This window comes from Neovison vison, chromosome 3 (assembly GCF_020171115.1).
Source record: "Neovison vison isolate M4711 chromosome 3, ASM_NN_V1, whole genome shotgun sequence".
In the NCBI taxonomy this organism is placed as follows: Eukaryota; Metazoa; Chordata; class Mammalia; order Carnivora; family Mustelidae; genus Neogale; species Neogale vison.
Genome location: NC_058093.1, coordinates 160,587,992 through 160,695,439, shown reverse-complemented (window position 1 = coordinate 160,695,439; position 107,448 = coordinate 160,587,992). Strand labels below are relative to the sequence as shown.

Genomic DNA, 107,448 nt, shown 5'->3' with positions numbered 1-107,448 from the left:
CTAAAAGAGAACACAGGTAATAATTTCTCGGACACTGGCCATAGCAACATTTTTCTAGCTATGCCTCCTGAGACAAGGGAAACAAAAGCAATAATAAACTATTGGGACTACTTCAAAATAAAAAGCTTCTGCACAACAAAGGAAACAACCAACAAAGCTAAAAGAAAACGTACTGAATGGGAGAAGATATATTTGCAAATGACATACCTGATAAAGGGTTCATAGTCGAAATAAAGAATTTACGCAACTCAACACCAAAAAAACCCAAGTGATCCAATTTAAAAATGGGCAGAAGACATGAACACACGTTTCTCCCAAGAAGACACACAGATGGCCAACAGACACATGAAAAGATGCTCAACACCACTCATCATCAGGTAAATGCAAATCAAAATCACAATGGGAGAAAAAAAACCAGAATGAGATAACACCTCATGCCTGTCAGAATGGCTAAAATCGAAAACACAAGAAAAAAAGGTGTTGGTCAGGATGTGGAGAAAAAGGAACACTTATGCATTGTAGGTGGGAATGCAAACTGGTACATCTGCTGTGGAAAACAGTATGGCGGCTCCTCCAAAAGTTAAAGATAGCACATGACCCAGTAATTCCACTACTCAGTATTTGCCCAAAGAGATTTTCTAATAATTCTAATATTCTAATTCAAAGAGATACATGCACCCCAATGTTTTTTGCAGCAGTATTTATAATAGCCAAATTATGGAATCAACCCAAGTATCCATCAATAGATGAATGGTTAAAGAAGTGGTGTTTATATATATATATATATGTATATATACACACACATATACACATGCATACACACACATACACATATATATGCATCTATATTGTTTTACATGTTTATATAAAATTTATTCCATTCCCATATATATGTGTATGCATAATGGAATACTTTTCAGCCATCAAAAAGAATGAAGTTATATATATGCAGTATTCCATTCCAATATATATAAAAGAACACTACTCAACCATCAAAAAGAATGAAATCTCACCATTTGCAACAACATGGATGCATCTAGTGAGTATAATGCTAAGTGAAATAAGTCAAAGACAGACAAATATCGTATGATTTCATTCATATGTGGAATTTAAGAAAGAAATGAAGGAGGAAAGAGACAAAAAACGGTTTTTTTTCTTTCAAAAAGATTTTCTTTACTTATTTGTCAGAAAGAGAGAGAGAGCACAAGCAGGGGGAGCAGAGCAGGCAGAGGGAGAAGCAGGCTCCCCGCCGAACAAGGAGCCTGAGGTGGGACTCGATCCCAGGACTCTGGGATTATGACCTGAGCTGAAGGCACACACTTAACTGACTGAGCCACCCAAGCACCCCTAAAAAACAGACTTTTTAACCAATAGTGTGATAGTATGAGAGGGAGACAGAAGATTAAAGGATGTGTTCTTGTTAAAAAAAATTTTTTTATATATGTATGCACATATTGAGAATTGTCTCACTATTTTTAATGGCTGCATATTATTTCAATATATGAATGTAGCAATATTTATTTACCTAGTCTCAATAGAATACCAAATCACTCCTTCACAATTTTTTGTTATTACAAACAAGGCCACAACCAGACTTCTAGTACTTATATCTTTCTGCAGATATGCAAGTATATTGGTGGGATAAATTCCTAGAAATTGATCTTTAGTTGATGTTTTATGTAAAGTCCTAGTGTCCATTCAATTTTGCAGCCTGGATATTTCACAATGGATATTATATACAGTAAACAGTTTCTATGTTGCTATATAGCCTGCAAGGTTAAGGTTTTTGATGGCTTATACTTTAGTGGCTTATCAAAAGGATATACTCAACCTTTCCTCTACTGCTAAGCAGTATTTCTAATTACTCACTTCAATAAATAATGCAATGTCCATCCTCATCCACTCTATTTTGCTTGAGTCTCTGCTCCAGTCTTCCTCTCACGGCATTCCTCTTTCCCATAAAGGCATTCCCCATCTAGACCGTGCCCTGAGTTCCCATAACCCTGGAATTCCTCACCTAAATAGCATGATATATGCAACAACACGGATGGACCTTGAAAACATTATGCATTAATTGTTTGGGAATTATAAACAATTTCTCAAACTGGGTCTCATCTTCAGATAGTTTAAACCTTTAATTTAATTCAAATCTGACTCCAAGCTTCTGGGTTTTCCATCTTGCTTAAGAAGCTTCCCTCCTTCACTTCCACATTCCACCCCAACACATTACAGAAATATTCTCCTACAACTTTGTTACATTTAGATATTTAGCCCATGGCACATGCTTGTAGGTGTATAAACATAGCAAAAGAATGCAGACTAAATGGTTAGCACTGGTTATCTAAACTTTAAAACTGAGTTCTTTTTTAATAATACATGACTTACTGAAGAAACAAAGAATACTGTCTAGTTCTAAAAACCAGTAAATGTAAACATTATGATCTACACTGCCAAGCCAAGAAAAGAATAAAATAAAACAATTCATTTAGGAGTATTCAAATGTACATGGCAAAAGCCACAAGTCAACCCAGATTCTCAATAACCAGTCCATGTAAACTTGAGAATAATTTTTTTCCCCTCAAATGGCTTAACCAAACGGAAGAGGTTCACCTAAATCTCAAGTTTAGGCTAGTTAGTAAAAGGGGCCAGACCAGAAAATAATCACCAGCCCAAAGGAAAAAAGCAGCACATGATTAAGCAAGCAGATGGCCACTTGCAATTTAATGAGCAGGTACTTTTTTGATTTGGATTGATGACCCAACTAGGGAGGGTCTTTAACTTAAGCTTTTCCCTTGAGAGCCCTGGATGGCTGGACTCCAGTGATTTTTTTTTTCAAGTTAGAGCCCTTCTCCCCCCAGAAGTGGATTCTATAATTCATAAAAAGTCAACTCTTTCTATCAAACAAGCACAGACTAGGGGCTCTCTCTTCTTCAAGATGCTAACTCTTTCCTTCCAGCTGCAGGCAGGCATAGCAGAAGAGAAAAAGTACTTTATCTTCCAAAGATTTCATTTAAAAAGCAAAAGATTATAAAGAAGGCTAGCTTACTTAAACCATCTTTTTTTTTTAAGATTTTATTTTATTTATTTGAGAGAGAGAGAGACAGTGAGAGAGAGAATGAGTGAGGAGAAGGTCAGAGAGCGAAGCAGACTCCCCATGGAGCTGGGAGCCTGATGTGGGACTCGATCCCGGGACTCCAGGATCACGCCCTGAGCTGGAGGCAGTCGTTTAACCAACTGCGCCACCCAGGCGTCCCTTAAACCATCTTTTATACACACCTTGAGCCAATGTTAGTAAAAAAATTTTTGACAGCCCTGTGAAAGTAGAATCAGGCCTCAGGACAGGGCTTGTGGATGGAAATGGTGAATTCAGGAAGGAAAACAAGGTACAGATTTAAGAAAGAACCAAAACACACCTCCCTGGGCTTCTCAGTTTTGTTTAGGATGAGCACATCCCTCACCATTCATGGCCAGCCCTATAAGGCCCTCCCTGGTGTGAACTTGTCCCATACAATGGAAAATAATCTGTTTATTAAACCTCAAGTGGGCCGTTTCACCATCTATAAAACAAAGAGATCCCAAACAAAACCACAGGTAATTCTGACAAGGTGCAGATAGAATAAACGTATCTTTAAATGTTTTCTTTCTCACATAAACATCTATAAAAGAAAGGTGAAGAAACAGATGTGGACAGGGCATTACAGCTCAGCCCAAAGAGTTGTCACTCAAAAATTATTTAAGGGGCATCTGGGTTGCTCAGTTGGCTAAGCGTCCAACTCTTGATCTCAGCTCAGGTCTTGATCTCAGGGTTGAGAGTTCAGGCCCTGAGCTGGGCTCCACACTGGGTGTGCCGCTCCCTTAAAAAAATATTTTTAGGGGCACCTTGGTGGCTCAGTGGGTTAAGCCTCTGCCAGCTCAGGTCATGATCTCAGGGTCCTGAGATCGAGCCCCACATCGGGCTCTCTGCTCAGCGGGGAGCCTACATCCCCCCCCACACCTGCCTCTCTGCCTACTTGTGATCTCGGTCTGTCAAATAAATAAATAAAAATCATTTTTAAAAAATTTTTTAATTAAAAAAATTTTAATAAAAACTTGTCATTTTTAATGTCTGAGGTTACTGCCATGATCTCTTGGGTTTTGGGTTTTGCTTTTCTAGTTAAGATATCCCTGTATATACACAGACATACACATAGCTGGTTAATAAGATTAATAGAAATATTTATATTGATACATAATTTTAATCAGTCCCCTCATAAGCCAATTTTCCAACTACTCTTTCTCCCAGATTCAATATCTGCATTATTAGCATGATGATATCTTGCATTAAATTGAAGATTTACAAATTAAAACTCAAACCTTCTTTTGTTTGTTTGTTTCCCAAATAACTTCACCAACATGTTAAACAGGAAAAAGAAATAAGAGCTAGGGACTGGGAGGCTCCAAGAATTTTTTGTTCCTAAAGGATTGGATGTGACTGCCAACAATTCCGTGGTTTGAGCTGCTTTCAAAAGGAAGAATGTGATAATAGCTCCTGGGTGGGATAATTGTGGCTGGACTTGATTAAATCCAAGCTTAAAAAACTTAGAACAGCTTGGACTGCCCCCCTCTTTTTTTTTTTTTTTTTTTTTTTAAAGAAACGGCTATGCATTTCATCATACTGTGCGCTTGCCAAATTCAGGGTCTTTTGGGAGTCTGGCACTAGATTGGACACTGACAAAGGGAGCTAGAATACCGTGAGTAATAAGAATTACATAACTCCAATCAACTCTAATGAATGTGTCTCACTAAAGTCCTGCACGTGTGATTTTGGAAAGGAGTCCTCAATGATTCTAAGGTCCTTTCCTTTCACAAAGGACTATTTCATTAAGCTCCCAGAATTAACCAGTCCAAAAGAGAATGGGTGGCAAACACTGGATACATTCAGCTGGCATTTTTATTTGTACTCTAATGTCTTTCTTTTGGCAAATAAGTTGTTTTTATACTCCCTAGAAACTGCATCTAGATTTTGTACCCAATATGTTTTTAGGATCTTTTTTTAATGATTTTATTTATTTTAGAGAGAGCATGAGTGGGGTGGGGGGTGGGCGGAGCAGAAGGAGAGAGAATCTCCAAACAGACTCCACACTGAGGCCTGAGCCCGATTTGGGGCTCCATCCCAAAACCCTGCGATGGTGACCCCAGCGAAAATCAAGAGTCAGATCCTTAACTGACAGAACCACCCAGGTGACCCTTTAAGATTTTAAGTAATCTCCACACCCACCTTGGAGCTCAAACTTACAACCCCAAGATCAAGAGTTACAGTGCTTCATGACCAAGCCAGCTGGGTGCCCCTGCATCCAATATCCTAAGCTTTGTTCTTGACATCACTTTCTGGTGACTTTAGGACATAAAATTTTGATACCACTGGTGATAATTCTAGAATACTCAGGGGGAAAAAAATCAACTATATGTTGGGGAACTCGTGGAGTACCCATTTTCTAAATTTGAATACAAATAATATTAAATACTGAAAACTGTTCCAGGAGTTTCTGGTTCCAGGACAAGATGGTGTAAGTGTTCATCTCCCTATTCTTCCTACTAAGTACAGCTAAAATACCTGGATATTACACATAAACATAAAAAGACTATTTCAAGTATGGAAAGAAAAGAACTCTATAACCTTCAAGAATAGAGGAGAAATAAGACATTCTCAGAGGAAAGACAAATAAGAGAATCTGTTGTCAGCAGACCTTCCCTAAAAGAATGGCTAAAAGAAATTCTTGAATCAGAAAGGAAACAACACAAGGAGGAAACTTGGAACATCAGGAAGAACAAAAAGAGTAAAGATTAAGGTAAATACAACAGACATTCCATCACCACTTGCATTTTCTTAATTGTGTTTGAGGTTGAAGCAAAATATATATATATTATTTGGTGTGGTTCTCAATGTATGTAGAGGAAATGTTTATGACAATTATATTATAAATGTGGGAGGTAGGGGAACTTAAAAGGAGGTACAGTTCCTATACTTGATTCAGACTGGTAAATGTCAACACCAGTAGACTGTGATAAGTTATGTATATGTAATATAATGCCTAGAGCAATCACTAAGAAAGCGATATGAAGACATACACTCAAAACATCACTGATAAAACAAAATTCTAAAAAATACTTTAGTAACCCACAAAAGGCAAAATGGAGAGATGGAACAAAATGAAAAATAGAATACTTAAGCCTTAATGTCAGTAACTAAATTAAATGGAAGCAATCTAAGTTCACCAAGCAGATTGGCAGAATAGATCAAAATCATAACCCAACTGTATGCTGTCTACAATGAAATGCCTACAAGAACCCAGATGGCACTCGAAGGCATTATGGTGGGTGGGTGGGGGGGTGTGTGGAAAAAGCCTGTCTCAGAAGGTCATATATTGTATTACTCCATTAGGTCACATTCCCCAAATGACATAATTATAAATGTGGAGAAGAGATTAGTGGTTGCTGGGGATTAGGGATAATGATGGAAGCCATGACTATAAATGCAGAGCATGAGGGGGATCTTTGTGGTGAAGGAATAGTTCTGTATCCTAGATGCTGCAGAGGTTATACCAATGTAGGCGTGATAGAAGGACATAGATGCACACAGAGACAGACAGACAGACACACACACACACACACACACACACACACACACATACTCTACAGACTCCATGCTTTGGTTTTAATACAGTACTACGATTACCTAAGATGTAACTCTTTGCCTAGTTTCCCCAGTGGTTTTGTGTCTTATGGAACCACTGGGGAAAACTGGATAAAGAATACACAGGGCCTCTCCCTTACTATGTTTGCAGTTCCTTTGTAACTGTAATGATCTCAAAGACAAAACAAATAAAACCCTGAAGTTCAAATCCAGGTTCCACCACTCCTTCGGTGAACTTGGGTTCATTTAACCAATCTGTTCTTGGATTCATAGTCCATATAATGAAATAACATTACCTACCAAGTTATGGTAAGAAATAACTGAAATAATTTTCTTAAGAATGTTATTTTCCTGTGTTGTAGAGCTGGACAAGATCAAACGCTTTTTTAAATTTTTTATTATTTAGGGGCACCTGGGTGGCTCAGTGGGTTAAAGCCTCTACCTTCAGCTCCAGTCCTGATCCCAGGGTCCTGGGATTGAGCCCCATGTCAGGGTCTCTGTTCGGCAGGGAGCCTGCCTCCCCCCTCCACCACCTCTCTGCCTACTTGTGATCTCTGTCAGTCAAATAAATAAATAAAATCTTTTAAAAATTTTTTTCTTTTATTATTTACACCAGCCAGTTCATGTCCAGGCCATACAGCTAACATCTGGGAGCCTACATGGCTACTAAAATTTTAAGCATCCCTCTAACAACCAAGAAAATGTTGACCTGCAGGATGAACACAAAGGACAGGACACTGGGCCAGTCAAGGTGCCAGCACTGGCAGCTCTATCATCTGACTGTGTTCATACCTTACCTTGATAAACAGAAGGTCTTTCTGAAAATACAGGATGTTTACAACCCCCAGTTATTCACTGAACAAAAATTAAAAATCCCATTAATGTTTAATAAATCTAAAATCACTTGGGAAAGTGACATATATATAGCCAGATAAACCCAAAAGAACAGAACAGGAAGCCAAGAAATAAATCAAATACATACAGGGGTTTAGTAGATGAAAAGGGTATTATCTGAAATTAGTTAGGGAAAGATGGGTTATTCAATAAATTGTGTTGTAACAATTGAGTAGTCACTTGGAAAAAAGGATGTTAGATCCACACTCTACATCAGGAGAGATTCTCAATGGATCAATGACTTAGATGTGAAAATAAAGCAATAGAGGTATTTAAAGAAAGTAGACATTTCTTTCATAACCTTGAAGTAAGGACAGCTTTTCTAACCATGATACAAAATGGGGAAGCTATAGAAGAAAGAATTGACAAAGTTGATTAAATAAAAATCAAAAAGCTCTTCATGGAGAAAAGATCCACCCCCACCCAACACACAAATACATGAGAAAAAGAGATGCAGAAAAACAAGAAAAGGTCAATATCCTATTTTTAAATGTATATGGTTATTCTTGGTAGGATTGTTTATAACAGCAAAAGATGTAAAACAACCTAAATGTCCATCAGTAGGAGGACTGATTGATTGAATATAATGGTCTAATAAATTTTACAGGCTAGAATGTTAGGTGGTTGTTAAAAAAAAGAGAGAGAGAGAGAGAAAGCTCTTTAATAATATAGGAAGATCTCTAGGTATGTTATTAGTTTTTTTTAAAAAGCAAAGTGAAGCAATACTTGGGTGGCTCAGTGAGTTAAGCATCTGCCTTTGGCTCAGGTCATGATCCCAGGGTTCTGGGTCTGGAATCGAGCCCCACATCAGGCTCCCTACTCAGCAAGGAGACTGCTTCTCCTTCTGCCTTCTGCTCTCCCTGCTTGTGTATGCATGCTCTCTCTGACAAGTAAAATCTTAAAAAAAAAAAAAAAAAAGTGAAAACAGTATATGGTATGCTACCTTTTAACTAAAAGAGGTAAAATATATTTTGTTTCCATATATATGCACAAAGAAATTCTGTAATGGTATGTAACAAAACATTTATATTGGCTATCCAGAAGGTAGACAGGTAGACAGGTGAGACTGAGTAGCTAACAAAAATGTTTCATTTTGTAACCTATTTTTGGAATCTTTCAAAATGTTATCAACTTGTATTAAAAACAATTTTTTTTAAAGATTTTATTTATTTATTTAACAGACAGAGATCACAAGTAGGCAAAGAGGCAGGCAGAGAGAGAGGAGAAAGCAGGCTCTCCGCTGAGCAGAGAGCCTGATGGGGGGCTCAATCCCAGGACCCTGGGATCAGGACCTGAGCCAAATGCAGAGGCTTTAACCCACTGAGCCACGCAGGTGCCCCAATTTGTTATTTTTAAATTTAAATTCAATTAATTAACATAATGTATTGTTGGTTTCAGATGTAGAGGTCAGACAACTTTAAAGCAGTTTTTTTTTAAGGGTGGGAAGGGGCAGAGGGAGAGAGAGTATCTTGAACAGGCTCCACACCCAGAGCAGAGCCCATCACAGGGCTCAATATTATGACCGGAGATCATGACCTGAGCCAGACTCAAGAACTGGACACTTAACCGACTGAGCCACCCAGGAGCCCCTTAAGCATATTTTTTTAAAGGTTACTTTATTCATTTTAACCTCTATTAAAAGGTATCCATGCAAAACTGAGAGCTTTCCCCCTAAGGTCAGGAACACAGCAGGGATGTCCACTATCACCGATGTTGTTCAACATAGCCCCTACAATCAGACAACAAAAAGAAATAAAAGGCATCTGAATCGCCAAAGAAGAGGTTGAACACTCACTCTTTCCAAATGACATGATATTCTAAGTGGAAAACCCCAAAGACTTCACCCCAAAATTGCTAGAACTCATACAGGAATTCAGCAAAGTGGCAGAATATAAAAATCAATGCACAGAAATCAGTTTGCATTTCTATACAGTAAAAAGACAGAAGAAAGAGAAATTAAGGAGTCATTCCCATTTACAGTTGCACCCAGAACCATAAGGTATCTAGGAATAAAACTAAAGAGGTAAAGGGTCTGCACTCAAAACACTATAGAACACCCATGAAAGAAACTGAGGAAGACACAAAGAAATGGAAAAACATTCCATGCTCATGGACTGGAAGAATAAATATTGTTAAAATGTCTGTGCTACCTAGAGCAGTCTATACATTCAATGAAATCCCTATCAAAATACCATTAACTTTTTTCACAGAGCTGGCCAAATAATCCTAAAATTGATATGGGACCAAGAAAGACCCCAAATACCCAAGTCACACTGAAAGAGAAAACCAAAGCTGGAGGCATTGCAATTCTGGACTTCAAGCTCTATTACAAAGCTGTTGTTACCAAGAAAGTTTGCTACTGGCACAAAAACAGACACATAAATCAATGCAACAGAGTAGAAAATCCAGAGATGGACCCTCAACTCTTTGGTCAACTGATCATTGAAAAAGCAGGAAATAATATCCAATGGAAAAGAGACCATCTCTTCAACAAATGGTGTTGGGAAAATTGGACAGCCACATGAAGAATGAAACTGGACCATTTCCTTACACCATATACAAAGATAAACCCAAAATGAATGAAAGACCTAAATGGGAAAGAGGAATCCATCAAAATCCTAGAGGAGTACACAGGCAGCAACCTCTTTGACCTCAGCCTCAGCAACTTCTTCCTAGAAACATCACCAAAGACAAGGGAAACAAGGGTAAAAATGAACTATTGGGATTTTATCAAGATAAAATCTTTTGCACAGCAAAGGAGATAGTCGACAAAACCAGAAGACAACTGACAGAATGGGAGAAGATATTTGCAAATGACATATCAGATTAAAGGTTAGTATCCTAAATCTATAAGGAACTTATCAAACTCAACACCCAAAGAGCAAATAATCTAATTAAGAAATGGGCAAAAGACATGAACACACATTTCTCCAAAGAGGACATCCAAATGGCCAACGGACGCATGAAAAAATGCTCAACATTACTCAGCATCAGGGAAATACAAATCAAAACCACAATGAGGTACCACCTCACACCAGTCAGAATGGCTAAAACTAACCTGTTTGGAAATGACAGATGTTGGTGAGGATGTGGAAAAAGGGTGATAGACATTAAGGAGGGTATGTGATTCAACAAACACTGGGAGTTATGTAGGACTGATGAATTGTTGAACTCTACCTCTGAAACTAACACATTATATGTTAATTGCATTTAAATTTTTTAAAAATGAAAAAAAAAAGAGGCATCACACCCAATTTTTTTTTTTAAGGTGGAGAATATTCTGGTTAACACCTTCTAGTCAGAGACTAGAAGTTTTAAGATGTTACAAAGAGCCCCTGGTTCAAAACAATGAAATAGGATTTCCCATTCAACGGTCAAAAAAAATTTTTTTTTCATTAAAACTTACTTCAACATAGGAACGATGATCTATAATTTTAGCTAATTTTAAAGGCATGAACAACAGATTCTCATCAAATTCTCAGAGCTAGAAATGCCATGATATTTTAAAGGGACATAAAATCTAAAAAAAGGACAACATTGAAAGCAGGCCACTGGCAGGGCAGAGAACGTGTCTTCTGCAGTAGGAAGGGAACTACCAGAAAATACCAAAGAGCTATGGTTTCCTACAGCAGCAACCTAAAGCCTGAGAAAGAGAGGCCAACAGCTTGTTGTTTGTGTGTGTTGCGTACTGTGTGTGCACTGTGTGTTTATTTACCTACTCATTTGTTCATTTATTCATTCATTCATTCCAGGCCAGCAGCTTGTCATTTCATTTTAAACAAAATAGATGTATAAGTAGAAGGGAATTAGGGCACATGGGTGGCTCAGTCGTTAAACCCCTGACTCTTGATCTCAGCTCAAATCTTAATCTCAGGGTCCAGCATTTGGACCCCATGCTTTAAAAAAAAGTAGAAGGGAATCATATTCTCAAAACTTACAGATCTAAAGAAATGAAAATCAATTTTTAGAAGTAGTCCTTTTGGGGCGCCTGGGTGGCTCAGTGGGTTAAAGCCTCTGCCTTCGGCTCAGGTCATGATCTCAGGGGCCTGGGATGGAGCCCCACATCCGGCTTTCTGCTCAGCAGGGAGCCTGCTTCCTCCTCTCTCTTTGCCTGCCTCTCTGCCTACTTGTGATCTCTGTCTGTCAAATAAATAAATAAAATCTTTTTTTTTAAGTAGTCCTTTTATAGAACACTAACTAAATTATAAGTCAGAAAATAACACATTTACAGTATTGGTAAGCGATCATGAAAAGCAAAGTGATCATTCTTACGACACCAGATATTAAATCCAAATAAATTATAAATACGTACACTTGCGCAGCCTCTAGTCGTTTCTAAAGCTTTAGTTATTAAATTGTTTACATCTTAACTACGGAAATAGTACATGATTTGCCTAAATTTTACTACTTTTCCTTGGTAGAAGAAAAAGGAGGAATCTTTATAATGAATAATAGACACTTTAGATAGATATCTGACAATATAAAGTTGGAGTTAAAGTTTTCATTATGGAGGACATAAATTTAAGTCTGCATGTATCAGCAGTAAACGCATACAAATATTAAAGAATATTTGCTCTTATCTGCTTATTATTTTCCATAACCCAAGTTGGGGTTTCAAGTACCTCCTCCATACTCCCAAAGCACTCTGTATATACTGTTCCTCATTCTGCTTTTCTAGAATTCTGTTGATGCCTCTGTATCACCTTCTAGACAGGTTTCCAGAGAGCAGACCCTGTGTCTTTGATTCACTGTACAAGTCACAGAACCTAGTAGACTTCTTGGCTCAGTGGTGCTAAATAAACACTGGTTTTTAAACTAAGTATCAAAAATTTAGGTGTCATAACACAGATTTTATTTATTAATGACATTTTAAATGTACAACTTCTTCATTTAGGCCGAAGTTAGTTTTCATATATGCCATTGTTTTTAAAAAAATGATGACAGATTTACAAGACTGAGCAGACATGAGATAAATTGAATTTTAAGAGATTCACCAGAACACTTCCTAAGGTTGATTTTTTTTTTCTTCTTTATACAGCTCAAAAGTAGGTGTATTCGAGTTTTTTATAGCATCTTTGTACTCATGTAACTCCAGGCAAAGTGCTCCAGATTATTTGGTTCCTTAGGCTGTTACAGTTTTTTCTCTATAATTCCAATATTTGATGAATCCCCTAGATGTTGAAAATCCAAATTTTCTAGGTTCCTAAAAGTGTTAAATGTTAATGGGAATGAGAAATAATACTTCAGCCTCCCTTGGGATCCCACTGCAGCTGCCCTGCTTTATCTGGCCAACAGGTGGCAGCATGCTCCAAGGAACGGTTTCAAGAATCCTGTGACAGTACCCCGCCCCCCAACAAGAGTTTCCCCCCTCACAACAGAGTTTTTCTTTCTTAAAACTGAGGTACTAAACAGTGGATAAACAAAATCTGTTTACTGAACTGGCTCCAGCCAAGTCGTATTTCCAAAGGTGTAAAGGTAACTGAAGCTTTCATCCATTTTATAACTAGATCCAAGGTCACCGCTATTGCTAATTATCACCTGCTTGTTAATTCACAAGTGTAACAACACAAACTGGCAAGATTGCTGCGAAGCCAAAGAGGTAGAGGAACAAAGGGAGCTTGGGAAGGAAAACACTGAAAACTGCTTGAATATTCTGGAATATCTCTAATATGCACATTTGATGAGCTTTTGGTCTCATAAGCAATTAATATGGGATGTATTTTACTGTTTATACTATTAACCCTTTATATACAATTACATTAACAGATACTAACAATAATACAACCAACTACAAAAACCAGTGAGGATTTTAAGGTGGATTAATTTATTCCTTTTTTGTACAAGTAAACACTTCAGTAAAAATAGAGGTATCTATCCCGTGGCATAGGTACATCTATTTAGACTGACATTCAACATCTTCATGTATTTTATTATACCTGTAGGATGTAACTAGCATGTGATCCTTTCACAGACCAATAAAATTATAATAAAATCTTGGGTAAGTTATATTTTTTAAATTAATGACTACTTACTTGAATTTATTTTGGGTTGGTTCGGTTAGATTCAGTCATTAGCAGAATGCATTCACTTATGTGCTTTCTTAATTTTATCTCATTCTGCCATGTTGTCATGCTTAGTTACACAAACTGGTAATACTATCCTTGATTCGAGAGCTTTGAGAGATCCTGACATGTTCTCTATTTAGAGGGTTTTTACTCAAGTCCCTGGTTTCCATCCAGTTTCCTAGGTGACTGAGAAATCAGTTGCTATTTAAACCAAGACTAAACTGACTAGACTTGTTTAACTGCACACAATTTATTCAAGATTTGTTTAAAATTCTGTAAAGGAGTAGTCACTATGCTTAGAAATGTGTTGGGTGTGGAGGCACCTGGATGGCTCAGTCAGTTAATCATCTGCCTTCAGCTCAGGTCATGATCTGGGAGTCCTAGGACTGAGCCCGGAGTCCAGTCGCATTGGGCTCCCTGCTTCTGCTTCTCCCTTTCCTCCTGCTCTCTCTCCTGGTCATGCATGCTCTCTCTCTCTCAAATAAAATCTTAAGAAAAATTAGTATGTTGAGTATGAATCTGATTATGACCTTGAATTTCAAAGGAAACGTGGAGACTTACAGATCATCTCTTCACTACGAGAAACACAGTCACTTCCCATCATTCCAGGTCAACTGTAGAGTTCATGGAGTTGCTAAATGCAGGACCAATTGTTAGAGCTCTCTGCCCCAATCTACCCCAATTTTATGTAATTTATCCAGACATTTGTTCAATGTGTGTCAAAGCAAGGATAACAATGATGATGACAGTAGTCTAGTCAATTTTCTCTGCTCCACTTTTTTTTAAGATTTTATTTATTTGACAAAGAGAGACACAGCGAGAGAGAAACACATGCAGGGGAAGTGGGAGAGGGAGAAGCAGGCTTCCCACCAGCAGGGATCCTGATGTGGGGCTCCATCCCAGGACCCTGGGATCATGACCTGAGCTGAAGGCAAATGCTTAATGACTGAGCCACCCAGGTGCCCCACTGCTCCACTTCTCAGCAAAACAAAAAACTAAATGGTAATAAAAACATTTTAAGGATAACTTTTTTTAAAAGTACTTTTAATTTAATAATATGTTCAAGTGCTTTGCAGATCCAAGGAATACTATTTTTTTTTTTAAGATTTATTTAATCTTTAAATAAATCACAAGTAGGCAGAGAGGCAGGCAGAGACAGAGAGAGGTGTAAGCAGGCTCCCAGCTGAGCAGAGAGCCCAACGTGGGGCTTGATCAAGGAATACTACTCTTAGTCAAGAAGAGCAGACCGTAACAGAGCCCTACGGACTAAGCAAAGGTTCATAGGGAAAATAACATACACAGTCCTTGAACGATGCTGAAGATATCAACCAAAAGCAAAATGTTATTGATTGAAGTCAGGATGAAGGTAAAGAAACTAGACAGTAGCAGGAGAGAAATGGAACATCAGCTTTGGTGCTCAAGTACACAGATGGGTAATGATGTGGGAACTAGGGCGGAAGAAAAATTAGTAAATTTCCTTACTACCCACAGCCCATGGACAAGTCCTTGAAACAGGCAGGGTGATCTTCCTCTAGAAACTCAGCTGCCTCAATGTTAATACTTTGCTAAGGGCAAAAGGCAATCTTACCCCAACCCCCAGGATCCTGTATGTCTACTTTAACATATAAAAATTCCTTTGGAAACTTCATCTCTCCCCAGGATCCATGCTGGCAATCATCCCCAAGCACATGACCCACCAGTATACATCTGAAGAGTCTCAGGACTGAGTTTTTACTCAGCAGCAATAAATGACCTTTTCCTAACAATAATTGGCCCCCTGAGGATCCTGGAAACCTTGTTTCAAAAATACCTGGGAGGCTTACTCCATCCCTAACCACCTCCCAACTTGAAAGTGTGTAACAGGTCACTCCTCATAACCCTAGTACTGTTCTTTCTTCCCAACAGTCCTGTCTCCATGCTTTAATAAAACCACCTTTATTTGCACCAAAGACCTCTCAAGAATCCTTTCTTGGCTATAGGCTGTGAACCTTAATGTCTTTCTACATCAGTTAATATGGGTCCAAAGGAAAAAGAGGTTAAATGAAATGGTAAGGGTGTGTGCCTTACAGTAGAGGGTATAGCAAGGCAGCAAAGATTTACAAATAGGATGATCCATCAGATTCATGTTAAGATTCTTGCAACAATCTGAAAGATGCATTAGGATAAGAGGCGAGATAGAAATCAAGGATACTAAAAACCTATTAGAAGGTTTTTAAAGGCCTGAATTGAAATAGTGGAAATGTGAAAACAACAAATTTGAGCTACTTTGGATGATAATTCAATAGGACCAGACTTTAAAAATGATTAATTTGCCCTTTCACTGGCCCTAGATTTCTGCTTAGTCATGACATTAGGAAGAAATTTTTAAAAGTTGATAAAGATAATACTCTATTATAATAATTTCACAACAATTCATTATCAATAGATTCAAAATAAAGGAAGGTAGCTGAATGGGATTTGGCCATGTGAATATTGAAACACTGTTGGACTGTTCCCCATGCTTGGATAGATGTTCATACAAACCAGAAATTAAGATCTGGGACTTGACAGATGGAATACTGTGATGTAAGAAGAAACCACTGTCTGGTCTTCATTCTTGGTTCCTGACACAGAGCTCCTAAAACTCTTGGGATTTTCTGAGCTGGGTGTAAAAGAAGAGGCTTTTGTTATTCACAAGAAGCCCCTGTCAAGCACACTGGCTAGCTAATGAGAGGGAGCAGGAGGGCTGGTTGCCAGGGGAACTAACGACATGATGAGAAAAACTGGAATTCTCAGTCCCGCACCCTACTTCTAACCTCCAGGAAGAGGAGAGAGAAATAGAGATTGAGTGAATCATCAGTGGTCAATGACTTCGTCAATTGTAACTACGAAATGGGACCTCCACAGAAATCCTACACCAATGAAGAGAGCTTGCAGGTTGGGGACACAACCCCAGTTCTGTGGGGACAGAAGCTCTTGCACTTGGACTCTTCCCGAATTCGCCCTAACTCCTCATCTGGCTGTTCATTTGCATCCTTTGTAAGAAAGCAACAATAGTAAGTCAGGTATTCCCCGATTTCTATGAGCTAGCCTAACAAACGCCCAAATCTTATGGGGGCTGCAGGAACCTCCAATTTGTGGTCAGGTCAGAGAGAAGTGTGGGCAAGCTGGGTACCTGCTCCTTGTGACTGGTGTCTGAAGTGAGGAGACGGTCATGGGACTGAGCCCCTAACCTGCAGGGCCTGGCGGCTGAGCTGAATGAACAGTGGCACACCCAGGTGTGGGACTAGACAACCACTGGATGTGGAAAACCCACACACTGGGTATCAGAAGGGAAAGGAGGAAACAAGCCACTTTCCTTCAGTAGACAAGTCAGGGATGGAAAAACAAATTTAGGCATCACTTACACACAAATAGAGTTCAGTCACTCTACTAGAGAAGTAATGCTCATGAAGAGAAGAGTGTTGAACATGAGCTTGGCAGCGGTATAAAGAACTAAGTATAAAGGGAGGAGGTAGTGGGAGGCCTGGGTGACTCAGTTGGTTAAGCATCTGCCTTCAGCTCAGGTCATGATGCTGGGATCCTGGGATCGAGCCCTGCTATGGGCTCCCTGCTCAGTGGGGAGCCTGCTTTTCCCTCTCCCACTGCAGCACACCCCCACCCCCATGAACACATGCCCTATCTCAAATAAATAAAATCTTAAAAAAAAAAAAAAAAAAGGTAGGTAGTAAAGAGGAGCTAGGTAGGCCAAGTGTGGATGGGCCGGGGGGAGGGGAGGGATAGGCTGTCAACAGTGACAAATGTTATTGTTCAGAATACATAAGGATTGATAAGAGGCCATTGCAAGGTGCTGGCAATTACAAAGTCACTGCCTTCAAAAGTTCAACTTTAGAGGAATGATATAAAGAAACGTTTGCGTCAGGCGGAGTAAGGATTAAGTATGTATCTTTATCTCCATAGTTCCATAATTTCCAAAAATCATATATTAGTATAAATTACAGCTTTAAAATTTTTCAATACACTCTTTTTCAAAGGGAATGGTAATGTGCAGTACATTTAAAAAAATGGTAATGTGCAGGGAGCCTGCTTCTCCCTCTCCTTCCCACTTGTGTGCTCTCTCACATGCACGCTCTCCCTCTCTCTTAATTAAATAAATAAAATCATAAAAAAGGAAAAGAAAAGATTTATTTGAGACAGAGGAGAGAGAGTGTGCGGCAGAAGAAGAGGGAGAAGCAGACTCTCTGCTGAGCAGGCAGAGAGTCCCCAGGGCTCAATCCCAGGACCCTGGGATCATGACCTGAGCTGAAGGCAGATGCTTAACCAACTGAACCACCCACTCTCCCATTGGTGTATTTTTTTTTTAATGAAATCAATGCTTCTGTGGTATGGAGTGGGTGGGGGAAGATTTTACTGTTTCCACAGTTCATTTAAGTCTCTCCTGACAGGCCCTGGTTGGCATCTTAGGATAGGAATGCAGATGGCCTATAAAGAAGGACAAAAGTAAGAGGGATTTTGGTAGTGTTTGTCTGGGGTGTTTGTCAAAAACATAAATTCTAAGAACCCTCCTTAGGTGTTCTAACTGAAGGCTTAGAAACATTTAGCCTTAAAAAGACCCTAAATAATTCTTACCATCAGGCAAATCCAAATAGCTATTCAACTGGATCTTTTTAATAACCAAAAGAAGTCACCATTTATAAAGGAAAGTGTGATTACCTGAAGCAGTATAATCCCAACCACTAAAACATAACGTAATTTTTAAAAGCAAAATAAATCCAGAAAAGGTAAGCAAATTAGGTTGTACCTTCTGAAAAATAATAATTTAAATAGAATTTAATATAATTTAAAATAACATATATGGCCCTCAGAAGGCCTAAATACTGGGTAGTATATAAACTTGTTAGTCACTTACCACCACAATGCCTGATAAGAGCAAAAATTAATTTTTCAGGGGCTCAGTTGGTTGGGAGACCTGCCTTTTCAGGTCATGATCCTAGGGTCCTGGGATGGAGACCCAGGGAGAACCTCCTACTCAGCGGAGAGTCAGCTTCTCTCTCTCTCCCTATGCTCCCCCACCTCTGACCCCCGCTCCCCCCTGCCCTGTGCGCATGCGTGTGTGTGTGAGTGTGTGTGTGTGTGTATGTACACAAATGCTCTAATAAATCTTTTTTTTTTCTAATTAAATTTATCATTAGGCAGGGTCAGAGAGAAACCCAATGGGTATTCAATACATTCACTGTTCTGTAGAAAAACTCAAGTAAAACCTAGATTTCCTTCTAAATGATTGCCACAATAAAAGAATTTAGACAAATACTACAAACTCAAGGCAATCAGATGAGATTTTTAAACATTTCCACCTTACCACAAACATCAGTTATAACGAAATGAGGTGAAGGTCTTTAATACCCAAGTCCTACAGCTTTTTTTTTAAAAAAAGCTTTCTCTCCAGCCTCTTGTTTCCTGCTCACGAAACCATCAGGAAATGTTTCACTCAGGTTTTAGCTGAATTGTTGGTTTATTACTCATACTCTATGCATTTAGAAAGGCACCCCCCACCACCAAACTTATCTTAGAATTTATCTTCATTGAATCACTCAATGATCACTCTGTTCAAGGCAGAACAGATTCCTAAGGAAAGATCTTTCTGAAGTGACGGGCAGGATTAAGAACCAGGCGGAGACTGGTGATTGCGGTTATGCTGAAATGAAAGGGGGGAAAGTAGGACAGGAAGAGTATACCTGTAGCTTTAACTCTGCTAGGCATGGTAAGTAAACCCAGTCATGAGCAACTTCAAGGGCTTTCTTTTACGATGATGCAAAAAGAAACAACTTGGTAAATAAGGTCTTTGTTTACTGTTTTGCATACTACAAGTGAGCACTGTCTCATTCCGTTACAATGTCTATTATGGGTCTCTAAATAATACAAAGCTGAAGGGGTGACATCAGGGTAACAGTAACAATATGCTGGTGGAGCCGTATTTCTGATATTTTGTAGCTGAAGATATGGCATTTTGGAAATGCAAGGTCATGCTAACAGTCCAAGGTTTTCTTTTGTTTTACAAACATCTCCATCATCAGGCATTCGGGAAATCTATTACAAACCCTCCAACTGCAAGCCTCATCCAGGCGTTTTGCCTTCTCCTCGATAGGGAGCATCCCCACCCAGCTACTTCCTAGCAGTATTTTTTAAAAAAAGGAAAAATAAATTTAGTTCCAGTTCTCTCTGTGTCTGATTCTCCCTGTAACCCCACGTGGCCTTGTGTGGCATGCAGTGCCTCCACCCTCTAGGGAACTGTAATAAACTTTTCCCCCCCAAGGCGGTTATCACCATGTCTGGCCTCTTACTATATCCGATTAAAATAAATCCTGGGTTTAAAAAGTCTGTTATTCAAAATTTTTCTTTCTGGGGTGCCTGGATGGCTTAGTGCATTAAGCCTCTGCCTTCAGCTCAGGTCATGATCTCAGGGTTCTGGGATTGAGGACCGCATTGGTCTCTCTGCTCAGCACAGAGCCTGCTTCCCTGCCCCCTCTGCCTGCCTCTCTGCCTACTTGTGATTTCTGTCAAATAAATAAAATCTTTAAAAATGTATTTTTTTCTTGCTGAACACTTGCCGTCTTTGAAACCTTCAAATACCTACAATCACTAGTTTTAGCACTACTAAAAAGGTAAATGGAGGTACATGAAAATTTTGAAGTTTTGTGGGGTTTTTTTTCATTTGTTTTGTTTTTAAAGAAAAGCAGACTGCCCCGTGCAGTGCCTCATTTGGAAGGGTCTGGAATCCTTGAAGTTTGACCACCCTAATTCTCCTACTAATGGACCTTGACAACTTGTTTAGAGGTTCCAGCAGGGGAGGGAGTAGCTACTCCTATAGCCTTGACCCAGGAAGAGTCCTCTGTTATCAGGGAGGGTCATCCTCTTCAACCAACTGCACAACTTCCGGACAGACACACAGGTAGGGGTGAGGGCTTAGCCAGTCAGATCAGCAAATCAACCCTCTCCATCACCGGGGAGACAGCCAGATTACCCTCATATCCAAAAATTTTGAAGATTTTTGTTGTTTTTGGTTTTTTTGAGATTTATTTGAGAAAGAGAGGGCAGAGGAAAAGGATAGAGACTATCTCCAAGCAGAATTCCTGCTGAGCATGGTACTCAATGCATGGCTGGATCCCATGACCCGGACATCATGACCTGAGCCTAACCAAGAGTCAGACGTTTAACCAATTAAGTCCCCCCAGAAACCCCCATTTTGAAGTTTTTTTGAACAAACTTCAAGGAACGGCAGGCAGCACCAAACTGGCAACGGCATGGGGCGCTCCACCAGCCGGGGCTAAGGGAAAGGCCGAACAGCAAAAATGGAGAAGCAAATCAAAGAAATTTCTTTGATTGGCTACAACTTGTTGCCTAATTTGAGAAGGCTTAGTCGGCTGTTTGTGATTAGCTATTCTTAAGCTTCTAGTTCTTAATTCTGAGGCTTTTAAAGGCATCCACCCTAGCTCAGGTTTTCGTTTGCTTTCATAAGCTGCTAAGGCATTAGGGCCACCTCAGCGGCTCCTTGTCTAAATACTTGAATAGACCCGCTCCTCCCTTTTGTATGGCGGTGTGCTGGGCTATACTAGACAGACGATGTGGGAAACCAAAGCCCGATGGAGTTTATGCTCCAGGATTCATAGTTGTAACTCAAGTGAAAAAACCTCACTTGTATTTCATTTGAATCCCTCACTTTTCTTACCAGTGTTTTACATACTTCCATCCACTTCCCTGAAGCAGCAAGAAGCCATTTTCTCTGTCATTTGTGACAGAACAGTGGTTTACAGTGAAGAGACTTTCAATCTTTCAGACTTTTATCTTGCCCAATGAAGTTGAAGGAGAGCACTGTTGAATGTGATACAGTAATTCAAACAGTTAAAATTTACTGAATAGATAGCCTTACTCACCCATCACGACTTTATGAAGCTCATGAAGTAGGTCCTCACTGGAAGTTGAACTACACAACTCGATCACGGACTTTCCATCTTGTGGAACCATGAGAAATTAATTTCTGTTGTTTATAAGTCACCGAGTTTACGGTATTTTCGTTATTATCAGCTCAAACAGACTAAGACATCATGTAACTGGAAAATGTTGTCTAAGACTCTTTCTTAAGAGTAACGAATTACTCTCCCACCAGAAATTTTAACCATGTCCTACCCATAAATCCCCAGCTTACATCTTCTGCAACTAAGAAACTGGTTTATATTTTAAATACACCCCCTATTACAAGGAGTGACAGGAATCTTTTTCTTCCTAGTACCTATACAGAGGTAAATCATGTTATTTACATGAAGTAAACGCTACTATAACACACTCAGCAATCAACCTATCCCCTTTTTCAGGTCGAGGAGAGTTAGTAAAGTATCCTCCAAACTGAGAAGGCACTTTGAGAAATATATTTATTTTAGAGAAAAAGAGAGAGAATCTCAAGCAGACGGCGCAGAGCATGGGGAGCCCGACACAGAGCTCAATCTCACAACCCTGAGATCACGACCTAAGCCGAAACCAAGAGTCCAATGGTTAACCGACTGCACCACCCAGGAGCCCCAGAAAAACAACACAAGTGACACCATAACTCTTTACAGTCTTACTCACGGGAACTTACAGGGAGAATCAGGCAGACAGGATCCAGCGCAGGAGGCAGCTATTCCCCAGCTGAATCCAGACCTTAATACCCACCTTCTAGACAGCGAGTCTGAGTCTCGTGGTGCGGAGGTCACAGGGTAGTTATCTCAAGTGGAATCTTCTGCGAGCCAGTCATCTTTACTAGTTATCTAAAGTGGTGCCTTCTGTGTGGCACGTTAGGGGAGATCAGAACAAGCCTTCCTGCATTCAGGTCCGGAGATGCATTAACCTCCACAGGGCCTGAAGCCTATAGCCTGGAGGGGAGGTCATTGTAAGGGCAAGAAAGAGATGGCGGGCCAAAGATGGAATCAGTGTTGTCAGCACTCCTACACTGCCCTTAACGTTTTTGCCTTTTTAACATAATCTTAATTTTTTTTAAAGATTTTATTTATTTATTTGACAGAGATCACAAGTAGGCAGAGAGGCAGGCAGAGAGAGAGGAGGAAGCAGGCTCCCTGCTGAGCAGAGAGCCCGATGCGGGACTCGATCCCAGGATCCTGAGATCATGACCTGAGCGGAAGGCAGTGGCTTAACCCACTGAGCCACCCAGGCGCCCCAACATAATCTTAATTTTGTTTACTTCCCCCAGATTGTCTTTCAGGAGAGGTTGACCTGCTCCTCTCACCTCGGATATGAATCTTAATTGGCCTGAGCCCATTACGGATGCCTCACAACCCTTTGTTGGTGATAGGCATAGACAGTTGAAGTAACTGTAATTAAGATGTGAGAAGAGGGGCACCTGGGTGGCTCAGGCATTGAGGGTCTGCCTTTGGCTCAGGTCATGATCCTGGAGCCTGGGATCGAGCCCCACATCGAGCCCCACATTGGGCTCCCTGCTCAGCAGGAAGCCTGCTTCTCCCTCTCCTACTCCCCCTGCTTGTGTTCCCTCTCCCACTCCGTCTCTCTCTGTCAGATAAATAAATTTAAAAAAAAAAAAAAAAAAAGATGTGAGAAGAAATCAGCTGAGGGCCAAGGCTTTTCTTAGTCTTAAAAATGGGCAGAACATAAGGGGGTTCCTTTTTTTTTTTGCTTATGGGTATCATCTGTAATCTGAAAGTAAGTCATTTTAGGACCACGAGGGAAGCCAGATTGGAAAACAGACCAACAAACCTATAAATGGCAGAGCAGAAAGATGGAAAGGACCTGCATCCTTCACAATATTATCAAGCCATATTTGACCTATTTGGTTAGTTAATAACCAACCCTAGGGACGGCCTTATCTCCACACATGTAGCTATGTGGGATAATAAAAAGGCTTAATATGATCTCTCTGAAATGAGGAATTTGAGAGGCAGGGCAGGGACTCATGGGGGGAAGGGAGGGGAAAATGAAATAAGATGGGACTGGGAAGGGAGACAAACCATTAGAGACTCTTAATAACAGGAAACAAACAAATGGAGGGCCGCCCTGGGGTATGGGGGGTGGGAGGGATAGGGTGGCTGGGGGATGGACATTGGGGAGGGTGTGTGCTATGGTGAGTGCCAGGAATTGTGTAAGACTGGTGATCCAAAGATCTGTGCCCCTGATGCAAAGAATACATGTTAATTAAAAACAAACAAACAAACAAACAGCAGGGTTCTAATAAAATGATTCTATTCTGTGGCTAAGTAAATAAATATAAAAAGGCTTACATATGGATATTTAGTAAGGTTTTCTATTACTGTAACTGAAAGTATTCCTTCTTTCTTTCAACGGTTCCACTCCTAAGTAGTAGCCCTCTTTGTATAAAAAGTTGAAGTAAACTGGATGCAAGGATAACTGTCTAAATTTCCTTCTATGTTTAAGCTGTTCTTCCTATTAAAAGCTGGAGTCTTTTTCCTCTTCCCATGAGTCCTGTCCTTCCGCCAATAGAATACAGCAGAATTAATATAATGCCAATTCCAAACCTAGGCCTTAAGAGAACTAGCCTGTTCCCTTTCTCCTTCACTCTATTGGAACCCCTGCGCCCTATAAGAAAGCTTCAGCTAACCTCCTGAATGATGAAGAGACTACAGGGAGAGAAGCTTTACAGAGGAGAATCAAGTAATCGTAGCCAATAGGCAGCACGAAGACCACAGCAATGTGAGTGAAGCATTCTTGCACCTTCTAGTCCCAGTTAAGCTATGCTAGTTTACACCTCAGAGAGCAGGAGCCATGCACCCCTGCTAAGCCCTGCCTGAGTTCCTGACCACAGAACTGGGAACAATAAAACATCTGCTGCTTGGTTTATGCAGACACGGATAACTGAAACACACGATAATATTATTTGTTCTCTTGATCTGTAAAATTACCATAGCTGGTTCACAATGATTAAGATTTAAGCACTCTGAAAGCTAATTATTTTTTCCCAAATATGTCTCAATAGCCTTAGCTTACAAAAGATAATGTTTCCATGTATACACACCACCTTGTACCAACATTTTAAAGAAAATTAAAGGAAGTATTTTTAACAAGTGAGCTGATAGCCTTGCAAGTAAAAAAACCTACGGCACATATAAACGGAAAATAGTTCCACCTCAATTTTAAAAAATGGGAAAAGCCATTTCCTTAAAAAATCATAAGTGGTGCAAAGACATGAAAGAAAATACCTTAATCTCAAGGTCTCTGATCTAAATGAAATGCAAGTTAATGCAACATGAAACATCATTTTCACCTACTAAATGTAATCACTAAGTCTCAATGCCAGCTGGGTTCCAGTGAAAAATGGGAATACCCCTCGTTAGAGTCGCAGCCTGGGACACCAAAGTCTTCTTGAGCTACGGGGACTTCGACGGGCCCTGACTTTGGGCAGTGTCTACGGCTGGAGAGCGGGCATAACAGAGCTACGCGCAGAGCTCTCGTAAGGCTGAAACGGTATGCACCGAAAGGGCAACAGGAGCGGCTGTCATTTTCTGTTCAGCCTGTTCATGCGTTTGCTTTTGCCGGAGGTGATGGAAACGCACGAGAGTTACACGCAAATCTTAATACTTTTCTGTAAAACTGCAGATAAGACGATAGGGAGTGGTGCACGGGAGGTGGGTGGCGGTGGGTGTCTGGGTAGCAGGCAGCCGAGACCAAGAGCGGAGCCCTCCGGCTCGCAGTGACCTCTCCCAAGGACGCGCCCCTCCCAGCTCTCCCTCGCGTGGGCCTCTGCGTTCCGCGGGGCGGGGCGCCGGAGACGGAAGGCGGTGGGAACGAAGGACCCGCGGCGCCGATTGGCTGCTTAGGAGCACGGGGTGGAGCGCGCGGAGGCTCCGGGGGACGCGCGAGCGGAAGTCCGCGAGAGCGCACTTCCGGTCTTTGTGGCTCGCCTCTCCGAGTCCGCGGCTTGCGTCCTGGCCGCTGCTGGGCTTCGCGGTGAGGGACGCGGGCCCCGAGCGGAGGGAGGGCGGGGAGGGTGCGTGGCCCGGACGGCGAGCGCGAGGCGAAGGGGCCTTGCTCCCCGGGCCTGGCCATCCCCGGGTCGCGCGGCCCCTTGTCGGGGGTTTCCGAGCGTCCTGGGAGCCCGCGGAGGCCAGCTCTAGCCCTTACTTTCCAGGGGAAAGGGCAGAGTTACTCCTCCCCGCCGTGACTTCGCAAATGCTGTCGTTTAGCCGGGCTATGAAAATGGGCTGATGCCTAGCCTAACTGTTCTAATCTCTAAAGTTAACTGTCCTGTTAGGGTAAGATGGTATTGATGTGTCCCGCAGTTTCAAGGGCATACCCTCCGGTCGATACTCACACATCCTCTAATCAGGTCCCGTGTGAGCTATATCACAAAATTGAATACGTAATTATTTGTTGTCATATTTCACTCTAAAAAATGTTTATTCCCCTATATGCTAAGCTTGAGAATGGAGATTGACCTTTTTGCTGCTTTTGTGTCTCTACGATAACGGACGTGTTTTTGAGCACACAGTACGCATTTAACAAACACTTGGTTAATTCCTCTGTAGATCCGTTTACTCAAAAGCAAAGACCTTTGTCTTTGGCTCACGACAGAGCCCATGGTAAGTGCCTCAGCGTTTGTTGAAGAAATGCATTGAAAACTAAATTTGATCAAGTGACAATTGAAAGTTTTTATTTAAGTCAACTCATATTTAATATAAAGTTTTAAAAATGTTGTTACTCCTGCAAATGGAAGCCAACATTATCTGCCATAGATAGAAGGTAACTAAAAATAAATTTTTATTATTTTTTAAAGATTTTATTTATTTATTTGGCAGAGAAAGCACAAGCAGAGGGAGAGGGAGAAGCAGGCTCTCTGCTGAGCAGGGAGCCCAATTCTGGGATCAAGCCCTGAGCTGAAGGCAAAGGCTTAACCCACTGAGCCACCCAGGCACCCCTAAAAATAAATATTTGAAAGTCAACATTATTAAATCCTAGCTAGATATTGTTACCCTTAGAAGTCTGAGGCTTATACTTTATTAAAGAGGAAGTTCTACAAATTAAAGACAGATTTTTCTCCTTGATAACCATCAGGATTGAAGGAATTGAAAAGGAGATTTCGTGTTATGTGATTCATGGTAATACTGCATTCTTTGGCTTCTAAAATAATTTCTTCTATTATTAGTGGTAAAAATTCTAAATGGATGATAAATGGGCAAGTGATCTTTAGTTTGTCACTTGATTATTTTACAGTCTCAAACTTCTTCCCTCTCAATACATTACTGGGATGACTGACCTTTATTTTAAGTTCTTACAAGATTTTTTTTTCTCACTGCTATAAGTTAACAGTGCTTTTATATCTTTCAGGAACAAAGAGATTACTCAAAGAAACTGAAATACTGTACCCAGTTGTAGTGAGCTTTTTGCTCCACTCTTTAGGCCAGAATGGCTGTGGAATCCAGAACAATTTCAACCTTGGTACCTCAGAGTCCTCAGGATCAAGAACTAATACTAGTGAAAGTAGAAGAAAGCCTTTCCTGGGGTCAGAAATGTAAGCAGGGTGGGAGCACCAGATCCTGCCAAGAATTGTTCCGCCAACAATTCAGAAAGTTTTGCTACCAGGAGACACCTGGACCCCGGGAAGCTCTGGGCCGACTCCAGGAGCTTTGCTATCAGTGGCTCATGCCAGAGTTGCACACCAAGGAGCAGATCCTGGAGCTGCTGGTGCTGGAGCAGTTTCTGAGCATCCTGCCTGAGGAGCTGCAGATCTGGGTTCAGCAACATAGTCCAAAAAGCGGCGAGGAAGCTGTGACCCTGTTGGAGGATTTGGAGAGGGAATTTGATGATGCAGGGCAGCAGCAGGTGGGAACAGAGAGATGTGATATGTTGGGGGAAGAGAAATGTACAGATTAGAGCATGTGGCATCCTCACAGCAGTGGAAGGGAAAGTTGTATCCACCAAACCATACCCTCCAGTGACTACTGTGATTATAACTATCTCTGTCCTTAAATAGTTCTTTCTCCCTATCACTTATCCCTGGAGTTGTCTTTGTTGCCCTCTTCGAAATTTTTACTAAGCATTTTCCCTAGGGAGTTTCTCAGAAAGCTAACCACTTTTCCTGATTTCAGGGACCAGCAGTGCCATGGAAGGATTTGACAGGTCTTGGAACATCCCAGGAGTTAACAAACATCCAACTCCAGCCTTTAAAGACACAGCTGAAACCCTGGGAACCTTGCCTTTCCCCCAAAAGTGGTAAGAAAGTAGAAACTCGTCTGGGAACCGCTACCAGGCCTCTGGTTTTGAGCATACAGAATTAATTGCATTTTACAAAGATGCCGCATGTGAACATCTCACCTGTCTTACTCTAGACCAGATGTACCTTTTTCAGCAACTTTGTATTCAGCAACCCTTATGAAGTGAGCCCTTCTTGTTTCAGTTTCCTTGTCATTTCTTAACTTATTCCTTGATTACGTAACTTAATACGGTGCTAACATATGTCTGGTACTGTGGGAGGCACTGGGTCTCTGTCTTCAAGACCTTGCATCTAGATGGGGTGGTGGACAAGCAAAAAGGCAATGGCAATATAGTATAATAAATTACAGAATAAAAGTAGGCCATAGGTACTATGGGGGCACATATGAACACACCTAACCCAACCTTAGAGGTTCAAGGAGTACTTTTTGGAGGAGGAAACACCTAAACTAAGATCTGAACTCGGACTAAGGAGAAAACAGGTAAATAAGCAGGAGGGAGTGTCCCATCCTAAAGGAAAAAAACTTTTCTACTCCAAGCACTTCTCACACTGGATATGTGGGGTTTCCCTCATCTTAAGCAATTCTAATTCTGAGTCTAATTATCTAGAATTAATGCAGACCCCCTCAGGTTAAGGTTTTGGTCCCACCAGACTGCTTCCCTCCCCATCCCCCACTTCAGAAGCCAAACGCATGTCATGAATCCCCACCTCACCCACACTTATGTCTGATTGGGCTGCAAATTTGACATTCCATGACCACCTCTCTGGGTTTCATAATTTGCTATACTAGCTCACAGAACTCAGAGAAAAACCTTGTTTATTCTTACCAGTTTATAAAGGATGCAAGCGTACGGCCAGATGGAGAGGTACGCAGGGCAAGATCCAGCTTGCTACTGCCCCTGTGAAGTTAGAGGTTCACCACTGTTGTGGCTCTTGGATGCATCTACCATCCTGGAAGCTCTCTAAGCCCTTTTGTTTAAGGTTTTTTTTTTTTTTTTTTTTTTTAAAGATTTTATTTATTTATTTGACAGAGATCACAAGTAGGCAGAGAGGCAGGCAGAGAGAGGAAGGGAAGCAGGCCCCCTGCTGAGCAGAGAGCCCGATGCGGGGCTCGATCCCAGGACCCTGAGATCATGACCTGAGCCGAAGACAGAGGCTTTAACCACTGAGCCACCCAGGCGCCCCTTGTTTAAGGTTTTTATACAAGTTTCATTACATAGACATGGTTGATTAAATCACTGGCCATTGATGGTTAAACCTCCAGTCCCTTTCCATGGAGGTCTAAAGGTGGGACAGAAAGTTCAGCTTTCTAATCACATAGTTCATTCCTTTGGCAGCCAGCCCCCAGCCTTCCTGAGTTACCTCATAAGCATAAACTGAGGTACTGGTTGATAGGGGCTTATTATGAATAACAAACGATACGCCTCTCACCTCTACCACTTAGGAGATTACAAGGGCTTTTAAAAGCTCTATGCCAGGAACTGAGGGTGCAGACCAAATCCATATATACTGTATTACAGTATCGCACAAGGAAGGCCACAAAGTCCTGAAGGTGAGAGAATACAACCCATCCTGGGAACCGCAGGTAATTCAGTTAACTCGAAAAGAGAATTCATAGGGGAGAGATGGCAAAACACAACTAGAGAGGAAAATGAGACCCAGGTTGTGAAAACTTGGAGATCATCCTAATTAGTTTGGATAGGACAGTGGAGCACAGTTGACAGGTTTTGGACAAGAGAGTAGTTGACTGAACTTGTGTTTTAGAACTTAGCTGCAGAGTGGAGAGGATGGATTTGAGGAAGGCAAGAGTGGCGTCCTGTTAGAGACTGTTGTAATTTAAATGGCCCCAGTGAGTAAGTCAAGATGTATTCTGGTGAGAAGAAAGATCAAAGTTGCCTCCTGTTCACCAGCATTTCAAATTGCGTTGCAGTAACTGGTCATGGTTACAAGTGGAGAATGTAGAAAAGGAGTTGGGGATGATACTCAGGTATTAGTCTTGAAAAAGACTGTCTCGGTTAATGATGGTGCTATTGTATAAATGGAAGTGGGAATCAAGGGGAAAAAATATGTGTTTTGTCTGGGCCATTCTAGTGCTTGTGGAGTATTCACAAGTAATATCCCAATTAGCATTGGAGATGAGAGTCTAGAGCTTAATAGAATAGAGTTGGGGATCTGGGGAGACATTAGCTTATCACATAAGTAGTAACTGAAACCTAGGTGGTAGAGATCAAGTGAAATTTCAGAGGGAGCAGGAAAGAATAAACTTCAGACTATAGGTGTAGGCCTTCATACTAGAAAGGAGGAGGGACCAGTATGGGCAGTTAAAGAAAGATGGGTGTGGACCTCAACCTCTTGTGGATAGAAGCCTCTGTTTTCTCTCACGGGAAAAGTGGGTACTGAGAGTGACTAGAGAAATGAAACAGTCTGTTTTTGCTGCTATCATTTCAGATCGTGAGAACCACGAATCTGTGACCAAGAAGGACATTTCAGGAGAAAAATCACAAGGACGTCCCCAGGAGCCTTCATCTGGAGGAGTTAGTGACCATGACAGTAATTTAGAGTGGCAACAAGAAAGTCCTACAGGGGAGAAATTAAGAAGATTCCCTACCCAAGGGGGCAGTTTTAGTCAAGTAATCTTCACACATAAATCTCTGGGAAAGAGAGACCATTCTGAGCCTCAAAGCAGCTTGATTCTAAGTACAAACTCTATAACTTACCAGAAAGTTCCTACAGAAGAGAGACCTTATAGATGTGATGTATGTGGGCACAGCTTCAAACAGCATTCCTCTCTAACACAACATCAGAGAATCCATACTGGAGAAAAGCCTTATAAGTGTAGCCAGTGTGGGAAGGCTTTTAGTCTGAGGTCATACCTTATCATTCATCAGAGAATTCACAGTGGTGAGAAAGCATATGAATGTAGTGAATGTGGGAAAGCCTTCAATCAGAGCTCAGCCCTCATTAGACATCGTAAAATTCATACTGGGGAGAAAGCTTGTAAATGTAATGAATGTGGCAAAGCATTCAGTCAAAGTTCCTATCTCATTATACATCAAAGAATTCACACTGGCGAGAAACCCTATGAGTGTAACGAGTGTGGGAAAACCTTTAGCCAAAGCTCAAAGCTTATTAGACACCAGCGAATTCATACGGGAGAGAGACCTTATGAATGTAATGAATGTGGAAAAGCTTTCAGGCAGAGTTCAGAGCTGATAACCCATCAGAGAATACATAGTGGAGAGAAACCCTATGAATGTAATGAGTGTGGAAAAGCTTTCAGTTTGAGCTCAAATCTCATCAGACATCAGAGAATTCATAGCGGAGAGGAACCCTATCAGTGTAATGAATGTGGCAAAACCTTCAAAAGGAGCTCCGCCCTTGTTCAGCATCAGAGAATCCATTCTGGGGATGAAGCTTACATATGTAATGAGTGTGGGAAGGCTTTCAGGCACAGATCAGTCCTCCTGCGCCATCAGAGGGTGCACACTGTCAAGTAACTTGGCAGTACAATGGATGTTGTAAATATTTTGGTCAGATTTTTATCTTTGTTAGTGGAAAGGGTTTACTTTTGGAACAAGACTCCGGGGCAGTAAACACCCAGGTCTGGAGTCTTGCCGACTTAACTGAGCAGCACTTCCCAATGCTACTGCAAATTGTTCCTTGAAAGCTTTTCCTAGGACCAATCAGAGCAGCAGATGGAAGAATCACTGCTTCCAGCTTTCCTCTTACCATTAGGAATACTCAGGAAATAAGAAAAATGGGAACATAACATTGAAACCTCATTTTCCATGAGAATGTCATGAAGGGGGTACAGCAACCCGGGCTGTCAACCATGTCTGACTGTCCACATGCCAGATTTGGGATATGGTGTGGATAGTATGAGGGACATTTGTCTCAGGAATACAGAATTTTACTGGCCAATTAAGAACAGTGACAGGGCAGCAAGAGTGATGGGGAAGCAGTGCGTAGATGATGTGTTGAGCCCAGGGCAGTCCAGAAATGAGGTAGTGGAAAGAATACATATTAACTTCTCCAGCAGTTCACTTTTCGAAATCCTGTCTATGCCAGGCACTAGGAATACAACGGGGAATCAGACGGTCTCTGTGGTTGAATGGGCAAGGTAAACGCATCATGGCATGAGCAGGGCTCTGTGACATTGAGTACCTGAGCCAGCCTTGGATCAGGGAAGGTTTCTGAGAAAAACAAACTGAAGAATGTACAGGAGTTAGCCAGGGAAGTAGGCAGGCAGGCTGGAGAACAATATTCCCAGCAGAGGGAACAGACAAAGGTCAGGAAGAATGTCTGGCACATCTGAGAAAAGGCATTTTGTGTGGAAGGTTGCTGTTGAGTTCCTTTTGAAGTGGAGTCAGGTGTGTAAGAAACGTGGATATAGCAAAGTAGGAGACAGCAGAGAAGCACCTGTTATTAGACAAAATCTCGAGTCCTTGGGCCACAGGGTAGAGTGGAGCTTTGTCATGGTCTGGTGTGAGCCAAGGGAAAGGGTTAATTAGTTTCTTGCTTGTAGGCTCCGCTAGACCTTCTCTGTGTGTTTGGGGAAGGCAGGGTGGTTAGAAAGAGCCCAGCCTAGCCTCAACGTTAAGTACCTGTTAGAATTCTAAATCTTCTCTTCCCTGAATGGAAGAGCTCCTTTGGTTCTTGAGGCTATCAGAGCTGTTGTCCGCTTCCTGCTCACTCGCAAGGCTCTGGGTCAGAAGCAGCTATGACTACCACATCTGTTTCTGGGGCTGTACCCCCACAGTTCTGGTGCACTCCCTTGGGCTCAGGTGCTAAACAGTATTTGTCAGTCCCTGGGTCTGAGCCTCCAGGCACCTCACATGTGTTCAGTTTTGCCTTATGTCGTCATTTTGCAGTATTTCATTCTTACGAATTTTAAAGACAATGCTGAAGGGAAGGGGCAACAAAAGGTAACAGTCCTGGTCCATCCAGACTACTGTCTTCTGGGGGACCCAGCAGGAAAAGTATCCCTAGTCTGGTGCTTCTCAGTGCAATGCGAGAAGGGATATAGGTTAGCAACAGAAGAACCTATTACTAAAAAATACCCAACTGGTCAGAGTTCAAACACCTTGCCAAAAATAGAAATATATGGGAATTTAGAATCCTGAGCTTAGCAAAAGACGAGTTTTCGGGAGGATAAGTAGAGAATGCTCCTGTTGGAACATACATAGATAACAGAAACTAACCAGTAAGAATGGCCAGTGGGCTAAATCCCCATGCTTCCAGAAAAGAAGGTAAGAAAAGAAAGGGATAGGATAACAAAGTAACATGCAAGAGTTACTAACATTCAACTCTCAGTTTTCTCTCCCAAAATAAACACACAAAACTGAAAAGGGTAGGACAATTGTTAAGTAGGAATTGATACAACACATGTTACAAAAGGGAGAGATTCTTTACAGAGAGTTCTTAACCTACAAAGAAACATATAACAGGTACTTTGCTGAGGGCTTTGTATGTATTTGTTGTTTCTCTGACAGCACATATTTTGCAGATGAGAAAATGAAGGCTTAGAATCATGGCTTAGTTAATATCCTACAGCTAAAAAGTGGTGAGGTCAGACTTTGAACCCAGGCAAAAGGAAAACAAAACCCTTCTGTGGAGCCATCTCTCTCTAGTATATACTCATGAAGAAGTCCGAGTAGAAAAAATGGTACTTCAGTAAGCAAATCACAAAAGAACAAGTGCCAGTGGGTGACAAGCGGGCAGTCTTGGTAGAATTACAAATGTATATTAAAGCAAGAATTGAGATGGTACTTTTTTCCCCCTCATAAAGATTCAGGGAAGTTGGGATTTCAGTGCTGCTGGTAAGCTGTGAATAGACAGGATCTCTGGCAATCAGTACCAGAAGCCTTAACCATTGCCTTTTGACTTTAAAATTCTACCTGGAAATGTATGCTTCAGAAAACATCATGAATGTATACAAACTCTTAAAAGCTGTTAAAAAAAAAAAAAAGTGATGTTGATTGATGTCAAAAGAAATGACAGCATATCTTAAGTAAAAATAAAACATGTACAGTATGACTCCATGTAAAAATATATTTATGCATTAAAAATCCTGGAAATCTGTACTCAGGGTGCTACACTGGCTATCTCTGGGTGATAGAATTATAGGTGATCGAATTTTTTCTTGTGATTTTCTGTCTTCCAAACTTGCCTACAATAAATACTTCTAAACTTTGAGGAAAAAAAGGTTAAAAGGAATGAGATATCCAAGAAATACTAAGGAAAGCACAAGCTTTCTGTAGCATCTCTGTCCCAAGTCCTAGGAGGTTGTCTAACTTAACTCTGACCCATGACTTTTTTTTTTTTTAAGATTTTATTTATTTATTTGACAGAGATCACAAGTAGGCAGAGAGAAAGGGGGAAGCAGGCTCCCCGCCGAGCATAAAGCCCAAATGCGGGGCTAGATCCCAGGACCCTGGGATCATGACTAGACCTGAGGTAGAGGCTTTAACCCACTGAGCCACACAGGCGTCCCTGATCCATGATGACTTCATTGTTAAGTGACAGTGCCAGACACAACCATCTCACATTAGTGTACAGAAAACTCCTGCAAATTATAAATCTCTGTGCAAATACAAGTTATTTGCATGAAGGATATCTATAGTTGAGAAAAGCAATAACCTTGAAGTAGAGTCCTTTGTTCATGTTGGTGCTTTTCCATAATTCTGCAGCCAAAAGCAAGTCACACCTCAACTCTCAGTTTAAAGGAGCTGAAGTAAATGAACTTTCAGAGGTAAAACTTCAAAGTTCTATGTGTTTATGAAAGAGAGCAGGCATCAATATAAGGTATATGTCAAAGGTGATTTTAAAAGATGTGCAATTGGGGCACCTGGGTGGCTCAGTGGGTTAAAGCCTCTGCATTCGGCTCGGGTCATGGTCCCAGGGTCCTGGGATCGAGCCCCACATCGGACTCTGCTCCGTGGAGAGCCTGCTTTCTCCTCTCTCTCTCTCTCTGCCTGCCTCTCTGCCTGCTGGTGATCTCTGTCAAATAAATAAAAATCTAATAAATAAATAAATAAATAAATAAATAAAAGATGTGCAATTTAGGGTGCCTGGGTGGCTTAGTGGTTAAGCCTCTACCTTCAGCTCAGGTCATGATCTCAGGGTCCTGGGATCGAGCCCCACATCGGGCTCTCTGCTCAGCAGGGAGCCTGCTTCCCCCTCCTCTGCTTGCCTCTCTGCCTACTTATGATTCTCTCTCTCTCCCTGTCAAATAAATAAATAAATAAATCTTTTCTAAAAAAAAAAAAGAAAAGATGTGCAATATAGGTAGGTTGCTTAATAACACTTTACTACCTCTCACCTTCTCCCTTCTCGTTTCCATAGACTGCAATTCTGTTCAGCTGGACACTGGAAATTTAAGTAAATCTGACCGTGGGGTCTCCAAACTCTCCTGTGAAATGCTCTGCTTCTGTTGCCCCATTAAGTGAATCTTCCAAGTCAGGGGACTGCCAATTAGAATATTTCCCATGCAGTAGAAACTGGAGAGCATTTCTGCAAAGAGGAAGGGTGAGCTCTATGGCCAGACCCCATTGATACCATCTGCTCCCATCTTCCTGAGGGATCAGAAACACACATAGCTACTCAGTAACTTTACCATCTGCAACACTCTTGTTGACTGGTGCAAATGATCACAAATCTAAAGGGTTTTAGGGGTTTTCTGCACATGTTTCTGTTGACCTGCTGAGAGAGAAGGGGAGGTCTATGGCAGTCTCTGAGGCTCCTGCTCCTAAAGGAGGGGACACAATGTGTATGTGTGTTTAAAGAGGCTACTTGTTCTCTTTCCCATGGTTTCTCAACCAGCTGCCCCTAAATTTTGTGTCTTCACTTGGTGAACTGCAGCGCAAGGGACTAGCCATGTTTCCAGACACCTGGACAAGAAAACAAAAGCCAAGCACACCCATTCCCTGATTTCTTGCCACAATTCCCTCCCCCTTTCTCCCAACACACCTCCACTTGTGTTACTAGGCTTCCTATTCCTGAACAAGTCATTTCAAAACAAACCTTAAGATTCCAATTTTATTACAATACATCTTGTATTACATTCTAATACTAAACAGCTTAAGTATATGCTCAAAGTATAAATGTTAAAATCAGTTACTAAAAATGATTTACCAAACACAATTTTTACCAAAAAATACTAGGACTGGGGAAAGAAAAAAAAATTATAGAACTGCAAAATACTAACAGTATTTTTATGGGTGGTGGGGTTGAGTGTGACTTCTACTTTCTCATTTTCTGTATTTTTTTAAAAGCTTTTTTTTTTAAGATTTTATTTATTTATTTATTTGACAGAGATCACAAGTAGGCAGAGAGGCAGGCAGAGAAGGCAGGGGGAGCAGACTCCTTGCTAAGCAGAAAGCCTGACTGAGGGCTTGATCCCATGACCCTGAGATCATGACCCGAGCTGAAGGCAGTGGCTTTAACCCACTGAGCCACCCAGGCACCCCTCTCATTTTCTATATTATCAACATTTACAGTTAATTCACAAACTAGAAAAAACCTATTAAATAAAATTAAAAACATGAAATCATCTGATTGTCACCTAGAGGAAAAGCAACTCCATCCATTTGAAGGGTCTCTCCAGAATTCCGATTGACTCACTCAATGAAAATCGTCCAACCTGTGGATACAAATACTGCCCGCCCCCTCCCCCCGGCCCAATTTCACTTCCCTATTACCCAAAACATCTTTGATCACCAAGTCTTCAAAAGAGATAGTATCTGGAAGGGAAATCAGGATATCTTAGAAGAGAAATCAAACCTTCTCCTACATATGAATTGCCTTCAGCAGTTAATGGTGGGCTAATTAAAACTGCCGAAATAAAAATTAACAGAGAAACAGAGTTTTAAGGAATCTAAGGACGTAATTCAATAAGTACTCATTGCCTTCAAGTAGCTTAGTATCTTCTAGCCTGATGTAAGGAGAAGACAGGAAATGAGGAATAGTGGATCCTGGGAAGGCATACCTCCCACTCCCAGGCTCCTGTCAGCTTCCCATTTCCTGAGCCCTAGGGTCATGGGACACTGACACTGTCCCTCTAGCCTCCAACATTTTTTCTTTCTTTGGCCTACCTACATGCCTTTTTCCATACAATGCAGCAAACTCTATCATCACACTAACTGTCCTGAGTCCCTCAAGGTCTTTAGGTAACTCTGGGTCTGGGATAGGCTACCCAACTCACTGATTATGAACAGGAAGTGAGGAACCAACACATGTCCTAGCTTCCAAACTAGGGTCTACATGAACACATTCCTGCTAGAGGAGTCCTCATGAAGAGACATCTCTAGATCCTCTCTCTATGCCTTTGTATGTGCCATAACCTGTCTGTAATGTTTTCTTCCCTCTCACCTTGACCTGGCTTATACCCACCTTTTATTTCCCAACAGAGATTTCATCACATTGAGGAAGACTTCAATAACTTGCAGACCAGGTCAGGTGCCCCTGCCATGTATTTTGACAGAATCCTAGATTATTCCACCAAAGCACTTACCACTCTTTACTGTAATTACTTGCCATATATATATATATATATATATATATATATATCTGTATCCTATTAGTTCTCAACTCTGGGAGGGCAATGCTATGTCTGCCCCGATGGCTGGCACACAACAGGTACACAATAAACAAACTGACCTCAGGAAGCTCGGGGTGGAGAAGAGAACTGGCAAGGGCGCAGAATGAACTATAAACTGATCCAGGGCATGATTCAACATTTCACAGCCTCACAACTGAATACTTTAGAGAACCAAATGACTCTCTGCACATGCCTCCAGCTGCCAAATGCACGCTCTTCTTGCTGCACAGAGATCCTTGCCATTGGAGGCACCACCTCTCAGCCCATCTTAGAAGGAGCTCTTTCAGGATCTTTGCCCCAGACCTGGCTTTACTGTGAAGGTGCCCATTCAGCACATCAACAACCATCTTTGTGTGGATCTCCTTGTACAGCATGTACTGACTTAGACTGGAAGGACAGAAACTCTGCTCTCAGGAGACTTCTCACTTTGGTGGGAACCTCACCAAATCCCTGGTATTACACAATTGTACAATCCTTACTCAAGAGTTAAACTCTTGTGTGAGTTCTCTGGTGTTGCATAAGGCCTGACCTGTGCCTAAATGTTTTCTGACATTCGCTACATTCATAAGGCTTCTCCCCAGTGTGGATTCGCTGGTGCTGCGTGAGGGCTGAGCTCTGATTGAAGGATTTTCCACATTCATTACATTCATAAGGTTTTTCTCCAGTGTGAATTCTTTGATGTTCAATAAGGACAGAGCTTCTACCAAAAGCCTTACCACATTCAGTACACTCATAGCCTTTGTCTCCAGTGTGAATTTTCTTGTGCTGAATGAGGGCTGAGCTCCGGCTGAAGGCTTTCCCACATTCACCACATTCATATGGTTTTTCTCCAGTGTGAATTCTCCGATGTCTAATGAGCTCTGAGCTACCCCTGAAAGCTTTACCACATTCACAACATTCATAGGGTTTTTCACCACTATGAATCCTCTGATGTCTAACAAGGTCCGAGCTCAAACTGAAAGCTTTGCCACACTCTTTACATCCATAAGGCCTCTCTCCAGTGTGAATTCTCTGATGTCTAATCAGCTTCGAGCTCTGGCAAAAGGCTTTCCCACAGTCCAAGCACTCATAGACCTTTCCTCCAGCATGAACTCTCTGTCGTGTGAAGACATTTGAGTTCACACCGAGAGCCCTTTCACTCTGGTTACATTCAAGGACACACTCTTCAGTGGAGATTTTCTTGTTGAAGGTTGCCAGACTAAAATGTCTTTCCTGGGAAGGAAGTGGACTCATTTTGCTCCTTGCAGCAGCTCCTTTTGGCTTTTCAAAGTTGTCCAGACCTCCCAAAGCTTCTCCAACTACCTGTTGTGAAGGAGTTTCCCCAGGAAGTCTTCCTGGGGATATCATGGCCGCTGACGCTACACATTCAATAATTTCTTGTTTTGTTGTTAATACCTTGTCACTTGCCAGCTTGCCATCTAAAAATGTGAACAGAAATACTAGTGTCATTGGATCCCCATACTGGAAGAAAGGAATCTATTATAACTGGAATTGAAAGTTACCCAAATGAAATGGGTATTTCCTAAAAAGGAGGAAAACTCTTAAGAACTAGCTTCCCAGGGCACCTGGGTGGCTCAGTTGGTGAAGTGTTTGCCTTCAGCTCAGGTCATGATCTTAGGGTCCTGGGATCAAGCCCTGCATCAGGCTCCCTGCTCAGTGGGGAGCCTGCTTCTCCCTCTCCTCCCTACTCATGCTCTCTGTCTCTATTTCTGTCTCTCTCTCTCTCTCAAATTAATAAATAAAATCTTAAAAAAAAAAAAAAAAGAACTAGCTTCCCAATCTAGAATTTAGAGAAGTGGCCTGGGGCAGTGAGAGGTGGCACCCTCAGAGAGTAAGGGAGACATAGAATGAGAGTCAGCAGTGAAGAGGAGGGATGGTGAGCAGGGTAAGACATTAGTTAGAGGAGATGGTGGTAAAGAGAAGTAGCAGTGAGAGACCAAGAAGCTAGGAGACAATCCTGGGTTAGAGGAGAAGATGCGTTTTTTGGTAATGAGGGAAAGGAAAAGAGAATAAGGAGTGTTCAGGAGAAAAAAAGAAGTCTAAGAAACCTGAATAAATGGTGCTCCTAGAAAAGTAGGAGAGCAGAATATAGGACTAGGAAATTCTTTTGGGGTAAACTGAGCAGACTTACATAAGCAGGAACAAGAATGCATTACAGCAACTGCAAGTTCTAGATCAAACAATTATAAGCAAACAGAATAAGACACTCAGAGCATAAGAAAAGGAATGTTGTGGTTTCCTGACTCATTCTGGGGTCAGGTGGGAGCCTTATATGCTCATTGTCTTATGTGCAAATGGTCAAAGGCAGATGGAAACAAAGAGACAGATGCAACCACCTGGAGCCAAACTTTCAGCTCTCACAACCAGCCCCTCTTGTTTCTAGATTTCTGGTAACTCAGAAGGAGACGACTAGATGATGGCTGAGGAAACCAGAATTATTTTGAGGAGGAAAACCTAAAAAACTGTTCATTTACTTTCATCCTCCCAGTAGTCCTTTAAACCTGATTGCATTTTACAGATCAGGAAACGAAGGCTCAGAGAGGCAACAGCACCTTTGTAAGACCACAGAGTTCATAACTGGAAGAGCCAGGATTCAAAGATGCTCAACATCAAGGCCTGCAGTTTTCCCCTATGTCCCCTAGTATTGACAGAGACCTGTGTGGTCTAAAAGCCTTTTGCCTAGGGATGTGGCTTTAAATGCACATTAACAAACATGCTTTTAGCCTTAAAATTATGTAGATGTATGCTGCACTGCCCATCCAGACCTGCTTTATGAACTTGGTGCCTCCTTCCCCCAGCTGCTGGGAGTGTTGGTTCCTAATACCCACAGCTGTCGCCTTCTCTGGAAAGTTGCCCTGGCTGATGAGAACCATCTGGCCCAGGATGTTATTTATATCCTTACTGCCTCTCCCCCACCCCACCCACACCGTAAGAAGGAACAATTCAGCAGTGCCATTATGCTCAAGGGGAGTGGGGCAGGGATTAGGATATTAAGCCAAGGCTAGATTTTACCCAAGACCACATCATGGCTTGATCTCTTCCCTTCCTAACCCTGCTTCTCTCACTCCTTTACAGATTTCTCCTCAAGAGCACTGCTTCCTTTAAATCACATGCACCCTTGGGGCGCCTGGGTGGCTCAGTGGGTTAAGCCTCTGCCTTCGGCTTAGATCATGATCCCAGGGGCCTGGGATCGAGTCCTGCATAGGGCTCTCTGCTCAGCAGGGAGCCTGCCTCTTCCTCTCTCTCTGCCAGCCTCTCTGCCTACTTGTGATCTCTTTCTCTCTGTCAAATAAATAAATAAATCTTTTTAAAAAAAATAATTAAATCACATGCACCCAAATCTCCGTATCTCGGGTTCTTCTTCTGGGGAGATCTAGGAGATCTATTGTTAGGAAGATCTATTGTTAGGATAGTGAAGTACCTTTGGGAAAATTATAACCCAGGATATAAGGTTGTAAAAATGACATGGTGACTCTTAAAATCCTTGCAAGGTAGATCCTCCCAGTGATTTAAATCTCACAATCTGGGTGAAAGATGTGACATGCTCTACATTAATTCTTCAGAGGCAGGGCTAACCAAGACCCCTAAGACTAAAAAGAGATGAACACAACGAGATCTATCAGTCCACAATAGTCCATAACGTGCTACTGGGAAGGAACAAAAGCATATGAAGTAAAACAGATAAGAGTTGGGAAATGGACCTATCGTGTATTTTTTTTTTTTATTTTTATTTATTTGAGAGAGAGAGACAGTGAGAGAGAATGAGCGAGGAGAAGGTCAGAGAGTGAAGCAGACTCCCCATGGAGCTGGGAGCCTGATGTGGGACTCGATCCCGGGACTCCAGGATCACGCCCTGAGCCGGAGGCAGTCGTTCAACCAACTGCGCCACCCAGGCGTCCCCCTATCGTGTATTTTAAATTAATCAGATCCTCACTAGAGGTTTGGGTTTTGTTTTGTTTTTTTGTTTGTTTGTTTTGTTTGATCCCTGTATATCAAATGAATGTGGAGAAACTGAAACATGTCGAGAGAAATGTGCTAAGATGACCAGAGAGATGGGAAACAGATTGAATCAGAGGCAGTGAGATGCTGTTTAGGAAGATATGATACTCTCTTACAGATTTGTGCCTTCCTTGGGTGTTTGGCCTCAGCCCTGAAGATTCCCTACATGTGTTATTCCTGTATTCTTTAGAGTTGTTTCTTTCTTCTTTTTTAACCACTCGGTAATTAACCCCATTATAGTCCATAATTCTTAATATTGAACTTGCTTGTTTCAATTACTATGTATTTCAGCTAGTAATACATAATTCATCTCCCTCTTGGGTATTGCCTTGCCAGTGGTCCATAATACTTAAAAACATAGTATATTGGTCTTTGACTATTATGGGTATTAAAGAATTTTATTGAAGACCTTAATTCTTAACCCAAAGTTAGAAATTATATTGGAATTTTAGATTCTAGGTACAGCCAATGGAAGAATATTTCAAGGCAAGGAGGGGGCTGTTCCACCATACTTAATGACAGCCACAAGTGACTGTCAAGAAAATGCACTGTGTCACAGCTGATATCCGTACCATCATCCTCAACCCCAAATAGACTGCAATTCCTCACCTCTCTCATGGGAAGTCTGGCACTCCTGAGTCTCACTCTTACACTGGTTCCCCAAAGGCTGGAGCTGTATACTCAGAGACTTCAGTGCTCCTTTGGAAGTCATTTCCTTCCAGATCATTCCTTGGCCATGAACCGTGTCCTAGGAGTAATCAAGTACCAGCACTATGATTCTGAGGATACAGAAGGAAAAAACCCTAGAACAATGGGCAAGGCAGTTAGAGCCAGAAACTCAATTCAGATGATTAGACAGAAAACAACAGGATTAAAAGCCCCAGTGCCTTGGTCCCAGTGCACAAATAATAACCCAAAAGACAGAAATTTCATAACTCTGATAGCGGTGATGTCAAGACCACTCATAATGGCTTCCCCATTAACTTAAAATCGATAAAACAAGCAAACACATCACCTACTTCTTACCTGTTGCCTTGGCTCATCAAGCTCCTTCTCCAGCTCCTCCAGCAGAGTGACGGCCTCCTCTCCATTTTCAGGCCGGCGCTCTCGCAGCCAGGCCTGCAGCTCGTCAGGCAGGATGGCCAGGAACTGCTCCAGCACCAGCAGCTCCAGGATCTGCTCCTTGGTGTTCACCTCCGGCCTCAGCCACTGATGGCAAAGCTCCCGGAGCTGGCTCAGGGCCTCCCGGGGCCCAGCAGAATCAGAGTAGCCAAACTGCCTGAAACGCTGGCGGAAGGTCTCCAGGCTACACGTGTTTCCCTGAAGGCCAAGGTCCTGCCCCCAAACATAATTCTCTTCTTCAACCTTCACAATTATAAGTCCTTCTTGTTCTTTTGGAGCACGGGAGGCCAGGCCTGCAGCTTTTCCTGACATTCTGGGCAGAGACCGTCTGAAAATGCTGCCCAGTTGAGTCAGGAAGGGAATGGATTCCCTTGTCTAAGAGATTCCTTCTGAATTCTGATTCTTCAGGGGACTCCCGAGATAGACAATGCTAATGTTACACAGGGGAAAAAAATTGGCTTAGAATAAAAATGCAGGTTTTCAAAGACAAGTTGCCATAGAGTATAGCTCTATAAAGAAAAATGACTAAAAGGGAGCTACCAGCTAAACAATACATTATAGATGGGAAAAGATTTTTTTCAGGAAATAGAAAATTTAAGAATCCCTGAAATCAACTGAACCTTTAGAAATAATGTTAGGGTCAGTATCAGGGATAATAAATGATATTTCTGGATCATGGAAAGCAGGAAAAACACTGCAGAATCATCATGATCATCATCACCATTTTATTGAGTACCTACTAGATGCCAACACTAGCTGGCCATTTAATGTATGTTTTATACAATTTCCCTAATAATTCCAAAAGATCATAATTATGTCTATTTCCAAATGAAGCTCCGGAGATACATAAGTTAACCAAAGATACACAGGCTGTAAGCAGCAGAACCAAACTCTGCAATGAAAGTACTGAGTGTTATTATGCCATGGGTCTCCCCAAAAGGGAATTTGCACTTAATAAACACCTACTATGGGCCGGGCACTTTACAAATACTATTTTACTGGGGCTTGACAATACTACTATGAGGTATTATCATCCCCATTTTACTGATGAGGAAACTGGTATTTTTAAAAGTTAAGTAATTTAATTTACCCATGGCCTCAACCTGGTAAATAGCAAAGTCGAGACACGAACCTAGGGTTGCCCAATTCCAAAGCACTTGTTTTTTATTACAGAATGGGTTAGCCCAGGATCATCTTGGTTGATACTACACATTTTAAATGATGGTGAAAATGTTAGGAAAGTGTCATGGAGAATGGCCAGAGGAAATGTACAAAGAATTCCTGCCTTTAAGTCACAAGTTCTAAGACAGTACCAAGAAAAGAGAATAAATTCCTTCACTCATTATTTCAACAAATACTTGAGTTACATGCTAGGCAGTTTACTGAACAGGATTCTCAGGATTAAAAGCTCTGTCCTCAGACTCCTTAGAGTAAACCTGAAAACGCAGTGTGATAAATCCAAGGATAGAGGGAATCAGGCATGGTAGCAGACACAGAAACAACCAAGACCAGGGAGAGATGCCTGCCGGGAGAAGACACGTCAGCAAGAGTCTGATAAGAATGAGCGGGTGAAGATGTCACATCAGGTTATTCAGGGAAAGACAACAGTGGGAGGACTGCACTGAGGGAGGTGCGGGTGGTTTAGGGAGGCCAGATTCATGGTTGCCCACTCTGGTTCAGAATCAGCCATGGAGCAGGGACCCCACAACAGACTTCCTGAGACAGATTCTCTGTGGGAGACTTCAATAAGTGCCTCCCAATGTTTCTGATATGAACCCATGTGTTTTTTTTAAAAAAGCCTAAAAACAAAAAAACAAAAAACACAAACAACAACAAATAGGCCAGAGCCTGGGGCATAGTTCAGGAATAGTGAGAAAGGAGGCACCCACAGAGGGAGAGGAGGCCAGGGGTCTGAAAGATTGTATTGCAGTTTGCATTGAGCCCCACAACCATTAGAATGGCTGGAGGGTCCCTCTGCCCACTCAGGAAGGGGTATGGAGAAGGCATAGGAAGGGTCTATGGCAACCACTTGGGCGAGAGGGCCTAAGCTATGGGAGCCAAAGATAAAGATGAGAGATTTGACAGGAATTGGGGACACACTGGATAAGGGTTTGGAAGAGGAGTCAAGGATAGGTTTTTCCCTGCCGCTGGTGACTGAAAGGATGGTGGTATCATTTCCTGAGTTATTTATGACAAAATTACGTGTGAGATACTACAAAGGAGCATTTCCGTTTCTTGCCATACATATACAAACACAGAGAAAGCTGGGATATTTTTCCTCTTAATTTTTTAGTATTTGAAAAATACTAAATACATTTCTTTAGTTCTTATTATGTGGTTATTGCCATTTAAGAAATCCCATAACAAAGCATCATCAGATCTATGTATCACTGTGTATACAGCATTTACCAAGGGCTACATCACATGGATATGTGTGCTTTGCCTAATGATCACTGGTCTATGTCATGGGTCTTGCCCTTTAACTTCAATGTTTGTGATACTAAATTTCTATTATAAATATTATGCCTCACCAACTTACCTCTATGTTATGCGGCCGAAGGGAAATTTTCCATCATAAAGCTTGTCTCTTCCTTCTTCCATCTTTCACGGGCCCACCTCTTCTACATCAGAGTTCCATAGGTTAGCCCTTAAGTCTGGCACTGTCTTCACTGTCTCACAGGCATCTCTACTCCCAACTTCTTATCTGAGCACAAGCCCTATTTACTGTTCCTCACTCCCATAATGCCTCTTGAATTTCATGAAAGGATCTAAAACCATGACCAATTGATGATTCCTCCCACTCCAATTCTGCTCCTCTCCCAGTGGTCCCCTCAGGAATTAGGAACATCCACCTGGCTGCATTTCTAGAAAACGGAAAGCATCCCTAACACCTCCTTCCTGTATTTAATGCAAATTAGGTCCTAATGACTTATTGCCTGTCTCCAGAATCTGCCCTTCCCCATCTCTGCCACTACCATATTCATCCCTTTAACTGTCCTGTCACACTATACAATAACACACTGTCTGCTCATACTATAACCAGAGCAACCTTTTCAAAATTGCGAATCTGACCCTGTTCCTCTGACCAGTTTTTAAAAAGCAAATGCAGGGGGGCAAAATCTCATGTTACAGATGCCTGAGCTGCACCCCAGCCTGAGTCAGAACCTCTGGTTTTATATTTGTAAAACGTTCTTTGACTCTGATGTGCAGGCGGGGCTGGGTCAGTCAAGGAGTCATAAGAGACACAGTTAAAGAAAATTATGTTCCTTTCTCTCAGAGCCCTGCTCTCATTTTGTCAGTTTATATATTTTAGTGAGACTATTGCATTAATACATATCTTCTCCATGATTCAACTCTAAGTTACATCAGCATTTTTGCTCACCTTTCCCTACTACCCAACCCAATGCACAGCAGAGAGTAGGTGCCATATATATATGAATGAATACCACTATAGTGGGAAAAAAAAAAGTTTCAAAGAGTAAGTGGTCAACATGCCAAATGCCTAATAAGGACTGAAAGATGTTTCCATGGCACTTCTCAGACTGCAGAAAAATGACTTAGCTCACAGGAGGAACACCACCTTTGGAGTCAAGTGACCCAACAGTTTGAAATCATAGTACAGCCTCTTACTACCTTAATAGCTGTGTGACAGTAGTCACCAACCAAACCTTTCTAAGATTCCATTTCCTCTCCTAAAAATGGAGTTAATAGTACTTTCATTCACTGTTATTATAGGAATTGGAAGTAACATAAGACAGGTAGAGTAGTGCTTGGTGTATTAAGCATAGCTTTTTATTCTGGGGTTTTGACATCTGGGCCTTGCTTACACTGGAGGGATGGTCCTTCTCAGGGCTAGCAGATTCCTACAGATAATAAACTCAAGTGTGCTTTTCATACACAAACCACCAACCAGAACCCACACCCCATCACTTCCTGCACCGGGCTTTCACATCCAGGGCCACCATTCCCCTGCCCTAATCAACCAGGGCCAGATGCCAAAAAGTTAGGAACAAGCCAGAGAGTTTACCTATTATCTAGTTTATCACTTAAGCTATTCAAACTAGTCAATCCTAAGCCTGCTGACCCTGCCTCACCCAGTCCATCCCACCGAAACCACAGAATAGGCTCCCGACCAACTTCCCCTCACCTGGTCTCCTGACTGAACCTGTGATTTTTGCCATGTGACCATGTGGGTCATGGCATGCCTCTTCCTCTTGCTCCTCTTGAGAACTATGAGTAACAAACTATCTTTTGAATGGCAATCATCTCCTGATCTGTTGGCCTCACCATACGTAATAATAAAACTCGTATTTTAAAACACTGGGCCCAGAACAGGTTCTCAATGCATGACAGACATGGTGCAAGGGAAAGGCAAAATTCCACATCACAAGGCATGGGTTATAGAATAGGCTTTATTGGGGAAACTTACCAGCTAGGCTGAGTAAAATGATCACAGGTCCTGTGATTCTTCCATCACCCCACAAAAGAGAATCCTGGGGAGGTGCTGCTGCTTCAGGGAAGAGCTCCTTCCACCTTCTCATAGTGTAAATATGAGAAAGCAGCCTTATCAGTGGGGGCCACAGGCGACTGCTTGGGACCAGAACTGTGTTTCCAAGTGTCCGTGTTTACAGAGCTGTCTAGGGAACCCATTGTGGAGGGCTGGAAGCACTGAGCTTAAATATGGCCCTTCCCTCTGGGAGGTGAGAACCTGGCCCCAGCTAGCTCTTAACCCAAGCAACCCAAGAACCTCCAGGACAAGTTTTGAACAAAGCTGCTTTCAGCAGTATGGCTGTTATTTAATATACCTGCACCGTTTTCTTACTTAGTTGTAACAGAGAACTCTGAGCTTTTATTGTACAATCAAGCACAGTCTACCTGTTCACTTCCTCTTCACAGCACTTTATGGTCGAGGTTCTACTGTTGTACTCAACAGAAACTGGGAAGTTACGTAATTTCTCTCAGGTCCCATGGTTTGGAAGTGATGTAGTCTGGACTGCTCTCAAATCGGTCTGACTCACAGTCCACGCTCTTAGATATGTTAGTCTGCTGAACTGCCTTCCCCACCACACCAGTGGCCCTGTGGAGGAGGTCCTGTGTTCTTCCACACATTTAACAATATTTACAGAATGCCTACTTTGTGCAGGCCCTGCGCGAGGCACCGAGCAGAGAGTTGTAAGCAAGTCCGTGTCCTTGCCATTACACAATTTTAAGATTTTCGTAGGGAGGCAGACGTTAAACAGAAAGGACACAAAATTACATAACTTAGTCTTGGTAAGAACTATACAGCGGGAAGTGGAAAGTGGAAAAGGCTGTGAGCGTCGAACCTAGCTAGACTGGGGAAGTTAAGACGAACAGCTGAGACCTGACTCAAGAGCGAGTTCTGGCCGCGTTAAGTGGGAAGAAAGATTGCCTCAGTTCTTCTCCGACTGCGCGGCCTATGGCCTGGGACACAGGAGGCGCCGGGTAAGTGCTTGAGAAGTCAAAGGACGCTAGGGCGGTGGGTGAGCAGACAAACAAATGCATGAAGAAATGGACCGACTGACGGGCGGACAGAAGCATCCAGGAGGGGCGGTCACCTGGTACCGCCACAGGCTCTGCCTGGGGCAGCAACGGCCGAGGCAAAGCGGCGGGGAGGGCTGAAGTCGGACGGGGACGATCTGGGAAGCACGCGCGGCCGCGCCGCCAGACAGCCTCACTCACCCTTCGCTCGGCAGGCGGCCGCACCGACCCCAGGGAGCGACAGAACGGCCTCGGGACGCGCGCGCCGGAAGTGCGGGCGGGCGCGCCCCTCTAGGAAGCCGGGAGGACTGCAGCTCTGTGGCAGGCGCCGGGCGCCCGAGGCTTGGGAGGAGGGACGCGAAGCTGAGGGGAGTGTGTCTCCAGTGGGACCTGGTGGGGACAGCCCTATTCAAAATGGTTGACAGGCGGCGGAAGGAGGACAAAAGAAATAGATAGAGAGCACGCGCCTGGTGGAACTCCGAGGAGATAAAAATAGAACCCTGCCTCTGTAAATCTGGGGAAGAGGAGGACAAAACTGCATTCGTACACCACAAACACGCTATCCCCAGTGGCAGTTCTAGAAGCTAACTAGAGGAGTGCGTGGAGGTTGAGGGGAAGGGCCCAGCCCAGGTTTGGCGAGGGGCCAGGAGGAGGATCGACCCTGCCGTCGAGGACAAGGGCATGAACACGTACGGGACAGTCAGAATAATTCGATGGAAGAAGGCGCTACTCAGGCTGAGTCTTACCTGACAACTGCTGGCTACAGGAGTGGCCTGAGGGAGAGCACAGCAGTGGGAAGTTGAGGACATTGGCCTGAACTAGCCCATCTTCGTGGGCTAGAACCTAGGCTGAAGGATGCGGTGGGTCGGGTTTGGAGAGTTTCAAATGCCAGGCTCGGGAATTAGAAATGCTTTTAGTAATCAGTGCAGGCCATTTTCAGGTGACATGGCAGGAATGGTACTTCGGGGCACTATCTGACATACTGCGTGGATTGGATTGAAGGGCAAAACGGATAAGAAAAAAAGACGTTTAGAAATGTGAACTTAGAATTTTAGTAGTATCTGAAAATATGACTGAAAATGGAGAAGGGGATGAGATCCAAAGGAAAATTTATGGAAAATAAACAGGAAATTATAAAATAGCTATGTTTGGGGGTGGGATGAGCAAGAACAGATAGAAGAGAGAAACTTCTAGAAGGAGGAAAGCCCAGATGGTTCAATCATAAAAGCCAAAAGAGTGTTTCAGGAGAGAGAACAGGTGATCAGCAGTCGGGCAGAGAAGGGGAGGAGGCCAGAACTTTGGTGACGCTGGAATTAAGGGGAGGGATACAGGAAGGGCTTGAGAGATGTTATCTGTGGAATGTTACTTGCCACGGGTTAAGAAGCGTTAGGATCAGATACGGAAAACAGGTGGTAATTCCTTCTGAGAAATGCAATCGTGCAAGAAGGAAAAAGAAAGGACACTTGGTTGGACTAGGCAACAGGATTGAAAGGTGTTTGTTTTTAAAAAATACTAGGCACCTTGGGGCGCCTGGGTGGCTCAGTGGGTTAAGCCTCTGCCTTTGGCTGGGCTGGGGTCATGGTCCCAGGGTGTCGGGATTGAGCCCCGCATCAGGCTCTCTGCTCAGCAGGGAGCCTGCTTCCTCCCTTCTCTCTCTCTGCCCGCCTCTCTGCCTACTTGCGGTTTGTCTGTCAAATAAATAAATAGAATCTTAAAAAGAAATAAAATAAAAATACTAGGCACCTAATTATATTTGTAGGAAAAAAAGGTAAAATGTGAGTAGGAAGAAAAATTGAAGGTAGAAGAAAAGAGGAATACAGACCTGATGGGGAGAGAATGAGTCAGGATAGGTAGGTGGAGTCTCAGAAAATAAAATGAAGCGTTTTAATAAAAAATGGTGCATTTTGGTCTGTGTTTTGATGCTGTGAATACAGAACAGCCAAATAGAATTGCTTAGTAATGCTGATTTTACAAGTAAATAAGTGCACATACTATTTTTTGAACATACTCATGTTACCAGCACTCAGATGAAGAAACAGAATATTATCCATCATCAGAAGTCTCCTTGTGCTCTCAAGTCACCACCCTCCTCTAGCCCTGAAAGATAGCCACTACATTGAACTTTGACATGATACAGTTGGTCTTGCCTCTTTCTGTACTGTATAGAAATGGAATTCGATATGTATTTTTTTAAAGTCTGGATGAATTCATCATTGTGAAATCTGTTCATACTGTTTTGTGTAAATGTACACTGTATATATTTCATTTCTAATAATGTTACATGGTATGATTAAACCAATACTCATTCATTCTATTATTGTTAAACATTATTGAAAGAGATATTTATATCTCTATCTATTTATATCTCTGACCACATTAATTTATTTTTGAATATTAGTAATTTATTTTTGAATATTAAACCAACTTACTAGGATAAATTCCATTGAGTTATAATATATAATTTTTTTTACATATCAATGAAGTTCATTTTTTAAAATATTTTATTTATTTATTTGAGGTAGAGAGTGTGCACAAGCAACAGGGAGGAGCTAAGGGAGAGGAAGAAGCAGGCTCCCCACCAAGCAGGGAGCCTGACACAGAGCTCCATCCCAAGAAGCTGAGATCCTAACCTGAGCCAAAGGCAGGCACCTAACTGAGCCACCCAGGCACCCCTATATTAATGAAGTTAATTTGCTAATATTTCATTGAGGACTTTTGCATGTATATTGTTTTTTGTTTGTTTTGTTTTTAATATTTTTATTTATTTATTTGACAGAGAGAGATCACAACTAGGCAGAGAGGCAGGCAGGAAAAAGGGGGAAAGCAGGCTCCCCACTAAGCAGGGAGCCCGATGTGGGGCTCGATCCCAGGACCCTGGGACCATGACCTGAGCTGAAGGCAGAGGCTTAACCCACTGAGCCACCCAGGTGCCCCACATCTATATTGTTAGAAATACTGGTCAGTAATTGTCTTTTTCTGTGATGTCTTTGTCTGCTTTGGCATCAAATTAATTACTGGCCCTTCTGTTTTCTGGGAGAGATTGTGAAAGACTGGTATTCTTTTTTTTTTTTTTTTTTTTTTAAGACTGGTATTCTTCAACTGTTCAACAGAATTTACTAGTGAAAGCACCTGAGCCTGCGATTTTCTTTGTTAGAAAACTTTTCATTACTAATTGAACTTCTTTACTTTTCATACATTTATTCATATTTTCTATTTCTTTTTCAGTCACTTTTTAAAAAAAGATTTTATTTATTTATTTATTTGTCAGGGACAGAGAGAAAGCACAAGCAGGGGGAGAGGCAGGTAGAGGGAGAAGCAGGTTCCCCACTGAGCCAAGGAGCCCAAGGCAGGACTTGATCCCAGGACCCTGGATCATGACCTGAGCCGAAGACAGATGGCTAACTGACTGAGTTACCCAGGCGTCTGTCCATCAGTCACTTTTAGTAAATTTGTATTTTTCAAGGAATTTGTCCATGACGCTTATGGTGTGTAATATGTTGGCATGAAGTTATTCATAGTATTCCCTTATATTCTTTTAAATTATTATAGAGTTGGTAGTGATGTCCCCTCTTCTCTGCTTTTGTTAATCTCTCTTTTTCTTGGTTAGCATATTAAAGGTTTGTCAATTTTTGTTCATATTTTCAAAGAACAAAATTTTGGTTTCATTGATATTTCTTTTTTTAAATTTTTAAAAATTTTTTTTAAAGATTTTATTTATTTATTTGAGAGAGAGACAGTGAGAGAGAGCATGAGTGAGGAGAAGGTCAGAGAGAGAAGCAGACTCCCCGTGGAGCTGGGAGCCCGATGCGGGACTCGATCCCGGGACCCCGGGATCATGACCTGAGCCGAAGGCAGTCGTCCAACCAACTGAGCCACCCAGGCGTCCCTGGATTTATTTCCCTTTTTTACCTGGACCTGGGGATTGATTTTTAGATTGAAGTTCATTCTTTGTGAAGTTTAACTATCAAGGGAAATTAATTTCTAATACAATATAATACATGATAAGCAATACAGGATAAGAAGTAGGTCTTTAAGTCCAACTTTGTGAGGAAGAGGTCTATAGTTTTTTGTTTTTAAGATTTTATTTATTTACTTGAGAGACAGAGAGTGAGAGAGAGCGAGCATGAAGGGGGAGAGCGTGAGAGAGAGAAGCAGACTCCCTACTGAGCAGGGAGTCCGATGTGGGACTCGATCCTGGGACACTAGGATCATGACCTGAACTGAAGGCAGTCGGTTAACCAGCTGAGCCACACAGGTGCCCTGTTTTTTGTTTTTTTAAAAGATTTTATTTATTTATTTGACAAAGAGAGAGAGACTGCAAGTAGGCAGAGAGGCAGGCAGAGAGAGAGAGGGGGAAGCAGGCTCCCCGCTGAGCAGAGAGCCCAATGCGGGGCTCCATCCCAGGACCCTGAGATCATGACCTGAGCCGAAGGAAGAGGCTTAACCCACTGAGCCACCCAGGTGCCCCAGAGGTCTGTAGTTTTTATCATACTCTCAAAGTAGTTACATTACCCCCAAAAAGATGAAGAACCACTGCTGTAGAATCTATGTATAAATCAGACATTTGTTAGTTTGGCCTAGTTTCCCATAAGAGGAAATGGAATAGGAAATGAAAATCAGGTAGAATATTGGCGGGTGACCTATCACTTTCATTCTGGAGAATCTCTTATCTTTTCCCATGCCTGTATTATCACTCCTGATCTCTCTGGAAACCTTTGAATTCCTTTACCTTACTGAGAGGAACGCCTTCAGTGTCAGCTGGTGTGGACCACAGCTGGGTCTCCCGTTGTTCTGGCCGACTGATCAAACAGTTAGATTCCAAGCTGGCTTCTCAACTTGGAGAATGCAACATCTTCAGTAAAACTCCACAAAGCCACAAATCTAGCAAAATCTGAAAAAAAGTTTGATTTCCTTGGTTAAACACTCAGAAAATCCACAGTCACATCATCACTTCCAGGTAAAAAGTGAACAAAAGCCTCACCTTTGTACATAAGAATTAACCTCTGGTTACATTTCTCATTCTCTTTTACGCAACACCTGTTTAAAGTAGTATATCAGCTATGGCATTCTCATATACTGTTGGTGGGAATGCGAAATGGTTCAGCCACTCTGACAAATAGTGTAGCGGTTTCTCAAAACGTTAAACATACAACTACCATGAAAGAGAAAAAAGTACATGTCCATATAAAGTCTTGGACAACAATGTTCATAGCAGCTTGATTTGTAATAGTAAAAAAACTGCAAATAACCCAAACTCCCATCAACTCGTGAGTGGTTAAACAAATTGTGATCTATATATAGCTAATGGAATATTATTCAGAAAAAAAAAAAAGCAACAGACCGCTGATAGACAACTGTGATACAGATAAATCTCAAAATAATAATGCTCAGTGGGGGCTCCTGGGTGGCTCAGTGGGTTAAAGCCTCTGCCTTTGGCTCAAGTCATGATCCCAGGGTCCTGGGATGGAGCCCCGCATTGGGCTCTCTGCTCAGCAGGGAGTCTGCTTCCCCCCCCCACCCCCCTGCTTGTGATCTCTGTCGAATAAATAAATAAATAATCATTTAAAAATAATAATAAAAATAATGCCTAGTTAAAGAAGTCTGATGAAAAAAAAGACTGCATTCTGTATGATTCCATTTAAATAATTCTCTAAAACATGCAAATTAACAAACTAACCTCTAGTAACACAAAGCAGAACAGTGGTTGGGAGCTTTGGGAAGAGGGAGGAGATACAAAAGGTACAGAAAACTTCTGAACTTGCTGGATGCATTCATTATTTTGATTGTGGTGATGGTTTCACAATTATGTGCATATGCAAAACTTATCAAATTATATACTCTAATATTTTCTTATTATTATATGTCTGTTATTTCACAGTGAAGCTGTTTTGCCTTCTTTCTAAAGTATCTTCACTCCATTCTTGGGAGGCTGGACCCAAACAAGTTCTTTACAAGGAATATCAGAGTCTCATTTATACATCTCTAAGATTTCATTTATCAGAAGAGTGTCTTGGGCTGGGACACAAAGTCCTCTACTTCCACCTCAACCATCATTTCAGCCAGCCACCACGTTCTCAAACCTGTACCTCTCCCCAACATCTTATATGTCTCAATCCTTCTCCTAACTCCCCCTGTACTTCCCAAGAAATATCCAAGGACACAACAATATCCTTTCCTACCCCAATGTGCGCCCTGCTCCTCCAAATTTCAGGTCCTTCTCACCCTGCTCTTTTAGTCACAATGAGGATTGCCCTGGCAAGCAAATGGTTTAGTTTCTATTTTGTTCATTTCTGATCTTGTCTTTATCAACGTCCTTCCTTCTACTGGTTTTGAGTTTTGTTTGTCCTTTTTCTAGCTCCTTCAGGTGTATTTTTTGGTTTATTTGTGATTTTTCTTGCTTCTTGAAGTAGGCTGGTATTTTATAAACCTCCCTCTTAGAACAGCTTTTGATGTATCCTAAAGATTTTGGGGCTGTTGTGTTTTCATTTTCATAGGTCTCCATAGTTTTCTTTGTTTTTCTGTTTTTTTGTTTTTAATTTCCTCTTAAGCAAACTGTTTAGAAAAGACCCCTATGGCCTTCCGTGATGGCAAAGTACATCAAAATCCAGCTTCCCGGCAAGTCAGGAATTAATTCGTAGGGCAATGGTTCTCAAAGTGTGGTCCAGAGCCAACAGTAGCAGTACCTATGATCCTGAGTTCTAGGTTCACTCTAGGCGTGGGGCCCAGTAAAAATTTTTAATAAGGCTTCCGGGTGATTTGGAGGCACACCACTGTTCTAGGGGAAAAAACCAGAGACGACAGGAAGAAAATTAGAATGGAAGCACACCAGCGAGTATGAAAAGGAGGTGGCGTGGGGATTTTAAAAGAGAGAGAGATTAAGGAAGAACTCATTATGTAGTCAGAAAACCTACCCTGCCCCAGAGAGCTTTCCCGAAAGATGTTTCGACATTCACGTCAAGAACCGGCAGGTACAGCAGCAAGGGACCTGTCGCTGGCTGACCTGGTCGCTCGCTATAGCGGGACTGGATCAGCTACGCGGGTGTTCAGGGGTTAAATCTCCTCAACCCGCCCCCAGCCTGCAGCCGACCCCTTGCGCCTGCGCCGGGGCGGGCGCCCCTCGCGCCATAGAGCTGAACAATCCTCCCAGTTTCCTAGAGTGGACGTGGCGATGGCGGTTTCGCTGCGCGTGGGGCTTGACAGGGACCTGAAGGACACGTCGAGGTATGGGTGATGTAAGGTCATGGGAGCCAGGGGACCTCGGATGATCTCGCCTCCTGGGCTGCCTTGCGGCACCGCCAGGAAACCCTGTAGGGTTTCTCGAGTCCGTAGAGAGTCCCGGCCGCGCGGGTCGCCCCCAGGCGCTGCTCCTGGGGCGGTGGGTCCTCGGCCTAATGTGCTTTGGGTACCCGGGCAGCGCCTCCGCGGCCTTGGGTTCAGCCGAATGAACACCGGAAACTTTGGGGACATGTGGAATCAGGAAGGGGGGTGCATCCTCGCAGATCCGCAGAGCGTTCGGGGGAAAAGCAGCCTGAATGTGCGAGTGCTGGGAAAAGGGAAGGAGGGAAAGAGGGATAATGATGGTGACCAGTACTGCCGGGGGTGGGGGGTATAGGAGAGGCAGCGAATAGAGCGTTAACCGCCGAAACAAAATTTTACAATATCCTCCCCTGCCTTCTCTTCCCAGTTACATTCTTATTTCAGGAGCCTTAACCGCCAGTTATGTTTGAAGGCCCCTAGCCTTGGAATGGAGACTGCACGTCCAAAATGGTTTATGTCCGAGCCTCATCACGAGGGAGGAAGCCTAATAAATTCTCGGAGAAAACCACTTGGAAATTAAATGAGATTTTGTTTTCTCCTTCACTTCTCTTCTATCTAGAGGATGTTTCTCCGAAATTATATCTCCGGTCTCCACGATGATTGCCTTCCAAGCCCAGTGGTACCCCGTTGCCTCCAGGTTTCAGACTCCTATGCGGACAAGAAAGGCTTACTGAGGAAATGGTAATTCTCCAGTTGCTCCCCGAGGTGCCAAGCATCCAGTTACAGCCCATGGAGATCCACTTCAATTATGAGTCCCAAGAACACCACCTTCTGTCAGGTGAGAAGCAGTGCATTCTACCTTTAGGCTGTTCAGGTGGTGGGGAGGGTTGTTAATGGTGCGGTGTTAGTGTCTTCCAGGCTATTGGTATTCTTCGTTCCCTATCCCTCACTATATTAGGCGGTATCATGTCTTGAGTGCTACAAGCACAGTTACGTAGCTTTATTGTGAATTCTGGCAGTCAGATTCTCATGGAGTTCCCTCCTCTCCTTAAGTTCCCAGTTGCCCATTTTCCCCATTATAATCACTTTATCACCTGTCTGTCAGTGTTTGATATTCTCCTTTTAAAATCTTTTCAAGTCATCTTTTTCAAGTACGGGTTGGGCTAATTAAAAGTTTTGGAGTCTGACACCCTGGATTCAAATACTAGCTTTGTCATGTACTAGCTTCAGTAAATTACTTGCGTTTTCTTTCTTTTTTTTTTTTTTTTAAACGATTCTGCTTTCTGCTTCCTCATTTTATAAGTATTTAGTAACTCATACCTTGGAGGTTATTTTGAGGGTTGTGTCTATTGCTCCATAATAAAGGACCCCAAAATTTAGTGACCTTAAACATCAGACATTTTTAAACCATGCTATTTTCTTATGGTTCTGTAGGTCCTCAACTTGGGCTGGTTTCAGCTGGCAGTTTTTTCTCCTGGTTTTATCTGGGATCACTTGTGCAGTCATCTAGTGGCTCAACTAGGGCCAGGGTCTGAGTATCAGCCATATATGTCTTGCTGTTGGTGCTGGTCATGGCTGGGGTCACCCACCTGCAGCTGTCCAGCCCAGTCTTTCTCACAGGGCAGCCAGTTTTCCATACAGAGAGAGGGAAAGCCTTGGGATGCATAAGCACTTTTCTAACTTATGTTTGTGTTATATTGACGTTCCAGAGTCATTGTGGAAAAGAACTACACAAGGATGTAGTTATTTGGAGATAGGGTTTGTTGGGATCCCTTACTACTATAACAAACACAAGCACTAATAATATTACATTATATAAAGTTCTGCACACAGACCAGACTGTTAGTAAATTCTTTATAAATGGTAGGCACTGTTATTTTTAGTTAGATAATTTTAATCCCATTCTTTTTTTTTTTTTTAAGATTTTATTTATCAGTTTGACAGACAGAGATCACAAGTAAGGAGACAGGCAGGCAAAGAGAGAGGAAGGGAAGCAGGCTCCCTGCTGAGCAGAGAGCCCAATTCGGGGCTCGATCCCAGGACCCTGGGAGCATGACCTGAGCTGAAGGCAGAGGCTTTAACCTACTGAGCCACCCAGGCGTCTCTTTAATCCCATTCTTATTCAGGTGTTCTGCAGGGTCTCATTTTCACATCACATTTTGCTGTTTTCTGATTTGGGTCCTCTCATTGCTGCTATTTTGCCTGTGAAATTTTACTGTCTTTTTTTTTACTCCAGATCTTCTGCCTCTTTATAGTTTTGAGTATTTTTATTTTGTTTTGTTTCTCTCTTCTATATTTAGAACTTGTCTTTCCTTAAGAATCTATTGTAAGGCATCTAGCTCTCATTTTTCATGAGAAGTACTACAGAATTGGGTCTCCTTGCAGTTTTTATAAATTTACATATTTCATGTGTTTGTGTCTCTTAGAGTGTGTGTGAAAGAACATTTTTTTACTATAGAATAATATAATTATACTAAAGTACATTTGTAAAATACAGAAAGACACAAAACAGGGAATTTAAATAACATACAGCTCCACCATCTAAAGATAGTCACTGGAATGCCTGGGGGGCTCAGTTGGTTAAGCAACTACGTTCGGCTCAGGTCATGACCCTAGAGTCCTGGGATCAAGTCCCACATTGGGCTCCTTGTGCTCAGAGGGGAGCTTGGTTCCCTCTCTGCCTCTGCCTGCTTGTGCTTGCTCTCTCTCTGTCTCTGACAAATAAATAAATAAAATCTTCAAAAAAATAGGGGTGCCTGGGTGGCTCAATGGGTTAAAGCCTCTGCCTTCAGCTCAGGTCATGGTCCCAGGGTCCTGGGATCAAGCCCCGCATCGGGCTCTCTGCTCAGCGGGGAGCCTGCTTCCTCCTCTCTCTTTCTCTGCCTGCCTCTCTGCTTACTTGTAATCTCTGCCTGTTAAATAAATAAATAAGTAAATAATCTTTAAAAATAAAAAAGATAGTCACTACTAACAATGTGTCCTTCTAATAAGTAATCACCTATTCAACAAATATTTATTGTTGATAAATGTTTATTAGTTAATCAGAATATAGCTTATTAATTATTGCTGACCATATAATATGGTTAGTTATTGAGGGGCTACTCTTATACTGTTCTAAGTGCTGGGCATATAGCAGTGAACTGAACAGAAAAGCCTTTGCCCTCAAGGACCTTCAGTCTGGTGGGGGAAATAGGAAATACATAAATATATAGTAGAACATCAGATAGTGGTAATGGTTACAAAGAAAATAAACCAGGATATATCAGTCAGGATTCTAGCAGGAAACAGATGGTTCATTCAAATTGGTAATTCAACATTTCATGAAGAAGATGGGTAGGATTACAGAAATTAATAAGGGTTAGAGTACAGCTTTGGGACCAAAAAAATAAGCAGTTACTACCCTTAGGCCTAGTGTTACAAAGGGAGAGACTGATTACCAGATCCTGGAGAGTATAGCTAGAGCTCCCCAGTAGGAGCCATAGCCTTTGCTAAAAGAAGCACAGTCACTTGCAACTCCTGGCCCAGCAAGAAGGGAGTCAGGATGTAGAGTGAAGAACTCATCCTGGTTTGCCCTGGGATTTAGCACTGAAATTCCCATATCCCAAGATCCCCATCTGTTTTGGACAAACCAGGATAGTTGGTCATTCTACAGTTCTCCTCCTACTTTGGGCCAAATCTAATTGCAAGCCAGAGGACACAGAATCCCAAGTGCTGCAGTCCATAAATTAGTATCAGCCTCTTGGAGCACAGAGAAACATGAACAGTAGACCTAGAGGGGCAAAAGGAGAATATCCCATTACAGTCCACCCCTTTTAACCTATAATGTTTACTTTTGTCCTTTGTTTGGTTTATCATGTTTCTAACACAGAGAAAAACAGTCTCTTAAGCTTCTGCTTCACAGGTTGACTTGTAATTAAATTATACCCCCCCCACACACATCAAAACGTGAAACTTCACTGCCATTGATGCTCCTCATATTAGGTAGTGAGGTAAAGGGGGTGAAGACATAATTAACTTAAAATCACTGCTGCAGGTTTTACTATTCATAAAGCCAAAACTGATAATCATAACATCTTCTTTCATCACCCATTCCATGTTGTCTCTACCCTCTGTCAGGATCTCAGTGGCAGAGTTCTTTACCTAGTTTAGTAACATAAACCTTTCTTCCTGGATGATCTGAGTCTTTGATGATCTTGTCTCTTCCATGTTATTTCAGTGTACCATTGACTGGGCCTTTAGACAGGAGAGAACTAGGAAGCACCTGCATTGAATTACCTGATTTCCACGCCTTCTTTTCCTTGCCCTTGTTATGTAGCAGCAGCCAACCCGCAGTATCAATTGGTATCAGTCATCCCAGCCAGCAGAGCAACCCTTTCTCCTGCCAGTTGGTTCAGCAGCATGAGGAATCCAAATGGCCAGGAGACAGTCTCAGCTTCAGATTTAACAAAATCATGACTTTGTTCCATGGTAAACATATTTCTTCTTTGAGAACCAGAACCCCAAACTCACCAAACCCAAGATTATGGGGATAGGAATTAAAAATTATATGGGGGCACCTGGGTGGCTCATTTAGTTGATTGTCTGACTCTTAATTTCATTTCAGGTTGTAATCTCAGGGTCATGGGGTTAAGCCTCACATCAGGATCCCAGCTCAGTGGGGAGTCTGCTTATTTCCCTCTCTGTCTGCCCCCACCCATGTGTGCACGCACGCTCATGTGCTTTCTCAAATCTTTAAGAATATAAGTATAATACAATCCATGATATGAATGAATTGTTAGTTATATAGTGAAAGGAGACATTTTACTACTCCTCTACCCTTGGCTCCTATGCGCAGGTACTCTGGCCACAGATAAGACAACACTGTTTATTCTCCTCTGGTTTAAGGCACATATTGCATCCTGTAGGACAGCCCCAAGCTTAGGGTGTTGTTGCCTAGCCTGGTACCGCAACTGAGCCTAAAGTAAATCATTCCACTATTATTGGAATCCACTTACTTCTGGATGATGGGACGTGTGGTAAGACCCATGAATTACATGTGTGTGAGCTTATTGCTGTACTTCTTTCCCTGTAAAACTACTCCTCTGGAGGTATTATTGTATAGAATCCCATGGTAATAAATAAGGCATTCTCTTAGGTCAGTGCACATTTGTATTTGGACTATATATTTAGTCCTTTGAAAACAAATTTTTGCCCTCTTCATGATAGAAGGAGCCAAGTCTGATGAATCTGCCCCCCTAGTTGTGGGCTCGTTCCTCTCCGGAGAATTGTACCATGTTAGGGGCTCAGGGTTGGTCCCAGCAGTTGGCTGCATGGCTCTATAGCTGTGATAATAGGCATATCAGCCTTGTAAGTAGACACCCATATTGTTGAGCCCACACATAGCTTCCATGACCACTTTGTACATGAATCCATTGGGCAAACATTACTAAAAAGGCTGACTGATATCCACAAGGTGGATCACCATGTCCGTCTGATTAAGAGGCTTCTTTCAAGTGGATGCCCTTTGGTGAGTATTCACACAGAACACAAATACATTCATTCTTTGCCCATCGTAGGAGGTCTGTTATAATTTTTTTCTATAATCCTTATATCTGATCTTCCAGGCTTGTTCTTTTAGCTACCTAACTAACCAATAACCCATTAGTCATTATCCATGAATCAGTACAGATGTGTATCTTAGGCTCTGTTGCCTTCCATGAAAGTGGACAGCCAGGTGTATACCTGAAATTCTGTCTAATGGGAGGATTTGCCTTTACCAGTATGTTTCAGGTCACTTCAGAGTCAAGGTGTAAGTGAAAGATTCGTTTTCTGCTAGTGTCCACACACTGAGCAGACCCATCTATAACTCAGTTCTGTACATTTTCCTCCTCTGTTAACTGATAAGAGGGAATTCCCATTAGGCCATGAATATTGGCTAATAAGGAGGGGATTAGTGGAGCAGTAAGGAAACCCACATCACTAGCACATGGAATTTGTCTTCCATACTTGCTTTTATAATGGAACGCTGGTTTGTATGTCTAGTTTTAGGATTTGGTGGGTCAACTAGGTAGCTCACATTGATCAGCTTGTAATAGTCATTTAGTGTTCTGTGGTGAAGCATTAAGTCTTATTAGTGCCCAAGAGCAAGCCAGCATGTGTTTTTCACTTAGAAAATTGATGGCAGAAGAGAATATGGCCTTACTCTGGTGTAGTTCTCTTCTGGAGGCTTGCAGAAGCCTTAATACAGCATCCCTGACTACTGCAGACATTTCTTACCATTGGTTATCCGGGTTAATAAAGTCATGTGATAGGACAGCTTACATTGCAACCTGGACCCATGCAAAGCCTTTTTTAAAATTTTGAGTTAGGGTACTAATATTGGTCGTTTCAGCACATTCGACTGTGATATCTGTTGTTTCAAAAATGCAGAGCTCTCCAAGTATTGTGTCTTTCTGAGGTAGTAACAGTTGGTTAGAGATATAAGGGAAGTGAGAAAACAAACCACATGGCTATCTGAGAGAAGAGTGTTTTAGGCACAGGGACCAGCAAATGCCAGAGGCCCTTTAATGTAGCAGGAACAGTGTCAGTCTGGGGTAGACAGGAAATGGGAATGAAATGAGAGCAGAGAGAGAAAGGACGGGATGGAACCTTCTGAGCCATAGTAAGGACACAGAATTTATTCCCAGTGTATTAGGAAACCACTGGAACATTTTGTGCATGATAACATATAAAGATTACTCTGGAGATGCCTGGGTGGCTCAGTCAGTTAAACATCTGCCTTTTGGCTCATGTCATGATTCCATGTTCCTAGGATCGAGTCCTGCATCAGGCTCCTTGCTCAGCCGGGAGCCTGCTTCTCCCTCTCCCTGCCATTCCCCCTGCTTGTGTGCCCTCTTGCTATCTTTCTCTCTCTCTGACAAATGAATAAATTTTTTTAAAAAATTTAAAGTAAAAAAAAAAAAAAAATTTAAAGTATACTGTGTTATGGAGAGTAGGGGAAAGGTAAGTTAGAAGAAAAATGTTTTAAGAAGAGAGTAATCAATTATCTCAGATAAATACAGAAGAAGATTGAGAATTGACCATCAGATTTGTTAAGATAGAGCTTATTAAGGATTCTGATAAGTGCAGTTTTGATGGAGTTAAGGAGATAAAAGCCTGATTGCAGTGAGTTAAAAAGAGGATAGACTTAATATTGGTTAGCATATAGAGCAGTGTGAACTCAAACTCAACAATAAGACCCAGCAGTTCTGGTCCTAAGTTTATGTAACCTGGAGAAACACTTGAATATGTGCATAAAGATAAATGTACCAGCAGATTCATATGAGCATTGTTTGAAATAACAAAATATTACTGTCCATTGAAGGAGAATGGCTAAATAAATTGTGGTATATGTCACACTATGGTAGTGAACATCAGTAGACTGCAGTTACACGATTGAATATGGACGAATTTTCCAAACATAATGTTGAGCAAAAAAAAACCCAAATAGAATATATGTGATATAATTCCATAAATGTATACAGTTCAAAAACATGCTTTATTTGTCTGCTAGGGCTCCCATAATAAAGTATCAAAAACTGTGTGGCTTAAACTGCAATTTATTTTCTCACAGTTCTGTGCCTTAACTTTTGTCATCTGTGCTTTGCTTTCTTCTAGAAGTGTTATAGTTTTAGTTTTTATGTTTATGTTTATATTACATTTCTAGTTAATTTTTGTATATAGCATAAGAAAAGAGGGTTAATTTACGTTACTGTTAGAGCTGAAAAGATATAACAATATCTTTTGTTTGAAAAAGACTGTCCTTTCACCATTGATTTTCTTAGCAACTTTGTTGACAATCAGTTTTACATAAATGTTTGGATCTATTTATGGACTCAGTCTTTTTCCATTACGGGATATGCTTGTCCTTATGCAGTCCCATACTGCTTTGATTACTATAGCCTTATAATAAAGCTTGAAATCTGGTAGTGTAACTTCTTTAATTTTGTTCTTCTTTTCCAAAATTGTTTAGACTCTTCTGTGCCTTTCTACATAAAGTTTAGAATCAGTTTGTCAATTTCTATGAAAAAATCCTGCTGAGGTTTTGATTGGAGTTGCATTGAACCTATAGCAAAGTTTGGGAAGAAATCCACCATCTTTTTTTTTTTTTTTTAAAGATTTTATTTATTTTATTTGACAGAGAGAGAGATCACAAGTAGGTAGAGAGGCAGGCAGAGACCGAGGGGGAAGCAGGCTCCCCGCTGAGCAGAGAGCCCGATGCGGGGCTCGATCCCAGGACACTGAGATCATGACCTGAGCCGAAGGCAGCGGCTTAATCCACTGAGCCACCCAGGCGCCCCAAGAAATCCACCATCTTAACAATATTAAATCTTCCTCTCCATAAGTGATGACATATATTTCTGTTTATTATGTCTTCTTTAACTTCTCTTAGTAGTGTTTTATAGTGTTCATTATAAACATATACACGTATTTTGTTGAATTGTTTTTTTTTTTTTAATTTATTTATTTGACAGAGATCACAAGTAGGCAGAGAGGCAGGCAGAGAGAGAGGGAAGCAGGCTCCCAGCTGAGCAGAGAGCCCCATGTGGGGCTCGATCCCAGGACTCTGGGATCATGACCTGAGCCAAAGGCAGAGGCTTTAACACACTGAGCCACCCAGGTGCCCCTGTTGAATTGTTTTTAAATATTTTATTTTTGGTGTAATTAAAAATGTTTTTAATTTTAGGCTCTAATTTTTCATGGGTAGTATACTAAAATAGTTGGGTTTTGTATGTTATTCTAATAAACTCATGTACGAGTTCTAATAACTTTTTTTTTTAAGATTTTATTTATTTATTTATCTGACAGACTGCGATCACAAGTAGGCAGAGGCAGGCAGAGAGAGAGTGGGGAAAGCAGGCCCCCCACTGAGCAGAGAGCCCCATGTAGGGCTCAATCCCAGGGCCCCGGGATCATGACCCAAGCTGAAGGCAGAGGCTTTAACCCACTGAGCCACCCAGGCGCCCCTCTAACTTTAGAATTTTCTATATACATGATTGTATAGTCTACAAGTGAAGACAGTTTGACTTTTTTCTTGTTTATATCTCTCATTTATTTTTCATGTCTTTTTTTTTTTTTAAGATTTTATTTATTTATTTGACAGAGATCACAAGTAAAGTAGGCCAAGAGGCAGGCAGAGAGAGAGGGGGAAGCAGGCTCCCCGCTGAGCAGAGAGCCCAAAGCGGGGCTCCATCCCAGGACCCTGAGATCATGACCTGAGCCGAAGGCAGCGGCTTAATCCACTGAGCCACCCAAGCACCCCTATTTTTCATGTCTTGTTGCATTGGCTAGTAATACTAAACAGAGCTTGCCTTAACCCCCAATAGTAGCCTCTGATCAGGCTGGTTGGTGGTCTTCCCAGTGACAGCCAGGCTGCCACTGCTGCCTTCTCTCTCTCCTTCTCCGCTATCCCTCAAGTACTCTTTCATATTGCTTACCTTACTTATGTTCATAAGTTGCTTGTGTATTAGTTTTAATTTAGTCAAAACTTTCATAATTACTGTGACTAGGTTTCAGTATTCCCAGATCTCCTGTGACAAACATATGCAGGACATATCTGGTAAACCATTTCAATACATGGTTCTTATGATCCATTACTTATTGATTCTTCCTAATTGCTCTTTTAGAGGATAATTTTCAGTGTTTTAGAGCACTCTCATATTGTGATATACAGTATGAAGAATACATTCCATTTGGATTTTTTATTGTTCTAGGTGGTGAGACTAAGACCAAGATTGGAGAGGTGACTTCAGAGGAGGAAATTACAACAAAAATTGAACCATTGCCTGAAGAGTCTGGCAACCCCAGAGATGATGTTCTCCAGGATTCTGAATGCAGAGGATTTTGTGAATTTGGGGATAAATTAAATGAGAAGGATCAAAATTTCTTTAAAAGAAGACAGCATAACTGTGATGAATGTGGGCAAAGCTTTGCTTGGAGTACAGGCCTTATTAGGCATCGAAGAACCCATTGGGAGAAACCCTATGAATGTGATAAGTGTGGAAAGGCTTTTAGTGTGAGCTCAGCTCTGGTTCTGCATCAGAGAATTCATACTGGAGAGAAACCCTATCCTTGTACTTGGTGCATTAAAAGTTTCAGTCGGAGCTCAGACCTTATTAAACACCAAAGAGTCCACACTGGCGAAAAACCTTATCAATGTGATGAATGTGGGAAAGCCTTCAGTCAGAGTTCTGATCTCATCATCCATCAGAGAATCCATACAGGAGAAAAACCCTATCAGTGCAGTCACTGTAGTAAAAGTTTTAGCCAGCGCTCAGATCTGGTTAAGCATCAGAGAATCCATACTGGAGAGAAGCCTTATACATGTAACCAGTGTAACAAACATTTTAGTCAGAGTTCTGATGTTATAAAACATCAAAGAATCCACACTGGGGAGAAACCATATAAATGTGATGTGTGTGGAAAAGCCTTCAGCCAGAGCTCAGATCTTATTCTGCATCAGAGAATTCACACCGGGGAGAAACCATATCCATGTAATCAGTGTAACAAAAGTTTCAGTCAAAACTCAGATCTTATTAAACATCGAAGGATCCACACTGGAGAGAAACCCTATAAATGTAATGAATGTGGTAAAGCTTTTAATCAGAGCTCAGTCCTTATTCTGCATCAGAGAATTCACACTGGAGAGAAACCCTATCCATGTAATCAGTGTAGCAAAACCTTCAGTAGACTTTCAGATCTCATGAATCATCAGAGAATTCACACTGGAGAGAAACCTTACCCATGTAGCCAGTGCAGCAAAATGTTTAGTCGAAGATCAGACCTTGTTAAACATCATAGAATTCATACAGGAGAGAAGCCCTATGAATGTGATGAGTGTGGGAAAACCTTTAGTCAGAGCTCAAATCTTATTCTCCATCAGAGAATCCACACTGGAGAGAAACCCTATCCATGCAGTGATTGTACTAAAAGTTTTAGTCGTCGTTCAGACCTCGTTAAACATCAAAGAATACACACTGGAGAGAAGCCGTATGCATGTAATCAGTGCAATAAAAGTTTCAGTCAAAGCTCAGACCTCACCAAACATCAGAGAGTGCACTCTGGGGAAAAGCCCTATCATTGTGATCATTGTGAGAAAGCCTTCAGCCAGAGTTCTGACCTTATTCTTCATCAGAGAATTCACACTGGAGAAAAACCATACCCATGCACACAGTGCAGCAAAAGTTTCAGCCAGAACTCAGACCTTATCAAACACCAGAGAATCCACACTGGGGAAAAACCCTATCAATGTCCTGAGTGTGGAAAGGCTTTTAGTCAGTGCTCAGCTCTTATCCTACATCAGAGGATCCACACTGGAGAAAAACCATATTCATGTGATCAGTGTGGCAAAAGCTTTAGTCGGCGCTCTGATCTCATTAACCATCAAAGAATCCATGCTGGTGAAAAGCCATGTAAATGTGATGCATGTGGGAAAGCCTTCGGCACATGCTCTGAGCTTACTGAACACCAGGGAATCCACACTGGGGAGAGACCCCACATGTGTGTCCAGTGCAACAGAAGTTTTAGCCAGCTCTCTGAGCTTATTAATCATGAGACAGTCCATTCTGAGGAAGACAGGCTAAGTGTGATAAATGTGGGAAAACCTTCAGAGTATTCACAGACTTTATTTCATACCAGAGACACTATACCAGAAAAAAATGTTAGGAATGCTATTGATTATGAAAATGGTTTTAATCAGTGCTCAACTCTTGTGCTACATTAAAAGGAAACACACTGGACAGAAAACACTAAGTTCTACAATGAAAGTTTAACTGAGAGCTCAGACATTACTAAACTTAAGATTCTGAGTTCCATGAGTAATTGAGAAAACCTTCAATATGAATAAATTTTACTGAATGTCAGCAACAATGGAAAGAAATTTCTGTCTGTTATAATGAAAAAACAAAACAAGCCAAGGGGAGAGTTTTATCATTATAAGAAATGAATAACAATATTAATGCAGAACCTTATCAGATACTGTAAAGATCAGTGTGATGGGGTGTGCAGTCAGCTCAGAAGGAAATGTATTAGTGTCATTATCTCAAACCTTTAGTGAGCCCTAATTATTATATATCAGAGAAGTTACATTAGAGAATGTGGGGAAAACTTAAACCCCTTCTACATCTTAATTGGCGTTCACTCATAATCGGCATGCCACTTACCACCTGACAACAGAGAGTCCTACCTTATGCTCACATTACTTAATCTGTCATTAAATTCCCTGTGTGTGAACATGCTATGATATTCTGGTATTAAACTTGTTAACTACATAATTCCAGTGCCCTATTTTCTCAGAAAAATTTTTTTTCTTTGCCCTAGTTTCGGTTTTCCTAAAGAGTAGGAATTTTCAGGTTCCTGCAATACGGACAGAAAATACGGACTTATTTTGCTTTCAGTAATGCAGCCCATAGACCAGTGGTTTGAAATCATTTCTTCCATATTACCATTTAATCACGGTTTCTTAAATATGAGACAATTTTTGAAATTCCATATGTCAGAGTCTAGCACTATGTCATCTATAGATAAACAAAAATGAGAGCTGAAGTAGTGCCCACATGACTAATTTGTATACCATATTCTGTCTAAAAATGACATCGATTTTTTTCAAGTGGTAACATCAGACTGGTTTGTTGATTTCTGATATACATATGGTAATAGGCTACTATATGCAAAGTTTTCAATTGAAAAATAGAAACTTATTTAAGAAAAATTTGAAATTGTTTTTCTAGTATTAACCATTTGTTAAGATTCCACTGCTATACGCTGACTATTCCCTATAATCATCCAGTTACTATATCACTTTAATAGTTATTGTTATCTACAATGTGCAAGGCATTTTTTAAAGGTTTTGTGGTATACACAGAGAATATACAAAGCATATATGATAAAGTCTGATGTATAAAGAAAACACATGGCTCAATACAATCATAGAGGTAGATATGATGATTATAAGAGGAAGTAGGGTTCAATTCTAATTGGAAAGAAAGTTTGGGGAGCTCCAGAGATTTGAGTTTTGAAGGATGGGATTAGAGGCATAGAGTCAGGAAGGGAGTAGTCAACAAAGTCACAGAAGCAAGAGGGTGTAAGAAATGATGTGGAGTATGTGCTTATTCATTCAATACACATTCAGTGTCAGGCACTACTGAGTACTACTCAAGGGGATAGGAATGGTTCCTGCCCCTACTCTCAAGTGTTTTTGCAAATAATGACTAAAACATGTACTTAAGAGGGTAAGAATAAGGTGGAAATCAAAATGAAGTATGAGAAAAGACTGCTAAGGAGTATGATGCTAAACAAGCAGGCACTTCAACTTTCTGGCATTTAGTATCACGTAAAATGGAAGAGTACTAGTTATAATAGGATTGAGTTTCATATTTCTGTATTTGTTCTCAAGATAATGGAAAGCCATTGAGATCTTTAAACCAAGGAATGGTATGATCATCTTACTGCCTTCAGAAGAGTAAAATAAAATGGGGAAGGAGCAGAAAGAAAAACTTTTGAAGTCTGGAAATAAAACCGTGAGGGTCATAAGCAGAAGAGCTAAGAGGCATTGACATGACAGTAAGTTGAGAAGGGAATAGGAAAAGGTATAATTAATTAGCTTTATTCTTTGGGCGATTTAAAAAGTAAAGAAATAGGATGATGAAATTTGTATCAAGTTTACCCCTCTCTCCTGAGGATAAATTTTAAGAGCCAACTGCTTACTGCACATTTCTACCAACTGCTTCCTACACACCCCCATGATATCTTCCTGAATTCCCTATCCTGGCGAATTGCACTGCTAAGCACTTTGCTATACAGTCCTCCTGCACTCTCCACTTTCCCCAGTTTTCTAAATCCACTTGTTTACTAGGTTTTAGAAACGAGTTACAAAAGTAACACTACATATATATAAATATGATTTTTAAAAGTCTGACAATAACAAGTGTTGAGAAGGAACATGGTAGATTAGTAGTTGTATTACATCAGTGATTATATTACATATAAATGAACGTTGAGAAAAATTCTTGCATTTCTTATAGTTTATAGGGTACGTGCTCGAGCAAGACCCACTGTAAGAGCAAGGATCCAGGGAATTCAAAATTAAAGTATGGAAAAAGATACTCCATTAAAACACTAACCAAAAGAAAGCTGTTAATCACTGTACCATTATTAGACAAGAAGTAGACCTTAAAACTGAAGGCTTACTATAGATAAAAGGGGACATTTTTATTGATAAAAGAGTCAGTTTACCAAGAAAATACAAATATTCCGAAGTATATACATCTAATAATTTTGCTTCAAAGTATATAAAGCTATAATTGACAGAAAAACTAAAATGAGAAAGATGAATCTACAATCCTAGTGGAAGACTTCCCCACAGCTCTCTCAGTAAACAAGCAGAAAAAAAAATGTTTAAGAATATAGTACATGTGGACATACAGGATATGTTAATAAAATGACCTACTTAACATACAGAAAACAGTGCAACCAACACTGGCAGAAAACTCCTTTTGGGTGTACAAGAACATTTACCATAGCTGACCATGTGCTGGTTTGTAAAGCAAGCCTCAGCAAATTTCATCAGACTGAAATAATTTAGTGTAGTGCTGTCCAATAGAACTTAATAGGTTCTTGTCAGTAGTGTTCAATACAGTAATCACATAGCTAATAGTCACTAGCCACATGTGGCTACTGATCCCTTAAAATGTGGCTAATGTGACTGTTGAACACCATTTTATCTAATTCTAATTAAATAGTCATATCTGGTTAGTGGCTACCACATTGGACAGGAAGACTTAGCATATGTTTTCAGATAACTATAAAATTAGCTAGAAATCAGTAACACACACACACACTAAAAAATAGATTCCCAAATGTTTAGAAACCAAGACAATTTAAATCACCTATAGGTAAAAGAAGTAAGCATAGTGGAAATTTGGAAGGTATCTTCATCTGAATAACAGTAAAAATTGTGGGAAAGAACTAAAGCCCTGATTAAAGAGAAATTTATGGCATTCAGTGCCTATATTAGGAAAGACAGGGCTACAATCCACTGATTTAAATATCCATTGCGAGAAGTTAGAAAAAGAATAGTAAGTAGATCTAAAGAAAGAATGTAGAGAGAGGTTCATACAGTGCTGTTCTGGGTTCCCATCGTAGCTTAAAGGGAAATTTTCACAATGTCCAGAATATTTGATGTTCTCCAAATGAAGGAAGAGGGTGTTCTCAAATTCCTTGCAGCAGGAACCCACTCAGGGGGTACCAACTTGACTTCTAAGCGGAATAGTACATCTACAAAAGGAAAAGTGATGGCATCTTTAGCATAAATTTGGAGAGAACCTAGGAGTAGCCTCTGTTGGCAGCTCAGGCCATTGTTGCCATAGAAACCCAACTGATGTCAGGGTCATGACCTTCAGGAATACTGGCCAACGAGTTGTGCGGAAGTTTGCTGCCATCCTTGGACCCCCCCCACTATGGCTGGCCGCTTCACTTCGAGAGCCTTCATTAACCAGATCCAGGGAGTGTTCCAGAAACAAAGACTTCTGGTGGTTACTGCTGCCAGGGCTGACCACAGATGTGTCTGGTGTTGACCTGCCCACCACAGCCATGGTAGAGCAACCCATCTGCTGTACGTGGACATCGCCATCCCATAGGCAAGGGAGCTCACTCAGTGGGTCTGATGTGGAGGGTGCCACCCAGGGAGGTCTGCGCATGCGTGGCACCAGGTCCTGGGTACAGCTAGAGGAGGTCCTCCCAGACCTCTCCTTCCACAGAGATTCTGAAGAGATTGTAGGGGCAGAGCAGACCGCTGCTGAAAAGGCTGTGACCACAGAGGAATTTCAGAGTGAACGGACGGCTCCAGCTCCTGGATTTACCACTCCTCAGCCTGAGGTCGCAGACCGCTCTGAAGGCATGCGGGTGACCTCCGTGCCTTGTCAGTGGATCCCTCCTGAAGGGTGGTCTGCGGTTCCCACTGCTCAGGTCCCTGAATGGAGAGGAATGACTAACCCTTGAGTGGCTTTAAGCTGTTCTTCCACAGACCATTAAACAGAAAATGGAAATGTGGTCGATAGACAATACACAGTTTCTTTAAAAAAAAAAAAAAGAAATGAAAGAAATTGTAGAGCATGAATTAATGAAACAGAAAACAAATATTTTGGTTCAGCTTTTGAAAGAAATAAAATTGAGAATGCCCCAGCAAAATTGATCAAGAAAAAAAAAAGAGAGAGAGAAAGAGAGAGAGAAGTACCATCTGTCAGTGTAAGGAGCACAAACATGGCCATCAATGCACATCTATAGCTGTTACAGAGAGAATATAAAGGATACGACTAATAATTTCATCAAAAATTTTGAAATGTTATCCCATATTAGTTCAAGAAGAAATATAAAATTTAAACAATTTGGGGTCTACTAAGGAAATTGTAATTTAAATTTTTCTTATAAAGAATATTCCAGGCCAGATACCACAGTGAGGAATACTTCCAGATGTTAAAGGAAGAAGTAAACCAATCTTCCACAGTCTCTTCAAGGTAATAGTGATGGGTCCGTAATCAAAGGAGCGAGATTGATAAAAAGCGAGGGTCAAGTAAAACTTTATTTCGCACCAAGCATCGAGAATCAAACTGACTGTTCGGGGCCGCCTCTTACAGAGAGGGCGACCCTCTCACTGCCTTACAGACTACCTTTTAAAAGGCAAAGGCTATGTGGTTGAGCCTGGCCACACACAGGTGGCCAATAAGATTATAACACACAGAGAAAGTTGCATAGTCATGCTAAGTCACACACGGGTGGCCAATTGAATTACAATTTACTCTATAGTAGATATTTGAACTAGCCTATCACTGTGGTCAGAATTGGCACCTAAAAGGCACCCAAAAGGCAGGGCTCATACTCCTTGGTAGCTAGGGAGACAGTATGCGCACTCCACGATTCGATGTTTCCACCTGGCCTGACCCGCTCTTGTGTTTGGGCTCTATTACCTGGGACTGGTCCACCATATTTTACTAGTTTCCCGGACTTGATTTTAAGTAAGTTCCCCTGGGGGGGGCAGGGTGGTGGTGGTGGCAGGGTCAGTTTAAGTTTTTTTTTTTTTTAATTTTATTTATTTATTTGTCAGAGAGAGAGGGAGCGAGCACAGGCAGACAGAGAGGCAGGCAGAGGCAGAGGGAGAAGCAGGCTCCCCGCCGAGCAAGGAGCCCGATGTGAGACTCGATCCCAGTACCCTGGGATCATGACCCGAGCCGAAGGCAGCTGCTTAACCAACTGAGCCACTCAGGCGTCCCTAAGTTTTTTACCGCATAAACAACAAAATCAGTTTAACCAGATGGAATTGCTCTGCCTAAATAGGCCCTTACAATAGCAAAAGATGGTACATTACCCAGCTAATTTTATGGAAGCTGTAGATTATGCTCTTTACAGAGCAAGACTTCATTCCTGGAACGAGACCAGGAGGACCCCAGCTTTTTCTAGATTTTCGAACTCCCTTCAGGCCTTTGATCACTCCAGCAGTCAGGGAGGTGCTGCTGAGCCCCCAGGGCATATTAAAAGGAGTATTTTTTTCAGACAGTTGGGATCCAGTTCTCTGACAGACCAAATCCATCTACAATATCATACAATGCATACTTACCACATTCCACTTCTCTAGGCAAAGGGTTTGTTACTTGTTTATAAACGTGGTTTGAGTTAGATATTTTCACTGAATTTCATTTAACCTACTTATTCAGAGCATGGAGCCAGTGGAATTCTCAGACCATCAGTTGGTCCAGGAGGCCCCATACGAAGTTCCATAGGAAGGGGAATATTTCTTGCCTGTAAGCCTTTTTTTTTTTTTTCTTCAGATTTTATTTATTCACTTGAGTGATAGAGCTAGAGGGAACAAGCAGGGGAGAGAGAGAAGCAGGGTCTCTGCAGAGCTCAATCCAAGGACCCTGGGATCATAATCTGAGGCAAAGCAGACTTCTAACCAACTGAGACACCCAGGCACCCTGCCTGTAAGCCATTCTTTAGGGAAAAGGGTACCCATCTAAATTACAGGTCAGCAAAGTACTAGGTACTGCCACCTGTTTTTGTAAATATGTTTTAATGGAACCCAGCCATGCCCATTTGTTCATGTGTTATCTATGGCTGCTTTCTGCTACAATGGCAGAGTTGCAGAGTTGCAACTGAAACTGTGGGGCCTGCAAAGCTGAAAATATTGGTTATCTGGCCCTTTACAGAAGGGCCACGTTTGCTGACTCCTGACCTAAATGAGAACTTTCCTTCTTAATTTTATTGATTTTGATTTTTTTTGCTGATTATAAATATACTGCTAACTTACTGTAAATAGCAAAAAATATGTAAAATATGTAAAAGAATAAAGATAAAAGTCATTATCTCAAGAAGTCTATTTTGTGAACCTAGAAATTTGATGTGTGCCATTCTATATATATGTGTGTGTGTGTGTGTGTGTGTGTGTGTATTATTTTTCCAAAAATAATACTGGTAATGGTAAACTGAATTTTCTCCATTGTTAATAACATTTTATATGTCTGTAAGCACAGCTTCACAACATCACGTTAAATTATGGCTATGGTGGATATTTATAGTTGCTTTCTCAGTATTCCCCCCACCCCGGCCCCACCCCAAGCTTTCTCAATAATAGCACCCACCCTGATTTTCCTTTAGTAATTCACCCTTACTGGGCCATTATGTTTTCCTTAACTTTGACTTTTGACATAATTTCAAACTTACAGAAAATTGCAAGAATAGTACAAAGAATTCCTATACACCCTTCGCCCAGATTCCCCAGGTGTTGGCATTTTGTTATAATTTCTTTGTAATTCTCTACCTGTTTTGTCTAACCAGATATCTCTCTATCTACCTATTTATCTATCATCTGTAGAGTTTTTTTCCAAATAGTTTAAGAGTAAGTGGGAGATGCAGTGCCTCTTTGACAATTAAATGGAGCAAAAAAGAAGAGGATTTTAAGCCAAAGTGACATGGTCTGCATTCTCTATGAACTTCTGTATGAGCTGACCGCTGTGCTGTGAACTGAGTGAAGTAGGGCAAGCAGGGAAGCAGGGAGACTATTGGCCAGAGCAACTGGGAGGACAAAACTGCCACTTTCTAAGAAAAAGGAGACTATGAGAAGAACAGGTGTGGGAGAAATTAAAGGTTTGACGTTGGGGTATGTTAGGTTTAAGATGCTGAATTAGTCATTTTTCCAAACACTTTACAAGATGCTTCCTATTTGCACAGTGGGTGTCCTGCTCGGATACCCATAACCCTCTAAGACTACTGCCTGAACCATCCACCCCTGCAGTTGCAGGGCCACAGAACTGCAGGTCCAGGGAGCTACTGACTCGTACTTGACCTCTGGCCTGCAGCTCCTCTTGTGTGAGGCTGAATGGTACCACCTGGAAGTGTGGAGGAATTCTCGTTCAGTGGTAGAAACAGACCAGAGGGCAGGAGAGTCTGCAGAAACATCTTTTCCCTCCTCTGCCGCCATGGTGAGCTCCCCCACCGCGCTGGTGCTCAAAACACACAGTGAGACTAGGCAAACAGCTGTTGGGAAGCTATGAGATGCCCCAGCAACACCCACTTGTATGTGCTCTCCTTCCTTCCTTCACCTCCCATTTACCCTCCTCAACCTTTTCTGGGATTGCATCACCCCAAAAAAGGCTTAGCAATAAGGTTTTGGTTTTGTCATTTTTGGTTTTGTTTTTATCTTAGGCCCTATTTCCTTAGGGACTCAGACTAAAGCAGGCTGAGTTGCTATTGCTGGGGTATATGAGCCTGTGGTTCAGAGAAGAGGTCTAGGCTGAGATACAGACTTTGCAGTCATAGGTAAAATTTAAGAAGACCAGACCAGATGAGATCACCCAGGAAGAAAATAGAGATAGAAAAGGAAAGAGACTTGAACCCTGAGCCCTCAGGCACCACAGCACATAGAAGTCCAGAGAGATGAAGAGAGAGCTGCATTGAGACTGAGGAGAAATGCCCCATGAGGTTAGAGAAAAACCAAACATGTTGTTCTTGAAGCCAAATGTAAATATGTCAGTTGTGCAAAATACTGCTGATGGTGTAATCAATAGATGTCTAGTAAATGAGTATTGGAATCAGCAATATGGAGGTGAGCAAACTTTACTACAACTCTTTATGTGGATAAGAATTTGTTTAACATACAGTAATGTCACATCTCTCATTCCTGACATAATATTTATTTTCTCTTTCTTTTCCCACATTCCCCCCTCCCACTCCCCAACAATCTGGTTAGAAGTTTATTAATTTTATTAATCTTTTTTATAAGTTAACTCTTGGTTTGAAAAGAATATAGAAATTTTTTCTAGCTTTTGTGTTATTTTGTTGATTTCCAGTCTGATCTTTGCTATTTCCTTCCTTCTCTATACTTTGGGTTTAATTTATTCTTATTTTGGTTTCTTAGGATGGAAGGCGAGGTAGCTCACCTTAAGACTTTTTCTTTTTTTGGATAGAGTGAGCAAGTGCACAGGAGTGGGGGCAGGGGGCAGAGGGAGAGAGAATCCCAAGCAGGCTCCACACCAAGCGCAGAGGCTGCTGCAGGACTGGATTCAGGACCCTGAGATCATGACCTGAGCTGAAATTGAGTTGGGCACTTAACCAACTGAGCCACCCAGGTGCCCCACAACTTTTTTTTTTCTGTTTTATTGCTATAAATTTCCCCATAAGTACTGCAATCCATAGATTATTTTTTCAAATATTTCTCTATACTTCTCTTGCTTTTGAGGACTCAGACTATGATTACACAGATCAGGCACTTGATATTGTACCACAGCAAGTCGATGCTCTATGCATTCTTTCTCGATATTTTCCTCTATTTTTCATTTTGGAGAGTTTCTATTGGTATGTCTTATATAATTTCTTTTTCTTCCTCTCTTCTATTATGCCTTAACTACAATTAATCCCATCTGTTTGTTGGTTTTGCTTTTTATTTTTTAAAATCTCAGACATTGTAGTTGTCTTTAGAAGTTTGGTTGCTTTTTTATACCTTTCATATCTCTACCAAACATGTTCAGAGTTTCCACTAGCTTCTTAATCATATGGAATGTAGTTATAATTGTCTTAATGTGCTTGTCTATTAATTCTTTGTCATTTCTGGGGTAATTGAGTGATTTTTCTTATTATGGGTTGTATTTTCCTGGTTCATTGCTTGATTTATAATTTCTGATTGGATGCCAGACATTATGCATTGTGCATTAGCAGGTGCTGGACTTTCTCTTTTTATATATATTCTTGAGTTTTGTTCTGGGATGTATTTAAATTATTTGGATACAGTTTTATCCTCTCAGGTCTTACTCTGAAGTATCTTTTAGGGAATATGAGTCTAGGGTTCAGTTTTTCTCTGCTAAGGAGGCAGGACCCTTCCTACTGTTCAAATCCAAAGTTTCTCACCATCAGCAAGATTGATATTTAGGGCTGGATAATTTGTTATGCATTGTAGGCTATTTAGCAGCATCTCTGGCCTCTACCCACAAGACGCTAGTAGAACTCATCTTGTCTGGTTGTAACAATCAAAAAACATCTCCAGATGTTGCCAAATGTCAGGGAGGGCGGGCAGTAGTTGCAGGCAAAACTGCACTTGAGAACCAGTGTTCTGACGTCCTATGAATGAGATTTTCTAACAGGTACCCTTGGTGAGCTCCAGTGATTTTTCTCTCTCATCCTTATGGATGTTTTTATCCCCACCTCAGGTAGTTTCCCTATACAAATGTGCTCTTCAGTACTCAGCTGGAGGTGGGGGGGTGCCCTCTGCAGCTCTCCAGTGTTCCCTGTTTAGTTCTTTCCTATCTGGTACATTGCCTGGCAAAAGCCACCATTGTGGCCTCCCAGGATCCCTTGCTCTATCTTCTGAACTTAGGGAGTGTGCCAGGCTCCGCTTGAGTTCTCCTTACCTGTGCTGAGGCCTAGAAACTCTCTCCAGGTAGTAAACTGAGACAACCCAAGGTTGCTTCACTTGTTTCCCATCTCTCAGGGCTCCCATCTCTCTGATTCTTTATGGTATATATTTCACATTCGTTCAGGCAAGTTAGATCTGGTCATCTTGGCCCAATGGATTTTTTGTGTTCATGATTTAAAAACAAAACAAAATTTGCATCATAAAAAATCCAAGAGAGGAAAATTGATAATGCAAGATGGAGAATGTTGGAAACATGCCTTTGAGTAAGTATGAGAGGACAGCTTAAAGCCAGTGGAGGATTCAGGCAGAAGCACAGATGATCCAAAATTAAGAGGAAAGAAGGCATTAACAAACCAAGATATGGGCACCTTACTCTTCTCTTTTTCCCCCTGTTGTAAATATCAGTGCAATAGGTACAGATGGGGATAGGTATAGACAGAACATTTATTTATGTGTATAGAGAAACTTAAAATGTTAATGGGATGTTACTAAGATTGTAGACTCATGGGTCACTTTTTGGGTGATTTTCACTTCTAAACTCTATTATTACCTTCATAAAGAAAATATGCAAAGGGACGCCTGGGTGGCTCAGTTGGTTAAGCGGCTGCCTTCAGCTCAGGTCATGATCCCAGCATCCTGGGATCGAGTCCCACATCGGGCTCCTTGCTCAGCAGGAAGCCTGCTTCTCCCTCTGCCTCTGCCTGCCACTCTGTCTGCCTGTGCTCACTCTCTCTGACAAAAAAAAAAAAAGAACTATTTAAGAATTTACATATGGAGCTGGACACTTTGTTCTATTCTTAGCACCTAGTTATGCTACTTCTTTGCCCAAAAATGGTCTTTCTCATTCAAAGTAAGTCATAGCCCTACCAATGACTAACCAGGTCTTGCACAATCTGGTCCCCTTTCCCTCATTTATTTGCAGGCTAACCCCTTATTTTACCTCATGTTTATTCTTCGTCAGTGACTCTGCCTCGTTGCTGTTTCCTGAACAAATCAGGCATTGCTCCCACATCAAGCTCTTTGCACTTGCTGTTCCCACGCATTGAATGTCTTTCCTCCAGTCTCATGGCTTGCTTTCTTATATTTATTCCCATCTTTCCTCAAATTTCCCTCCCCCCCCAATATTTTCTCATCGTTCATTCACATGGCATATGAATATGCATTTCCTTTTTCTACTGCTGTGTGTAGTTTCCACACACAGAAGCAACAGACATGAACTCCTAAGTTTTGGATGTTAGCAACTTCAAATCCCCAGGTCTGATAAAATTAGGGCCTCAGAGAATCGTATTTGGGGAGGGGCTTCAAGGGTCACATATAGGGGATGTTTGAGGGGAATATTCAAAGAGCAATGGTTGGAGGTGGGTACAGCATAGACTTGGCAGCATAATCCCCAGTCCTGAGTCCTAGATTAATGAATGAATCTATATGAAGGACGGAAGAGAAATGTCAGACACAGTTGTGCAAAAAGCTTCTCATCCGCAGATGTTCCAATGCCAATGTTTTGCTATTGTTGGAATGTAAAATGTTATGTGTGTGGTGCAGACAGGGTGGAGTAACAAATGGCAGAAGCTGACAGAGGCCAAGTCATGGAAGGCCATGCTAATTTTATTAACCTATATAGTGCATAAAGTGTTAATTCTAGAGTTTAGAATTACAAAGTTTTTCTACAATTCAGTAAGAAAATACAAAGAACCTATATTAATCAGGACAGAAACCCAATTCAGTTATTTTAAACAAGAAAGGGACTTTATTGGCTCACAAAACTTTAAAGTTCGGAGGTAGGGCAGGCTTTAGGCACAGCTGGATCTAGGGCCTCCAGAAAAATGACATCAGAACTGAGTTCTCATTTCTTTCTGCTAGCCTCTGAGTTTCTCCTCAGACTCTCTCCACATGGTGTAAATTCAGGCTTACACAGTCCTTAGTTCACGGAATCTCTGTAGAGCCTTCTTTCCAATAGTTCCAGCAGAAGTTCTGTTGAGAGCTCTCTTTAGCCTGGCTTGAGTTACATGCCCATTCTTTTAATCACTGTGGCTAAGAAGCTGCAGGACTCAGGAAGGCCAAACCGGGTCACCTACTCATCTAAGCCACAGGGAATGGGTTCCCCACAATAAATAAGGATTGTGTTACCAGACAATGGGGAAAGAGATGCTGAACAACAAAAAAAACCCCAAAACACCCAACAACATAGATCCACACATAACCCAACAGAAAAGCTATTATAGGTAAAGGACATGAACAAACAATCCATGATAAAAGTGGCCAATAATAAACATATGAAAATAACTCAACCTCACCATTAATCAGGAAATACAAGATGATTTTTTTTTCTTTTTTGCCCATTAGATAGCAATTACCAAGCGTAGGTAAGGCTATGTGGGGAAATGAGCACTTTCCATACATAGGGTAAAAACAGAAAGTTATGAAGACCTTTGGGAAGGCTAAGATGGGTCTATCAGAAAGCATATCCTTGGACCCAACTATCCACCTCATACAACTCCATCTTAAAGAAATTCACACATGTGCACAGAAATATATGAAAAAGATGTTTCCTTTGGCAGTGTAAATAGCAAGAGAAAAAGTTAAGGGAATAGTTGAATAATGGGATTTCCATAGTATTGCATCCTAATCAACCATTAAAGAAACGTAAAGACCTCAGGATTTTTGAGACTAAAGGAAAAACCAGAAAAAGGAAGGTGAACAATACAGATCTATGATTTTATGTAAAAATAGCATTGTTCTGTATATTCATATGGAAATGTATGGAAAGGCAGCTAGATGGATTTATGTCAAACTGTGGATGGTGGAATGTGACTGGAAGTGCTGGAGAAAAGGGCCTCTCTGCTCTTATACTTGTGTATTTAGTATAATGGTATAATGGGATGGTAGTCATTTATACTTTCATAATTAAAAAAAGAAAAATGGCAAACAGCTCTCAACAGGAAATGGAAATGGCCAATAAACATAAAAAGATGTTCCTCCTTACTAATAAAAAGACAAATTTCACCTACCAGAGTGGTAAAAACATTCAGGATTCAGGGTTGGTGGGAGTGGAGGCAAACAGGCACTCTACTGATGGGAGCTGCAAATTAGTACCATCTTTTTGGTGCTAGTTCTCAACACTTAAAATGTGCACATTCTCTGACCTGATAAATCTATTTCCTGCTATTTATCCTACAGAAATAATATCCACACAGGCAGCAAAATAGATGGATAAGGATGGTACCTATACCTTTATAATAAAAAATTGGAAAGAACTTCCTTTCCATCCATAAGGGGTTAAATAAACTACAGTATATTCATGCAATGGAGCAGTGTGCAGCCATAAAGAACAATGTCTACAACGAGGTGAGAGGGAGGGGAGGCAATTTTCAGTGCAGTACATGGAAAACAGGGATATGTACCTACGTCATATGGTTGCTGTGAGGACTAAGAGCTAATCCATGGTAAAGCGCTTCCAACAGTGCCCATGCGCAGCAACCTCAGTGTCAACTATTAACACATTTTGCTTAAATATGTATATTCCTAAGTCTGGAAGAATAGCAAACCAAGTAAGTATTACTTCTGAGGAAGAGTGTGAAGAGGAATGTCCTTTTTCCATTTAACATTTCTGTACTGACATTTAGAAATCAAGGTTGAACAGCCACCACTCACTACACCGTGAAAAGACAGATACCCCTGTTAAGTTCACAGGGGTAAATCACAAACTAGATTTGAGTTTTAGCTCTAATTGGCCACATGCAAGTCACACAATCTCCGAATCTTTCTTTCCTTGCCTACCAATCTAAGTGAGATAGGTATAGTGACTGATCTGAGGCCTGGTGTGCAGATTATCTCAATGCATACAACCCACCCTTCAATTTACTAAATGTGATACGCACATTGCTAAATCAAATTTGGGGGGTTTAACCTCCAAGAAAACCAAAAGAAACTTTAGCAGTAATGAGCAACTGCTCAGTAGCTACTGGGCAGTTATCAGCGGTCTGCGTGCCATGAACAATGACTGCTCTTTTACTAACCAAACAGATGGCACTGCTTGGCAATGGACAGCTCACCACTTCATCAGAGGCTGGGCAGCCCCCAGATTGCTAACTATGACTATCTGCGGAGGTATAAATTAATGTCTGGATGAAATAATAAATCACTGAAGAGTTACTTTAAATCAATTGGTCTAGGGACTTAGCCTAATAGAAGATGGTGATTACACAGACTACCATTTCTTTTTCCATATATCCTAATCCAGTCTTTTTGGGTCCAGCCCAGTTTCCCCACCGAGCCTTGCCTTAGCTTCAGAATCCCTTCTAAACAACGCACAGGTATCAGAGCTGACAAGATAAACTCGTATTTGCCACGTCTAACACCACTTTTTCTAAGCTCTGACATTATACCAAACATCTTTGGCATTTGTGACAAATGTACCACAGGGAAGCTTCTTTGTATACAGGAAAGATGTAAGATCTAAAAAAAGGGTGAAATTCTAGCTATTGAGAGGTTGCTCCCTTCTTACCTACTCTGATACAAGAACTCTGTCATTTCAGCAGAAGTAGTAAAAATATGCCACCTCAAAACCTACTTGGAAAGAAGCCAGTTATAAATAAATAAATCAACTCAAGATCGTTTTATCTTAGAGCGGAGGAGTTTATAGCTTTATTGGACATTGACTTGTTTCCTCTCAGCCACAAAGAGAAAAAGACCCAAACAAAAGTCCCTACATTTTCTTGTATAACTTAAAATACATTATATCATTACTACATATTTATACTTCAATAAATCTTAATCTATAAAGCACATTTCTTATAATTAATTGTTATCAGGAAATCTATAAACAAGCTCCATTCTGCCTCACTTTTCCACCAGCTGGCCTTGCATTTATTACTATGCTTTTTAACAGGCTCATGCAAATCTCACCTTCCATTTTCAAATTTGATCCAAGCACCAGATGTAACCAAAATCTCTGGAACTATGAAATCTTTTTATTCACATGGGTCATTTTCCACACAATTAATGCCCACTATAAAGAAGTCTTTCCTCATATTCTCTATTTTAACTTCCAGAGTTTTCCACTAAACAGTAAAACCACAGTACTTGGGATTCTCAGCCAAGGAGTATATAATCCTACTACTACAATGTATTACTTTTTATACATTTTTTAAAATGTGTTAAGACTTAAAATTAAAAAAAAAATAGTTCAATCAATTCTGATAGTTAATAAACTAGTTGTTAATAACCTATTATTTTTAAATAGAACAATCCATTCAACTTAACATGTAAGTACAACCTCAATGCTATTAGAGATTGATTAGTTTTTTTTAAAGACCCACAAACCTCCAAACTGTGTTAAAAGTTTCTTGGACTCACCTCTGAAGATTGCTGGAGAGCTGGCTAGCTCTATGAGCGGAGTCTTCTTTTCCCCCAAATACACACCCTGGTAAGAGAACTATGGCTCTGTGAATCTCAGAGATGACCTCCCCCAGGACTTCTCAGACAGAGGGAAGCAGCTAACCCACATGAAACAGCTTTAGACCAAATCCCCAATGATTTACAGTGGAAGAAATGTCTACCTACCTATGGTAGGGTTACAGTACCTAGCACAGTGCCTTGTCGGTAGAAAATGTTTAATAATAAATGCATGGCTGTTTTGTTAGCCTGGTGTGCAACCCTTTTGTACCAAAAGAATAAAACAGCAAACCTGATACTTGTTGCCCACCTGTCATGGATTTTTATGTCCTTAACCAAAAAAAGGCAAAATAATAAATTAGATCTTCAAGTCTCTTATTTCTAAAAGCCAAGACAGACCATTACCCTCCTGTTTACATTTGCCCTTCAACACTGCCGTTCACTACAAATTCTTCCCTAGTGTTAGAATGTCTACTCTCATAGTTTTACAAGTGTTTACTGTTCACTGTCCACTTTCTACTGGTAACACAGGAGACCATGATTCTCATTAGTGGGATGCCATCAAATTAGACAGGATAAGCGGTGTTTGAGTTTCCCTGCAGGCAGATAATTACATTGAGATAAATTCTTGATATACTTCAATTCTTGGATCAAAGTATTTGTCTTGCCCAATCTAGGTGTCCCATTCACTTTTTGATCTTTTATCACCATCACTTCTTATCTGAGTTTTAAGGCTCATTTTACTTTGAGGCTTTTGGTCATCCTTTATCTTCTATTTTCTGAAATGCATATTCAAATTAGGTAAAAGGAAGCAGAAGGGTAAATCTTTTAAAAATGGTTTCGGTTTTCAGATTTTGATTCCTATGTTGCCTTTTAATGTAGAAGGGAATGTATCCTTGCAAAGAACATTTTAATGATCAACAAAGAAATAATGTATGTCTAAAAAGGAAACTTTAAAGGGACAAAGGATCAGGTAGTTCATTATTTGGAAAAGTAATAATATAAATATCACAAGGAAGATTTAGGCATTAACACCTGAATTAAGTTGAAAATTTCAGTTTCTAGGCAGGTATGACATCATTTCTTTCAAGATAAAATAATGGTGGGTGAAGATTTTCTACATTTCCCAGTGGATTTTCTACAGTCTATATAGGGAAATAAAACTATTATTTATCATTTCATGTTTTTAATTTTGTCTTCATTTCTGAAGAAAAAGACCTGAGTGCTGATTTTTTTTTGTAATTTCTTATACTTTCACAACATTCAGAAGTTTTTCTGCATTGTGTCTTCGCTGATGTCTAAAAAGATTTGAGCTTTGACTATAAGATTTCCCACACTGAACGCATTCATAAGGTTTCTCCCCAGTATGGATTCTCTGATGATTAATGAGCCCAGAATTCTGGCTAAAGGCTTTTCCACATTCAAGACATTTGTAAGGTTTTTCTCCAGTATGGACTCTCTGATGCTGCACAAGGATAGAACTTCTGCTGAATGCTTTCCCGCATTCAACACATCCATAGGGTTTCTCCCCACTGTGGATTCTTTGATGAAGAATGAGGGCTGAACCCTGACTGAAGTGTTTTCCACATTCATCACATATATGCTGTTTCTTTCGAGAGGGATTTCTCTTTCTTTCAAATCTGCCCTTGGGGAAACAGGCTTCTCCGTACTTAAAAATTTGAGGAACACCTATATTGAGAGTGCCAGGAACTTCATGAGATTCTGCTGCTGAAGGAATCTCCTGCTTTGGAGCTAGCGCTCCATTTTCAGTCCTATCTTCATCGTCTGAAATAAAGAAAAAATGTTATTATCACTCGTTTTCTATTCTGGAAGGAGACAGACCTAAAGAAAAATTTAGTAAAACTGAACTAAAAGTAAAGAGCCTGCATATATCTACAAAGAGCACTCTGAAAACTGGTGGTAAGGGGGCCTACTCCAAAAAAAAAAAAAAAGGGGAAACAATCGATTAAGAGGCTAAGGGAGGTAATGGCATGCTAACATAATGAGGAATTAAAAGGTTATTACCTGAATAAAAGTGGTAACATAAGCACATGGGCTATTCAGTACTAGTCAGAAAACAATGGGCAGAATGATGGCAAATTCTAAGACTGTCAGACAAAGTGATGCAAGCTAGGTCTGGTTGAAATGTCATAAGAAATATAAAACCGGCCATCAGGAGGTCATTACAATATTCTTTTGTTCTGAGGAAGGGAGAAATTACATCAGATTATTACGGTGTAAATAACAAGCAATGACTATTTCTGAAATGAGCAAGACCAGGCAGATTACAGCCAACACTACATTAAAAGCAGAACCCAGAAGATGTCCTAATAAGAAACTGAAGATAAGCTGGGGGTATCCTGTTAACTCAGGACATAACACGTATATTCAACAGGTTCTTGCAAAGTGACAGTTTTCCTGTAAATAAAGGTTGCCCTACTTGGTATTTGCCATGGTACTTAGAGTTATTATTTCTAAGCCTCAGTTAAATGAGTCCAGTGAAACAAAAAACTGAATTAACTACCAACATTTGTACCCTTTAACTCCCGCAAGAAGCAGTATGAGCAAGTCTCATGTCAGACTTTCCTGAAACTTCAAGCCTTGAAGAGTGCAGTTAGAGGGTGAGCAGCAGCAATCAGAAAAGTGGTAAACAGTGAGCAAGTCTATAATGATTACAAAAGGGATAAAGTCAAGAGAGAAGACTAACAACAAGAGACTGAAGGGTGCAGTGGATCAGGGAGGCGTGGAGACATGAAAAACAGATAAACAAGTGTTAAAGTTATGTGGGGACAAATGGCACAGAACAAAAGAAGTTCCCCAGTGTGGCAGAGACCAGACCCCTGAAATGAGGCCATTTACAAATACGGGACAACTATTCTAAAATTCAGTCAGGGGAGAAATTTTCTGCCCAAGAAAATATCACCTCCAATGACCAAGGACAGTGGTTCTCCAACTTTATTCCAGAGAAGACTGTTTCACAAAACATGTAAAACTACGGGCTCTCAGCAGACGTCAGCCTCACCCCGCCAGTTCTGGTCACCTAGCACTGTCCTCTCAGACGGGAAGAAAACGTGATGAGACCCCATCTGTGGCACATACCAGCGTTATTTACAACTACCTCATTGAAAGATTCTCAAAGCAGTCTCAAATAAATAGGAACACAAACCCAGCAGGCTTAGGAATATACTGGGTTGTATCAAAGTACACTAAGTCTATCGTGTCGATTTCCAATATACTGGGAAAGACTAGTTTAAATGACTTATTATAATCATGAGTTTTTTATTTTTCTGTGCTTAAAGCATATTTTAGCTACAGAGCCTATTTTTGCATAAATACCTGGAAAATGTTAAGAGTTTTATCCAAGGATCATTTCTACAAAAGATGCTTCTTAGGAAAAAAAGGCTCTAAGTAGGATGTTGAAGAAAAAACAAAAATAATCAAAAATTTAGAAAGACTTCAGTGGTCAGCAACAAAAAGAATGGATTTGAAGAGGCTTCAGGTAAGCCTATAATGCCATGAAGATTAGACAGGAGACTGAAAGGATATGAAACAGATGACAGAGAATACTGCATGCAAAATAAGGGACTTAGAGGCGCCTGGGTGGCTCAGTTGGTTAAGTGGTTAAGTGTCTGCCTTCGGCTGAGATCGTGATCCCAGGGTCCTGGGATGAAGCCCTGCGTCTGGCTCCTGGCTCAGTGGGGAGCCTGCTTCTCCCTCTCCTCTCCACCCGTGATCTCTGTCACACACTCTCTCTCTCCAAAAAATAAATAAAATCTTAATAAGTAAATAAATAAATAAAAAAGGGACCTAATCTACAGGTGGGTGCTGGCTCAACGTAAGGCAAATGTCAGCCTGAAATGGGCAGGTCTTCAAGAGGTAAAGGGAAGAAAAGGCTGTTGATGTTAATGCCTAAGAATTAAAAAACTGCGGTGTGCAAACCATTGTAAGAATCAAGATCCTATAGTGTGTCTATGTCTACAAAACCAGGTTAAGGTGATTATTCCCTATCCCCTAGTGGGAACAAGCAAGGAGTTCTGGACAAAAAGCCCACACTCCCCGTATCCCTCTAGCCCACTTGGAGTTTTGGTCCTCACCACAATGCCTTAGGGAATGGAGCTCCCAGGATGCCCACTTGAGCTGGTTCTCCACAGCGTCAAGCTCAGAATTTGGTAATCCCTGAGCTTCATCTTGAGAAACTATTTCCTCTACCAGAACTTCCCGTTTTCGTCGACGGAGAGAAACCTGGAAAAAATGAAGTTTGGCTCAGGTGAGAAGAAATCTTACAAGATTCAGAACTAAACGCAAGAGAAACCATAACGACACACATACTGCAGGGCCCTGTATGACAAAGCATGGTTAGAGGGGAACAGTCGGGGGGTGGGCAGGGTGGGGATAAACATTATTTTTAATCTGAGCAGAATTAACTAAGGAGCTTTGCCTACTGCTATGCCAGTGCCTCTGACCCAGGAGAGTGACACGAGCAGACTCACCGGCTGTCCTGGGTCATCGAGCTCACTCTCTAAATCCTCCAGCACTGTCACGGCCTCCTCTCCATTCTCTGGATGATGCTCTCGAACCCAGGTCTGCAGTTCCTTGGGTAGGATGGCAACAAACTGCTCCAGCACTACCAGCTCCAAAATTTGTTCTTTCGTGTGTGTCTCTGGCCTGAGCCATAGACGGCAAAGTTCTCGAAGCTGGCTCACAGCTTCACGGGGCCCAGGGGAATCCTGGTATCCAAACTGCCTGAATCGCTGTCGGAAAACCTCTGGATCAGGAAGATGGCTCCAGGGGATGCTTGATCCCTCTTCACCATCAGGATCCTCCTCCAACTTCACTCTCAGAATTTTTTCCTCTTCATCTGGAGTTGGGATTATAAGTATTGAATCTTCTTCCACGGACTGTGCAGACATCCTGATTTATAATACTTAAAGAAAAGTCAATCAAGGCAGGATACAGGCCTCAGGGAAATACCCTGTTTTCTTCACAGGCACTCCTGAGGGAAAAGAAATTAAAACAAACAAACATAAATAACCAAATATCCTAAGAATCTGAACATATACGGATAAGGAAGTAAAAGATACTTGTTTTTTTTTTTTTAAACCAGATTAAAAATTCCAATCAATAACCTACAGAAGCTGGCAAACTACAGCTCACAGCCAAATCTGACTTGCTACCGATTTTTGTACAACGCGTACTGAGAGTTTTCATTATTACATGGTTGCAAAAAACCATAAGAATACTTCATGACATGTGAAAGTGATAAATTAAAACGTTTGAGTCCATAAATAATTTTATTTGTCCACGGTTCATGCTACAATGGCAGAGTTGAGTAGTTTCAACAGACACAATAGTCTTAAAAACCTAATATTTACCATCCAGCCCTCTAGAAAAAAACTGGCCAATATGTGACCTGCTAAGTCAACAAACCTTATTTCAATAATCAAAAGAGTCCAAGTAGGAACCTGTCCAACTCAGTGTTTTTTTAAATGCGTTTGACCCTGGAACACATTACTTGCAACTCAAGACTTGTGGTCCCTGACCCATGCAGTTCCATTCAAAGCAGGGACTGCTTTTCTGTTACTGTTTAAAAATTATTTAACAAAATGCTTTTAGGGGTTATGTTTTTTAAGGAGTTAAGAAAGATCTTTTAAATGTTCAAGAACTCCCTGGGCTTAAAATATGTGTGAAAAAATATCCACTCGCTCAGTAACAGATTAATACTGAAAAGAAAACTAACCACTAGGTGCCATGAAATGCAAATACTATTCAGTCACCCAGACACTGTAACTACATTTAAATCCATAATGACCCGCACCGATCACCGCAAATTCAATGAAAAGAGGGGACTAGTGTAACACCATAACTTCTTGAATCGGCCGGCCCAGATTCATCATCTCACACTGGATGACTCACAGCTTTCCCAGCTTCTACCTTCAGAGAAACCCTGTGCTGCGATTTCTGAACCTTTCCTTGTATTTGCACAGTCATGCCCATGCCATCATTTCCAACACATACTAGGAATGAGCCACGCAGCTACTCCGTGTATCTATTTAGGGCCCAGAATCTGAAAACCAAAGATTTCACAAAACCTCCTGTAATCCTAACAAGGTTCGTTAACAGAATAAACCTTATCAGAGAAGGAATGCAGACAGGTTTAATTACTCTGGAGTGTGGCGGCCTTTTAAATAGGGTTTAGCCAACAGATTCGTTGGTTCCTATTCCAGGACCCTACCTTATCAAAGCCTCTATCATTCTACAGGAAAGAAATCTCTCTCCCTTTTAAGTTCTCTTACGGCAGCCTGCTCCAGGCCCGCGGTCGCTACAGTGTTTGGGAGGGGAGCCGCGTTCCAGGTGATCTCGCCTCACTTCCGCGGAGTTCCACTGCAAATCCCGCTCCCGCCCTGGCGTCCACCAGCTCTTCTTCCCCTTATTCCCGCCGGCGGATTTCAGATGACCAAAGACCACACTGCCCCAACAGCGTCGGGGCGACGGCACTTCCGTCCGCGTCCAGCGGAACTACAAGCCCCGGCAGCCCCCGCGCAAGGCCCGCCCTCTCCCACCTCCGCCCAAAACGAGTCCCAGAACCCTCCGCGAGGCACCAGGCCTTGAAATAGAACAAAACCGGCCGATGGGGGAGGGGGAGAACCGAGGGTCGCGGAAGGCACAGGAGATGGGGGATTCTCCGATGGTGCTGAAAGTCCAATCTGGCTTTCCTTCTACAGCTATCCGCCCCCCAACTGCTGGACCCGGCGACCGCGGCCTGTCCTCCGCGCTTCCAGAGAAGCCGAGGAAGGTCCCCGCCAAGCTTCTTCGCTGACTCTTGCCAAGAGGTCCGCAGCCTCTTAGCCCAGCATCCCCCTCACCCCCTTCCCCCCATGCTCGCGCAAACCTCCAACTCAGGATCCGCAGCAGCTTCGCTGTCCAAAGCAGACGCAGAAACGCCGCTCACAAGCCGTTTCCCAGAAGCCCCCGGCGCGGACTGCTTCCGGTCTGCGGGTCCCTGGAGGCGGGGAGAGGCGAAGCCCCGCGTTGCCAGGGAGATGCGCTCCGGGCGGGGGAGGGGCGGCACGACGACAATGACCGCTTTGAGGCTGCGCTTGGCGTCGCGCCTCTCTCCTCGGATAGCCGGGAGTTCTGTGTTCCGCTTAAGAGAAGAGAAGAGAAAGAGAGAATTCTGCCATTAAGATCGTCTTTACGGTTTCACAAGCCGTCTCACAGGCGGTATTATCTCATACGAAGCTCACAGTAACCCTCTGAAAGAAGTAATAAAAGCGAGTATTTATGAGTGCTTACTACATTGTACCAGCTACCTATATTATCGTTTTTACAGCAGATCTGTGATGCCAAGAACTTTTCTTGTCCCCATTTCACAGCCGAGATAGATAACTGAGGCACAAGTAAATAACTTGCCTAAAGCTCATAACTAGTAAGGGGGGGGGACAAAATTTGAAACCAAAGCATGACTCCAACCTTTGGCTCCCACACATGTTACGCAGCTTAATTTTGACCAAATTATCTGTCAGGCAAGCAAGATGAGACTCTTAAGAGCTTTGACAGTGATCTCAGTGAATTCGCAGAGTGCATGGTCATCTTCTGACTTCAGACTTGACATTTTATACCACAAAACAGCTGCTGACGTTTTCATTTGAAAAGCAAGCCAGCCCACTTCATTCCCCTATTTATAGGCCTTCAAAGGATCCCTACCGCCTTAAGTGTGATATAAAAACTCCTTACACTGGTCTGCAAGGGTCCCTGTGGTCTGTTCCCTGCCTCCCGACTCTGACTTCAGCTCTTAGGCTCCTTGGGACCCTGTATTCTTAGCCTGGAAGTCTCCCCACCCTTCCTACCAGAGTAGAGTGATCTCATTTATTCATTTCCCCATTCTTTACTTTTTTTTTTCTTTTCTTTTCTTTTTTTTTTTTTTTTGGTATGTAAGTCCCATAAGGTCAAGGACCTTGTTTGTTTTGTACACCACAGTATCCCCACCTAGTTCTAGGATGCTAACTGCCTGGTACATAGAGAACTCAATAAATATTTGTTAAATAAATGAATTGTGGCTTGCCACACTGCCCCTTTTGCTAGGTCACATGTCAGGCATCAGGAACCGCACAAAAGAGCCCTGTTGTTTAAGGTCTGTGTAAGAAGTGCAGTTCCAGCCTTCCAGAAACATTTCAGGATCGTCAGGCTTCAGCTTTCTGCTTCATTCAGGGCTTCATAAAGTGCCCTCAGCCTCTGCTGGATTCATGAATGAGAGATAGTAAGCAAGCTGCTGATGGTATAGCACTAATTTACTACCTGACAGGAACTTTGTCTCCCCAGAACTCCTGCTAACTGATGCCTCTTCTCTCTTTCCTCATTTAGGAGGCTACAAAATCCTGCCACTTCACTCTCCTACTTGGCTATTGCCACCAAACTGCTTGGCTGCTCTTCCCAGCTTTTCACTCTTTAGTGACCCTAAAGGCTAGCTCAAGGCATTCTTGTTTTATTTCGTTTTGCTTTAAGAATTTTTACATCTAATTAAAGTTAGAAAAGAAAATAGATAAACAGTGCCAAACAGAAATACTTGGGGTCATTGAAAGTGTTGCAAAATGTTATGAAACTCTTTGCCTGGGATTCATTTTGTTATTCCTAATTCTGAGAGAGTAAATGGAAACCGTAATGAGGTTTCCTTCTTTAATTTATTCTTTTGAGGGCAGGGACCCACAACACCCACTTTGAAACACCATCCTTCTAAGCCCCATTATGTGGGCTCTTTCTTGAATGGGAGCCCCTGTTGCCATCTTAAAGATACAGTCAAGATAGAGCATTATGTTCCTCTGAGCAACCTGAGTAAGGCATAGCTCCATACCAGCTGCACATACCTACATAGGTCATATAGGTGAGGCTTGAACTGCAGCTGATTTGAGTCTTGGCAGAACAACCTTGCGATCCTCCCAGAAGATGAGAGCATGAGAGGCTTCTGAGGAGCTGCAATAAGGCCGTTTGCCGCTCACAACCCTGTCTTCCAAGGACGATGTCCTGAGACAGTTCTTCATTGCTTGCTGGTTTGTGATGTGGGTGTCGGCCTCACCTGCCTGGCCTACAGCTACTGACTATTAAAAGGCTCAGATACAGCATGGCATTAGCCCCTTAGCAACAAAGCATTCCACATCTCAAACTGAAGTCGTCTGACTCCTTCTGTTTTGGTGTTATCCTTTTGATGTGAGACGATCCTTCATGGGGAACTGGCACCTTTTGGCAATTTTTGGCTTCACTGTCTACGTAAGTACTGATCTGTCCCAATTTTAAAAAGCCTCATTGTTTCTTTACCAGCTAAATCCTTCAACCTTGCTTTTAAAGCATCTCACTTATTAATTAATGTTAAAAAACAAAAACCAGGTAAATACTACCTGGATTCCAGAGACCTAGACGTGACTATAGTGAAGTCATGATTCCTTCTTTTAATATTACTGTCTTGTTTAGGAGATGAACAAAAAGACACAAGTATTTATAAGGCAGTAGAGAAGTACTCCAGTAAAAGAAGAACACAATACACTCAGGGGAGGGACACCTACATGAGGGAGTGTGCTGAAGGGGAAGAGAGGCACCCAAAGAGAGAGGAAGCAAAGTAGGAAAAAATTTCACAGTGGAAGGAAAGCACAGCCCTCAGACCTGTGAAATCTTTTTTTTTTTTTTAAAGATTTTATTTATTTATTTGACAGAGAGAGATCACAAGCAGGCAGAGAGAGAGGAGGAAGCAGGCTCCCTGCTGAGCAGAGAGCCTGATGCGGGCCTCGATCCCAGGACCCTGAGATCATGACCTGAGCCGAAGGCAGCGGCTTAACCCACTGAGCCACCCAGGCGCCCAGACCTGTGAAATCTTAACCAGATTTCATTCAAGAATAATCACAATCTTTTCTAGGCTTTTCTATAACAATTACTTTGAAGATCTCAGTTCTCCCCCCCAGTTGAGAAGTATTTCCCTCTGGGTATTTAAAGTACATTGGTTAAATATTCCATTTTAGCCAATAAGTGCACTGTACCAGGAGTCTTGATTGCAAGTAGCTAAATGTGGTAGACATTGTTAACTCCCTACATAAAACACTGTCCAGGCGCCTGGGTGGCTCAGTCAGCTAAGCGTCAACCCTTGATTTCAGCTCAGGTCATGATCTCAGGTCCTGGGATGGAGCCCTTCTCTGGCTGCTGGCTCTGCAGGAAGTCTGCTTGTTTCCCTCCTCCTCTATGCCTCCCCCTACTTGCAGGTGTGCATGTTCATTCATTTTCTCTCAAATAAATAAATCAGTCTTAAAAGAAAAAAAAGTACTCCCCATTACTTCTAATATAGTCCCGACTTTTTGGTTGGAGGGGGTTGGGCAACACTGTGCTCAGCCGTAGAGAGTAAGCTGTGATCGAACTAAGCCCTCCATGACCATTCCGTTTCTCTTTGCCATATACTCACTTTGCCTCTCTGGCAGCTAGGAATGGGCACATGATTCAGTTCTGGTCAATGAGATGTAAGAGGAAGTAGTTTGTGTCCCTCAAGAAATTTCTCTATTTCATGTAAGTTGTCAAATTTATTAGCATAAAGTTGTTCATATTTGTTCCTTAATATCCTTTTTATGTCTGTTGTATCAGTAGTGATGTCTCTTCTTTCATTCCTAAAATTGGTAGTTTTTGGTTTGCTTTTTTTTTTTTTGCCAGTTTGCTACTAATTCATCAATTTTACTATTTTTTTGAAGAATCAACTTTTTTGGGCTTTATTTGCTCAATTATTTGTCTATTTCATGGAGTTCTACTTCTTTTAAATCAATATACAGTAAAATTGGTGCTTGTTTTTGGCATATAGCTTTATGAATTTTAATACATGATTTGTGAAACTACCACCAAAATCATGCAGAATAGTTCCATAATTCCATAAAACTTCCACAGGGTGTACTTACAACTTCTCTGCATCCCTAACCCGTAGCAACAACTAATTTATTACCCATGAAAATAGTTTTGGCAGGGTGCCTGGGTGGCTCAGTGGGTTAAAGCCTCTGCCTTCATCGTGGGTCATGATCCCATGGTCCTGGGATGGATCCCCACAATGGTCTCTCTGCTCAGCAGGGAGCCTGCTTCCCCCTCTCTGTCTGCCTCTCTGCCTACTTGTGATCTCCATCATATAGATAAACAAAATCTAAAAAAAAAAAAAAGAATTAAAAAAATAGCTTTGGCTTTTCCAGAGTATTATATAAATGGAATCATAAAGTATGTAAGCTTGTACATATCTTTCATTCAGCATAATGCCTTTGAGACTCATCCACGTTATTGCATGTCTCCATAGGTCATTTTATTTTATTTTAAAGATATTATTTATTTACTTGACAGACAGAGATCACAAGGAGGCCGAGAGGCAGGTAGAGAGTGGGTTGGGGGAGCAGGCTCCCTGCTAAGCAGAGAGCCCAACGCGGGGCTCGATCCCAGGACTCTGGGATCATGACCTGAGCTGAAGGCAGAGGCTTTAACCCACTGAGCCACCCAGGCACCCCAGTTCATTTCATTTTATTGTTGAGTAGTATTTTACTGCAGCTCTCATAGTTTGTTTATCCATTCAACCATTGAAGGACTTTTGGGTTGTTTCTGGATTTGGGCAATTATGAATAGAACTACTGTAAATACTCATGGACAGGCTTTGGGTGAACATAAGTTTTGGTCTCTCTAGAGTAAATATCTGGAAGAGGGAATGCTGAGTATAGTATTATACTGCTGAATGTATTGCTGAATATAGTATTATGGGCTGAATGTTTGTGCCCCCCCCCCCAAACTGACATGTTGAAACCCTAACTCCCAACGTGTAGGTATTTGAAGATGGACCCTTTGGGAAGTAATTAGGTTTATATGAGGTTATGAAGGTGGGGACTAGTGCACTTATAAGAAGAGGTGGAGAGAGCTTTACTTCCTCTCTCTCCTCTCCACATAAGGACACAGTGAAAGGTGGTCATCTGCAGGCTGGGAAGAGAGCCCTCACCAGAGAACCAAATAAGCTGGCCTCTTGATCTTGGACTTCCCAACCAAAATAAATTCCTGTTATTTAAGCCACCCAGTCTACGGTATTTTGTTATAGCAGTTGGAGCTGACTGATACGTATGATTTTTTATTTTAGTTTAGATAAAATGAAACATTGAGTCAGAATCAATAATATATGGCACATAAAATATGAATTTGGAAAGTTAGCATAAAAATTACATATGTAATTTTATATGCAATTACATATGTAATTTTACATATGTAATGTATTTTTTATATATGGCTTTTTTCCCTTCTCTAGAAAATCTGCCTAGAGAATAATATTGGTGAACAATACGTAAAATGTGCAACTGGAGGGGCACCTGGGTGGCTCAGTGGGTTAAAGCCTCTGCCTTCAGTTCAGGTCAAGATCCCAGGGTCCTGGAATCGAGCCCCGCATCAGGCTCTCTGCTCAGTGGGGAGCCTGCTTCCTCCTCTCTCTCTCTGCCTGCCTCTCTGCCTACTTGTGATCTGTCAAATAAATAAATAAAAATCTTTAAAAAAATGTGCAACTGGAAATATGTTGGTAGCTATGTTTAAGCATTGTAATGAAGTCCACAGTGAAAGGAAAGTCTATGTCTCTTCCTTTCTCTTTCACACACACACACAGTGAGACACATACACACTATACGCTATATGCTTGCTTTTATAGGAAACTGCCAAAGTGTTTTCCAGAATGGCTGTCCCATTTTACATTACTACCAGCAACGTATGAGTGTTCCAGATGCTCCGCAATCACCAACACTTGCTGTTCTCTTTTGTTGTTGTTTAGCCATTCTAATACGTGTATGGCCATATCTCATCATGGTTTTCATTTGCATCTCCCTAAAGATTAATAATGTTGAGCAACTTCTCATTTGCTTATTTGCCATCCACAAATACTCTTCTGTGAAGTGTCTGTTCAAGTACCTCCAGACCCCCATGTCACCTCATTTAAAAAAATTTTTTTTGCTGCTAACTTTTTTAAGTACTATGCATATTCCAGATACAAATCTCTTATCTTGTCATTTGCAATTACTTCTCCCAGTCTGTAGCTTGAATTTTATTTCTAATAGTGTGTTTCACAGAGAAAAATGTTTGATTTTGACAAACTTCAATTCATCCATTTTTTATTTTAGAAGTAGTGCTTTTGGTGTCATAGCTCAGAATACATAACACCACTACATGAAGATTCCCTCATGTTTTCTTCTAAAATTTTTATATTTTTATATTGAATATTAATATATGATTTTTTTTGCATTAACTTTAGTAAAACGTGTCAATTATAAGTTGAGGATTTGTGTGAGGGGGAGGGTTTGCATACCGGTGTCCAGTTCTGTTTGACAAGAAGTTTCTTTTGTTTCCATTAAATTACCTTTTCATCGTTTTTTAAAAGATTTTATTTCTTTATTTGAGAGAAAGAGTAAATGGGAAGGAGAGAGAGCAAAAGGGAGAAGAGGCAGAGGGAGAAGCAGACTTCCCACTGAGCAGTATGCTTGATACAGGGCTCGATCCCAGGACTCAGTCCTGTGACTCCAGGATCATGACCTGAGTCAAGGGCAGATGCTTAACTGACTGAGCCACCCTGGCACCCTGTCTTCTCATCTTTATGAAAGATCAACTAACCATATTTCTATGAGTCTGTTTCCATACTCTCTAGCCTGTTATTCTGATCTATGTGTCTCTTTGATAATACCATACTCTTGATTACTATAGCTTTACTAACAGTTAAAAATCTGGTAGTGTGCATCATCCAACTTTGTTTTACTTTTTCAAAATTATTTCAAATATTTAATTCATTTAGTGCTCCATGCAACTCTTCCAATTAGTTGCCTGTATCTACAAAAATATTGTACTAGAATTTCTATCAGAATTGCATTAAATCTATTGATCAATTTAAGGACAATTGGCATGTTAATTATATTGAGTCTACCAATCCATTAATACACTGTATCTTGCCATTCATTTTGATCTTTGATTTTTAAAATTTAAAAAACTTTTATTTTTAGGGGCACCTGGGTGGCTCAGTCATTAGGCGTTTATTTTCAGCTCAGATCATGATTCCAGCATCCTAGGATTGAGCCCCACATCAGGCTCCCTGCTCAGTGGAAAGCCTGCTTCTCTGTCTCCCACTCCCCCTGCTTGTGTTCCCTCTCTCACTGTGTCTGTCTCTGTCAAATAAATAAATAAAAAATAAAAAAAATTTTTAAATCCTATTTTAATTGAAGTATGGTTGACATACAATATTATATCAGTTTCAGGTGATTAACATTGTGATTAAACAATTACATAAATTATGAAATGCTCACTTTGATAAGTGTAGTTACCATCTGGTGTCATACAAAGTTATTATGATAGTATTGACTATATTTCCAATGCTTGATTTTCTTTGATTTTATTCATTATTGATTTTATTCATTAGCACTTTGTAGAATTCAGTGTACAAATCCTGCCCATATTTTGTTCAATTTATTCCTGAGTGTAACTGGTTTTTTGAGCTATTTAAAACGATATATTAAAATATATAGTTGTACATTGCCAATACTTAAAATATACAGCTTACCTTTGAACATATGTGTTTGAACTGTGTGGATCTGCTTATATGGATATATATATATATACAGTGCTGTACAGCAAATGTACTTTCTCTTCCCTATGATTTTTTAATACCTTTTTTCCCCCTCTAGCTTACTTGATCATAATACAGTATAGAATACATATACAAAATATGTGTTCATTTACTATATTATAGGTAATGCTTCTGTAGGCTATTAATAGGCTATTAATGTAGGCTATTAATAGTTAAGTTTTGGGGAAGTCAAAAACTCTACATGGATTTTGACTGTGCAGAAGGTTTGGTGCTCCTAATGCCACATTGTTCAAGGTTCAACTGCAATTGGTTTTTGTATATTGACTTTTATCCTACAACCTTGACAAATTCCTGTATTAATCAGTGTTCTCCAGAGAAATGGAAACAAAGGATATACAACATATATAAAAGAGATTTCTTTAGGAAATTGGTTCATGCAGTTATGGAGGCTGAGAAGTCCCATAGTCTGCTGTCTGCAAACTGGAGAACCAGGAAAGCTGATGATATAATTCAGTCTGGTTGCTCGTCTAGAGACGGGAAGAAGGATATTTCAACTAAAGCAAAGAGAGCGAAATTGCTCGCCCTTTGCCTTTTAGTTTGGTCCAGGCTCTCAATGGACTGGGTGATACCCACTCATATTGGTGAGGATGAACTTCTTTCTTCTGTCTACTGATATAAATGCTAATCTCTTCTGGAGATATCTTTACAGACATACCCAGAAATAATGGTTTATCAGTTATCTGTGCATCCCTTAACCCAGTCAAGTTGACACATAAACTAACCATCACAACTCTATTAGAGGCTTTTTATAGATCGAGTGGAATTTTCTATATGGATAATCATGTTATCTACAAAAAGGGTAAGTTTATTTCTTTCCAATTTTAGTATATGTGCTGCCAAAGTGAACACAGGGAAAGTTTATTTCTTAATTTCCAAACTATATTACTTTACTTTTTCTTGCTTTATTGCACTGGCTAGGACTTCCAATACAATGTTGAGTAGGAATGGAAAGACTGGATATAATTTCTTTGTTGCCAGTCATCAGGGGGAAGGGATTCAGTCTTTCATAACTGAGTGTGATATTGACTCTAGGATTTTTGTTTTATTTTGTTTTTTAAAGATTTTACTTATTTATTTGACAGAGAGATCACAAGTGGGCAGAGAGGCAGGCAGAGAGAGAGGGGGAAGCAGACTCCCCACTGAGCAGAGAGCCCAATGCGGGACTCAATCCCTAGGACCCTGAGATCATGACCTGAGCTGAAGGCAGAGGCTTAACCCCTGAGCCACCCAGGTGCCCCTGTTTTGTATAAGACTTTATTTTTTTTAAAGCAATTTTAGGTTTACAACATTGAGAGGGAGGTTGTGAGATTTCCCATATGCCTTCAGCCCCCACACATGCATAGCCTTCCCCATTATCAGTATCACTTACCAGAACGGTAAATAACTTTACTAAGGATGAACCTATATGGACACATCATAATCACCCCAAATCCATGGTCTACCTTAGAGTTCATATTTAATAGTATACATTCTATTATGTCCATTATTATGGATATAACACATCCATTATTATGATATCAATCAGAGGTTTTTTTTTTTTTAAGATTTTATTTATTTTAGAAAGGAAGAGCACAGAGGGAGAATGAGAGGGAGAAGCAAACTCCCTGCTCAGCAGAGGCCGATTGTGGGACTCAATACCAGAACCCCGAGATCATGACCTCAACAGAAGGCAGGCTTAACTCACTGAGCCACCCAGACACCCTCATACAGAATATTTTAACTCCTCTAAAAAAACCTCTGTGCTTTGCCTGTCTCATCCCCCTCACCCCCAGGCAACTACTTACCTTTTTGTTTTCATAGTTTCCAGGAAGTTCACTATATAGCAGAATCATACAGGATGAAGTATTTACAGATTGACTTCTTTCACTTGGTACCATGCTCATACAGTTTCCCCGTTATCTCTTCATGGCTTAATAGCTCAATTCTCTTTAGGACTGAATAATACACAGTTGTCTGTATGTACCACAGTTTATGCATCCTTTCACCTACTGAAGGACATCTCGGTTGCTTGCAAGTTTTGGCAATTATGAATAAAGCTGCTATAAACATCTGTGTACAAGTTTTTGTGTGATTGTACATTTTCATCTCCTTTGGGTAAATACAAAGGAGTGTGATTGCCGAATCATAAGGTGAGAGTATGTTTGGTTTTGTAAGAAACTGCCAAAAGGTCTCTCCCAAAGTGTCCCTGCCATTTTGCATTCCCAGCGGCAATGAATGAGTTCCTGTTGTTCTGTATCTTCGCCAGCATTTGGTGTTTTTTTTTTTTTTTTAAAGATTTTATTTATTTATTTGACAGAGAGAGGTCACAAGTAGGCAGAGAGGCAGGCAAAGAGAGAGAAAGGGAAGCAGGCCCCCTGCTGAGCAGAGAGCCCAATGCGGGACTCGATCCCAGGACCCTGAGAACATGACCTGAGCCGTAGGCAGCGGCTTAACCCACTGAGCCACCCAGGTGCCCAGCATTTGATGTTCTTAACGTTTCACATTTTGGCCCTTCTAACTGGTGTGTGGTAAACTCTCGGTTTTTAACAGATGCACTTTATCAGTCTGGGGAAGTTTCCCTTTATTTGTAACATAAATGGATGATTAATCTTGCCAAATATTTTTTTCTGCATCAATTTATATGACCATGTGGTTTTTCCTTTTGTTTTTTTTTTTTTTTTAAGATTTTATTTATTTATTTGGCAGAGAGAGATTACAAGTAGGCAGAGAGGCAGGCAGAGAGAGAGAGGAGGAAGCAGGCTCCCCGCTGAGCAGAGAGCCCGATGCGGGACTCGATCCCAGGACCCTGAGATCATGACCTGAGCCGAAGGCAGCGGCTTAACCCACTGAGCCACCCAGGCGCCCCTGGTTTTTCCTTTTGAAACTGCTACCGGGTTAACCTTATAGCCGTGGGGTAAACCCCACTTGGTTCAGGTGTTTGTTCTTTTGATACATTGCGGAATTCAATTTGGTAATATTTTTTGAAGACTTTTGTGCCTATGTTTATTAAGAATTTTTTTTCAATCTGTTATTCCCAGTTTTGTTTAAATTGGGTAATTTTTGTTGATCTGTATAAGTGACTATTTCATCCGTCATTTGCTTTCTTCCACTGAGCTCATCCAGTGACTATTTTACTTTGATTGTTGTATTTTTCAGCTCTAAAATTTCCATTTGTGTCTTCTCTTTTATCTTTGATTTCTTTCCTGATGTTTCCATTTTCCATTCATTTACCCGTACTTCTTAGACTTGGTTATAATACCTGATTTAACGTCTTTTTCTGACCGTTCTAAGGTGTGTCATTTAGGCCGTGGTAAAATTTGATTTTCTTTTTCCTTGTAAATTGAGATATTCCTGGTTCTTCCTATGCCCAATAATTTTGCATTGATCCTGCACGTTTTGATAGTATGTTATCAGATTCTGGATATCATTGTAAATCCTAAGCAGAAAGATGATTTGTTTGTTTTAGTAGGCAGTTGCCCCAGATAGGGTCCAGCCACAAGTTCTATGTGGGCTGTGGTTCCAAAGTCAGCTCAGTTTTCAAACATTTCCAGTCCTTTGTGCCTGCCACCTGGTGGCCAGTCTGGATCTGGGGAAGTAGTCTACTCTGGAGCTCAGTGCTCAGAGACTGTGCTCTGCAATTCGAGGTCACATCCTCGCATGCGCACTTCAGAGGTGAGCAGAGGTGTTCAGACATTACTTTTAGGGATTACACCTCATCTCTCTATTCTTTGCAATAAACTCAACATTTTCTGGCTCCCCGAGACCTCTGTTAGTAGTCTTCCAGCTAGAAAGATCAGGTTATCGTTTCCTTGCTCTGCTGTTGTCTTCTCTCAACTACGTCTGCTTTCTGGTCAGTCAGTGATAGAACACAAAATAAAAGCCACAGGGACTGGCACCATACTCTTGGAATAATAGCTCCTCTGATCAGAGCTAAAGGTTCCCCTCCCTCTGAGTTTAAGGTGACTTCCCTAGGACCTCTTGCCATTGCTGTGTTGCTGCTGCCATGGTCATAGTATTGCCTGCAGGCTGCGATAGGAGAGAAGTCAAATGAAGAAAAAAAGATATGGGGTTGGGGCGCCGGGGTGGCTCAGTTAAGCGTTTGACTTTTGATTTTGGCTAAGGGGGTAATCTCAGGGTTGTGAGATTGGGCCCTGTGTCAGACTCCATGCTGGGCATGGAATCTACTTAAGATTCTCTAGTTCTTTCTCCTTCTGCCCCTCTGCCAACTCACTCACTCTCTAAAAAAGGAAAAAAAAAAAAAAAAAGGATAGGGACTTCCCCCATCTTTCTGACCCTTAGGAGGCTTTTTTCTACCACTTAGGCCAGACACAGAACATGTCTACATTTCTCTTGGAGTTCTTTCTGTTTTTTCTCTGTGTGCACTTCTGGGTTTCAGACTAGGAAGCAGAGTCTAGGCTAGGAGATAAAGGAGAAAAAGAGGGTAAATTCAATGCAGTTCAGTAGAACTGCCTCTTCATTGGCTGTCCTCAATGTTAGCGGCAGACAGCATTATTTGGGCTCACATTCAGTCAGTGTTTTCACCAAACACTTGTCTGGATTTTGTCTTCCAGATCCTTGCCTTTCAATAATATTCATTCCGTAGGGTTTTGCTTCTACTTTTGCTAGAATATAAACTTAATTAGGGCAGGGATTATATAAAAGTAATTTCCTTTTTGTTTCCTTCAATGCTTTTGTTTTTAATTGTGGCAACATTTACATAAAATTTACCATTTTAACCAATTTTTAAAAAAATTTATTTATTTAGAGAGAGCAGGAGTGAGGGGGAGGGGTAGAGAGAGAGAGAGGGAGCATCTAAAGCAGATCCCATGTTGAGAGCAAGAGTCCAACTCAGGACTTGATCTCATGACCCCTAGATGACGGCCCAAGTCAAAATCAGGAGTCTGATTCTTAACTGACTGAGCCACTTAGGTGGCCCATACCATTTTACCCATTTTTAAATGTATAATTCAGTAGCATTAAATACATTCATAATGTTGTACAATCATCACACTACCCATTTCCAGAAGCATTTTATCACCTCAAATAGAAACTCTGTACTCCTTAAATAACTCTTCATTCCTTTTCCCTAGCCCTGGTAACCTTCTAGTCTATTTTGTCCCTATTATTTGCCATTCTGTGTATCTTATATGAATGGAATCACAAAATATTTTTCTTTTTGTGTTTGCCTTATTTTACTTAGCATGTTTTCAAGTTTCATCCATGCTGTAGCATTATCAGAATTTCATTGTTTTTAAGGCAGAATGACATTCATTGTACTTATATATCACCCCTTGCTTCTCCATTGATCTATTAATGAACACTTGGTTATTTCCACCTTTTGTCTGTTGTGAATAATACTGCTATGAACAGGGGTGTACAAGTATCTATCTGAGTCCCTGCTTTTTGTTCTTTTGGATAATATGCCTAGGAGTGGAATTGCCCAGATCATTTGGTAATTCTATGTTCAGCTTTTTGAGGAGCCATCAAACTGGTTTCCGCTGTGCCATTTTACATTCCCATCAGCAATGCACAAGTGTTTTGATTTCTCTACATCGTTGCCAATATTTGTTATGTTTTGTATTTTTTTAAAAGGCTTTATTTATTTATTTGAGAGAGCATGAGCAAGGAGAGAGGCACATAAAGAGGGAGAAGTAGCCTTCTGAAGAGAAGGGAGCCCCATGTGGGGCTCGATCTCAGGACCCTGGGAGCATGACCTAACTGAAGGCAGACACTTAACCCACTGAGCCACTGAGGTATCCCTTATTTTTTCTATTTTTAATCAAAGCCACCCTAATGGGTATATCTCATTGTGGTATTATTCATCTTTTCCTGTGCCTATTGGTCATTTGTATGTCTTCTTTGGAGAAATAGCTATTCATGTCCTTTTGCCCATTTTTGAAGTAAATTGTTTGTTTTTGCTGTTTTTGTTCTTGCTGAGCTGTAGGAATTCTTTATATATTCTGGATATTGATCCCTTATCATATATACAATTTGCAAATATTTTCATTCCACAAGTATTTTTCAAAACTATTTTATTTATTTAAGAGAGAGAGAGAGAGCACAGATGGGGAGGAGGGGTAAAGGGAAAGGGAAAAGCAGACTCCCCTTTGAGTGGGGAGCTTGACATGGCGCTTGATCCCCGGACCCTGGGATCATGAACTGAGCTGAAGGCAGATGCTTAGTTGACTGAGCCACCCAGGCACCCCTCATTCCACAAGTATCTATGTGTCTGTTATGGATCAGGTACTATGCTAAATGCTTCAGAAACACCAGTGAATGGGTCAGTTCATGTTTTCAAGAAACATAAAATAGCAGAAGCAGATATAAGTGCCCATTTGGTGGGGTAAAAAGTTATCACAATTCTTCTCAAATATGCAAAGTAAAATGAAGCTAATTTCTTATAACTGATATTTTTGCTGCTTGAATTCCCACCCCATTGGGTGGGTGGGTGGTGGTAAAAGAATTCAATTATTCAATCCATTTTAAGTTCAACTCCCTAACATGGCTCTTAACTTCCTCTGCCCTTTTCTGCCATCTGGATATTTGGGGAGGGGGTTTACATTTGCCTAGGTGAGGCCATGCTGTGGATTGGGTCTCAGATGGGCTTGCTGTCCTTTTCTTCTGGTCTCTAGCCTTCGCAGGTAGTCTGCTGTGGTGTTTTTTCACCTAACCTACAGCAACCAGTGATTTGTTCTCTTGGCTAGGCTGGAGGCCAGTATCTTTCCCTTCATTTGTCATCTCTACATTGGTTCTAGCCACCCTCTCAAGTATGGGTGAGACTCCCAGCTAGGTCCTGCAGTTGTTAGCTGTAAGATCCACAAAGTTCCTTTGTGCAGTGGTCCCAACTCTCCAGCTGGTGCAATCAGCTCTCTTCCAGGGCTCCCAATGAGCATGGAGAACTGCCATAGATCTTCTAAGTCACATGTTAGCTGGTAGAGGTCCTTTGCCCGACACTGCATTGCCATTTTTACAGTAGCCCAGTATTAGAGAACGGGAGGTCTGTTCAGCAATTGCTCTGCCAATGCACTCAATAGCAGGTGGGCCCAGCCTTCTCCCCTTTCAAGTTCTCTCCCAGTCCCCTCTGGCATTTCTGCAGGGATTGGACACAGAGGTAGAGAGACGCCTGTGTCTGACCTTCCCTTTGCCTTGCCCTTTCCAGGAGATGGGAGGGCTTTTTCACTTTTTTTTCTTTCGCTATCTCACAACTTCTTTCTTCCAAAGTGTCATTCATCTTCCTCTTCTTGGGACCACACTTGCAGCTTGATATTTTGTGTGATAAATGTAATACCAGTTAAGAACAGACTGCTATGTAATGAATAGAAGGGTGTGGGAGTGGTCCCCAATCTATCGTTGGTGTGTTAGGGTGGAGGGCTTCCTGGAAGAAGTGGCATCTAAGCTAGAATACACAGGAGAAGTGTATTCAGAAGTGCAGAAGCTGGTAAGAGTTCCAAAGGACCCCACACAAAGGCCTGGAGGCAGGAGGACTTTAGCTAATCCGGAATGGCTTTGGCATAGAGTATGAAGGATGCAATGGCAAGGGATAAAGCTGAAGTGCTAGGCTGTGGTCAGATCACAAAAAGCCTCAAAAACTTTATATTAAAAGCAATGGTGGGGGTGCGCCTGGGTGGCTCAGTGGATTAAAGCCTCTGCCTTCAGCTCAGGTCATGATCCCAGGGTCCTGGGATCGAGCCCAGCGTCAGGCTCTCTGCTCAGCAGGGAGACTGCTTCTTCCTCTCTTTCTCTGCCTGCCTCTCTGCCTACTTGTGATCTCTAATAAATAAATAAAACCTTAAAAAATTAAAAAGCAATGGGAAGCCTATGTTTTGAGCAAGGAAGGGATATGATCAAATGTTTGTTTTTGAAAGATCGTTCTGGTTGAAAGAAATAGATGCACATGAAGAAGTCAAAGCTAAGGGCCATTTTCTTCCCCCTCACTCAGGGGGAAGAATTTTGTAAAATTTTGTAGATACACCAGAAAAATATAGATTTGGAGGGCTAGTCACATCACCATATTTAAATGTTGAGAGATGCATCCTCAAAGAGGGGAAAGGATGATGAAATAGAAGAGAAGGCTAATAACTGATGGCAGCCAAGCTCCTTCAGAGGTGAGAAGAAATGGTGAGGGAGAAGAGAGACCCCTTTCATTTGGAGGGGCAATGAGGGGTGGGTGTATGTACGTTGACAAATTTGATGGCAGGAGGTTGTAACTTACCTTTGGGCTTTTTTCCCATAATGCAGGAGGCAAAAACAGCCATCTGCCCATGAAAAGGAAGGTGGCCCAGGAGTGTGGCAAACACTGTTGGCTGACCCAGCGTCATTGCCAAAACTGACCTGCCCTGCCATTTTCTCTCTAGAGGTTGAAAACTCATGCTTTACCAAACACATTTGCAACAAGGAAACGTAAGCAGAATTTTGTTGGGACTTCGTGGAAAACTTACTTTTCCTAGCAAAGGAGATGGCCATGACTGGAGCTCCTTTTCCTCTTCCTTCCTGGCTTGGCCCAGGATGTCATTCTTGGAGCTGGGACAGCTCTCTTGCTTGAGAAAATAAGCAGGAGGGAAAGGCCAAAAGGGCAGAGACCACATCTAGACCAGTTGTTGTCCACCTGCTGATTGACAGCCAGTGGCAATTCACCTCCAGATTTCTGGCTACAAAGCCTTACTTGTTTAAACCATCACATGTGCATTTTGCATGCAGAAGCATTCCCAGTTCCGGAAGGTTTAAGGGCTGTGACCAACATGTGATCTGGTCTCTGAATGAGAGAGAGGTAAAGAGAGAGCATAGGATTATAGCTAATATTAAAGGCCACGATGAAGTGCAATTCATAAAAATATCAATTTCATTTGGGAGTACTTACTATCTACAGAAGTAAATCTAATGGGGTTGCTGACATCATGCTAATTTTTCATATCAAGTTTAGCCCAAGTCATATTAAACCTCCATTTGAGTGAACTAGCATTAGGAGACTATGTAAGTCCATGAGTAACTTCTAGGACACAACAACTACCCTTTAAAGACTTGTCATGTACTTAGATATGTATGACTCATACCACCTTCTCAGGGAGAAATTCAGATTATTCACAATGCGGGGAATGTCATCTCTTAAGGTTTATGACAGCACCAAGTGAAGACAACTTTCCTCAGCACACTTGATTGACATTCTGTCATTTTATTCATAGTAACTAGAAACACTTGTCTTTCCCTAATTAAGCAATAATTCACAATACACATATATAATACAGCATTTGCTGCTTTCATAGATGGCTTGTTCCTTTAATTACAAAGAGAATGAGCCCAAAGACACTTTCACATATGGCTAGAGCTACAAAGTATAATCGCTATCAGAAAATTCTATAATTACAATTTACATTCACTTCTCTCCTTACCAATCTTACATTATCAATATTCTAAGTAGAGCATAGTAACCCCATATTTGTTTCTGGAGTTACTCTAAGCACTAGATGTGGTTGGATTTTCTGATAATACAATACATCACAAAGATTCCAAAGTTCACTATGAGCCCCCTCTTCCCTTCTCCTAAGAAGGAGAAACATCTGCTTTCATATTGATAACTGTGGCAACATAGAACACATTTTAAAGATTTTATTTATTTATTTGACAGAGAGACAGATCACAAGTAGGCAGAGAGGCAGGCAGAGAGAGAGAAGGAAGCAGGCTCCCTGCTGAGCAGAGAGCACGATGCAGGGCTCGATCCCAGGACCCTGGGATCATGACCTGAGCCAAAGGCAGCGGCTTAACCCACTGAGCCACACAGGAACATAAAACATAGAACACATTTTAATGCATGTATTAGAACACATAATTAGATATTAGATTAGATTAATTAGATTAGAACACATAATTAGAACACATTAATGCATGTATTAGAACCCATAGAACACATTTTAATGCATGTATTCTTGTAATACAGTTTTATCAAGATTCCCTAGAAAAGGGAACATCATGTTGTATACTGTCAGAATAATTGTAATAACATTTAATCAGTCACTTTAAACAAGAAATCTGATTGACATAAATATGGGCAAAACTCAATGGACTCTTAAAACTGAACTTTAGAATTTTGTGGAAGAGCATCAAAACCCAGGGGCTGGTGTCTAGACAGTTTGTCTAGAAACAGACCTTACTGAGAACGTACATAAGACCCTGAAAGCTTGTCTTGAGATGCCTGAAAC

The 107,448-nt window shown here is 41.3% G+C and overlaps 3 protein-coding genes and 1 pseudogene across 10 annotated transcripts; 2 read left to right on the top strand and 2 right to left on the bottom strand.

Moving 5' to 3' along the window:
• Positions 1 to 25,523: 25,523 nt before the first annotated feature.
• ZNF397 (zinc finger protein 397) lies at positions 25,524 to 67,202 on the top strand. Of its 5 annotated transcripts, none has more exons than XM_044243158.1 (5): positions 25,528 to 25,578; positions 26,157 to 26,210; positions 26,956 to 27,450; positions 27,717 to 27,840; positions 30,290 to 33,877. In XM_044243158.1, exons 3-5 carry the CDS (start codon positions 27,034 to 27,036, stop codon positions 31,336 to 31,338), a joined length of 1,590 nt encoding a protein of 529 aa, XP_044099093.1. In that variant the 5' UTR covers positions 25,528 to 25,578; positions 26,157 to 26,210; positions 26,956 to 27,033; the 3' UTR covers positions 31,339 to 33,877. The 5 variants fall into 5 exon arrangements, with proteins under 5 accessions (XP_044099092.1, XP_044099093.1, XP_044099090.1 ...); XM_044243159.1 differs by lacking the exons at positions 25,528 to 25,578; positions 26,157 to 26,210 and adding an exon at positions 65,311 to 67,202 and having other exon boundaries at positions 26,525 to 27,450; positions 30,290 to 31,320; positions 33,395 to 33,409; XM_044243157.1 differs by lacking the exon at positions 26,157 to 26,210 and having other exon boundaries at positions 25,524 to 25,578.
• Positions 36,242 to 55,074, bottom strand: ZSCAN30 (zinc finger and SCAN domain containing 30). Of its 4 annotated transcripts, XM_044243160.1 has the most exons (7): positions 54,971 to 55,074; positions 52,789 to 52,950; positions 46,990 to 47,093; positions 45,100 to 45,181; positions 42,465 to 42,990; positions 42,048 to 42,186; positions 36,242 to 38,857 (listed from the first exon to the last, which is right to left on the bottom strand). In XM_044243160.1, exons 5-7 carry the CDS (start codon positions 42,870 to 42,872, stop codon positions 37,926 to 37,928), a joined length of 1,479 nt encoding a protein of 492 aa, XP_044099095.1. In that variant the 5' UTR covers positions 42,873 to 42,990; positions 45,100 to 45,181; positions 46,990 to 47,093; positions 52,789 to 52,950; positions 54,971 to 55,074; the 3' UTR covers positions 36,242 to 37,925. The 4 variants fall into 4 exon arrangements, with proteins under 4 accessions (XP_044099095.1, XP_044099096.1, XP_044099097.1 ...); XM_044243161.1 differs by lacking the exons at positions 52,789 to 52,950; positions 54,971 to 55,074 and having other exon boundaries at positions 45,100 to 45,178; positions 46,990 to 48,289; XM_044243162.1 differs by lacking the exons at positions 45,100 to 45,181; positions 52,789 to 52,950; positions 54,971 to 55,074 and having other exon boundaries at positions 46,990 to 48,289.
• Positions 67,203 to 68,888: 1,686 nt separating the features above from the next.
• Positions 68,889 to 71,385, top strand: LOC122903579 (annotated as a pseudogene).
• A 7,568-nt stretch (positions 71,386 to 78,953) lies between these two features.
• Positions 78,954 to 89,588, bottom strand: ZNF24 (zinc finger protein 24). The gene is made up of 4 exons (XM_044243164.1): positions 89,513 to 89,588; positions 87,114 to 87,616; positions 86,718 to 86,865; positions 78,954 to 84,408 (listed from the first exon to the last, which is right to left on the bottom strand). Exons 2-4 carry the CDS (start codon positions 87,531 to 87,533, stop codon positions 83,870 to 83,872), a joined length of 1,107 nt encoding a protein of 368 aa, XP_044099099.1. The 5' UTR covers positions 87,534 to 87,616; positions 89,513 to 89,588; the 3' UTR covers positions 78,954 to 83,869.
• Between the last annotated feature and the right edge of the window lie 17,860 nt (positions 89,589 to 107,448).

Coding starts and splice junctions, on each gene's coding strand:
- ZNF397 (XM_044243159.1), top strand. CDS start 27,034: ATGGCTGTGGAATCCAGAACAATTTCAACCTTGGTACCTCAGAGTCCT. Junction 27,451..27,716: donor ATGATGCAGGGCAGCAGCAG/GTGGGAACAGAG, acceptor TCCTGATTTCAG/GGACCAGCAGTGCCATGGAA. Junction 27,841..30,289: donor TTGCCTTTCCCCCAAAAGTG/GTAAGAAAGTAG, acceptor CTATCATTTCAG/ATCGTGAGAACCACGAATCT.
- ZSCAN30 (XM_044243160.1), bottom strand. CDS start 42,872: ATGTCAGGAAAAGCTGCAGGCCTGGCCTCCCGTGCTCCAAAAGAACAA. Junction 42,187..42,464: donor TTGATGAGCCAAGGCAACAG/GTAAGAAGTAGG, acceptor GATTACTCCTAG/GACACGGTTCATGGCCAAGG. Junction 38,858..42,047: donor CCAGACTTCCCATGAGAGAG/GTGAGGAATTGC, acceptor TCACATTTTTAG/ATGGCAAGCTGGCAAGTGAC.
- ZNF24 (XM_044243164.1), bottom strand. CDS start 87,533: ATGTCTGCACAGTCCGTGGAAGAAGATTCAATACTTATAATCCCAACT. Junction 86,866..87,113: donor TCGATGACCCAGGACAGCCG/GTGAGTCTGCTC, acceptor CATTTTTTCCAG/GTTTCTCTCCGTCGACGAAA. Junction 84,409..86,717: donor CCATTCCCTAAGGCATTGTG/GTGAGGACCAAA, acceptor TCTTTATTTCAG/ACGATGAAGATAGGACTGAA.